The sequence below is a fragment of the Mirounga angustirostris genome, unplaced genomic scaffold (assembly GCF_029215605.1).
Source record: "Mirounga angustirostris isolate CCGP_5_RB_7025 unplaced genomic scaffold, mMirAng1.0.hap1 SCAF_1, whole genome shotgun sequence".
In the NCBI taxonomy this organism is placed as follows: Eukaryota; Metazoa; Chordata; class Mammalia; order Carnivora; family Phocidae; genus Mirounga; species Mirounga angustirostris.
In genome coordinates this window covers 139,641,213-139,785,391 of record NW_026991709.1, presented here as the reverse complement: position 1 = coordinate 139,785,391, position 144,179 = coordinate 139,641,213, and the positions used below count along the sequence as shown (strand labels likewise).

The following is a 144,179-nucleotide window of genomic DNA, read 5'->3' as shown; positions in this document are numbered from 1 at the left end:
TTTCTGACCTCGATTCACCACCTAACCAGTAATAGAAATGGGTGAGAACACATGGCAAGGCTGCTAAGTAAAAGTGTTACTTAGATATAGTAAGCTTGGTACCTTCTTTAGTTAGATAACCTGCAGAGAATCATGTGATCTCTCTGGGCTCCAGATTCCCATTTCTGAAATGAGAGAGTTCTATTAGGGGATCTCTCAGGTCACCTGCTCTATCAGAGACAAGACCTTTTTTTGAGCCACCTATAGGAAAACGGCTGAAATCATTGCCCAAACTCTCATGCTCTGTGGACATTTTGTGAAACTAGAAAGGAACCTATAGATGAACAGCTCAAGAATGTGTTTTCCATTCAACATTGATGGGGACTTTGGACAAGACTCTGGGAAATCAATAAGTAGAAAGACTTGAGTCCTGTCCTCTGAAAGCTTGCAGTCCATCTGAGAGGCAAATAATTAAAAATTTTTTTTTTAAGATTTTATTTATTTGAGAGAGAGAGAATGAGAGACAGAGAGCATGAGAGAAAGGAGGGTCAGAGGGAGAAGCAGACTCCTTGCTGAGCAGGGAGCCTGATGTGGGACTCGATCCCGGGACTCCAGGATCATGACCTGAGCCGAAGGCAGTCGCTTAACCAACTGAGCCACCCAGGCTCCCCTGAGAGGCAAATAATTAAATATGAATTATATCCAGTGTCATAGCAATATAAAGGGGAAAGTATAAGTTAGGAGAAATACCTAACTCAGATTTGGATTGCTGGGAAGGTCTCCTGGTGATGGTGATACCTAGACTGCTCCTTGAAATGCAAGTAGAAGATGAAGATGGTAGACATAGGGGCAGGGGAGTGAGACAAAGCACAAAAGTGTCTGTAGCAGGTTAAATATTGGTCAAAAATATTACTTCTCTTCTCCCACTCCTACCTCTATGGATGGGGTGTATGTCCCTTTTCCTTAATTCTATGTGACTTGCATTGGCCAATGGAATATGGGCAGAAATGACATATTCCAAAGAAATGTATCAGTTCAGGGCCTGGGTCTAGGGAGGCACCACACAGTTCCACTCAACCTTTCTTAAGTAAGAAAAATCCACCCCAGCTAGGGTAATGGTCTAAAGAAGGTGAGCGGCATGTAGAAATGACCTGAACCCAATCCACCATAAAGAACCTAGTGTTCTGGACCCACAGTTTGAAGCAGAGCTGCCCAACCAATTGGATTTATATCAGTTGACCCCTAGCCAACCTGCCAATGCATGAATGAGCCTGGGTAAGGTCAGCAAAGCTGTTCTAGCCAACTTGCGGATGTATGAGAAATAGAGGCTTATCTTTGAATGTCACTGAGATTTTGTGATTGTTATGCAGCATTATTATGGTAAGAGTCCACTTATACAGGAACTTTCTTTGTTCCTTCTTGCATTCTAGACAGAGAGTTTGAGGGAAAAACACATATAAAAATCTACAGCAGAAAGGAACATGGTCAATATATTAATTTCTTAGGACTGCCATACTAAATTAGCACAACAGGGTGGCTTAAAACATCAGAAATTCAGGATCTCATAGTCCCGAGAGCCAGAAGTCCAAAATTAGGTTTTCAGCAGAGCCATGCTCTTCCAACGCTGTAGGAAAGAATCCCTCTTTGCAAACTCTAGCTTCTGGTAGTTGTTGGCCTTCCTTGGCTGTGGCAGCATAAAACTCCAAACTCTGCCTCCGTCTTCACATGGGCTTCTTTCCCATGTCTCTGTGTCTCAAATCTCTTTTTTCCCTTTATAAAGATACCAGTCATTGGCTTTAGGGCCCACCTTAAATCCAGGATTATTTCATCCTGGGATCATTAACCTAGTCATGGCTGCAAAGAGTAGTTTCATATAAGGTCACTTTCACAGCAGCCAAGGGTTAGGACTTAGACATGTTTTAAAGATATTATTCAATCCCCACACAATGTGAGAAACTGAAAGCAATTCAGTAGGCTCTGTTTCTCACCTGTTAAATGGGTACATCAGCAATAAACTCCTCATACAGTCACTGGGAGGATTAAAGAGGTCATTATATAAAAAACATTAAGAATAGTTATCTGGCATATGGTAAATGGTCAATAAGCATTAACAATCATCACTATCATTATTTGTTAATGTTATTTAGTATTGTTGTTAAATTGTCCTCATGGTTTAGATAATTATCACTGCCTTACCAGCTTCAGAAAATTATGTGAAAATGTAACAAACATCTAGCATTTTTGGAAAGTATTTTTAAATATTTAAATAATTTAAAATGTTATTACTTCTGAAAATTTTATGCATATATATTTTAATAAAGCAAATCACATTAAACATGTAGTGAGTCCTAAATGGAGAGACATGGTAAGGTGAATCTTTTCATAAAGTGAAAAATACCTCTGTATGATTTTTTTAATGAATCACAGTTTGTATAAATCAGTTGGCTAAAAGAGGAGCACACCTGCTCACATTGCTGTTCATGCAACGTGCTACAAAACTGATTTAAAAGTAAAAATTCTTATTAAAATAACAAGATCCGGGACAAGAACACAAGCTAGTATTTTTCTTGGCTGGAATCCTTGGGAGCCCTGAATACTCCCACATAAATATACTATTGTCACATTTTCTTATGTAAATGCTTGTTTATCTTCTTTTGAGATGCCTTTCCTGTATAGTATGGTTTCTGAAAACATTTTAAAAGGTCTCCTATAGTTTTTTAGTTAACCTTCTCAAATAAAGATGGGAAGTGTCTTTTTTGCTAAATAGTGGGAGGAAGTGACTTACTTCACCTTTTAAAATATGAACATTAGGTTTTATTGATAAAAATAAACTAAATAGGACTCAGGGTTGTTTTGAGTTTCACTTATAGGCTCAAAAAGTATTTATTGAGGACCCATGATGTGCTGGGCTTTATGCCAAGTCCTGGGACAGAAATTTAAATAAATAATTTAAATAAGATATTGTCTTTACTCAATACAGTAAAGTGTGAGAGACATTAAAATGAGAAACTCAGCAAGCAGAGAACAGTGTAATGAACATCTTAATGGTTCTATTAAGACAGAAGTATAGGAACATGGGGCCAGGCATCCTGATAAATGAGGTGGAGAGAATGACTTGGTCAGAGGACAAAGTTGTACAAATTGAGCTCTGAAGGAGAAGGAGCCAGAGCCCTGTCATGAAAGAGTCAGGGAGATGTATGCACATATATATGTAAATGTGACATTCATTGAGGTCAAGGAATTTTCTTTTGACCAGTAAATATTTGTTGAGAGAATTTCAAATGTTCCCTCATGTTAGAAGGAAGAGTGTATCAGAGAGCAGAAGGAGACAGAACCATAGGGATGTCTCCTGGCCTATATAGCAGATTCTGTGTGATAAACTAAGGGCTTAGCACTTTATCCTGGATGTGTTCTAACCAGGGGAGGATCCAATGATAAAAGAGAGAGAGAGAGGCTGGAAGGGTGGTATTGGGAAAAAAGGGAAATTGGTTATAAGACTGAGACATCAGTTCAGGGGGCCAAAAAACTTATCTAGGACAGGTGAAAAAAGAAGGTGAGAATGTGAAGGCAAAAAGGAACTAGTATCAGTGGAAATGGGTGATTAATTGAATGTGTTGGGTAGAGGATCAAGTTGGGAAGAGTCTACAGTTGTGCGGTCTGATACAGTGGCCACTAGCCACGTGTGGCTAATGAACTTTTCAGATATGGCTAATGGAATTTGAGATGTGCTGTAAGTATAAAATGCACACCTAATTTTGAAGACTTAGTATGAAAATCTCATATAAAATATCTCATTAATAACTTTGTACATTGATTACATGTTGAAATGATAATTTTGGGGTGTATTGGGTTATGTAAAATGTATTATTAAAATTAATTTCACCTGGTTCTTTTTACCATTTTAATGTGGCCACTAGAAATTTTAAAATTATACATGTCACTCACATTTGTGGTGTGTGTTACATCTCTAATGGATAGCACTCATCTAAAATGATTCCTCAGGTGTCTGTCTTGGGCCACTTGAGAACTGTGTTGTCATTGAACAAAGAAGAAATGACAGAGAGTGGAACATTCTAAAGGGATGATTAAGTGCTTTATTTTGATAGGTTGACTTGGAAATGTCTATTGGACTTTCATGTGGAGCTCTTCACTTTGTAGGTATGTTAAATACATAGGCTGGAGGCTCAAGATGGAGATCAGTTGGAAACGATAGATTTGGAAGGTGTGTGGTCATCCAAACACCAACGTTCAGGGAGTATTTACTGTGGACCTGTTAAGCACTTTACATACATTTAATTCTCAACAGTCTTTTCAGTCATGTATTATTATTATTATCATCATCATTCCCATTTTTCAAGTGAAGAAACTGAGGTTATCATAAACAAGGTCGCAAAGCTATTAGGTAAATGCTAATGATGCTTAAGCTTTGGGGTCCTGCTCTTGCAAGGCCCATTCCAAGGCTTAGCATGGTGCTCTCTGAAGGTATGTGTAGGAAGCTGTAGCTCCATCCAGTGCTGGGGCATTGAGCAATACCCCAGTCTGGGGGTGATTTCTGTGCACTGGAAGTGGTCCTGGGACTGGCAGCACAGGCTGTACATCCTCTCAGCCACACTGACATCTTGCATCTTATGCAAGCATCAAGCAGTTGGGCTCTCCCTTCACTCCAAAGAGAAGCACCTCAAGGAGATGCCATTCCACTACGGACTACTGGGACTCAGGTTTCATGGCTGCCCCACCTCCAGTACTAGTCACGCAGGGTTGAGGAGCGCAAAAGCAGTGTCCAGTGAAGACTTGACTGAGCTAATTGCTGAGTGGTCTTCAGGGGTCATGCTAAAGGACATCGATTATCTAAGACACCCAAAGCTGCTCCTGAGCAAGAAGCACCTTCTTGGAAAACAACTGCATAAGAACTGACAGATATGGCGTGACCAACAACGCACTGAGAAGCTGAAAGAAACTCTTCTAAATTATCAAGAATAGAAAAGCAAATTTTATGCATTCGTGCCATAGGAAATATTGAAATAACTTTTGAGTTCTTCTAGAGACAAATTACAAGACCTTTACCATATGAGAAGGTGATAAAAGAGTACATAGTCAACAACATAAGGGAAATGTATGATAGAGGTATTGTTAGATATAATGATAGTAATAAACACACATTTTTCTAGTTTGGGAGATATTTCTATTTTTCATCTTAAAAATTTTTAATTTGTTGAGATTTCTTAATTAATTCTAATAAATATCCACTTTTATACTGTATTTTATAACTTGTTTAAGTTAACTGTCTTCGGGGATAATTTACATAAAATGCGGCAATCTAAAATGTACAGTTTACTGAGTTTGGCAAATATGGATAAGAGTAACCTCCTTCATAGTCAAGATTTAGGACATTTCCGTCATTCCAGAAAGTTACCTGTGCCCTCTTTGTGGTCAGTCACCTCCTACCCCAGCCACAGGCAAACTACTTTTCTGCTTCCATTATAGTTTTTTACCTGTTCTAGAACCTCTTATAAGCAAAATGATACACTGTGCACTTTTGTGTGTGTGGGACTTTAGCTCAGCATGTTGTGGAGATTTCACCATGTTCTTGTGTGTACCATTAATCCATTCCTCTCCATTGCTGGGTAGTGTTCCATTGTGTGAATGTACCGTTGTTTTTAATCCATTCACCTTGAGGGAGATTTGTGTTGTTTCCAGTTTGGGTCTATTTTAAGTAATGCTGCTATAAAACACTTGTTTAGTCTCTTTGTGGACGTAAGTTTTCACTTCCTTTGGAAATGCTTTGTCATGGGGTAGATGAATGGTTACTTTTACAAAAACTGCCTAGCTGATTTCCAAAGTGTTTATACATTTCTCCCTTTCTACTAGCAATGTCTGAGATAAAATATGGACATACTTTCATATGTTTTTATTCTTTTTCTTAAAGAGGGCCACTCAGATTATATAAGCATTAAACCCTACAAACCTGGCCTTTCCTGTTAAGGTGGTGGAGTCAGATCCAACACTCCAGACCCCTACACCATGGGGAGAAAAGCAGAGGAGGGGGGAACAGGGCCCCCGGAAAACGAACAATATTTTGGATGAATCTCACGGAAACACTTTTGAGATGATTAATTTTGTGTCAACTTGGCCAGGCCATAAGACCCAGATATTTGGTCAAACATTATTTTAGAATTTCTGGGAAGGTATTTTTAGATAAGATTATCATTTAAATCAGGAGACTTTGAGTAAAACAAATTACCCTCCATAATGTGGGTAGGCCTCATTTAACCAGCTGAAAAAAGACCATCCTCCTGTAACAAGAGGGAATTCTGTCTGTCAGGAGCTGACTTCAGACTTGAGCTGCAGCATTAACTCATCCCTGGGTCTCCAGCCTGCTGGTCCACCCTGCAGATTGTGGCCTTGCCAGATTCCACAATCGAGTAAGCCAATTCCTTAAAACCTCTCTCTCTCTCTCCCCACACACATATATGCACACATGCACACACACACACCCTCTCTCTTTCTCTCTGGAGAATCCTAACATGGGCTTCCTCTCTCATATGAGATCCTGAGGTACCACCAAATTCAGAACAGATTGCTCTCCAAGTTCCTCTCTTCCTCAACTCCAAGCTACTACCCCACTCAGGAAAATGTCCTTCTGTTAGTGTTTTGAACACTCCCAGAAAAAGTAAAACATTTTGTCCCTCAGGAACAACCTTTCATTCCCACAGAGGGAAACCCTTCTAGCAGATTATATGGAGAACTTTTGCTCCCCTGGCTTTGGGCTCATCAACATGCTTTTCTACATGGGACAGGCTCTTCCTTTTTACTCTTCTGCCCCTGTCCCCTTCTCCTTATCAACTTTTAAACTAAGCTGTTTTTTTTTTCTTCCTCCTCTTCTCACTACATTGACCACACAACATAATCAGTACAGACAGCAGTTAAAGCAGGAAAAGTAAGAAATACTGTTACCATTATGTAATGGTTTCCCTTGAGCCTGGATATAAAATTGCTGCTAACCACCCCTGCTCTGCTTAACAGTGGAGCTTGGAAGCCAGGCCAACACAAAGGGGCCCAGTGCAATCAGATACAAGCTACAGCTAAGGCGATCTCTGCTGGGCAGGGCTAATGAAGGCATCCCAGAGAGAGTGCTTCTGGGAAAGGAAAAGCCTCCCCTTCTCTGCAGCTAGACACTGAGCATCGCAGAAGTGCATCCAGTTTCCTTTGGCTCAAAAGTAAGAGCCAAGCTAATCATCCAGTGTGGGGCACCCAAAAACAAAACGTTGGATTCTTTTGGCTTCTTCTCCATGGCAGGAGTAAGTGGGGGTGGTGGAGAAGCCACGTGACCTTCCAACACTGCTTTAAGGGCGTGGGAGCCCAAAGCAAAATGCTAAGGAACTGCTCACACCTAGATTAATCTTTATTTTTCAGCATTAAAACTATCTCATATTTTTGGAATATTACATCAAAAACTAATGATGTACTGTATGATGACTAATATAACATAAAAAAAAACTATCTCATGTTTTAATATTCCAAAGGAGAGAATATAGACAATGTAAAGACTATGGTGGGAGGTTCAATTACAAACAGAGCTTCCCCAACAGTGAACAGTCCTGTTGTAAGGACAGGACCAGCTCCTGGGGTTATGAAGGTGAAGGAAGAAACGTCCTCAGCACTGCAAACAAAGCATGGGGACACTCACCCTCTAAGTTCTTCCCGTTCCCTAAAACTGGAAATAATCCTTTCTGAAAGTGAGGGGACATCTATCTCTGTGACACAAAATTTAGGTGCTAGTCTGTTCTGCTTCAATTTTTTGTCTATTTCTTTCATTTTTAGGTTTTGCTATGTAAGACCGTATAAGTTCTCAGGATATAAAGTTCTCTGCATTGAATGCTGGCTTTGCTCCCTACCGCATCTGCACAACTATTAGTTAATCTTTCTGAGACTTATTTCCTCATCTGTAAATTAGGAGAAATTATAATAATGTCTGAAGGAATTTCTTTAAGTGAGAAAATCTTTAAGTGGTTGGGCAGAGATGGCTCAGTGACCATCCGTGGTTTATGCTCCCTCTTTCACAGGAACTGATGGAAAATGATCATCAGGAATAATATTTCCCAGCTCCCTTACATCTAGAGAAAATGAAATGACCAGCTCTGGCTAGTGGCATGTGAGTGGAAGTGATTTGTCCATCCTTGGTCCCAGCTGGTTAACCATACCGGTATACTTTTCTCCCACTTTCTTAACTCCATCTTTGACTGGTACATGCCCAAGGAACCTTGGAACTCCAAGGAAGGTGGAAATAAATGTGTCCCTGAGTCAACTCTGGCATGATAGTTACCCAAAAGAGCCTCACCTAACAGAGGACTTTTCAGGAGAGAAAAACAAAACAAAACAAAAACAAATAAACAACAACAACAAAAAACCTCCATTGCCTTAAAACAACGAGATTTTCAGGTTATTTATTATAAAGTTAGCATAGCTTGATTAATGGGAGTTATTATTATTCTTCAGGGGAGTCACTAATCTATTATTAACCCAGGCACTGACATCATTTCACATTTTTCTTTATACACCACCGCCAGTACTACAGAGATGATAGGCTTTCACGTAATTTAGTGTTAATAAGAGCTATCAGGAGATTCTTCATTAAGTAAGCAGAAAGATGTCTAAGAACACTATAAATATTACGAGGGCAGAAATCATGTTTATGAGGTGGTGTAGTGTAGGTGCTTAATAAATATTTATTGATTTATTGCTTGAATGATTTTGATTGGGAAGTTCTCGGATGTAATCTGAAACCAGCCCCCATATTTGGAGGGCAGGGAGAGACCAAAGAGGCAGGCTATACCAAGTGGGTAGGTGGCAGGTTTAATGAGTAAGGGAACTTACATATGAGGCCTGTCTTGGGCAAAAGCAAGACAAATGGATACTTGCACCTGCCTGCCAAATCTTAAATTTTATAAAGAGGTGTCAATTAGGTTTAGTCATGTATAATGTACAGATACTCTCCACTGACATCCCTATCTCAAAGCTGTTTCCTAGCAGCTGTCTCTGGGAGCAGGAAATGCAGGCAGAACCCATATCCCAAGGACAGGGGAGGGGTGAGGAACCTCCAATTGCCTAGGTCCAGCTCATGGGTTAATTAATTGGTAGTCACATTTTTTCAAAAATGGTCTCCAACAATGATGCATTATTCAGGTAGGATAACTACTGAATAGCATACATAACCTAAATTTCAGTAGTTGACCATATTAGAACTTTATTTTTGCTTATATATCAGTTCAGTGTGGTTCTTTGGTAGGCTACTTTCTATGTAGAGTTTCAGGGAAGAAGGATCTTTCCACATTCTGGCTCTAGCCTCTCATAGAGTCTTAGAATCCTCTGCTGCATCATTTTCATATCTCTTGCAGAAGGAGCTCATGGAGGATCATGAGAAAGGATTTTATTGCCCTGGCCTGGAAGTGATGTATCTCACTTAGCCAGAACTCCATCACATGGATACACTTAGCCTCAGAGGAAGGTGGGAAATGGAGTCCAACTGTGTACCCAAGAGGAATGTATTAGTGTCTTATTGCTGCTGTAATAAATTACCATAAATTTAGTAGAATAAAACAGCACACCTTATTCCTAAGTTCTGGAGGTCAGAAGTCTTAAAATCAAAGTGTTGGCAGGGCTACATTCCTTTTGGAGGTTCTAGAAGAGAATCTGTTCCCTGGCCTTTTCCAGTTTCTAGAGGCAGCCTGCATTTCTGGGTCCATGGCACCTTCCTTCACTTTCAGAGAAAGCAGTTGATCCTGTCCAGTCTCTATCTTTCTCTTGGACCTTGCTTCTGTCACCACATCACCTTCTCTTACCCCGACCCTACTGCTTGCCTCCAATATGGATCATGGTGATTACATTTGGCCCATCCAACTAATCCAGGATCATTTTCCTATCTCCAGATCCTTAGCTTAATCACATCTGTAAATTTCCTTTTTTTTTTTTCTACACACTGCCACATATTCACAGGTTCTAGAAATTAGAATGCAGACATCTTGGATATCTTTGTGTGTGTGTTGGGGGTGGGGAGGGTCTTACTCTTACAACCACAAAGGGAAAACAGTTTGTGGTAAATAAGCAGTAGTCTCTACCACAGATGAATTAATTAACTAGAGAACATAACAAGAATTGGAACAGGAAGATCATCTTTGATGCTCTTCAAGAGATTACAGTTCCCTAGTAAAGTGATCAGGTTTAAAGAAAGACTGAAGTCTAGAAATTAAATAGGACTCCAATTTAGAAGAAATGGCACAAGTATCCAACTACTGGAACTGGAGGGTAATACGAGGATTCCTCCTTCCTGCCCTCCTTCCTTCCTATTTCTTCTTATTTCACAAGAATGAGGCAGTAGCTACTTGTTAGAATGACCTTTGGCTGGCTCTCTTGACTAAAATAAATACAAGTGTCTGCCTCTCACATTTCTTCTAAGACTCAAGCCATGATTTAAATGTAGTGCCTGAAAAGCCTAAGCCTAAAAAACTAACAGTCTTCCAGCAGATAGTCCCCAGAAGGGCAAAATATGGTTAACACTGTGTTAATTTTATAAATCATAATTTAAAAATATCCATGTTTGCCAATGAGGAGGCTTTCCTAACACTAATTAAAATATCCTTATTAGCTTTTGGCAGGCAACTGCTGTTCTTAATTTGAAGAAAAGAGATTTAGAAGAGAGATTTGAAAATATTAAAGAAAAATAAATGATACCCCCCAAAACAATTTTATGCCTATATAAACTTTGCATACATATAGCACTAAATTGATGATAATTGTAGAAAAAAAAAAGAACTCCTAATTCTCTCTCTCAACTTCATAATATAAAGGTTACATAAAACTAATTTCAAAAAAAGACACCTCTTTTTTTTACTTTTTTTCCAAATGTTGGGCTAAATCTGAACCAGTGGTTCTTTTCACTCTCGTAGAGATGCCATGATGCCCTACTCTTGGTCAGGGTTGTTCATCACCGATGACAGAATCCACTATAGCTATTAGTAAGAAAGAGAACTGAAATGGTATTAAGCAGTTCACAGAGATTAAGGCCTAGATGCTACTCAGTAAAGAAACATGCAGCCAAATGGAACAAAACATACCATGGAGCTCTCTGCCAGACACATCACTGCTGATACCACCTACTGCTCAGCAATATGATGCCAAGGCCTGGACGTTAGGATGTTTCCTGTGGTCCAACATACCCATACACCTGCTGGCCAAAAATTGGTTCTTCCCAGTGTGAGGTACTGCTTCAATTTTCTCCTTTGCTTTCTAAGACATGTGGGGTTGCATCTGTGTGGTAAAATGTAAGTTCTCCTGTGGATTTCTACCTTCCTTACTGTTTTAGAGTGTAATTTTTAGTTTTACAGATTCTATAGCTCAGGAAAGCAAACTAGAATTTGTGTTGTCAAGCCATCTATAAGCCATAAGTATTGGGCTTCCCTGTTTGAAGTTTTTTTTTTTCCCCTAAAAATAAAAGCTTTCACTGAACATTTAGGGACATGTGTTTGACATCGAATGCCAGGATGGAAGGCCAGTGGTAAAAATTACATGGAGTCTGGGTCCTCTTGACCTCTGCCAGATCCATAATCATTCTGTGGTATCTCTGTGAAACTTGGGCACTTTCTACTGCCCTGTACCAGAAGATTCTACCTTCATTTCAGTGCAGTATCACATTTATCCCAGGCCTGAGTTTCAGCAATCAGGAGGACAGTCTTGTCTACAAATATTGTGGAATCTCTCTGTCATTGAGTGAGGGAGGCGAGCAGTCTGTGGCATGCACATATTTGAAATCTGGGTGTGTTCTTTTTCCCTCTGATCTCTTGTTGCCAGTGAAGACATGAATCAGGCTTGAAACCTGTCAGGGGCATGGAGGGAAAAAATCCTTTTAATACACATTTATAGAACACTCATACATTTACAAAGCACTTCTTCATACATTCTTGAGTCTTGGGAGGTAGGCAGTTGCAAGGGACAGGAGGCATGATTGTCTGCATTTTAAAGTCAAAGAAACTCAGGCTTACACTAAGTTGTCCAAAATTCATGAAGCTAGCAAAAAGCAAAACTAAAACCCTAATCCATATCTTTTGACTACAAGCTTACTGCTCTTTGGACCACCCAAATTTGCATCATATTAAAGAGAAAAGGAGGCACCTGAAACACTCACTTAGAATCTTCTATGCACTAGGCACCATCTTGGATATTTTTCATTTATTATCTTACATTGCTCCAAACAATGCCCTGCAGTTGGTGTTACTCCAGTAAGGACACAGCTCGGAATATCCCACAGGTGTTAAATCCCAGAGGCTGTATCACAGCCAGTCTTCCCAAAGGTTTTGATCTCCACTGAGAAATTTGTTCCCAGATTCTTATTAAAAATAACTTCACTATGAGATGGGGAAGGAAAAGTAGAAATTCCAAGAAAATGCAAAGGAAGAGAGAAAGAGGAAGAATTGTTAACAAATAGATCTGTGCATATCAGCTTCAGGACCCATTCCCTGAGATAACTGCTGCCTTTGCTGACATTTCCTGCCCCACTGATTCCTGAAAACTGGCATCATGATCTGAAGGTGTGTGGGGAACAGAGTTATGGTGAGGTTTTTCCCATTCGTGCTTGTTCGTTCTACTCATTGTTCACGCCCAGTTTCCTCCTCAGTGTCCCTGCTGCTGACCAGGTATGTGACTAAGTTGCTTGATTATAAAAGGAGAGGGATAGACCAGAACTTATCATTTGGAACAATATAATTAAGATATGATGATACCTGTATATCCCTATGATATCTTAATTTGGGGAGTTCTTCCATAAGTTAAAGATTTCTTATTTCACCCAATTCTTCTCCTATGTATCTACCCAAGAGAATTGAAAACAAGTGTCTATACAAAACCTGTGCATATTCATAGCAGCATTATTCATAAGAGCCAAAAAGCAGAAACAACCAAAATGTCCATGGACAAGCAAAATGTCCTATATTCATGCAATGGAATATTACTTAGTCATAAAGAGAAATGAAGTACTGATACATGACATACTACAAATGAATGAACCTTGGAAACATGCCTAGTGAGAGAAGCCCAACACACACAAAAAATCACACAGTATGATTCCATTTATATGAAATGTGCAAAACAGGCAAACCCATCAAGACAGAATGTAGTTGAGCTAGAGGCTGGGGGAATGGGGTATGCTAAGTTGGGAATAACTGTTAATAAATATGGGGCTTATTTGGGGGGTGATAAAACGTTCTAGAATTAGATAGTGGTGATGGATATATAACTCTATGACTATATTAAAAACCATTGAATTCCACCCTTTAAAAGGGTAAACTTTATGGTATGTGATTATATCTCAATAAAGTTGTTATTTAAAAAAAATAAAAAATAAATGCACATACAAAAAAAATAAGTATCTAATACCTTAGTCGCCTAATCATAGGGAATACATCAAGCATATGGCTATGACCCTCTAGTGGTATTTAAAAGCTTTTCATCTTTACATTGGATATATGGAATTCTTTCCAGAGAAACACACATTTTAAGTCTTAGGATAGTGAGGTAAAAATAAAGTCTTGATAAAATATGCTTTGGAAAAAAAGATCTGTTTATTTCTGTCAGCATGTTTTGATTTAATTTAAATGTCTTGCTTTCAGAATTGTTCAAGGTTTAAGTATTCATTTATTCATTCATAATATCTTCATAGAGCAACTACTATGTGCAAGGCACAGAGCTAAAGACTGTAGATTATTCCAAGAAGTATGAGATAAGGATAATGTTAGGATCTCAGAAAGGAGATGCATGTGCCCATAGACTCCTAGAGGTTAGTGCTAGGTCTAGTGCTAGATGTAATTCCTGCTCTGACCATAGCAACCATTGCCAGATAGAGTCTTCCCCACTGATCCCAAAGACTGACTTAGAAATCTTTACAGATCCCTGTTTCAGACAGACCCTATCAATCACTAAGCACAAATGTTGAAACTTAACTGAGGGCCAGATTCATCAAATTCCCTCATTAATTCCAGGAAAGTTAAGAGACATTCATAATTTCAGAGCTGGTTGGTGCTGACTTAGGACAAGAATTTGAGTCTCCTGATCGCTTGCCCTGTGCTTTTACCTATGGCATGTTACATATTAATCAATACAAGGTGAATAAAAGCAGACATGCTAAGTGATACTGGACTTTAGAAGAGGAAAAACAAATATGGGCCTGTAGATTGAGAAGGCTTCATGGATGGTACAGCATTTGGAAAAATGAAAGGTGAAGAGAAAACCATGCCAGGCCCCAGAAAATGCTTGGAAAAAAGACTCAAGCTGAGAATGACCACAGCATTTGGGGGCTACATAGAGCATAGGGTCATCTAGGAGGTAGACCTTCAAGTGTACCAGCAGACTCCCCAGCCTTCACAAATGTACTTGCTGGCTGCTAGTACTTGAAAATCAATTTTAAGCTTTGTGCATTTCCATTTCTTCCTGGGAGAAGAAGCACAGTGTATTCCTTCATTTTGTAAGTATTTATGGAACACTTATAATATGCCAGGCTCTGGGCTAGCCTGGGCACTCAAGAAGAAAGAAAAGAAAGAAAGAAAGAAAGAAAGAAAGAAAGAAAGAAAGAAAGAAAGAAAGAAAGAAAGAAAGAAAGAAAGAAAGAAAGAAAGAAAGCAAAAGAAAGCAAGCAAAAGAAAGAAAAGAAGAAGAAGAAGAAGAAGAAGAAGAAGAAGAAGAAGAAGAAGAAGAAGAAGAAAGAAGAAGAAGAAAGAAGAAGAAGAAGAAGAAGAAGAAGAAGAAGAAGAAGAAGAAGAAGAAGAAAGAAGAAGAAGAAAGAAGAAGAAGAAGAAGAAGAAAAGAAGAAGAAAAGAAGAAGAAGAAGAAGAAGAAGAAGAAGAAGAAGAAGAAAGAAGAAGAAGAAGAAGAAGAAGAAGAAGAAGAAGAAGAAGAAGAAGAAGAAGAAGAAGAAGAAGAAGAAGAAGAAAAAGAAAAGTCCTAGCTCCTAGCTCCTGTTAAGGACTTATGTAGGGAGACCAACATATGTCACTGGTTTTGTGAACCTCAGGATGAGTGTATTTACCTCTTGCCTTCTTTAGAGTGGGTTGTGTGTTGAGTGTGGGTGGGGGAAGAAAACATGAATATAAGCTGGGGTTGGATTGTTGAGGGCATCTAAAACTGAGGTCATAAAATTGAACTTTATTTCATAAACCCCAGGAAGACGATAGGACTTATGAACAGATAATCCATGACCTCCGTGAAGGGAGAAGTTCCCAGAATGATAAGCCCTTGTCTCTTGGTTTCATTGAGGGAACTCACTGACAGAGAAGACAATGATTTGTCAGGGACCACACTACTAATTAGCAGCTGTAAGTAGGACCAAGGTGCTCTGATTCCTCGTCTTGCTTGTATCACACCCTTCACATTATTTCCCAAATGCCTGATGCTTGTAGCAAAATTCGACTGAGCAGCAATGTGTCCCAGACACAGCTGGACCTTGGCTCCTCACCATCATGTCTATTTACTTCATTTACTTTCTTTGTTCCATCAAGGCAATTGGCTACAAACAGCATATGAACCAACAAATGCGTGAGCTCCCAAGGGGCTGGCATCACCACATGGTGCCACCTCAAACTCCTAACTTTCATTTGCCTCAGAGAACTCTTTGGTTGGCTGTGTGCTGGGCTGGCACTCTAAAGGACCCAGTTGGGCATAGTGTGTTTGACGGTGCTATTTGTCATCACGTAAAGAAACTACTCTGTATTGTGGCAGCAAGAACGCACCTTGGTGCATAGGTGCTGGGTTTTTGGTGAAGGAACAAACAGTTCCTGAGGCTGCAATCATTCTGCTGGCTTAAAAGAGGACTTTTGGGGCACCTGCATGGCTCAGTCAGTTAAGTGTCTGCCTTCAGCTCAGGTCATGATCAGGGGTCCTGGGATGGAGGCCCGCATCAGGCTTTCTGCTCGGTGGGGAGCCTGCTTCTCCTCGCCCGCTCCCCCTGCTTGGCTCTCTCTCTCTCTCTGTCAAATAAATAAATAAAATCTTAAAAAAAAAAGAGGACTTTTGTGGCCTGCAGCATGCTGGCCTCTTCCGTTTACTCTGGAGGCTCTGGTCCCATTGGTCCCTCCATCTAGTGGTGTATCTCCTTAAAAAATGACTGAAAAATGGAATTTACTGAAATCCCAATCCAAGACCTTCAGGCAGAACTGAAAATCGCAATGAGACACAGGCATCTAGCCAGCACAATTTAACACAATTAAAAAAATATTCTCCCCAGGAGAGAAAAGTCAATCACTTTTTAAAGCAACACAAGAATTCTGATGCATAAATTAGGACTTGAGTAGGTGTTAGCTTCCGTGAGTCAAGTGTAGAGAGACCATGAATGAAGTCCAAATGGAAAGGATCACATAGTAGTCTTTCAGAAGAACACCTGCTATCAGTAGCCAGATGACGTGGGAATGGTGATGAAGAGCTTGATACGAGTGGGGCAAATATGGCGTAAGGGAAGGAGAGCAGACGGTGGCTTACTGTTGATTCTGCAGCCATATGGAGCCCAGATATCACTTGGGCCCTTTCTTCCTTTGGAGATTTTGAAAAATGTGGCTCTCCTTGAAATCTCCAGATTCCCAGTCACAGTTCCTTCTGGCCCCCTCCACATTGACCTTCTGTGTTCAATTTAGACACTGTCTAATTCTAGCTCGTTGTTCTGCCTATCCTCAGGGCTTGTTGGGGGAAGCCACCTATGCTTATTAAAGTCTTGTGGGATCCCAGAAGGAGGGTCCATCTCACACCCCCTAACTCATGACCTTGCCTGCTGAATGCTTGGCCCATCCAACCTCCACGTATCCTATTTACCCTCTTGTCACCCATGAGCTTCCTTTCCCAGGAGACAGTGGAGTCCACAGCTGTGCCTGGTTATAAGTAATGGGATGGTATACTTGATAGAAAACCAAAGAAACTGCCTTTCTAAACAAAGGAGACAAACTTTAGCTTCATTTTATTTGATGTAGGTGTTCACACTATCTCTCCCCTACCTATCTTCAGGAAAAATCACTCTTTGTTGACAGCAACCTCACTCAGTCATTTCTATGCAGTGATTTACCCCCAAAGTAAATTATTAAACAGGTACTTTATACAATATTTTGAAGCTACCTTAGAATCATTTCTGAAATGAAACAGTTTGGATTTATATGAATGGTGTCCTCTTTATTCCTTTACAATAGAAAGAGTCCCAGTTGGGGCACCTGGGTGGCTCAGTCATTAAGTGTCTGCCTTTGGCTCAGGTCACGATCCCAGGGTCCTGGGATCGAGCCCCGCATCGGGCTCCCTGCTCAGCGGGAAGCCTGCTTCTCCCTCTCCCACTCCCCCTGCTTGTGTTCCCTCTCTCTCACTGTGTCTCTCTCTGTCAAATAAATAAAAATAAAATCTTAAAAAAAAAAAAAAAGAAAGAGTCCCAGTAAGCATTCCCTCAACAAATATTCACTTTTTAAAAAACGTTTACTCAGAGTCTGGTTTGAGCCAGACTCTGAGGTCAGCACTGAGGACAAAAGAATAAGACTAGGTTTTATAGGATTAATAGGAATTTATGAGGAAAACAGAAGGGACAACATCTCGAAGTGGCCAGACCAGTGAGTTTAGTCCTTTACAGGCCCCACTTCCACTTGGACCAGAATACAATTATTCTCTCATGCAAAGTTTCCCTCTATCATTCAGACACGTGCTTGATATGGAGGTAACTTCTAGAGGGAGGCTGTGTTTTGGTTTTTCTCCCAAAGATGTTTGCTTTGTAAGCCTTGTCTCTTTGGAACACCTTTGTCCACTATTAAAGGATTTTTAACCAATAGGCACTGGTTTGAAGGTATTTGTGTCAGGGCACTGAGACCTTTTCAAGTCCTTTTTCAATCACATGACACAAAGTAATTGGTCATCTTTCCTCTAGTACCACAGGACATGGGCCCAGGAAAGAAATACTTATAGACTAGTGAATAATTTTTACATATTTTGGGATCCAAGCCTACAAGTAAAGGCTTTAGTTTGTTGTTGCATACAATTTTGGGTATTTTCCATACATTTTTCCTCCTTTTTTTTTTTTTGGTATTTAAGTTTTTTGAAACCAGTATGTTTATCTAGATTTCAAGCAAACACAAAGCTCAAATAGAAAACTGTGTTTTTATACCTGCCAAGTGCAATCAGTCCCATTGATGACCATGAAGAGTTGGGTTGTTTTTAAACAGTACTTCAATAATTCACAGGTTTGTGTTTAGTAAACAGTTTGTGTTGTTTCTAATACTTTGAAAAAGAAAATTCTTAACTTGAAAAATGACAATTGCCTTGTTCAACAAACCCTTCTTAGGTGCTACAGTGTTTTTTGAGTTTTTCCCTCAAGCATCCATTGCCCCCTTTGTTTACTGTAGTTACCCTAATTTTCCTTTGGAATTCACTCCTTTCATATTTTAAGGAATGTTATTTGGATAAATTTGATCATAACAAGCTCCAGAAGAGAGATCTGATTGGCTTAAACCCTACAGCATATCCCTTTCTGCTGCCCATACTTTATTGGTTCAGAGATGAGTAAGTGACTGAAACTGGAAAGAAGATTATTACTGGGGCTTCTGGACACAGACGCTTTTTTCTCTTTCCTGGAAAACATTCTCTCCTTTTCAGAATGCTATTTGTTAGGGTAGGAGGTGTAGAATTATTGCACTCATTCTAAACCATAGCTGGAATTAACACTGAACCATGAAAGGCAGAGTGGACAGAAAGAAACTAAGTACTTGACTACCTCATCCTTGCCTCTGGATCAAGCTTCACCTGCAGCTAGACTTACCTCTAGATTATTCAAATTTCCTTTATGTTTATGCCTATTTGAATTGCATTTTTTACCACTTGCCACATTAAAAAAAAGCCTGACTCATGCTTATGTCTCCTATATAATGGGTATGGGGCCACATAGATAAACATAAGTCTTTGACTTCAAATAATGAACAGCTATTTGAAGGAGAGGAAAAAAAAAACATAGAGTGTTGCTCACAGTACAATGTGATAAGTGCTGGTGTAAAATCAATAGGTAGCATTTAGAGTAACCCAATCAAAATATTTAGTTGACAAGAAAAATTCCTTCCAACAACATGGTTTGGCAAAGAGGGAGATTGGCTGTAACTGACCCTGAATTGAACTACAGCTTTTGGTGAAGTTGACTACAGGTGCTAAAGTCTATCATGATGGATCTTTCTGGAGCTGACCACTTATTTTTCCTGGTGGAAGACCTCCAGTTGAGTTATACCAATCTCCATCCTTCGACCACCTAGTCATTCTGTCAGAAGAATATTGTAGAATCCCAGAAACCTCTCAAATGAAAGCAATTTGTCCCCGAGAGGGCATTGTTTCTACATGATTATCCTAATTGCTGTAGATCTTTTTCTTTCAAAAGAAAGTGGATCAATCCTTGTCCTCCCTAAACTTTTAAAGTGATAAAAATCATCTACAAGCTGAGCTGGTCGACTAGAAGTTTCGCAGACAAAAATAGAAAACTTCCCACCAGTCACTAGTTTCCATTTCCCCCCCTTCATCACCAGATCCAAAGAAGCTGAGAAGTCTTGAAGCATCCTATAACCGAAATGCCACATTCCGTCACAAAAGAGATAGGATTGCATGAGAAGGAGCGTCTCTTTGAAAATTCAGAAAAAAGAAAACATTTCTAAAGAAATTTTGTATAGAATATGTGCTAGGGAGGCTCTGCACAGAGAAGCAAAAGGGAAAAAAGGAAGGATAGGCTGGTAAAAGAGACAGCAAAGAGAGGCTGAAAATAGAAAAGATAATGATAAGCATACAGAAGGGAAGTAATAGGGTAAAATAGGCAATTAGAGGCATAAAACAATTTTTTTTCAAATTGTATGTGCATATTCTTATTGTGATGGCTACTCTTCCTTGATCTTACTTTTTAATGCAGCAACATTTGTAAACAGGATAAAAAAACTTTAAATCATGCAGTGTGTTAGGCATCTTGATGGAAAGACCTGCTTTTTGAGAATAACGCAGCAAAACATTATGTGGCAGAGAAAAGCTTTTATGAAAAGTTCCCTTTGTGTTGATTGAGGTTTTGCAAATCTGCCCCTAACAGGAGGATTTGCAGTTGGATTAGCCAGATCAACTTGCTGAGCCAAGGAATGGTTTCTTCTATCCTGATTTTTTTAAAACCTAATGTTTAAACCCATATCCTACAACGTTCAAGTAGAATTTGTTGACTGGTGATTTAAAGGAGAAAAAATTCAATGACTTGGACTCAAATCTGGGCTTCAGTAAGAATTTTTAAAAAAGAAAAAAAAAAAGAATTTTTAAAAAAGGCTGGCGGATGGGTGAAGGGTTCTGGTGCGAACGGGACTGTTTCCAGAATGGTATGACAGTGATTTTAAGGAAAGTAACTTTTTACAAATGGTTCTTAGCATCACTAGAAACCCACATGTAATTATAATGAGAAATAAAATGAAATAGGATCTCGTTAGGAAACTGAACCTGAGCTTCACTTGCATGGAATGAGTGAAATATGAAAATGACAAGAAGGTTGTTAAAGTTTAAAATCCTCTCCCTTTTGAGTTAAGAGATGCTATTTATAAGACAAGATGTTTTAGAAATTTGAGAAAACTTGGCTCTCCCCGCTCACCCAGGCCAGCACCAAGCCTTGTCCTCTCTGGAACCTGCTGGGTGGGGGAGTTTCAGCACTAGTTATCTGGTTTAGATTCACCAGGCCAGTCATTCAGTGAAGGGGGCATTTCCACAAGCTGTGCTCCCACCTTTCCGCTGGAGGGAGAGCAGAAAAGGCCCACCGGGTAGTCCCATGGTCTGGGCTAAGGTGATGGGTCTGATTTTCCAGAATGATTGGAAGGCTTCAATTACAGTTGATAGCACATGCAGGTGCCTGTGAAGCCCTAGGACATTCCACGATCTATTCCAACATCCTTTACCCTGAACCATCTCCTACACGCCATCATCTTCCAGTCCACTGACCCAGGTGGGGTCATGTTTCCAAGGCTTTATTTTGCCTCTTATATTTTATTTCTCAGCCTCATTTTTTCCCTTCAGTTTTACTTGTCATTCCTCAATCCTGACTGCAGTCTCCTCTCTGTCAGTTATTCTAGCTGTCCTCCAGAACATTTTACTTTCAAGGCTCTTGGGACTCCTATCAATTGTAGCCCACTCTCTAGTTGGGACTCTGAGCACATTCAGACCCTGCCTTTTTTTAGATGTGTAGGTTTAGAGCCAAAAGAGGGTCTAAGAAACTTGAGGGCATCTTTTTTTTTTTTTAGAAATTAATGAATTTTATTTTTTAGAGCATTCAAGGGCATCTTAAATTTGTGCTTTTCTCCTGAGCATTGTCCTGTACTCCTATTCATAGCCACGGTCCTCCCTACATCCTTCCTGACCAAGTGCCAACTAGCACCAGCTTGACGGTCCTTAGCAGGTGGGAACTCACCAGGCATAGTGAACACTCAAAACATTGTGCGGTGTGGTGTTTCTGAGCAACGCATTCCCCTTTGGAGCTGCTCTTTTCCGAGCCAGACCCGCCTCCTGGTAAGTGACACCCAGTGGCCCTGAGCCATCTTTCCACAGCTTCACTAAATTAACTCCAACCCACTTCTGAATAAACACTCTGCACATATTTGAAAATCACAGCACAGCTTCCCCTAGGTTCTCAAACTTAATCTTATTTATGGACTTGTTCTCATGGCACCCTCCTAAATATCTGTGTTTTGTTAATGTTCCAATTAAGATCTTTGTCCCAGAGATGAGCGTACTCCAGATGAAAACCAAGCAGTGAAGGAGAGGCAGACAAATAGGGCTTTGGCTCTAGACTCTCTATTTCATTTGGTAGCTGATTATGTTAGTTATAACTTCCTCATGCTAGATTATAAATTCATTAAGGCCAGAGACCCTGGCCACATTAAGGCCTGATTTTCTGTGCGCATAGAGTCTGGCCCTGGACTTGACCTAGGTTTTTTGAATAATATAATGAATAAAGGGCAGCAACCCTACCCCATTGACTTAATTTGCACTTGCATTCAGCAAAAATATGTACACCTTTTACCTTTATTACTCCTATTACATCAAATCGCCCCAACCTGAACTTGTGCAATTAATTTCTTGGACCAAAGATGTGGAATATTCCATTTTATTTTTTTAGCATTTGTAATTTTAGTTTGGATCTTATGTACTATGTGTCTTTTGGATCCAAATTCTCTAACCCCTTTCATTGGCTAGGCAAGTGTGGACTGGCTATAGTATGGTGTTCCCCTTCACACAGTTCTATCAAAGGAAGCAGGACATGGCATGGAGTATGTTCCTGGGGAGAGCTGACAGCTAGAGAACCATGGATTGCCTTTTAATTTCTGTTTTACGAACCACATCTCCACTCTTGAGACCCTTACCCTTCCCTTATGTTTCCCGTGTGAATTTACAAACATCTTCTGAAATATGACTTCCAAGCTCACTGCTGTGCAGTCTGTATGGTCATTTAAAGAGAAGAAGTTGCTCTATTGGACAGAATAACTGGCAAAAGTGGGGTCTAAATGCAAAAATGTTACAAGGACCCACAGACCACAAAAATGGGAGCTCATTTTATCTCTTGTAAGCAGGGGATTTAGACCTGGCTATGAAAGTGTGGTATTGAGAGGGGACATCTTCCCCCGCTCCCAGTTTTATTGAGCTACAACTGACACGTAACTTTGTAATAAAGTGTGATTTGATAATGTATATATTGTGAAATGGTGAGTTTTGTTTTTGTTTCTCTCTCTCTCTGTCATTATTGACAAAAGTACAGGGGCTTCTCCAAAATTCTGAAGGCAGTTACTGACTAGTATATATGCTCCCTGGTGGCTTTTTAAAAAGAGTTTATTTATTTATTTATTTGATGGAGAGAGAGTGAGAGAGAGCCCACAAGCAGGGGGAGCGGGAGAGGGAGGAGCAGAGTCTCCGCTGAGCAGGGAGCCTGACGCAGGGCTTGATCCCAGGACTCTGGGATCATGATCCAAGACGAAGGCAGACGCTTAGCTGACTGAGCCACTCAGGTGCCCCCCCCCCCCCCCCCCCCCCCCCCGCCGGTGGCTTTCTGACAAGAAAATGGACTAAAGCCTTGCTACTCTGAGTGTTGTCCATGGGCCGGTGGCATCAACATTACCCAGGAGCTTGTTAGAAAGACAGAATCATGGGCCCTAACCCAGACCTACTGAGCCCGAGTCCGCATTTTATCGGCATCCACAGGTGATTTCTCTGCATAGTAAACTGTGAGAAGCACTTGAGTTCTAGGAATGGGATTTGTAATAACCCAAGCAACTTCACAAAATACTGATGGCTGTATTCCACCCCTACAGAATTCTGATTTCATTGGTCTGATCTGTGACCTGAGTGGTGGGATTTTAAAAAAAAATTCCCCAAGTGATTCTGATATGCAGCTCAGTTTGAGAACCATTGCCATCAGTAGTATAGTTTCTGTAGATCTGCCTGTTACTACGGGCCTGCTCCAAATTCTCAAGCTCCTAAGGAATTGAATCCGCGCTTCCTAGGAGCTGCCTGACATGACAATGCACCTTTGCTGTGGTTCACAGTCGTGGTTTCACATTGGAATCACCTGGACTGATGCCCGGGTCCCACCCATCGAAATGCTGAGTTAACTGCTCCAAGTTGTGGCAGAAGCATCAAGACTTCTCACGTTCCCCCAGGTGATCCTAACATGCAGCCAAGATCTGGACTTCCTGGACTTTCTCAAGGCCCCCGAGCCCAGGACATTTTGCCTTAGTTCCTCTTCCCTCCCTCCCTCTTCCCCACCTCCATTCCCTGTGGAATTTCTGCAGGTGCTGACAAGGCAGACCTGCCACAGAGACTTTTCTCCCTTTGGAGTAAGGTAAGCACCCGTTCTTTGGGCCTCAGACTCATGGGGCCTGACACAAGGCAGTTTTCCATTCGCTATTTGACTTATTGGTCATCCTATATACCGGACCCAAAGTGATTTCCTCTATTTACTTGTTCACATTGATCCAATCAGTTCTGTAACTGAAAACATAACTGGGATATTAACCACAGAAGGAACTCCTTCCACCTCCTTTCCTTGCTCATAGGTTGGCGCTCTAACTGTGATCTGTGGGAAGAGACATTGGCAGGTTGGAGGAAATCAACCTTCCTGTATTGTCCACTGGGTAGTTGGTCTCAGATGGAAAGCTCTTCTACCTAGTGCTGGCATTGAGGGTGCTATTTCTGCCCACCAGTGGTCAGGAAGGAAGGGAATACCTTCTCCACTCAGTGGATCCCAAAGAGGGCTTAAGTAGTCCTTCACTAAAGGGGTTTGAGGGATAACCCTAAAGGAATAGAGAGCGGAGGTAGGGGGATGGGTGCATGGCAGCCCGCCCTGCACCCAGTTGTTGGTAATGTACATGAATCAGGCAATAAATATCCCGTAAGCCTCTGAAAGGAGGTGCCAATGATGGACCTCCTTGTTACTTGTTTGTTTTTATTTTTTTCCCACTTCCTAAAATTTTTCCCATTAACACTTTTTCATTCAAGTGTCTCCATTGTCCATTTTTTTCTTTTGGGAACTGCCAGATTTACCAAGAATCTGATCAAATCTTAGTCTCCATCTGTCTCTCCTAATGTCCCATACAATTTACAATCCCTGGCATTATTTGATAATGTTCTTTATCCTCTGGTTTTGGTGTCCAAGGCTCCCACAGTGAGGGGTTGAGCTTGGCTCCCAGGCACTCAGGATGAGGGATCAGGGAAGTTGAGAGGGAAAGGATGAGAGAATGTTTTACTCCAAGAAATGGATGGGTCTCTTCAGGAATATCTAAAATCTAAACCCATCACAATACTGCAAAGTTGAATTTCCTTCTTGGATTTTCAAGTTTGGACAACTTGAAAAAAAAAACTGTTTCTCATATTAATTTCATTTTGACTTTCTTTCTTATAAACTAACAACTTGGTCTTATAATGATTGACAAAGCACTCAGTACTTTCCCTGAGTTATATTTTTTAAAAAAATCTCACATTACCATAACAATGAGACTTTCTAAACTCAAATCACAAATCCCTAAACCATGAAAAGGCTCAGTCAATGCCGCACAATGTTAGTCATCCCGGTTTTCTATCTGAAGAAAGGAATTATACACTTCAGATTATTTCGAAATTGTGAGATATTGAGGCAAATTCATCATACATCAACAGGTATTGTCAGTTTGATTTAAAAGTGAAGCCTCTATTTCAAAATAAACTAGGGAACTCTGTGTGTGTGTGTGTGTGTGTGTGTGTGCGCGTGCGCGCCCACATAGGTTAAAAATGGGTACTCAGAAGCTATTTACACCAGCCATAAAACATTTAAAAAATATCAGTAAGTGGCTTGTATCTTTGCTATCTACAATGGAGTTGGGACAATTTCTCAAAATATAAAAATTTATTTCATTCTGAAGGTTAGCAACTCTTTTTAGGTTGCTAATGTGATCTTGTCCATTAATCCAGGCTTCTCAGACTATATTTCAACTTCTGATTCCAATATTTTGACATAGAACCACACCCCCAGAGTAGCAGAGAAAGATTTAGCTTCAAGCCTTTTCCTAAAAGCATGACTCCTGGTATCCTATTTCTATAATGGGATTTTTTTTTTTTTTTGCCAGTTTGAAAGGTACCATTATTTTCTTTTAGTGATCATATTTTATGTCGCATTTCAATTTCTGTGCCTCAAATATTTGTCACCTCAACTTTGCTTTGTCAAGTCTTCATTACACCATGGCCCCCTTTTTATTCTGCACATAATGAAAAGGAATGTCAAGGGAAAACTGACACTTTTCATGAGTTTATCCTGAGGGAGGGCTTCATTTCCATTGTATCAACGATATTTTAGTATCACACTGATTACACTAAATTTCACAGACAAGAACGTGCAAAACTGATAATGTTGCCCTTCAAAAGAGAGCTAAATGGGATAAAATTGCTCTCTCTTTTCACAAGAAATCCTTTGATTTAATTTGCATACTTGGAGAATGACCATTTGTTTTCAAAGCTCACAAGGATTTCCTGCAGGACATCATATGCCTGTGCATCTACATTTTTGCTTGTTACTTCTGAAAATAAGTTGCAAGAAACATGGAAGGTATTCTACAAAGAGAAAGCATAGCCATCTGTTCACCCTGTTCCACTCCCAGCTGACTCCTCATTTTCACCCTCTTCTCTTTTCAGACTCCTCTTATCCCCCCCTTCCCACTTCCTTCACGGAGCCATCACCAACTCTTTCTTCCCACATTGTGTTCCTTCTTGCTCCTTGATTCTGGTTTTTGTCTCCTCAAATACACTGTAGTCTCCTTAAGCTTAGGGACCATATTTTATAATCCTTGCACTCTTACTGTGTGCTAGGTGCATAGTAAATTCATTTTACTTTTGCATTCGTTCATTCAGTCAATAATTCATTCAACCATGTTTGTTGGGAGCCCTCTAAATGTGAAGTGCTATGAAGGCAACAGGGAACAATGCAGTCACTCCATCTTATTTAGTGTAATTGTTGAACGCTCATGGTGAAATGTTTCTTAGGAAGCAGTGGCAGCCAGCAACTGAGGATGTGAGATCTTCATTTCTGGCTTCCTAAGAGCTCTCAGAGGTCTTCTCCGGCACTCAAGCTTCTCCTCACCCACCGGGCTTCCCGGGAAGCTCCTAGGGTGCCGAGACACAACCAACCACTGGGACGCGTCCATGGGTCATCCCATGAGTTCAGAGTGGGGAGAGACACCCCAGAAATTTTGAGAGAATTATACTGACTGTGGATCCTGACTTTTCATTCCTGTTTTCATTTTATGGGCCACACTGAGCAAGAATCATACAGGCCAAAAGCTCCTTGGTTTTTTCTAGCCGTGGTACTCACACCTCTCCCTTGGTCTCAGCGTCCAAATGTCAGCTCTGGGTAGCAGAAGACAGAGGACGGTCACCTCTCTCCTTGGAGGGAAAATAACTTCAAGGGGTTTCTAAGAGGCTGGAGAACAATGTTAAGGTTTATTTTTCTTGAAACTTAGGCCATCATTTACCATTTGTTATTTGCAATGGGTTATGTATTTTGATGGTCTCTTCACCACATTGTATTTTGTATATGTATTTTGATGGTCTCTTCACCACATTGTTGAGAGAGAGATTCCTGCACTCTAGGGATGGCGAAACACAGGACAGCCAACCCTGAAGAGATAAGGTCAACAGCTGCATATTCATTGCATATCTGCACACGCAGGGGAGGAGAACACTGCACACCATGTAGGGTTACACAGGGTTGTGCTTAGGGATGGAATAAAACATCAGGGCTGTGGGAGGCAGGTTTTGAAGTATCAAGAGGGTGAGGTGCCCTTCATTCCCATGGGAGGAAGTGATGGCTTGCTTGAATAATTCTGAGAGCCCGCAGGAAACAGTTGTAGCTCACTATTCAGGTAAGCAAGGACTGTGCCTGGTCCCCATGATAAGAAGTGTTGTTTGTCTAGGTGATATTGCCCATGGGAGTGGAATGGTGGAGAGGGGAAGTAGCACTTAGGCCATTCGTGTCCCTCCCCATTTTACCAGATCTCAAAGCAGCACACAATAGTGAACCTTAACCTAGGTTTTCTATTTAGGTATCTTACCTTGCACTTGACACAATCTATCTCATTTCACTCTCATAATAAGCCCAGGAGATAGTTATTATTATTTCTCACTTTATATTCAAAGTAACCTGAAGTTCATGGTATTTAAGTCACCCCAGGTGATTCCCAGGAAATGGAAAATTCAGGATTCAAAGCTGGTTCTATCTTACTCTATTGCTGTGACCTACGAAGTGGCTCAGCTTGTGAGGGACACTTTGCAAATCATAACAGGCTATACTTCCAATTAACAATGAATTTTGACACCAGGATGTGAATAAGAAAGTGAAACGGAAATTCTTGATTCTCCTGCCACATACTTATCTTCTCAATGAGCTGCAGCTCCACCGATGGGAAGCCCTTGGGTACAGTGAATACCTTAGTTCTTAAGCGAAGTGCTAATTATCTTGCAAAACCTCAACACATTTCATTCCCTATGGATTATGTGTCCTTTGAGTTTCATGAATTGTTCAAGCCAATTTCAGGAAGATACTTTACAATAAAATGTAGACACATGATTTGGCATGGTTCTAATCAATCTTATGTATGGTGATTTTGGGAAATAAGCAAAACATTTTCCCATATTCATGCCTAGAGTCATTTGCTTTTATGAGAGAATCAGACTGACACACAAAGGTGGCATTTTGGTATTGACGAAGGGTTTGCCCAAAGAATTTTTACAAAGGAAGAGTGTGGATTGTTTCTATGCACATCACATATACAGTGCATTTCCTCTTAAAGTGTGCCCTCCAGGCTTAGAAAGCAGTAACCCTGATCTATTTCTCCCCATCAATATTGGGGGTCATTCACTTATAGCAGTAGGAGAATCCTTGGGGGCACTTTTTTGCTCATCTCTTTACCTGTAGGTGTACTCTAAGGTTATTTCTTATGGATTGTAATAGTCAGCTATTGCTGCCATCAAACTGTATACCAAACAAACTAAACATCTCAGTGGCTTAAAAGTGTTATGGACTGAATTGTGTCCCCTCAAAATCCATGTGTTGAGATTCTAGCTCCTCTCCCCTCACTGTGACGGTTTTGGGAAGTAGGGCTTTAGGGAAGTAATTAAGATGAGACAAGGTCATGAGGGAAAGTCCTCATGGATGGGATTGGTGCTGTTATGAGAATCCTGAGTGAATGTGTTTCTTCCTGCTGGGAGGACACAACCAGAAAATGGCCATCTATGAACCAGGAAGTGGGCTTTTACCAGACACCCAATCTGTTGGCACCTTGATCTTGGACTTCCCAGACTCCAGGACTGTGAAAAAGAAATGTTTGTTGTTTAAGCCAACCAGTCTATGGTATTTTTGTTATAGCAGCCCAAACAGACTGAGACAAGGAGGAAAGATTTTAATTTTTCCTGCTCACAGTTCTGAAAGTCAGCAGAGGTGACTCTGCTTCAAGCTACCAGATAATCTGTTTCGGGAAGTTCAAGAAATCCATTTCATGGGTCTATCATGCTCCTTAGCCCCCTGGCTGAGATACACTTTCTCATGACAAGTAGCAGAAGCACAGGAAAGTGAGGGGAAGCACTGGATGCCCCTTTGAGGCCTGGTGTCTGCTACTTCTGTCCAAAAAGAGGTACTGTAAGTCACTTAGCACTAGGTCAGAAGTGATGGGAGCATGGTCCAATCTATTACAGGAGTACTTGTTTTCCTCCTATTGGCTTTGAAATTGTACTTTCTAATTCATATGTATATATATGAAAGGCACTTCAAAATGTCACTTAATTCAGGCAAGGCTAAATCTCTGGGGGGAAAAAAAGGATAAAATCATACAGAATTACTTCATTCCCAAAGCTGCTATTTTTCTTACTTTTGATTTTTGTTTTTTTCAGATGAATCACAAAATTGTGTTTTGGAGACATCTCTCAGGTTTAGGAAAAATAAAAAATCTCATGTTTAAGAAAAATTTACTGCATACTTTCTCAAAGAGAAGAGTGTATGTTATGGCTAAAGCACCCAACCTGTCATAGAGAAGAATGAAATTGGAACATTCACGAATTGGATTCAGCATCTACCCATAATGTGATACATTATAATTTATTGTCTTAAGGAAGACCCTTTACCTCGACTGTAGCTATTAACTCTTTTTTTTAAAAAAAGATTTTATTTATTTATTTATTTATTTGAGGCAGAGAGAGAGAGTGAGAGAGAGAGAGCAAACACAAGCAGGGGGAGGGGCAGAGGGAGAAGGAGAAGTAGGCTCCCTGCTGAGCAGGGAGCCCTATGCAGGGCTTGACCTGAGCCTAAGGCAGATGCTTAACCGACTGAGCTACCCAGGCACCCCTATAGCTATTAACTCTTAAAATGGTTGGTAGCTTCTCTGTACTGGCAAAGTACTGTAATCTAGGTGAAAACCAGACATTCATGTAGCTATTAAATTGCATAGTCTATTACTTATGATGAACAAGAGTTATTAAATCATGGCAGCTTGGCTAAGACATACAAATGATTAACTTTGATGAATCCAATGTCCCTTAATTTGAAGAACTTCCAGCTTCACCTCCCCATGGCAGGGGGTAGCTAACATCCGGCATGACAGCAGTGACGGCTTGGAACGGGATATGTGATGTTAATGCTCAGAGATGCACCTGCAGCAGGACTCCATGTATCAGAAGACTTACCAACTCGGGGACCCTGGTCATTCACTGAAGGTTCTTCTGGTATACATTCTTACTTAGGGAATGAAGCAAATAATGATGCATCATGTTCTCAGGCTTAGATGAAGTAACCCAAGTATTAATTATCATGATGATGAAAACACACAGACCGTGTCCGCCTGGCCCAGAGCAGCATTGTGAAGCTAGCACTTGGCTATGTGGCCACCCGTGTGGGATTGCCTACTCTGCCATCCTTACTGTACTTTGGAGAAGGTGTGACCTCACGTGAGTTCATCATCCCTACGTGCTTCAGTTTACTCATCTGTGCAATGTGAATCATAATAGTGTCTACCTCAGAAGGCTGCTCTGAAGAGTAGCCAAGAAAGTCATGAAAAGTGCCAAGCATGATACTGGCACATAGTGATTGCTCAATATGTTATCAGCCGAAATGTTGTTTTCATTATTTTGTGGAGTCATGTGTTAAATTTCTGCAACACCAAAGGGTCCCAGAGAATATTTTGTTATACTGAGTCTTAAAATCAATATACTTCATCTTATTTTTGACAACTAGACAATAATCCTTTCATAATATAACATTTTTGATTGGCCTTTTGGACTCCATGATGTGACATGTGAGTGGCATGGGAAAGAATATTCCAGTTGTTTCCATCCACCCTTAAAGAACATCTCCTTTTGTGAGCTCAAGGTACAAGCATCTCACAGCCTAATCTCCTGAATGAAAGTGCAGAGATTGCCTGGGCTTCCCAAAAAACAGTTCACCACATATGTGGAGATGTGGGAGGAGCTAGAAGGACAGAGATTCCAGCTGATTACTATTCTCAGGTCAAGGACTAGACAAGATATTTAATAAACTGCATTAATGTGAGCAGAGTCATTTCCCTGCAAGGTGATAAGTGGTTGCATTTTTTTAATTTAAAACCTTCATTAGAAGAGGTCTTCAAATAAAATGAACTTTCTCCTTTTCTGACAACCAAAAGATATGAGATCATTTCATCTGCAATGCGGTTGAAATCAAACCTATTTTTAGCTACATCAGGTTGAGCCTGACAGTGAAACCATGTGTCCTGGCTAGAACAATTAGGTTAGTTTTTTGAAGTTTCATTAAATCCATGTATTTTCATTGAGTCCATTATTTTCATGTATAATCATTAAACATCAGAGATGGAGCACAGCTATAGCCATAACAGCTACCTTGAGGATGGTGAGAATGATGAAGAGGAAGAGGAGGAAGACTAGGAGGAGGAGGAGGGCAGCATCTACAACATACCTGAACTCATCTCCCAAACACCTCTTAAATCCACCTGCTTTCTGGCTCCACTGTCACAATCCCTGCCCAGGCCACTAGCTTTTTCCACCTGACTTTAGTGCAACAAATACCTGGGTTCCTCATCTTTGATCATTGCTTGGTCCCTCTGCAATTCCTCCTGACCACATCTGCCAGAAATGCAAGGCTGATTACACTCTCATACCTGCTTTGAACTCTTCCGAGTCTCATAAGAGGCAGGGGGAGTTTTCAGGAATTCATGATAGAAAAGGCAGGAACCTTGTGGAGTTGGGATTTGGGGGTGGAGGCAAGAGAACTTTCTGGAAAACTGGACAGGACTGGCCAAGAAGAGCTATGTTGGCATTAAGGGGTTTGGCCTGGGCATTACAGAGGGGTAAACAGGGAGCCGTTAAGTGTGTCTGAACAAGTGTATAGGATGTCCCACTTATGTAGAATTTTGTATGTGTATGTAGAGAGAGAGAGGTCCAGAAGAAAGTTCAAAATGTTGAGCCGTTTCTTCTGAGTGGTGAGATTTGGAGGAATTTATATATTTCTTCTTCGTGTCCTTTAAATTACTCTCATTTTCTACATGATTCTGTATTCTCAGGTTTTTAAACATTGATGTTATTTTCATCTTGCAAGCAAAATAAAGCACATCTTGTTTTTTGTTGTTGTTTTTCTTAACCACATCACAAGGCCAATTAAAACCCTGGGTTAATTGGGCCTCTCTACCCCGGTAGGCTTTCACAGTAGCTCAATCTGTGGCACCACGAACTGTGTTCTAATAGGCTTCCCACAGTCGCTGGCTTCGAAGTTTCTTGCCTACAAAAGTCTTTTGAGTCTCTTACTGGCTGAACCACAGTGGCTGCTAGCTAAGGGGAGCAAGCCGACTCTAATTACAGTGTTTTTATTGCTCTTTGAAAGGCGAGAGGCAAGAGACCTCATTTACCATGCTGGTCCGAGTTTTCAGAGCCCCTAATCAGAGAAGCGATCATTGGATTGTAAACTGAGCCCATCTACTGTGAAATTGCTGGAAAGGAATTGATAAAGCTTCCCAGTTTTAAGTCCCTGCTCTTAAGGACAACTACTGCAATGGAGTACTGGAGATTTTTTTGCTCCGAGGAAAATTCCTAAGGAAGCTGGGGCAGGGGATGGAGTAGGAATTGGGCTGAAATTAAATATAGGGCACACTAATAATGATATCATTCTTCCAATTAAGATGTTTTATTACCTATGGCCATTTTTTCCCCTTTAAAATAGTCTTAGTTAGCTGGAAATGAAGCACTATCTGATCATTTATTCATTTTGTCTCTTTTGTTCTCATATATCTACATGAAAGTCCTCATTTCTCAGAGTTGTTATACTTACTTTTTAGTATGGGGCATTTCCAGAGCAAAGAGGTAGATACCTTCCAAAGCAAAAGTGTCTCCAAGAACTAAGGGCAACACAGAAAGATCCAGATATGGGATGGCATTAATTAATTGCATTTTCTAAAATTTTCTTACATTGCTTCATAAGGAAACCTTCCAAAATACTCTCTAGAAATCAAGGGTTAATATAATGTATTAGTCCTCTAAGGCTGCCATAACAAAATACCACAGACTGGGTACCTTAAACAACAGAAATGTATTTTCTCTCAGTTCTAGAAGTCTAAGGTCAAGGTGAAGGCGGGTTTGGGTTTTTCTGAGGCTTCTCCCCTTGGCCTGTGGACAGCCACCTTGTTGCTGTGTCCTCAGATGGCCTTTCCTCTGAACACAAGCATCTCTGGTATCTCTCTGGGTGTCCTAATCTCTTCTTACAAGTACACCAGTCACACCAGATTAGGACCCACCCTAAAGGCCTCATTTTAACTTTATTATTTCTTTAAAGTCCCTACCTCCAAGGATAGTCACCTTGTGAGATACCAGGATTAGGACTTCAACATCTAACTTTTGAGGAGGACTCAATTTAGCCAATAGCATGTGGCATCTGTTGAAAGAGTAAATGGAGAAAGAAAGAAAAAAAAAAAACACCAATAAAGCACTAAAATATTGCTTGTGCTTTTATAATGTCAGCAACAGTGACAATATTATCTGCCAACTTTGAGTAGAGATGAATATGGGATTTTTTTTAATCCCCAAAAACCAAGTGTCCTCTGGAAACAGATCATTGTCCTTCTCCTTATAATTATCCGAGACCTCTCCAAAAGTGTTCATGCCTCATAAATTAGAAGTGGATAGAGCATGAGCTTTGGTGTCAAGAGAACTTCTTGCAAGTCTGAGCTCTTTCACTTATTACCCAGAGACATGTTGGGCAGGTCACTTAGCATTTCTGGGTCTTAGTCCCCACATTTGGAAAATGACACGATCAACTCCTTCTTGCCACAGTGGGTGAGGGGATCGCATCAGCAGAGGCTGCTGGGGGGCTGTGGAATTCTGAGGCTTGAACTTGTGTTTGAGCCTGAATCTCATTGATTAAGACATAGTTTCATAGGAAAGGATGATTGGGTATCAAACATTTTGAGCACATAAAAGCCAGGGGGAACAAATTATTAAAAAAAATCAAAACTTAAGCAGTACCGAATAGGAAATGAGTTGGAAACAATCTCTAAATTTGAGGGCAGTGTAAAAGGCCCCAAGTAAATATAAATGTTTTTCCTGTGTCACTAAATGAAGGGTTTGAAGGGTCTTGAAGAAATACTTAGAATAAAATAGAAGCATGCAAATAATACATTTAAAACAATCAGAATCACCGATTACTTACATGTGACAGCAGATTAAAAGCAAGAGGCAATTAAACTATAGCTGGATGGACCAGGACATCAGATGTGGTTACTAAATTAGAAGTGCAGAGTTTTTTTTTTTCTCTTAATTTTCTGGCATGTGAGGCAAAAAAAACGGAAACTTATATTAAGTGTTCACATGACGCTCATTCTCCATGAGGAGACAGCTGTTTACTTTCGTATGGCAGCAAAGTTTTGCCAAGCACGATGTCTGAGAAGGTATTTCCAGCACAGAATGTCCTCTAGGTCGGAGTTACTACCCTGACTGGTCATTCTAGATCTCTCGGGAAGAGAGGAGCCACCAAAAAATTCAGTGGTCAGAGCCCAACCTTCAAGGATTCCAGTTCAGCAGATCTGAGTTAGGCAGAGGTATTTATATTATTCAAAAGCTGTGTCAATCTGCTGATCATTAGCCAGGTTTGAAAAGCATTGATGTAGGGTATACTCAGGGATCTTAGTTTAGGTACTTCCAGTGAGAAGACAGTGAGACAAGGATTTGAGTGCAAAGTGTTTATTTGGGAGGTGAAAGAAACACAGATAGATAAGACAAGAGAGGAAAGACAGTGAAGGCAGTGTGTCATGAAGCCCGTTAGCACAGTGGGCCACTGGAGCTTCATCCTTCCGGGGAAACAGTAACATGGAGTGGGACACATGCTTCTGAGAGCAAGGGAGCTGGGCATTGATGCACCAAGTGCCCAGTAGTCAGGGGCTGAGGGCTACTCCCAGAGGGTGGTGGCTCCCAGGTATCCTCAACCTTCTGCATGAGTGCTAGCCGGGGTAAACCCTTAGGTAAATGCGTGCAGGAAGTGCCAGTTGAAATTTGGTGGGTGGACATGAAAATGGTAGGGTTGTGGACAAATATGGCCGCCACAAAACCATGGTCACCCACTTCACTCCCCTCCTGGGAGCAACTGTGGAACTGTGGTCCTCATCCCCATGACCCAGAGCTATATTCACATCTGCCCTGCCCAGGATGGTGGTTTACTTTATGTATACATGGAATTTCAGAGCTGGGCACAGAGGGATGGGTGGAAAATGGCAATGAACCACTGCAGTCCCCAAACACCAGCGCTGTGACCTGGCTGAGTGAGCTAAGGCTTGCTTTCTCTTTTGCACCTCCTTTCTCCCCTGTGCAAATTAAGAAAAATGAGTTACCCTGTCTTTCTTCATTTATTATCATGGGACTTAAGACAAGACTTCATAAAACTAAAGGATGAAGCGTAACTAGGCAGTGGGGCCTAGGTGGAACAAAGGACTTTGCAGATAGCTAGACCTGCTCCACTACTGCACGTTAACTGTGGGGACTTGGGTGGGATACATTCTGGGTCTTAGTTTCTTCATCCATAAAATGGGAACAGTGATAATATCTACTTGGCAGGGCTGTTGTCAGAACTAGGGAAGGTAGAAACGGAGCCTGGCACTATGCCAGGTAAATGAAAACTGTTGTTAGGGAAGGGGGACTTATTTGACAAAAGGTTCTTTTATTTGGTAAAAGGTTCTTTATCTGTGACTTACACACAGGGATTCCTCAGTTCCTGTTTTAATGTGAAGATAGAAGGTCTTGTGAATGGTATAGTGCTGAAAATGTCAGTTTAGGTCAGTCCTATTTGTTTCCCCAGAGCCTTCTTCCAGGGAGTGCTCTCCCTGGTTTTTCTCCTCAGTTCTTCATTTCACATTCTCCTCTTGTCACTGCAGCTTGCTCCGCGGAGAGCCAGGGAACTGGCGAGAGAGTCTGTGAGGATGAAAGACTTTGAGAGCAGACCAGCATCTTTCATATATCTTTCTTCCAGAAGGAATGTGGACAAGCCTAGGGAAGCTGGATTTGTGTAAATTAGCCCCATCCCACTCCCTGTAGGCCATTTTATTTTAAAATCTATTCGACAGTCAATGTCATTAGCTCAACAGATGGCTTGTTAATCTTTAGACCAAGAGCCAGATTTTAAATTGCCTTCCATTTTGCAAACTCTTCTCAGAAGAAAAAAGTAAATGAAACATAAAAGAAAGAAAAAAAAGAATTTCAGTCCAACTCCAGGGAGACCCACAATGTATTCATTTCAGGCCTAGCTTTTAAGGTCAGCTTCAGCAAATTTTTGTCAGTTGGATGCTCATATATCTATAGGCAAAGAAAGTAAATGCATTGATTCTTTTTTGAAAATAGTGAGCAAAATGCAGAACATTTGTCAGCCAAAAAAAGAGCATAACTCTCAAACATGATTAACTCAAGCATGATCAGATCAAAACTTGCCATTAGTGACAAGCATGCATGTTTTCTCTGAACTTGGGGACACCCTTGAAAATACATCTAATAATTTCCCTGGAAATCCCAACGCTCGGCCATCTCTAGATGAGATTATGTAAAGATTTTGTTTTCAGTGATCTCACTACCTCTTTTCCTGATGCTTTCAGGACCCAATTCCCCACCATGTTACCCCAATGTACACATGGACACGTGCGCGCACGCACACACACACACACACACACTTCTTAAACAATTCACACCAGCTTCTGGTTCTTTTAATATTAAATAAATCAGAGCCATAAAATAAGGGTGGGTTTTCTTTTACTATCTCCAACCCATGATACGGTTGGACCCTATGTGCATCTTGTGGCCTCAAGATTGTAATTTTTCTGAGTTGGCAGGAAAAAGTGTTAGACCTTAAGGAGTGCCCCCTGCCAGATCCACGTGGCCCACTAATTCATTTGGTGCATCTGGGGCCATCCATACAAATGTGGGCAAATGTGGGATGAAGAATTCAGGTCTTCCTCTTCCCTAAATCCTGATTCACCTATTTGGATTTGGAAAAGGGTTGGGGAGGGCATTTACAAATGTGTGGCCAATGAGTTTGCCTTTGGTCTGCTTTTTCTGGGTCAGACCAGCCAATGTGAAGAATCAGTGACATCACTTTGGGAAGAGAGAAGAAGATCAGACAGAGGCACGGGCTCCCCTCCTGCTGGCAGGGCTGCACTTGACCACTAGGAGTTTATGCGGCTACTCAAGGAAATACATGCTCATCAACCCTCCCTCCCCAGGAAGCTGCCCCAGATCATTTTCTCCATCTCTCCCCAGAGAAGCCAGATCCTGCCTAGTGTTGAGCATGTTATCTGGGGGCTGTTTGTGAAAGGAAAACAGATGATCTCATCCTATCTTGAGGGAGCAAGCAGCTTTTTAGAATCACAGATATTCTTCATGACAACTCTCTGACAATGTAAGAACCTCAAGTGCCTTCTGAATCCTCAGAGAAACTGCTGCTGAGAGCCGGGACATTTTCATGGTATCTATATTCTTACTTTGTTCTGTTTCTTTGAAGACTGGGGGACAGGGCATTGGGAGAGGCAGCTGGTGTCCTGTGAAGGACACTGGATGGGGAATATGGGCACACGCGTGCTAGTGCCCACGGCTGAAGGGTTTCCATTTCAGCGGGTGAGAGCATTTCTAGGACTCTTTCAGACCCGAGATTCTAGGATTTCGCCTATTTCTAGTAACCTGAACATTTCATTAGGCAGAATTTTCCATTCTCTAGCTGTGCCAGATAGAGGAGAGAACTTACTGAATGAATTGGAAGTCTCGAGCCAGTGAGGAAAACCTACCCACATCTCAGACTGCCTTCTGCTTGTTGATGTCAGAACAAGAATTATTGTGGGTAATCATTGAAGGACGTAAAAAAGAACAACGCGTACCTGGCAGAATTGGTCTATCAGTGCGTTGCAACTTGCCAAAGTGTTCTTGAAAGTTACATCTTCCATTACATAACTTTTTATCACTTTCTTAAAAAATGTTCCAGTTGGGCTGGCATGTTTTATGATTTGCCTTGCTTCAGAGATAAGCACATTGTCAATGATTAGACGAAACTTCCCAGGTATTTTTGAACTGAAAAGTTTGAGGTTGGCAGAGGGACACCAAAGGAGGGGGTTGAGCAGAGAAGCTGGTATTTAAAATATTTAAAAGGCAAGATGGTACGTATGTGCCTCAGATAATAAGATGATAGTGAATTTCAAAAACTTTACAGTCCTAAAATAGGTAGCTTTCCATGTATATAAATATGTACAAGCGTTCAGAAACTTAAGGAGCATACTGGGATCGAAACCGAAGGGGGCATTTTGGGGCTTTTTCTGTTCAGCCAGCTGTGGGCCTCAGGAAGCCACTCCTTAGCATCGTGTGCTATCGGTCCAGTAGGTTGGAATATCCTTACAAGCTGATGGGAAGTGTATTTCCTTCCAGTCCTGGTCATGAAGGGGCCTTATAGCCTGTTATTGGTTTGTTTGTTTGTTTGTTTTTTTAAAGAATTAATTTTCTCCTCCAGTGGCTTAACCACTCCAATTCATGGCAACCTAACTTAAAGTTGTTTTTTTTTTGAAACACTCGTACTTACAGCACTGTTAACTGAAAATCTACACACAGAATCCGGGTAGGGGAATGGTTATTAACCTAGGATGCACCTCTTACCTCTACGTATGTACAGAGTTACCAACCCAAAAGTGGAAATTTCACATTGCCACCTCTGAACCAGCAGGTGACTGTCTTACAACACTCTTCAGAGATTTTTTTTTTATAGGTACTTTCACTTGACTAATGTAATTGGCCATTAGGAAAATAAACTCTTATTAGTATGAATATAAAGGTTATTTCAGAAGCAGCTGCCTGAAATGGATTATGTGATTTGTGAACGCTTTCCTAAAAAGAATGTGACTCACACACTCAAATAAACGTAATTGATTTTTTAAAGGGTTATCTTAGCAATGGATGGACTTTCCTATTCTTTAGGGGAATAAAAATTTGCATTCAGTTAGGCATCTGTCTGTGGTAGTACTTACAGAAATATATTAATGTTGTCCTCCAGGGGGCGTTAAATCTTTAGCAAAGCTCCAATTTCTCTGGCAGGCGTTCAAATCCAGTTAGCAAAGCAGACAGTCTGGCTTCTTTCTCACTGGGATACAGAAGTGCTAGGGCCCATATTCTGAATTGCACATCTCAGACTTGCAGACAAGGCCTTACATTTTTTAGTAAAGCTAGGGTGGGTCTGCCAATCTCCTGGCCCTGGGGTATATGCCAATATAGCCTAGACACGTTGCTCTGAACACTCTACTGCAGGTCTTGGATTGGCCGACTCTCATGGTCCATGTCAGTAAACTTTTAAGAGACTATTGATATGGATGGGAACTGCTGTGCTTTCCAAGGGCAGAAATGTGATTCCTGGAGGCCCCAAAGACAACCTGGTGTGGGTTGAAGAAGGCTCTGTTGGTCAAAATTGCAAAGGACCCATCCTTCCTACTTAAGCCCCACAAAGGGCTATTTTTGTTGTTACTTTGTTAACGAGAACATCACTTAGGAAATCTGCAAACCTCTTGGTCTGGGGAACCAGCAACTTCAGCAGTAAAGTGTATGATTGTAAAGCAATACAGTACAGAGATTAAGAGGTTTCTAGGTTCTATAATTGACTGACAGGATTTCAATATCTGCTATGCTTCTTGTAAGGCTAGGATCTTGAATTAATTGCTGAAACTCCTGTGTCTCTGATCCCTCATTCACAAAAGACTATCTCATAGGGTAACTGGAAGGATTAATTAATACAACCCAAAGAAAGTATGTGGTGCATCCTGAGTGCTCCATAAATTCTATTAGTCATTCTTATTTGCAAGAATTGAGATCCTCCTGATATGGCTCCAGCTTTGTCTCTCATTACTCCCCTACATAGACTTCTTCATCCCAAATACCACCCTATACTTTTTACCTCTTTGCTCCCCCTGGTTCATCTATCTTCCTTGCCTTTATCACTATCTGATGAGATCCCGCCCAAGTTCCAAGGGTTATCTGTAATGGCACCTCAAAACCAAACGCCCCCAACAATTCCCTACTCAAGAACTGAACGCGCTTTCTCCTGTCTCTGAACAGTAGCAGAGATGCGATATCTTGATCTACAGGTATATACATTTGTCAAAACTTATGGAACTATACACTTAACATGGCCACACTTTTTTAGCATGTAAATCATACCGCTACAAACCAACCCAGTAGGAGCATTATAAGAAGGTCTCAGCCTTTGGAGAGAGAAAGCCATACTTCAAATTCAAGTTCTAGTACTTTCTACCTGTTAGGCCTTTGAACTCCTTCCACCTGTAGTTTTCTCTAAATGGGGCAGTTGTCACGTTCTCCTTTTGTAGTGAGGGTTGAGAGACATAATAATACAAAATGCCTCGCACACAGTTGCTGCACTACTGTTAGAACTTCTTTTTCAGCATCACTAGTTCTATGTTACTCACATACCCCTGCCCACCAAAAGGTGATCTTAAGGACTGACTGTGTGCTGTCCTTTTCTTTTCCATGTTTCTTTTTTTTTCTTTTTTTTTTTAAAGATTTTATTTATTTTTATTTGAGAGAGAGAGAATGAGAGAGAGGGAGTACATGAGGGGGGAGGGTCAGAGGGAGAAGCAGACTCCCCGCCGAGCAGGGAGCCCGACGCGGGCCTCGATCCCGGGACTCCAGGATCATGACCTGAGCCAAAGGCAGTCGCTTAACCAAATGAGCCACCCAGGTGCCCTTTTTCCATGTTTCTAGTATAGAGCAAAAGTTGTGTGTTTAGCTATTTATATATAAATATATATATATATCCAACTTTTGGATAGCGAACACCTAGCAGCATCCCAACTGAAGCCTCTGCAGGATGCCACACTGTGTATTATCACTCGGGTTTGCTAAGGCTCAGTATTTTAAAGTCTGACGGATACTTTCCTTGGTCAGTAATTCAGCTACGGCTCCCTGGTGTACAGTAGGGCTTAATAACACAACTTTAATTATGATAGTTCTTTAGGTTCATAAGGGTTGTCTATTTCTCTTGAAAGCAATGGAATGGCCATACTGTTTTCTGGACCAATAAGTCACTCTGTTTTCCATGGTTCAAAGTTAAGCTTTTATTTGGTTTTAAATTAAAAAAATAAATTTCGTTATTAAATAGTGAGATGGATCTAAGTTATGTTCAGATAGTAGCTTACTCAGGAATATACCACTGGGGGTACAAGTAAGGGGTGGGTCACCTAAACTAAAATGGTTCGTGATGTCATCATGTTTGTTAAAAGTTCAACAGTGGCATAATTCAAAAGAAACGGAGATACAAAGTTTAAATGTTTACAATGGATGGGAGAAGTAAACCACTTAATCTATTGCAATTGCCAACTAATTTCTTTCTCAGTGCCAGTCTGCTTGGACTCTATACCACAGTGCTAATGTCATCGGGCTCATCTGCTTTCTTCTGCCTGCTCGGCAGGGATTTCAAGTATTCAAGGTGTCTCCGGGCATCCTCCTGATTTTGCCTCACATAATACACCACATAGGAGATCACCATGGTGAACCAGCCAAACATGGTGACCAGCATGGCATAATCAGTAGTCTTTTTAGGGAGGTTACAAAGGTCAGCATCATTGGCAGCATTGAGGAATGGTCTCCCGGCGTGTTCATCCAACACAGAAGTCTTACAGATCACGTTGTGGGCTGTCTCATGGTTAGATGCCATGCTCCTCAGAACTTGCTGTAGAGTACAGTCACAGTGCCAAGGATTGTTGGCAATTCTGGCCCTGGCCTTCAGGTTATTGAAGGCATTTTTGTGCACGCTTTGAATCCGGTTGTCAGACAAGTCCAGAGTCTGCAAAGTTTCAGCTACTCCTTTGAAGGCATGCTCATCGATAAACTCAATGCCATTTTTGGACAAGTTGAGAACTCTCAGTTGATGGAGGTCCTTAAAAATCTCATTGGGGATAGATGTGATCTGATTGGAGTCCAGATACAATAAGACTGTTTCAGGAGGAAGATCTCTAGGTATTTCCTTGAGATTTGCATTGCTACAGGTGACATTTAAACCCCCAGAGGAAGAACAGAGACAGCCCTTGGGACACATACTGGCAGAATGAAAGCACAGTATCATAAGAACAAAACTTTGTAGGAGGAGACACATGGAGAGGGAACGGGTTAACCACAGGTCTACCAGATTCATGCTGGAATGTCAGCATAATCACAAGCCCATTCCTCATTCACTCCAACAAGCAAGCGTGGCAACCGTTCCAGCCCTGTCCACACTGTTGACTTCCTTCTTGCTTGGTTCAAAAGGTTGCAACTAACACACGTGTCTCTTCATTATTCCTGTCCTTACTTGGGTACCTAAAGGAAAGGGAAGCAGATGCAATTAGCTTTTTTGCAGAGGGAGGTACATTGCAATTAAAAGTGCTCTCAGGCGTCTGGCATTCTATGTGGGCGGGAGAGTTCGTTATGTAGTTAATTTTCATCAATAGCACTGGGAGTTATCTGCATAATGGAAGTCTCCTGCTCAAATCCCAGGTGTTGGGCTAAAGGACTGTCAATAAACGACAACATTTCCGAATCATGTTGCCTTGGTTTTAGTTGTGCAGGATTACAGCAAACAGTCCAGATTTCTCTCATCTCTACTGGTTCTCTCACATCCTGAACCCCTTCTAAATTAGACAGCAATAAAATTTAATTAGACCTTCCCCCCTTCTACGGTAACAGATGCATTAGTGCAATTTAGAACTGCTCTTGAGCAGCAATGAGAAATAACACCGATATTTCATGGTTAATGACCATAGATAGCAATAATTGTCATGGCTTTTGAATGGATGTCCAACTGGAATATTTTCTCTAAAGAAACATCTTACTTGAATTAAGAAATGAATAAATGTATTCCAACTTTCACAACAGAATGTTGCTAGGGACTGATAGACCAGGATCTCCAAAAGAGCTGTCTCCCTGTTTTTCTCTGTTTTCTAAACAACCTCTCCTCTCTCCAAAAGATCTTCAAATATGACACACACCTCCAAGACTTTTTATTTTTATCCATTTATTTATTTATTTTTAAGATTTTATTTATTTATTTGAGAGAGAGACAAAGAGCAAGTGGGGAGAGGGGCAGACGGGGAGAGAAAGGGAGAAAATCCCAAGCAGACTCTACACTGAGCATGGAGCCCAACACGGGGCTTGATCACACAACCCTGAGACCATGACCTGAGCCAAAAGGAATAGTCCGACACTTAACTGACTGAGCCACCCAGGCGCCCCTTCAAGACTTTTTAAAATATAAGATAAAATTTAAATATATTAGCCTCTAAGACTTTCCCAATAACTTATTTTATCTTTCATATATATATATATATAAATATTGTTGGAAGGGCCTTCTAAATGGCAAAAATTAAGTGATATATGAAAGGATATAAGCTTACTCAAAAACAGAGATGAGAATATAAGTGAACCCTCAAAACTACTTTTTCATATAGAGAAGACAGGCATCTTCGAGACCAGTTCATGGAGGAAGTGAGTGGATTTTGGAGAGATTATGTGATTCGCCCAAGGTCAAATAGTTTGTAGGTGGAAGAGACAGAACTCAGGCCAAAGGCTTTGTTCTGACTTATTAATCTCCTAACTCTTTCCACTACCCCCCTCCCAACTCTCTCCCAATCTCATCTGCTCTATGAGGACAGTCAGAATCCAGGGAGCATTGCTTGTTGTGATTTCTGATGCCGTTATGTTGCAGCTCAATCCCAAATTGAGTACTCTATGGAGTATGAGGGAGCTCCATGTCTGACTTCAGAGCGTCCTCTTTCAGGATGTGAGAAACAAGGAGAATGTTCCTTCCTCTCACTGCAGTGAGCAACAAATGACTTTCTGCAAACTTATCTTTTCTAAAGATCCCAGATGGATAAATACAGAGGGAAATGACTCCAAATGTTACCAAACTCACAGAAGAGAGGATTAATGTGAGCTGAAAACATAATGAACGGGGTTGTTAATCATGGAAAAAATGAGATTAGCACCAGCAGAATGGAGTGGATGTGCTTTTGGAATCCTGAGTCCCTTAAATGCCAGAGAATGCTAAAGAAGGACCCCTAGGCTTAGGAAGCCATCCATCAAAAGCTCATTTCATTTGAGGTGAGTTTCCCTCCCTTCCATGTTTTCCTTCAACACTGCATTGCATGACATTTGGGAACTCTAGTGATTGCCTAGGTGGGAGAGAGAAAAAATAAACAGGTGTGGAGGGGAGGGCACTCAGAGAGGAAAGAGGGTGGCAGAAGGATAAGGTAAAGGATGCTAGGATGAGGACATGACAAGGACACAGGAGATGGGAGGCATGAATTTGAATAGAGAAAATAAAGAGAGTCTGTGTAATCAACCAGCTCCCATCAATCAAGTAGGTACCACCAGCCTAGATCCTGCTGGAAAGTGGGAAGCCTTCTCTGGAGGATACTCCACATCTCCCCAGAGACTGATTCAGAGTCTATCTGAAGAAAAACGTTCACCAATTGAGACTAACATTTCCATGAGGGCAGGCTCTTGTGTCCGCCTCATGTAGAAACAACAGCAAACAATTAAAAAGTGAAAAGTACACTAGTTTGTATACCAGCTGTAATCCTTGTTAGCAGTGTGCTCCTGGGCAAGTTATTTAACCTCACTAAACCTCATTTTCCTTATCTTTGTATAGAAATTATAAAAGGACCCAATTACAGAGTTGATTTGGGAATTCTGTGAGATAATCCACATAAAGCATTTAACCCAATGCCTAAAAAGCAGTAAGAGTTCAATACTTGTTGGCTACAGTTACTATTATTACCCCAGATACATTCTCAAATGTTACCACAGTGCTTGGTATGTTGTAAGGGTTAAATGAATATCTATTGTATGAATGATCCAATAAAATATTGAAGAATCTAGCTGTGCTTTTTCTTCCCTATGATGACTATTTTTATTTTTAATATAAACATTGGCTCATCCAATGTCTATTGGTTTTACATATTGACATGGTAGTCTTTGGAAAAAAATCACAAATGCAGGCTCCTAGTTGATGGAAGGAATAATGGAGCTTCTTTTCGTTAGGCTCTTTGAGACTTAATCTTGGTTTCTCCAGAATGATCAGTCCAATGGTCATGGTAATAGCCAAGAAATGATTAGTATACATCGTGAGTTCTCAACATCAGAGTGCAATACCTTTTCATGTCCAAATGATCCACCTATACTGAATAGAAAGCCTATTAGGAACACAAATACAGAGTATCTCTTGCATTCAGAGATGGTGGACTCAAACTAAGTATTTCATTTTCTTTCTATAAAAGCTCTGGGATAGGCTAGATGACTGGGCTGCTCTGACTCAGCCTCTAGAACCTCCACACTCAGCCAGGACAAAGTGAGAAGAGATGCAAGAAGTAGAGAACTGAGCCCTTCAATGTCTAGGAGGCAGACAACAAGGGCCAAAGTTATCGAGTCAAGGTCATCTTCAGCAGGGAGGATGGAAGAACTGCCTCTCCACTCTATTATGCAGAACTACTATTTTCCAAAGGGATTAGCAGCTTGACATTGTCTTAAATTGCTGGATAGGTCAAGAGGGGTTCTTGGAAAAGAAAGACATGGCAGACGTGCCTCATAGCAAAAACGTGGGTATTCTTTTGACATCGGTTACCACCCAGCATTGTACAAAGCTAAAGAGTAGATAACTCAGAAACGAACATTCTAAACCCCAAACTCCCTCCTGTTTTGTTTCAGTCAGGTCTACTAAAAAATGCAAAGTAGCAAACAAACCATCCTGTTGGGAAAAGAGAGTGCCTCCTTTCTAACTTCAAAATGAGGATGTAGAGCACAGAGAAGGGCTGGGGTCACACTGGTGAATGCAAGAACAGAAGCAGCATCACTGCCTGTCCTCCTGATAAGGAACAAGACCAGCAAAAGAGGCAGAGCAAATTAAACAGCATCTTTTCTACCTCTTGATTCTCCCTCTCCACTTCTCAACTCATTACACTACCCTATCCTCATTCCCTCATTCCCTTCAAATATGTCTGAGGCAGGAAGCTACGGTATTTTTGGATGTGGTATTTAGGTATGAGCTGTGCTCCCAAAGGGGGCCATTTTATCCACAGACCCATGCCTTGTTCACATTTCCCTGTCACACAGGTTTCCAAGCTACCACAATTAATGCCTGGATTGGGTGGCAACCATCAAGTGCTGTTTCCAGAAGGAAAAAAAAAAAAGTGCATTTAGCAGACTGCCTGAGAAGACAGATCTTTCAGAGGTTGATTAACAACTCTATCTTGCTTCCTGTTCCTTTCTTCTCATCATTAGGGGACACTCAGGGACACTCAGGGCTTCTAACACAAAGCTTTCATTAACTCTTCTGAGATAAGTGAGTGTACCAATTCATGAAGAAATACCAGACACACTGATTTCTCCCAATTACATTCCATGAAACTCTGCTACCCACAAGGATTTGATTAAAAAGCACAACACAGCAACACAGGAAGGCCTTTCGATTTGGGAGGTAAAATTCAAATCAATGGAAAAAAAAAACAAACCTCATAAATTAAAGTACTTGAAATTAAAACTTCCATATGGCAGAAAGTAAGACAATACACAAAATTAAAGGACAGATGATAAAATAAAGGGTTGATTTCTTTAGTATACAAGAAGTTCTTACAAAGGGATAAGAACCTGATCCAACAGAAGAATGGACAGGAAAACAATATATACAAATGACCAATAAATTATATGAATAGATCCTTGATCTCACTGACAGTAAAATAAATTCAGGTTAAAGTACCTAACATCTTGGTTAAAATGAGGAAGAATATCTACTGTCAGTTAAGGTGTAAAGAACAAAGCACTCTCAAAATTTGACAAGCAGATACTTGGGGCACTCTTCTTGTATGAGCAATTTAGGAATATCTATTCAAATTTTAAAATACAAGAACAAGTTAGACTGAATTGTACTGATATAGAGGTCTCCAAAGATGACCTCAAAAAGGAGCTTGGAAAAAGGGGTTCTGATGGCATCATCTTATTTCTGCAAAATTTTTAAAAAGAGGAAGTAAATGTGCAACATAGGTATAGAATTTATATGTTTACATATGCATAGATCATTTCTGAAAGGATATGTATGGAAGGAAATGTATAAGAAACTATTAATAGTGCTTAACTGAGGAGTAGAACTTTGGGGCCTGACAGGGTGAGAAAAGGAGCTGTTTTTGTTTTTTAATTTTATACCCTTCTGATGGAATTAACTTTCTGTGCTATAAAGGTGTTTTGTTTGTTTTTATTTACATAAAAATTAAAAAAATTAATACAAAAGGACCAGGGATTAACTGAAAAACCAATCTGAACATAATGTCTCAGAAGGCAAATTTTGAGCACATGAAACAGTTGGACAATGGTGGCCAAGAAGGTTGTGCAAATAATAAGACATTAAATTTAAAAAGCTGAACATGTTTCAACATGAGAGGCTGAAGATGCAAAGGGACCACGGTGAGACCATATATAAAGATAGATCTTGAACTCCCAACCTGCTGCAACCAGCTCAGGAAGTCAAACTACAACCTCTGTAGCAAATATCCCAACCCAGCGAGATCATTCTGCCAACTTCCTTAATTTTCATTCCTACTTCCAATTTAGGACTAACCAGGGAAACACAGATTGGCTCCCCTCACCAATCGCATAGGATGCTCTGGTTCTAGCTAGACTGCCTCCAGCTTCCCTATGCCAAGAGCCACAAATCAGGGCACTTCTGAAGCTTTTCAAAAATTTTCCCACTATCAAGCTTTCCCACTCCCCTGCCTGCCTATGAGTCTCTACCAAATGCTGGGGATGGGTGCTGGTTCCCTTGCTATAGAAAGCTTGGGAAAAATGGCCTTTGCTGGTTCTCATTTGGGTAGTTTGCATTTACTTCCACAAAGACTTCAGTTTGAGTATGTGATATTTTCAATGTAATATTTCCAAAATTAGCTTTATAACCTATTATAGAAATTATATAAGGATGTCTTTATATGCTCAGGTTTTCTATAGACTAAGTATGGGTTGCATAAGACATCAATGTATATAATTCCTGACCAAAAAATTAGGGACCATTGGGAACTGAATGATTCAGGGGAATGAACTGTATAGATAATTTTCTCTACTGCTGCTTTTTGAGATCACGGTCATGGAGACAACACCTTCATTCATGTCTTTAGCACTGATCTCAGTCAGGAACTTCAGTTCTACCTTTCCATTCACAACCACCTATTACCACAAGATTCAGCCTGGGCTTCAAACTGGGTGTCCCTAAAAGTAAAATCATTTTCACCCTTTATCCCCACCCAACTACCTTCCTCCTTTACCATACACTACTTATTCTTCCCTCCTGATTTTTTAAGAACAGTTTCCATTTTCATCCTCCTTGCACCCCTTCTCTTGTGCTTTGGGTCCCCACTGCTTCTTTCTTGTTTAAACTCTCCATCCTTTTGCTCTGGAAGGAAGCAAAAGCATCCTTCCTGGACTGCCCATGTGAAGCTTCCGTTCTTCTTCTAACATTGGGTTAAAATAACCCTCTGACCATGTGTTTCCACTGGTTGAAAAGCTTTCACAATCCCCTGTTGTTTATAACAATCCTCCTTTTCCAATCCTATGTCCCACTACGCTTCCTCACACAGACACAGAAACCTGAGCTCAATAAACAGAGACCAGCAATTACAAAGCTGAGGATGAACAGCACTTTGTTCCACAAATACGAGATTTATCGGAAGTCATCCCAACCGAAGACCTCTCCAGCTTGGAATCGTTTTCCTGATGAGAAAAATCAGGCCCAGGAGGCATTTAGGTGGCTGTTTTATAACAGCAGCTATCATCACTTAGTTAAGGATATGAAATGATAAGGCTGATGGATACAGAAGGAACTGAGGATCCTTATATTTAGAAGGCATTTAATCTGCTTGCAGACCCATAATTTTTAAAGTCAGGAGCTCCTGAAATCTTGAAACTCTTGCTTTTGTAATTAAAGCTATCTGTTTATCTTTGCTACCAGACCACGAGTTTTCAGAGGGTAGGATCAATGTCTTACTCATTTTTGTATTCTCTTATTGCCCATGGTAAGAATTTAATAAATATTTATTGAAATCATTAGGATCTATTCTCATTTCATCATTAAAATAGCTATTGTTTACTTGGTATTTATTACATGCCAGGTATTTATTAAGGAAGAACTCATCTAACATGAGTAATGGATGATAAAATTTAAGTTCTGAATGGTCCCTGGTTAAATGGACATAGAATTCCAAAGCGAGGGGTCAGGTTGCCATGTGAAGGTTAGCTGACAATGTTCTTTGAGTCTAACATGTATGTCCTTGCCCACTTTGAGGGTAAAAGGCATCAAGAGGTACCTATCCTGTCATCTCCTCAAGGAGAAGAAAGAGTTATTACAGGATTCCTGGAGCTGTGGTGGAGATGCAGAATGTCCTAGAACAAGAACAAGGTTGACCTATTGTTTGCCAGTAGAGTTGGGTAATGTTTTGATGTTGGGGTGAGCCTGCACTCCCAGAGTTTGTCAGAAAAGGGATAGAAAACTATTTCCTATATGTCAGATATGGCCACCTGAGGGAAGGAGATCCCCGGTGAAAAGTATCTCAGGTCCTTTCTCATGGTCCCATAGGATTCCTTGGTAGGGCAGAGGGGCATGAGCAACAAGAAACTGAAGGGCAGATGCTTAGATTTGGGGGAAGTGACTTTCTGGAATATATATACCACAGGGGCCAGGGGAGCCATATGGGTGGGTAGGGGGCATAAAGGAGCCCTGGGAGAGAAGCACCAGGCCCATCTCATTCTACTTTCCAGTGAGCCTCTGAGCAGAGCAGCTGAAACCCAGTGATGCTGAAGGTCTGGGAGGGGGGGTTAAGGGTCAGAGAGGAGAAATTGAGCTACCCACCATACCTTCTTTCCCTTTCCTTTATGCCTGAAACAAAGAAGAGGGGAGAATAGCTGAATATTAGATGAAATTCAGAGTATTGGCTAATCTCTTGAACTAGACATTTACATTACCATATTGAATTTTTACTTTGGTTTAAGTTAATTGAGTTTGTGACTTAAAGTAATGGTAGGACAATCTATTACCTGAGACTGGCACAAAATCATGGGGCTGACTGATGTTTTCATTCAGGGACTAGAGGAAGATGATCACCTGCACAGAACAGAGATGAAAGGAATGGTGGAAGCAGAAAGTGAGTTGCATTGTATTCTGGATATACATCTATCACCTTGTATAATCCTCAGTACCACATGAAAGTTAGCAATTATGACCCTCGCACAGATGAGCAAATTGAAGCACAAAAAGGTGATGTAACTTGTCCACTTGTCATAGATGCTGAGTTAAAGAGACACAATCTGAACTCAAGTCCTTTGGCTTCCAGAGCTCATGTGGTCAAACATGGCACACACACCTCTTTACAGAGAAACTACCATAATTTTTTCCCTCCTTCTCAACTGATTCCACTAAGATGAGGAGCAAGGAGCATGATGGATTTTACACTAGGGGAAGTATTGCTAAAAAGGAAGACTAGCAGGATAGGAGGAGGGAGGGAGAACAGCTGACATATGCTTCTGAAGGGGTTCAGAACAAGTGTCCCCAGAGAGCACCACTCCGGCATGATGATTATTTTGAGCTGAAGACAATCAAGTCCTAAAAGACTCAGGAAGAGCTTTATACCTCCCTTTTAACTGTCTCTAAGAATTCAGATAGAGGGCCTGGTTTAGGAAGAGAGCTACCACCACAGGTAACTACAAAGGATATGGACTAGGTGTGGTGAAATGGGTAGAGGTCAGCAGAGCCTGTTTGTTCAACTTCTTTTCTGTGTCCCATTGCCTCTGCATGGCTCCACAAACATATGTTTACTAAACATTTGCTCTTCCCATCTTTCTGTGGTCTTCCTTCCCTTTGAAGCCTCAGCCCCCTACCCCCTTTATTTTAGCTCAGAATGGCATGCACGTCTCAATTGCCTGTCAGGGAGCCTCTCATTGTCTTTGTGGGACTCCCTGTATGTAATTAAATTTGGTTTTCTCCTATTAATCTGTCTTATGTCAATTTAATTAACAGACCGGCCAAATGAACCTACAAATGTAGAGAAAAAATTTCCTCCCCTATTCTTCTAAACCAAAAGCTCTAAAATTACATTTGTCTTAAATATGTGAACTACCATTACATTAGATGCTTGTGGGGCAAGTCCATGGATATGCTCTCATGTAATTATCTCTAAACAGCCCTTTTAGTGAAACATGGTAAACATCATTGGTCCTATTGTAGTATAGTTGAGGAACTCACTGAATGGAGACTGCTTAAAGTCACACAGCTGGTTAGCAGAAGGGCAGAACCTGGATGCAAATGTCCTACAGAGTAGATTCCATTCAACACTCATTCGTTTATGTATCTCTTCTACTGGCCACTTTTTGATATGGAGAGTCTGTAAACACAAGTACTGAGTTTTAAATGCCAAACCAGTCCTCTGTTGACCGCTTTCTACAAACTTTGAGGAAGTCAATAATAAGAAGAGAAACTCCTTTTCCTGTAAGAATCTCTTAAAGGCTACTCATACAAAACTTTTATCAAAATGACATGATATCCATCTGTCCCAGATCTCAGTCAGCTCAGGTACTGCTTTTCCTATTTTGAACCTATTTCACAAAATAATTCTTTAAGCAAACCCTTAATTTATTGGGGGGGAAAAAAAACGCTTATGAACACATTGCCTCCTTTCTACATGATCTAATGTCCATAGGTCTCCAGGGAACCCACTGGAAAAACAGAGAAAAGCAAAGAAATACACAAACAAAAACCACTTTTTTTTTTTTTTGGACCTAGTATCTATATCTCTGTGGGACTAAACACAGAATAAAGATAAGACTGTCTTTGTGAACATCTGTATTTATTATTCAACATGCTGCAAGTTTATAGGGAGACTGAGTGGGAACACATCCATCTCACTTTCTTTCTGCTTCTCTATTATTATTTCTCAGCAAGTGCCTGTGACATTTAACAGTGAGATTTTTACAAGCTCTTAACACATAATCTACATAAATGTACGTTCCCTAAAACTCACCAGGGTCCTGAAGCAACCTGAAAGCTGCTTTTAGAAAACACTAACTTATGTTGAATTCAGTTGCATTTCTGAGTAGGATGAATGACTGTTACCATTTAAAAACAACAACAACAACAACAACAACAAAACCCTTGTTTTGACTAACCCTACCCATTGACTTGGTGGGAAAAGTACAGGATTGAGATCCAAACCAAGGTCTAGAAACTGAATTCAAACCCCAGCTTCTTTGGAATGAATTCCAGGAACTTAGCAAATCACTCATACTTCTAAGCCTTTGTTGTCCTAGAACTATAATCAATAATATCCACTTCATTGGGGGGCGCCTGGGTGGCTCAGTTGGTTGAGCGGCTGCCTTCGGCTCAGGTCATGATCCCGGAGTCCCGGGATCGAGTCCCGCATCGGGCTCCCTGCTCGGCAGGGAGTCTGCTTCTCCCTCTGATCCTCCCCCTCTCATGCTCTCTGTCTCCCATTCTCTCTTTCAGATAAATAAATAAAAAATCTTTAAAAAAAAAATATCCACTTCATTGGTCTCATAGTTATGAGGACAAAATAAAATAAATATATGTGAAATGTGCTTCAGAAACCATCAATGGACATTTAAAGATTATGCTCTATTGTGGGTTTCAGTATTTGGCTGTTTTCCTAAAATATCAGATCATTCCTTTTCCAGAGATGTACATGTCTTTTTCTTTTCTTTCTTTTTTTTTTTTTAAAGATTTTATTTATTTATTTGACAGAGAGAGAGACACAGTGAGAGAGGGAACACAAGCAGGGGGAGTGGGAGAGGGAGAAGCAGACTTCCTGCCCAGCAGGGAGCCCGATGTGGGACTCAATCCCAGGACCCTGGGATCATGACCTGAGCCGAAGGCAGACGCTTAACGACTGAGCCACCCAGGCGCCCCATACATGTCTTTTTCTTAATCATAACCGACTAGGATATGATTCTAACATAACCTATAATAGTATTCATGCCAAAATATATTTAACCTGAATCTAATCAAGAGGAAAGGATTTGACCAATCCAGAACTTGAGACACTTTGCAATGTGACTGATCAAGACGCTTCAAAGGGTCACTGAAAGGAAGGGGATGGTTATAGGACACAGTTGTTGCCTGCTTGGAAAAGTGGCACGTATATATACTCACAACTTAAAACTCTTGAAACTTTGAATCCGTATATGAACAAGAGAAGGAGCATCTAATTGGAATTGTATCTCCAATTGAATCCATATATGAACAAGAGAAGGTGAACCTAATTGGAACTGTATCTCCGATCACTGGGAGTGATTGATTAATCAAGGAAGGCTTCCTGGAAGCCTTCTGATAAACCAAGAAAGTTTTAGGAATACTCATTAGAGTATGGCTTATCTCCTCATACTGACACAGAATAGAAACCCAAGGTGAAATGAGAAGCAATTCTTTGAAATTGTATTTCATGTATGCCAGGACTACGAAGGACTAGCACACTGACAGAAACACATGTGTAGCGTGGACCTGGTTTTAATTAGGCAGCATGGAGATCATGGCTTAGCCACTTGCAAATTATATAACCTCTCTACCCCATAGTCTTCTCAATTAAACATGGGGTAATAATTTCTCTCTCAAAGGGGTTTCATGAGGATGAATTGAGATAGCACCTATAAAACACCTAGAAAAGCTTCCGTTATAGGATAAAACCTCCATGCGAGTTTATTATTACTTTCCCCTCTACCACTACTATTACTGTTACTATCCTCACCATCATCACCTTACACCTCGTCTTCTCTCTGCTAGGAGAGTGTAGGGCCAGAGTGTGACCCTATCCTTAATGCAATAAAGGGAATAACTACGATGGTGGACATCTACTGTGTGCAAAGCACTGGACCAAACACTGTACTTTGAAGATGGAGAGAAATTTTGTCCCAGGATGCATCATGCTCAGCGTTTCCTCATATCTACTTTGGATGATCTAGATGATGAGATTTGGGACTTTTGAGCTGATGCTATTTAGATGAAATTTTGGATTTCGACTTGATGTCATAATGGGTTGAGAGTTTGGGGGATGTTGGGATATGAATGAATATATTTTGCATGGGGGATGGATGTGAATCTTCTGGACCAGAAGGTAGATTGTAGTAGGCTGAAAAATGCTCCCCACTGGATTCTCATTTTCCTCTTCCCAGTATCCCTGCCCTCCTCGTATCAATACTCTTTCAAAACCTCATATAAAATTCATCATGTAAGTCATTGCTCTGTGAAAGAATTCCTAAGCCATAGAAGGCTAAATTATCATATAGGAATGATGTTTACTAGAAATACATAATAAGATGGGGATGATTAGCATGTCTTTTATAGTGTGGGGGTCCACAGGGTGTATCATGCAAACAAAGTCACCTCCGACCGTGACAAGCAGTGCTGGTAACAATTGTACTGGGACAAATGCTCAAACAAGAACCGTCCCAGATAAATGAGACACGCGGTTATCTTGCTTATAGGCAACATCCTTAAAAGTTAGGAGAGAGCCTAGTCAAATCTACAGTATGCCTTTTTAAAAGAATATGTCAATCCTTGACTGAGACTAAAACAGACTTTTTGTTCAAACTTCACATTCTTCCTAGACATCGACATAAATTATCTTCTGTGAACTATTAACTTATTACATTTACAAATAATATTATAAAACAGGTAAGTTTTATAAGTGACAAAGACTGCGTAGAATTCAAACATCTAACAAATCAAATATTTTATTCTTCTAGGTAATTTTATAATTGCCATTTTAGCATAGGTGACAATTTTGTTCCTTTTTTTAAGATTCTAAATTGTGATCCTCATTATTTTAATACCAGCTCCATGCCCCAGTGAATGGAGTTATATATTAGATCTATCCAAACATTATTCTATTGCTAGATATTTTGATTTTCTCCCATTTTTGCTAATAATTTATCATAAATAATGTGGAATTGAAATAAATGTTTCGAGTTGATACATTTTTCCCTTTTGGATCATTTCCTTAAGATAAATTCCTAGCGGTGGAATTGCTAGAGTCAAGCTTCTCATCTGAATTCTGTTTATTGTCTACATCATTGAAAGGGCTAATTGCATAATGATGGGTAAGTCTTTAAATGGCTAAGAGTTGGTTGCTTCTGTTCACTTTGTATTGAATATGTGTCCATAGCATCAACGCCAAAATATGTAGAGTTGTTCCACGGGGCAAGTAGCAGCTTGAGGAGTCTGAGTCACCCTCTCCTGGTTTTAGTCATTGTGGATCTTAGTCATAGTGGCATCTGATAGGACCACTGGCTCAGTCCATTTACTCCCTGGTGAGAACAGAGCAAACCAAAAAAGTAGAATACTGTATTTGGTCCAAAATTTGTATTTTAAAGAACCATTTATTTATAGCCCATATAACATTTTCTTGGCAATAGTCCACAGTTTTTCTTAAGAGAAGTCACTGGGGGAAAAAATGCCTTGCATGGTTTTTGGTTTTTGTTTCCCATTAAAAACATAACTGTGCAAAGATGTATGGATAAGAGTGTTTCTTCACTGGGGCACTGTTTGCTATAGCAGAAAATTTTTTAAAAAGAAGGAATTAAAAAAGTAACCAGAAGTACTTCAAAAATCCACCACAAAAATTGATTAAAAATAGTACATTAACACAAAAGAAAGAAGCAATCTACATATCCTGATAAAAAAAAGGTGTCAAAGATATATTAGGTGAAAAGTGTACGTGTATGATCTCATCTGTGTAAAACAAAATAGAAAAATTTACACACACACACACACACAAACATATATAATTAAGAAGTTAAAGGACAACAATAAAAAATGATAGTCTTATCCTCTAGGGGATGGTTATAGAGCTGAAAAAATGGAGAAGAATTTTTACTTTTTATCTTATACCTTTTTCTACTATTGCCATTTTTTGCCATGAGCATGATCATAATGATAACTCGGTAATAAAGGGAGTGGCCAGTAGGCATTAACAGATAACCTCTTCTCTGTCAGGAGCTACAGGGATTACAAAAGTATGTGAGACATGATGTCTCTTCTGACCAGTTAGTTACCATGGGCAATCATGTAAACTTTCTGAATCTCAGCAGAGTGTACAGGAAACCTTATAGGCCTGAAGTTAGATAAAACCAGGTTTAACTCCCAGTTATGATACCAGCTAGGGAATCTTGGGCAAGCAGACTAACTGCCCAGTTTCCTCAACTATAAATGAAAAAACCCACCTATTTAATGGGTTTCTGATAATGCCTGGTTCTGATAGTACCCATCTCATAGCAGATGCTTGACAAATACTATTGATTCTGAAGACACTTTCAAAGGGATGAGAATCCAAGTTCAGATTTCCCACGGGTTCTGTGGAATACCAGGTATCTGAGAGTTCCAGCAAATGAGAATTCTGCAGTCACCCGAGTCTGAGAAATACCCTCTCGGAGAGTCACAATGGGCATCAGCCTGTGAGAGGTTCTGAGAAGTTACAGCAAAGTAATCTGTTAGCTCAGAATTTCCCAACATACTTGGTCCCCCTGCCAAAGGCCTCCCCACACCCCATTATTTTTATAGCATAAACACCCACAGAATTTATTGGCTAAATTCAGATCTAATTAAACAATATTTAATTCTACCTCAATTGCTACTACTAATACATTATCACTTTACCCAAATATTTGGAGGGGTATATAGTGACAAGTTTTGCGAATGAGAATTCCATTTGTTCTCGATCCCTCTCATGCTGTATAATATTACTATAGAGAAAGAGTCAATGACAGCTAATGTCTATTATAGGCAGAGATGAAAAAATGAATAATCCACCACTAGGATGGTTTTATTTAATAAAAGAAGTAGCCTTTGTTAAAACTATTCATGCCTTTAAGTAAATGAGAATGAATGGGTTATTATTATCTTTGAATTATACACTCTCCTATTTCCTTATCCTCAGGCACCACCTTCATTTTTGATAAGATCATTGAATAACATGATCCTTAAAGATCCTGAAAACCTTATAGAGTGGTCAAAGAAAGGGCTTTGGAGTTAAACATGCCTAAGTTTGCCTAATTTTGTCATTCAACCACTTACTAGTTACGAATTAGAGCTAGTATCTTACTACTTAACAGTTTGGTTTTTTTAGGTTACATAACACTGGACCTCAATTGTTTTCATCTATAAAATGAGCATGATAATACTTAATTTCATGTGCTGTGGTAGATTGTTTTCAAAAACGGTTTCTATTATTTCCCATCCTGTATTATCCATGTCCCTTTGCAAGGTAACCTTAAATTCCTCCCATCAAAAAGTGGAGTTTAGGGGCAGCTGGGTGGCTCAGTTGGTTAAGCGTCCAACTCTTGATTTTGGCTCAAGTCATGATCCCAGGGTTGTGAGATCAAGCCCCACGTCTGCGGAGTCTGTTGGACTCCCTCTGGTCTTCCCCTGACTCACACACACTCCCTCTATCTAAATAAAATAGGATAAGATAAGACAACATAAGATAAGATAAAATAATTTCTAGGCTGGCCTTGGAATTTCCTTTGACCACAGATGAGGCAAAAGTGACATTATGCCAGTCCCATGCCTATGCCTCTCCAAGAGGCCACACATGCTCTTGCTTTTGCTCTTGGAACCCTCCCCCACCTCAAGTCACCTTGTGAACAATCCCTGCCTAGCCTGCTGGATGATAAGCAATCAGATAAAGGAGGGGAGGTGACCCTAGCTGGGTCACTCCAGCCTACCGCGGGCCACACTTCCAGCATGCGATAAAGTCTCGCCTAGATCATCAGAGTCAACTTCTGACCGGCAGCTGACCACAGACGCCTAAGTGAGCCCAGCCAAGACCAGAAGAACCATCCAGCTACCCATGAATTTGTGAGCAACATAAATGACACTGAGTTTGGGAGTGCTTGTTAGCTAGAAGTCAGCTGATACACATGACTATTTTAACAATTAAGAAAGTTAATATATTCATGTTTCTTACCATGACAACCGATTGGTATTTGTTTAATGTATATATACTAACAACTAATAGAAGAGTATGCTTCTTAATAAAAGTATCCTACGGATATTATTCAAGAATGTTATAATTGCTCTAAGCTGAAGAACATCCGCAGTTACATTATCAATAGAAACCAAATTATGTAATTATATTTGCTGACTATGATAGTCAATCATATTCTAAATTGTTATGGTAACCTCCAAGTAGCCCAGAAAAACTAATACATAGATGGAAGACATCCATCTGATTCCTAGGTCAAATGTGAATAAGACATCTTCATATTGTTGGCTCACATATTGCTAGTACCTGGCACAGCGACTAGCATAGACTCAGTGCTCTATCAGCGCAGCCCAGTGGTTGGGAGCCAGGGCTCAGTCTGAATCCCAGTTCCTTCCTTCAGTAACTTTGCCTTGCCTCTGTTTCCCCATCTGCAAATGAGGATAGCAGAAGTATTTACTGCTTCTATTTGCAGGAAGGAAGAAGTGATGTTATTTAGGTGAAGTACCTACATGGCACATAGTACACAATAAATGTTAGTTATATCTCTTTGTTGAGATTTTTGTTTTAAACATATTCCTGGATACAGAGCCTGTGTGGCAGTTCTGGGCATAAGTGAGTAGCCATCCTAGTGTTTGCTGGATCTCTCAGGCTCTCAGAAGCTATCTATCCTGCAAACACAAAGGCAAACATCAAAGAGACAACTACAAAGGGAAAGCAAAGTTTCTAGAGATTCAGTGAAGAATTGAAATGTCATGTCTTAGCAATTGTGATGAAACAGAATTGAAATAAATAACATTTTATTAATTCAGGAGCTATAGCCGGCATGTAGACACTCTGAGGTGCTCACCTGTTGTTTGGTCTTCAAAAGGTTCCCATGGAAAGGAACCCACTCTCCCATACACAGTCCTGAAGGGCAGAACCCTGAGGCTCCACCTCCCCTGATTTCATTTTGGCCATTAACCTGTTAATGAGCCTACCCAGACCTGGGACCTCATAGACATTCTCACTGAATAATCTAGGCTGATGACCTGAGGCTGACACTGGATCCTGATTTCAATTAAAGGTGAACAGACCATTTATTTGCACTCAGATTACCCTTCCCTCTAGAACCTCAGGTTTTCCATTCCAGAACTGCTGTTTTATCAAAGCAAGTAGAATTGCTGCCCCTCCAATCTGTTAGCAGAAACTAAGTGGTGTATAAATCATCCCAATCTTCATGTAATTTGCCCCTGATTTCAGATTTAGATTCTTCATTCCGTGAAGCTCTCTAATGTACAGTTTCAAATTTCATCTTCTCAGTGACCACCTGGGGATCGTGGAAGATACAAATGTCCTCATTTATTTTATCCTGTGATACGTATTTTTTAAACAAACAAACAAACAAAAAACTTAAGTCCTCCCTAAAGAAAAAGATAGAATTGGGCGCCTGGGTGGCTCAGTTGGTTAAGCGACTGCTTTCGGCTCAGGTCATGATCCTGGAGTCCCGGGATCGAGTCTCGCATCGGGCTCCTTGCTCAGCAGGGAGTCTGCTTCTCCCTCTGACCCTCCCCCCTCTCATGCTCTCTCTCTCTATCTCATTCTCTCTCAAATAAATAAATAAAATCTTTAAAAAAAAAAAGAAAAAGACAGAATGGAAAAACCAGTATTTGTAGAACAATAAAGTCGTACAAAGAACTTGCCTGGATACTGTCAGTATGGCAATAATTCTAACAGGAGGATCTTCAGACAGGCTGCCTCCGATTTATCTAATTATGCCAATGGATAAAAGAGGCAGCACTTTACAGATCAATGGGTTGTATCTAGTCTAGAAATGTTCTTGCCTCTTCCTGTTCTCCACCTGAGCCCTTTATGTTTCCAGTTAAACATAAGCTTCTCTCAAATGTAAACAAACAAACAAAAACTCCACAAAACAAAACAAAACAAAAAAGGAAATCAGAACTGAGATCTATGGTTTTCTCTTTTCCATACCGTGTAGTTCATTGAAATTCCACAGGGAAATGTGTAGCCCTTAGTTGGCTTGATTTTTCTTTTGGGAATCACCCGGAAAAATTAACAGCTACCCAGGGACTGAGCTCTTGTCAACAACAAACCAAATAAAACTTTCCAAACTCATTTAATTGTCTGCAGGATGCAGTAAGGCTTCCCTTATCTCCTTGCTCAGACATCATATGCCAGTTCAAATAAAACTGAATTGGTATTTTCCATCCTAGCATTTACTCCATCTCGGTGAACCAACCAGCCAGGTTAAGATAAGTAAAAAAAAGTAAGAATCAGTCCAGGTGAAGCTAAGAAAGTCAAACAGAAAAGAGACAGCCATTCTCAGAAAAAGATAATATAAAATCCCATCCTGTCTCTTCTAAATGGTTGCACAATCAAAAAAAAAAAAATAGGCCATCATAATATTGACATGCAGTCACAAATTTCCTTGCCTGCAGCATGGTTTCAGGAATTGTGACTAAATTGCAGTTATATTAACCAATTCTTATACACTCTCGGCTCAAAAATGTTTGGTCAGGAAAGAATGTATTATTTTTACTCAACCTGTTGCTTTTTGCTTTGCATGGAGTCTCAGGATGTGATAACAGGAGGGGCGGTGAGGCTGGACTAAATTCCCTGATTTAGTAACACTTGGTCTAGGCATGAGCACACAGCCCCTTCACCCCTGCCCCTGGCATTCTTTTCCTTTTCTCTCTTTCCACTTCAGCAATTCCTCAAGTCACAGATGGAAGGGCTGGGTAGAGCAGAGCCAAACTCCCCTATGTGGTAGGCCTCTGGACCTTCTGAGTGTCTCAGCTATGGGCATCTCCAGAGCTGCCTTAGGGCCAATGACAGATGAGGTGCTCGGGACATGTTTGCTCAATGAAGGGCCGGATGGTTGAAAGCACACGGAAGCTTCTCAAGAACTTAAGCCCCTGATGCAGGGGGTTGGGTCGGGGGAGACTGGAGTCCGGGGATGAGTCACCTTCCTCTTACCAGTGCAGACTTTTCCACTTATCTGCATGGCAGTCCATGTTGGAAATGGAGGGGGGAGAGAAAGAGCCACTAATTATGAGCTGCTTCTTATACAATCAGGTTCAGAATAAAAAACAGAGCTTCTCAAACTGGGGACATGGAGAAGGCAGCATCCAATTCATAAAATCTGACATCTAACAAGACAAAGGAGGGTGAGTGACACCTGTGCTCCCCACAAGCCACCCAGAGATGACCATGGTCACAAGAGGCCATGGTCTGGGAGGGCTCGCCATTGTTGACCATGTAGGGATGGATCCTGGTGTCCCAGGTGCACTGTCTTTGGGCCTGTGACACTGGCCTGGCCCATGATTTTCAGAGACACATAGTCCAAACAGGAAGGTAAAATATTTATGGGGTGTGAGTGGCAGAAAGAGACTGACTACTCTGTACTAACTGGATGTTTCATTTGAAATGTGCAGCATTTCCCTCTTTGCCTCTACTTTGTCTCAGCTCTAGAAGGTAAGCCATCATCATCAACCCTTAGGGAGATGGAGCATCTGAGCATCTACAAGGCCTGCTTGTGGGCTGTTGCTGAGAACTCTCTGGAGTCCAGGAAAACAGGGTAGAGCTGCGGACACAGAGCTCTGCACAGCTGCAGAAACAGCTGGTCCTCCTCCGATGCTGGGGAAACTGAGGCCTTGGTCACATGACATGCTGATTCTTCTGCTATCCACACTTCAGATTCTTGTCATTTGGGGGATCCAGCCAATCAAAATTATACTGGCATGCCTTATTTTATTGTAGTTCATTTTGCCCTACTTCACAGATACTGCCTTTTTTTTTTTACAAATTGCTGCCACCCTGAATCAAGAAAATCTACCAGTACCATTTTTCCCATGGCATTTGCTCACCTCATGCCACTGTGTCACATTTTGGGACTTCTCAATATTTTAAACGTTTTCATTATCATTATACTTGCTATGGTGAACTGTGATCGGTGATTGCAACTCGCTGAAAGCTCCAATGATGGTTAGCATTTTTTTTTAGCAATAAAGTCTTTTTTAATTAAGGTATGGACATTGTTTTGTAGACATAATGCTCCTGCACACTTAATAGACTACAATACAGTGTAGACATAACTTTTATATGCACTGGGACACCAAAAAATTTATTCGCCTCACTTTGTTGCCCTGGTCTGGAATTGACCCTGCAATATCACAGAGGTTTGCCATTCTTGCCCTGCCATAGCCAGAACTAAGAGGGAGTCCTTGAAAGGTGGTACTCCAGGCGGCACCTGAGTGGCTCAGTTGGTTAAGTGACTGCCTTCCACTCAGGACATGATCCTGGAGTCCGGGAGTCCGGAGTCCATAACTTCCATGTTATGTCTTCCCAAGTGCACTCGTGGTACCTGAGCCTCTTTCTGAGATGACCGAGATGAAAGCTTCGATGAGGTGTCTTTGTAGTGTCAACAAAAACAAGGATCAGACAGAAATCTTTCCAGAGGCCACTTGTGGAGCGGCTCCTTGATCAGTGGCTCTGTTCAGTGGCCACATGAGATAAAGCCGTGGGAGGAGAGGGAACCAAAGCTAATTCTTGAGTCTTCAAGCTATGGATTATCTCAGCCCCTGGATTCTCCCCCACTTCCATCTGCCTCCTAGGTCCTGGGTCATTTTCACTGCTCATTATCCCGAGCACCAGAGGGAAGGCAGAGGAAATGAAGGGAGATGAAATTCAAATGAATCGATTCTGCCACTTGTTAATAGCTTAACTCGCAAGTGTACAAGGGGGAGGAGGCTGCAGCTCTTCTGTGGGTTTCAATTCTCTGTGCTATTCTGGTCCCTCGTGCTGCCAGGCAATATCGAGTGGGCTGTATGGAAATGATCTGTGGGATGAAAGAAGAAAGGAGGGGGGAACTGCCTCCAACAGTAGCTTCTTCGAATAAGAGGAAAAGGAATTATGTGCTCAGTGGCAGCATGCCACACAGAGTAGCCCAAATTTTATTAAACAAACTCATGTTTGGAAGCATCTTATCCCCTCAGAACTGGAGGAAAAGGGATGCTGAGACCATATTTAGAGCAATTATAATGCAGAGGATGCAATGATTGTCATAGCAGCAAAGAGAAAATGAGAAAGTATTCTTGAAAGATGATGCCAAGGACAGCGAAGGCAGAAGCAAGCAAGGACTGTATCAAAACCTTAATGGATACTGAAAGGGAAGAAAACCACAGTAAGACCTTTAAAAACCCACTGTCCCCAGCACAAAGAGGATGGCAGGAAGAGGAAGGAACTGTGTTGCAGAAGGCAATGCCCTTCTCTCTAAGCTTTGGGAATAGGAAGGAGCAGGACTATAGTCACCCATGTCCTATCCTGCTCTGTGGTGGGACTGGGAGGTGCCACCCAGATGCCCCTCTAATGAAGGGCTTGTCCCAGCTCCTGGGAGTGCTGGCGATAGAGAACTCCCCGTTGTCAGCCCCTTGCGGGCTTGTCTCTGTGGCAGAGGTTCGCTTTGCCCTTCAGGGACGGCCCACATCCAATGACGGAGCAATGTAGGAGGACAAAGGCCTGGCCTTCTCAGCTCTATCTGGGGCAGTTCCAAAGGGCCATTCTAGACTCAGAGCTGCCTGAGGGGCTGGCTGAGGTTGCTGTTGGGTGTGCATTATAGCTCAATTTCTCTCTCTCTCTAGTCCACCCCATCCCACTCACAAATGTGGATCTTCAGGGTATTTCTTAAGGAACCTCTCCCATACAGAATCCTACCTCCAGAGACTTCTGCCCTGGAAGCTCAACATGCAAGGGTCACTACTTTTTCCTCAGCCTGCCTGCACTTAGAGCTGATCCGTTTCTCTGAGCTAAAGAGTTACTTTTATATATGAGGTTGGCGTATACAGGAAGAGAAGTTATGAAACACATCAAAGAAGAGACCCAGGTTGGAGAGGTAGGGGACGTCGGAGAGAACAAGACTATGAATGAGCCAAATGGGAGTAGAATAAAGAGACTGGCCTTCGAATTCAATGTTTAAAGAAGCAGTTTTGAAATAACCACACAAAAGACTGGGCATCAGGAAGTCACAATGACATGATTTAAGAAATGTGTGTGGCTCCCATGCCAGGTCCAAGCCCTGGGAAGAGAACAGGGAAGGGGACAGCATGAGTTTACCTGAGCAAGGCAAGAGGCAGAGTCTGCATGAATCCTATACCATAGCTGAGTCCATCAATGGGAAAGTAACCTTTTTTTTTTTTTTTTTTTTTTGCTAAGCCTAAGAAAACAGTACCTCTTATTTGGGAGAATTATTGGCAATAGAGTCTCAGAGAATGCTTGCCACCAGATAAGATCATAACAGAGAGTCTGGACGAAATGACTGGTAGATCTGAACACACTTCCCCACTGAATGGCATTAGACACAGTCTTTGGATCCTCCATTTGAGAAGAATAAAGTAGGAAACAGCTGAGTGGAGACTCATGAAACCAAGGTCTTCCTGAATTGTCTTATAGGAATTTTTCGTCACTTGAACTGCCTGAGAAAATTAGGATACAGCCAAAAAATAGAATAATATAAAACAAGGTGGATACACACATACATACACATGCACACACATAAAGTCTACAAATCTTAATATTTAAAAAAAGTCAATTACAGAACAGTGTGTGTGGTAGTATAATTCCCTTTGAATCAGCAAAACCTTCTAGGGCATCAGGTACTACATCTGATAATTTCACAATTACTAGCTCACTTAACATGCATAACACTTTTTGAGGAATGTACTATTATTGTCCCCATTTGCCAGGTGAAGAAGTTGAAGAACAGCGAAGTTAATTAATTTGCCCAAGGTCACAGAGTGAGGAAAGGATAAAACCAGGATTTGAACCAAAATCTATGTTAACCACTATGTTGGGCTTTCTTTCATTTATCACGCCTGCATAAATAAAGAGCATATAGGGGTTAATTTAAAAAAATCTCTCTCTATCACCAAACTGAAGCTGGACCTTGCCAAGAGGAATTATAGTGATAGCATCTATATGGGTTTATCATGTGTTTTGTGGAGATGTGGCTGCCATTTCAGGGCTTCACAAAATTTTCAGGGCTCCTTCTTCTGGAAAGTGGTGGCACTGCACTTCTCCACCCTGTCTGAGGTTAGCCGTGGCCCTGTGATGGCTTTGACTAGTGAATTCTGAGCAGAATGTAGGTGAGTTTTCAGGCCTCCCTGCCTCCCACTTCCATATTCCGGAGTCAATGCAGACACCCTCCCTGACCTATGCTAGACACGTGGTGTGAGTGAGAAATAAACTTCTGTCCTTTTACCCCACTGAGATACAGGTTCATTACAGTTGCTTATCCTCCTTCCACAGATAAAGAAACCAAGGTTCAGAGAAGTCTCATGCCTTGTGCACAGTCACATACTAGTAAGATGGGAAGGACTTCGACAATCAGAGAGTCAGAGGCAGTATTATTTCAGAAAGGAAGACCAACTTTAGCAAAGTCAAGAAGGTAAAAATGTATATTTGAACAATTGCAAGTAGTCCATTTTTTTATTTTTGAACGGAGAGAGCTTCTGACTGGAGGAAAAGTAAAAATCAGAGTTCCAATTGTCACATGAATAATGAGTTCATTCTGAACTTATTAGACATGTTTACAGGAAGTCAGCAAGGGACCTGAAGCAAAGGACTGGAAACTAGCAGAGGAGAGACAGGAAAGTGTGAGCATAGATGCAGCTAATACTATCATCCAGGCCAGGACATCATCAAGATCTTCCTACAACCTGCCCAGTTCCTGACACTGCATGGTCCTTTCAATGCCACATAGGCTGAGATTCTGACTTGATTTCCTGGGAACCAGCTGGACCGACCAGTTCCATGCAATTGGCTTTCACCTTTGGTTCCTCTGCTGCCATCAGAAAACGCAAAGCCTTCACAGAGAGGGTTGGAACTTCCCTGACTTTGTTTTTAAGAAAAGCGGGGGGAGCTTCCAAGGGAATTGTTCATCCAGCCATGATCCTGACTGAATAATGAGCAAACCATCTAAATTGGCTGATTCACAAGCAGAAAGGGGAAAAGGCCACAATGGACAATTCAGCCAGAAGGATCTTGAGGAAAATATTGAGAGGAACAAGCCCTGAGGACTAAGGGTCGGCCTCTGTCAGACATCAGCATGCCTTACACTCAGGAAAGAGTCCCAAGAGCTGGCGCCACGGTTTGCCTGGCCAAGTGCTGTGAATTCAGAAGAGGTTTATTCACAAGAAATTCCATTACAGGCATCTCAGGAAAAGTGAGCAGCCCAGCTCTGCACAAAGAAGCAGAGGGATACAACATGGAAATGTGGAGAGGCTGCTCTCTTGAGCCAGAACAGATAACTTTTGGGCTTGACAGACTAGCAGAAGTTGTCCTGCTTTCAGTAGGCAGTATCTCAGGGATGGAATCTGGGATTAGCTTCACTGCTGAGTCTCAATCACTTGTGGGCCCCCATTGTCACTGCCCTTCCATGTTGGGTGAGGCCTTTGAAAACTGCTGAGCTTTCATTCCTGATCTGCATTGTACAAGCCCTGGTTGGGCCCTGTCGTGAATCTCTCTGCTCCTGGGGGATCCAACTCCATGCATATCCTTGCCAAGCCCTTCTTCATTTCTCTAGACCTTGCTAGAGCTTCTGCTTAGTCCAAACCGATGGGGTCCCAGGAACTCTAATACTGCAACTGCTCGCATCTGGTTTGGAGATGCCAGCTGGGTCCTGATGCAGCCTATACCAGACCAGTTTTTACCATGCCCCTAGAAGTGTGATTTGCACTGCTGTCCCCTTCCCAGATAAGGGGGTGCGGGAAGCCCCTTAGCTGCATTAGCTTCGCTTTCCTGGATCCCAATCTTTCCTCATCTCTTCCCATATCCGCAAGGTGCTCCTGAAATCCCCGCAGGCCTGGGAACTAAGCATGACTAGAATATAAAAGACCTCAGAATGGAGTTGCTCGGGTTTAACTGGCATAAAAGAATGCAGACAGAATTGTTTTTGCGTGTCATTCTTAATACATGCTGCAGAATGCCTGTGCAGAGAAATATAGGGTGTAAATTAGGAAATCTCAGACGTTGCATTGTTTTGGGTAAACACAATGGAAACGTGAAATAGGAAATACAGAGCTAATTGATGTAGAAGAAGGAAAAACAGCAATCTTTTGATGCTAATGTTCTGCTGGCGAATGTCACATGCACTGTGCAAGGGGAAAGGTAAACACCATCCCACTGGGGTAATAATGCCCCTGGTGTGAGAGCCCCGATGCGGAGACTGCATAGAGGTCCAGTGGTGCTTTGAAGTGAACAATGTCACCACCAAAAGGAGTGTTTGATTTTTCTCTAGGCTGGGAACTGTCTTTCCAGTGGCACTCGGCCAAGAAACATGTTTTTCCGTCTCAATGACAGGACTTCCTGGGGGTAAAGAAATAGCTCTGCCCACCAGGAACAAAAGCAAAAGAAATGTAGTAAAGGAGTAAACCAGGTGACAAGAGAGCAACCAAAGAAGTTCTCTTCTTTAGGGGACAATGTGTGCGTGCTTGGCGGGTCTGGAGCCAAGGAGGAGAAAGAGAGAGCGAACTTGCGAGGCTGCAAGGGAAAGGTGACAATAAGCCGTCTCAATCCTAGGCAATGTGCAAGAAGGACAAGATAAGTGTGAAATAAATGGGTTGGACAAAGAAGAGATGCTGGTGACAGCCCCCTCAGCGAGTCCTGAGTGAGAAGGGCTTGGGGCTCACTGCATGAATTGGCTATACCCTAAAATGGATCTAGTTAATGGCTAAATCTGGTAAACACACTGCACATAGCGATTTTTTTTTAAGATTTTATTTATTTGCAAGAGAGACAATGAGAGACAGAGAGCATGAGAGGGAGGAGGGTCAGAGGGAGAAGCAGACCCCCCGCCGAGCAGGGAGCCCGATGCGGGACTCGATTCCGGGACTCCAGGATCATGACCTGAGCCGTAGGCAGTCGCTTAACCAACTGAGCCACCCAGGCACCCTTACATAGCGATTTATTAAATGAATTATTTTGTTGATAAGCTTTGAATTCAAGAGCCTTTGCCCGTTTCAGAAATACTTTTACTCACACCAAGTTCATCAACCATCTGGTTGCTACTCTAATGCCAGACAGTGATTGATGTTAATGAAAATATGCTGGTAAGAATGATGATTGTAATTGTAGTCGCTGACATTTGGTTAGCCTTTACTTTGGACTGTATGCTTTGTACACATCATATCATCCTATTTCACATGCAAAGCTACCCGGAAATGTGGGAGCCACTATGGTTCCCTTTTACAGATGAGGAAATCAAGGCTCCGAGAAGCATGCTTGAGTCAGGTGCACAGTCTGGATTTTGACCCAGATCTGCCAATTCAAGAGTCTGAGCTCATAAACATTATGGGATCTCATCTCTTGCTGGGCAGAACTGATGGGGTTTATATCTATTCCTTCCTACTATACACTGTGAGGAAGAGTTTCATGCGCTATAAATATGTTCTCACACCTATATTTAATTCAGCTTTAGTTTTCAAGTAAGTTCCCCGTTACAACTACATATTCAATATTACCCTTTTATTAACCATAAAATCAACACCTATAGTTGTGTTTGTTAACACAGTTTAGTGGGATTCCAAAGGATTGATGTTAGATTACCTAAGGCTAAAAGAAATTCCATGAACACAAAAGAACAACAACAAAAGAAGGACAAGTAAATGCCAATGAGAACAGAAACTATATATTAATTATTTCACCTTCCAACCTTTCCCTACTAATTTCTTGCTCCCTCAAAGGCTTTTTTTTTTTTTTAAAGCCTGACCTAGACCACAGTATTTAAATTGTCCTGTGTAGTATGTATGTGACAAAAATACACATTTGGGAGAAAAAAAAGAACAGTTTTTCTTTTCTCTGTCCAATGGTGCCTTCAGGTTTTAGCTTCCAAAAGAAAATCCTATGATTAATAACGAAATAGGAATGATAAAGCCCCCTTTCTGGATTAGGATACTTATCTGAAATATTTAGAAATCTGTGTTCTAAGATATACCAAGATAGGTCCCCTCTCTGGGCTGGACTATACTTTGATTCTTTTAACCACAATGAAACAAAAGATGTTGAGCCCAAGAGGGAGAAGCCAGCTATAGTTTCCTCTACCAATCCCAATGTCCAAACAATTTTTGCATATTACCCACAGGCTCTGTGCATTCTGTTTGAAGGTGGGAGAAGGTCAATTGTTGGAGCAGTTCTGGGCTGCAGGGTGGGAACTGCATGTTTGTGAGTTGGGGTGACATAGAAGCTTCAGGGAACTACAGAAGTGCCTCATGTGTGACATTTCCGGGATAATCTTCCAGCAACTGGATAAGATAGAAAATCCTATTTCCTAGGCATTGGGAAATTTGTAGTCTCTGCCCATGGCATTAGACTTCATCCAGGGGAAATCCTATCAAAATCTTCTTTTGTTTCATTTGTGAAAGAAAGACATGGTCAATTCCTAAGTAGATTAACAAGGCCTATATTTCAAAAGTGCAACTTAGCAGGAATCCTAAACATAGAAACTTCATGAGAGTTTACCATATAATTTTTTTTCCTCCCTCAGAGAATATTTTTACTGGGAAAGTTCTTGAAACCTTGGGATAATCATCACAATTTATTGACACCTTTGGATTAACATAAGAAGGAAAATCTTTGATATGGCAAGAAGAAGGAGATTCAGCTTTTTATAGAAATTTGCCCAAGGATCTTCCACCAATTTCAGTTAATACTAAAGCTCTGTGCATTCATTTCTCAATAAAAAAAGAACAAGACAGGCTTAAATATCAAGCACATTTGACATTTCTTCTATAAAAACAAAGTTGTTTAAAAAGTTGTTTTATACAAAGTTGTATAAAAACAAAACTAGTTATCAACTGTTATTTTCAGCAAATTACTTTAACCTCTCTGTAACTCAGTTTCCTTATTTATAAAATGGGGACATTGAAAACTGCTGGGTTGGCTTATCTGCTTCCACAGTCTCATTCCACTGTTCTCCATTGCACTCAGGTGGAATAATAAGGACAGGTGATCCAAGCCTGCAGGTGAAACGGAAGAGAATATCATGCTGACCAAGTAACCTTTGATACTCTGGCAAAGGTAGTGCTCAGAACACCCTTCTCCTAAAATGGAAAAAAATAACTTGCAATGAGGGGGGCCTGGGTGGCTCAGTTTGTTAAGCTCTGCCTTCAGCTCAGGTCATAATCCCAGGGTCCTGGGATCGAGCCCCAAGTCGGGCTCCCTGCTCAGCAGGGAGCCTGCTTCTCCCTCTCCCTCTGTCACTCCCCCTGCTTATTCTCTCTCACTTGCTCTCTCTCAAATGAATAAAATCTTAAAAAAAAAAAATAACTTGCAATGAAATGGATCTTCAGGCAGCTATTCTCTTCTGCAGCCTGCCAAATATAATAACATGGTCATTACCTTTACTAATGTAATAATACATCCTTAAAGTTATTAAGTATGAACTTCCCTGCTGGATTGTGATGGGTAGGTGATAGACTGGTGTCTGGTTTCTAAATTCCAGTTTCTAAATCATTCATAAGGTATGCCTTGTTTCTCTTCCATGTATCTGATTGGGGAAGGGTAGTGGTCAAGGAAGGGCCAGTGATTTCAAGTAAGAGGTCCTGGATGAGGATGCCAGGCACAACTTTGTGCCTCTTGAGTTGGGGGTGGAGAAGAGAATAAACCCGTAGAGGACAAGGATGCTGTAAAACCGTCCTGGAGGGAAAGAAGGTGACAAGGGAAACATCCACTTTCTCGTTAGCACAGATGTCACTGCATTCTGGGACTCCAGACAAGTCTCCACAAAATGGACTGCTTGCCTTAGCAAATGGTAATGACATTCAGTCATTCAACAGCCATTTACTGGGGTCTGCTATGTCCCAGACACCGATTAAAGAGCCATGGATGCAGAAATTAAGATAACAGAATGAGCCTCTGACCTCACAACAAGGACTACAGACTCCACGTGAGCGAGACAGACACCACCTCACCACCTCCCTATTCAACCATGAGTTCCTATGTCTCAGTCTTAGTGACAACAGGCGCCATGGGGAGGAAGAAAGAGTTTGAGTCCAGGGTCGGCAGTGTGATTCTGGGCAGATGACTTAACCTTCCTAAAATTCCATGAATTTATTTTCAAATGAAAGCAAAACCCTATGGACGCTAGTGTATCTTCTTTAGTCTCTACCTGTTAATTATAAAGGAAATGCAGAGAGACGCTACTTTCTTGTTCTGGCAAGAAAATCTTCAGGAGGACTGTCAATATAGGATGTTTAACACTATAGATAGAGGATCCTTAACATTGTGTTACATTGTTATCTATCTAGCACACAGCCATCATTTCTTGGGGAGATTACCCACCATCTCATTTCACTGGCTACCCCAGGACTCTGAACTGTTCAAGAAGTTGTCTAGTCATGCTAGCATGATACCAAATGTGTAACCAGACTGCCACAGTGGGCACCATTTCCACGAACAGTAGGAACAGAGTGAAAAGGATAAATAACTCTATAAATTGTTATCAAAATGTATTAAAGAACTAAAAAGCTCTTATGTTATTTTGACTCTTTGCCAAAGATGCAACACATGGAAATTGAAATTATGCAATTTGAAAGGGAGGAGGAGGAGGACTTAGGACAAGCAAAAGAGATTTTTTCCCCCTTGAAATGCAAAACAATACCTGGGAAAACAGTTTGTTTTTTTTTTAAATACATAGAGTCAAGAAAATGTAAATCCCAGAATTCTGGCCAGTCTGCCTTTTTCTTATTTTATAGTTTCCTTGACCTTTAATAACTTGCTTAAAAATCAAAAAGAGCATGGAATGAGATCCTCCGGAGAACTCACTCAGAGGGAATTTACCTTAACTGCCCTGGGGTGAGAAGCAGATTCTCACCTTCCTCAGGTTCTCTCTTTTGCCTTTTACTGTGCAAGACTCCACCTCAATGGAAATCCAAAGGTGGGGAAAGGGGGTGGGTGGTGCCAGGAGGCCCGGGAAAGACCTGCGTCCTGGTGTTGGGGAGGACAGCTTTGATGATCCTTGGCTTCCCCTGGCCTGTGGACCAGCAGCCCTGGCAGCACCTGCAAGATTCTTAGAAACACAGAATCTCGGACCCCACCCCAGACTTCCTGCGTAAGGATCTACCCTTCACAAAGTCCAGGTGATTTTCTTGCCCTTGAAGGTGTGACTCGCTCTGCCTCCACCTCGCCTGCAGGCTGATGAAGGAGAGCACATGAGCACTGCATAGGGGCGGGTAGTGACCCATGGAAGAAATGAAGTGCAGGGACCCCCTTCTCTCCTGAATGCAGCTTTTTCACCACCTCCAGCCTTCCGTCACTCACTTTCATTTGCTCATGTGCTCACTCAACAAAGCAACAAAGCTCCTCTTTTCTTAGGAGCCTCCTAGGTGCCAGGCACTGTCCCTGCCCGCATTGAGGGTACAGCAGTGCACACAGCCGACCAGGTCCCTGCCTTCATAAAGCTTCAGCGAGGGCGGAGGAGAGTAAGATGGACAGGAGGCAAACAAGTAAATAAACCATTTCATGCAGCGAGTGACTAGGGAGTAATAATAAAGCAGGATAAGAGAAGCATGTTGCGGTGGGATGGTGCTATTTTAGATAGGGGTTGGGAGAAGCCTCTCCAAGGAGGTAACTTTGGAGCAAAGAACTGACTGAAGTAAGGAAACCCATCTCTGAAGAGAGTGGGGGAACAGTGTTCCAGGCAGAAGGAACAGCATGTGCCAAGACCCTGAGATATCCTCAGCTTCTTTGAGGAAGAGTGAAAAGTCTAGCCTAGCTGAAGCAAAGTGAATAGGGGCACAGTGATAGAAATAGGTTTGGAGAGGTCAGCAGGGGCCAGACCCTGGAGGTCTTCAAAGACCTCAGTGGGGGGGGGGGGTTAGATTTTATTTTAAGCGTGATGAGAAGCCACTGGAGGATTGTGAGTAGAGAAGCAAGATTGTCTGGTTTATACATTGAAGAGATTACTCGGCTGGTTGTGATCACACCAAGGCCACTGGCCATGACCTCTCCTGCAGAAACACCTACAATGCCACAGATTGTCCATCCCTAAGGGTTTTGTACCTCCTTGTTTAAGTATTTGATGACTGGGTCAAAAACTGAATGAATAAGTGAGTGAAAGGTTCTGATTGCCCCAATTTGGGCTCCCCTGAAGCAAATAATCCTATGCTATGCCATATTGATAAAGATCTTTCCTTGCCATATCTATTTTGATTTGCTGTAGGATAACAGACATATTGTCAGCAGAAAGCCCACCCAAATATTCCTGGAAGATCTGAGCTTTTTAGAGAATTCCAGATTTCCCTTTGTTTCTAATGGGAGACGGTGAAAAATACACATTTCTCTCAGAGGCAGAACTTACGAAAGAAATTCCTCCCAGGAAGGTCGTCTCCTCTCCTTATCTCAAAGACTTTCATAGTAACCTTCAACAGAATGTGAATTGGGTATCAGATGACCTTCAAAGTCATTTTTTTTATCTCTGGTTCTGTGACCTTATGATTTTATGTTCTCTGATTTTCCAACCTTTCTTCCAGAATAAGCTTCAAGAATCAGCACCATGATTGGCATGTAGCTTTGAGGGTTCCCTGGCTCTTAGGTGCAAAATCTGGTTCCTCAGACACCAACACTGACCAACCATCCCTACTTCTGCCAGACGTTCATAAGTTTCATCAAGAAGCCCTCTCTGGTGCCTTTGTATGTCCCTAAAACATTTTTCAAAAATCCTCATCTGGCCATTTACCACCTTGGTAGCTCAATTTTGGCTAACAATGAGAATGTGTTACATGTGCACCTGTGTTTCTCTGGAATTATAGCACTACTGTCCTTACATGCTCTAAATAACCTCCACATTTTTATGGCATTGGCACAGGGATGCTTCCGTGTTCCTCAACCAACTGGCCCACTACCCAATCTGCTTTGACTCACACAGACCATCCCTTCTTCACGTACAAACCCACTAGCTCCTCCAGAATGGGCCAGGATCATGGTGGAGGAGCCCGTCTCCTGGCAGTAGTGTTAGCTCCATGATAGGCCCATTACCAACCCCAACCACCCCCCACCATTGTGACCATTGCCCATCACTGGCCAAACCTCCCTCATATTTGCCTTCATGTGGAAGCTTATGGGAAGTGCAATCTCTGCAGAACAGAGCACTGGGGGTTAAGTAGTCTCAAAATCAACCTATTCACATTCCCACTTCCGCAGAGGAAAATATGGCTTCCTTGTGTGATGCCTTATTATTGCACAGTCCTACACAATTTTCAAAGTGCTTCATGCACATTATTTTCTTTGATTGTTCAACATCCCTGTGAGTAAAGTAGACATAGTTTTTATCTTCATTCTGCAGATGAGATTAATGACTCATCTTCACGACTAGTCAGTGATGGAGCTAGACTGAGAAGCCTACTCTCTGACCCCTAGACTAGTGCCCTTTTCATTCTACCATGACACCCCACCCAAGTTCTACTTTAGGCTGGGATTCTGAAGCCCAAACATCTCCATTTTATATGCCCATCCACTCAGTGCCTGCAATGAAGCCAAGATTCCCACCTTCCAAAACCATGCTTCTAGACCAGTGCTCATGGATGTGCAAAATATAAACATGAAATAAACCAAGGATTGATATAGTGCTTCCACATTTTATCTTGCCAGCTACCACCATTATTTCATAAAAGAAGTGACATGTTCACCACCAAAATAGAAAGGAAAACATTTTAGAATAAGAGCTATTCTTTCCTAAGAAACAACCATTAAATCATTTTATACCACTGCACTCTATTTTAAAAAATATAATTATATTTTCACATTTAAAATGCAGAAAAAATGAAAACAATTTTCCTTTAACTATATTTTATACGTAATGATTAATTGACACAGTTTGTCAATCCAAGTATGTCTCTCTCTAGATATATTCAACACTGCAAGGAAAACCAGTTATTTCAATTAGCTCATTTCTATCAATACTATCAAACCCCCAGTTTCACATACTATTTGGTAGAAATGGAAATGACACCCACTAGGGCTTCTTCACACAGCTTGGAATATTCTGGGCAAACTGAAAGAAGCTGAGAATTAATTGTTTCTATGCCACTAGCCGCTTTTCTGACTCTCTCTCCCCCCAGAACTCCAGGAAGACAGTAGGTAGTTGGCAGGGTGTGCATCTGGCTGAAGGTAGCTAGCTCTGCAGGAAGGGGGCTGCGGCACCTAGAGCCACTGCTGAGACCCAGAGCTGACATAGGGCTGACTCACAACTCTGTTGCAAATCATCTGACTGGGGTATCACAGACACTTGCATTGCAGATCTGATTTTAAGAATCAGCAGTTGGGTATGTGCTATGGTGAGCGCTGTGAATTGTGTAAGACTGATGAGTCACAGACCTGTACCCCTGAAACAAACAATACATTATATGTTAATTAAAAAAAAATCACTGGTTGTATTTACATGCTATTCCCGAATGTCTCCATTTTATTTTAAGAAAATGACATACGTTCCTACCTGTATGGTATCTATCTACATACACAGGTATCTTCCTATATGCAATAGAAATTAGGTGGGGGAAAACTCATAGGGAAGACATTTTATGAGAGTATAGAGAAAACATACGTCAAAGACTAGAAAACATCAAGAGAAGGATTTCTTGGGTTTTCTGCTTGTGATACCCCAGGGTGTTTCCAATTACTTCAAGTCAAGGCATGGAGTGTCAACACAATAGCCCAATATAAAATGATGTTAAATTCATTTTAGATTATATTTAAGCACATCCTATTTGAGAGACAACCAGGAGGGATGATGAATAGGGTGTGAAACATGTTGACAGGTCAAACCTGGTGACTTTTCACTGAGAAAGAAAATATGAGAGGAGTAGTTTGTAGGTTGGAGCAGATAAGGAAGGGGCAAGTTTGAACTCCTTTCTAGGAATGCTCAGTTTGATGTACCTGTGGGACTTTCAGGTTGTGAGATCTCATAGGTACTCATAATCCGTTTAATCATCTAAAACTATTTGTTATATACAGGTGACCCTTGAACAACACAGGGTTTAGGGGTACCAAACCCCCACAGTTGAAAATCTGTGTGTAGCTTTCGACTCCTCAAAAACTTTATGAATAGCCTAATGTTGACCAAAACCTTCACTGAGAATATAAACAGTTGATAAACACATATTTTGTATGTTCTATGTATTATACACTGAATTCTTATAACAAAGTTAGAGAAAAAAATGCTAAGAAAATCATAAGGAAGAAAAAGTACATTTACAGTACTGTACGGTATTTATCGAAAAAAAATCCACATATAAGTGGACCTGTGCAGTTCAAATCCATGTTGTTCAAGGGTCAACTGTGCAATTAATGACTGGCAAACCCTGCCCTAGGTTCTAGGGACTAAAACAAGAACATGGGCTCTGCTTCCACAGAGAACCTACATTTTAACAGTAACAATTTCTGAAGTAACTGATAAAATGCTTTGACTATCTGAAAAAACTTGTTTCTAAATATATAATTCATTTGGAAATTTTAAAGAGCATCTTTTTTTTTTTTTTTAATTATCTCTACACCCAATGCAGGACTCACACTCACAATCCCAAGATCAAGAGTCGTACACTCTACCAGCTAAGCCAGCCAGGTGCCCCATCTTCTTTTTTTTTAAATAAGAAAACAGGAATAGAAGTCAAGTACTGTCACATTTGCATAATTGCAACATTTTACTTTTGTTATTTTGATCTGGCTAAATTAGTCAAAAGCCTACATTTTATTTCAGTCCATTTAATTTCATCTTAATATTTTTCACATTCATGAATAAACATGTTTGCTTTTGTCCTATGACAGTATGACAAAATATATTTACCAAATATTCATAGTTAGCCTGTTGAATTGTATGGTGCAACCTCCCACAGGCTTCAAAAATATCCTCCATGAGTTAACTTTGGGAGATGGTGAAAGTCACAGCCATATTATTTATTTTTTTTAAGGATTTTATTTATTTACTTATTTAGAGAGAGATCAAGCAGGGGGAGAGGCAGAGGGAGAGGAAGAGAGAGAATCTCAAGCAGACTCTGTGCTGAGCATTGAGCCCAACGCGGGGCTCGATCCCGTGACCATGAGATCATGACCGGAGCTGAAATCAAGAGCCAGATGCTTAACCAACTGAGCCACCCAGGTGCCCCATAGCCATATTTCTAATAGTGCTCCATCATGAATCCACAAACTACCCCAACACAAACCTATCTTGTAAAATGCAGAGTATACTTGTTTCAGAAATTCAGGAGGTTTAAATGACTTCTATTAAATCACGGGATTAACTCAGTCCAAAATCTCATCAGCAGCAAACCTATTTATTTCTTTGTTACTTATTTATTGTTTGTTATTTATAATCTCCAGGAGGCCAGAAGATGAGATTGGGTCTCCTGCAGCCTACCAGCTCTCCAATGTGGTGCATAATCCACGGTTCATTTTCAGGAATGTGCTATAGCTGAATGTTTCTCTTTTATTTTAATAAAATGGCTCAACTTCCTACCTGTATGGTATCTATCTACCTATGCAGGTATCTTCTTCTATGTCATAGACACAGTAGAAGGCAAAGCAGCCAGAGAGACCCAAGCCAGGAAGCAAGATTGAGGGCATGGCTTTTACCCCATCCTGTGCCAGGGGACTAGCTTCACTGGAATTCTCTTCTGTCTGGATTACATGCAATAGGTGTGGAACTAGCAAGCCCTCACTAGTAAGTGTCTCTATCCAACCCCTATCCCCCTTGCACTGTCCCATTTTCTAAGACTCTCCCTCAAAATCTCCCTACACAGCTGAGAAAACTTTAATAGAAGTACATTTTCATTGTACTGCAGCTCAACTCTGGTGCCATTTTTCTCTCCTTACCTACATATTTTGTAATAACCCCTTCAATATCATTGGGTTTTCATCTCACACAAAAGATATCTAAAGATGCAGCACTACAGTTGCTGCTTGAAATGAAAACAGCATAAGAGAAATAAAAGACTGCATAAACTCAGTTTTAGATACTTCATGTTCTGATTTTTTAAGGATATGATTTCTATTTTAAAAAAGCAATCTATGAACACTTTGATTTTTCTTGATTTGACATTTGCACAAAAAATACTGCTCACCACTGCAACAGACCTTCTTTTGGGCTATTCAAGAGCGATCTCTAAGATTCATTTCATGTGGCAAAGTTTGCATTTGCTGAAGCTAGAACTGGAATTCCAAATGCTACAAAGCTGGGCAAGTGGAGTGAAACGTTAGAACAGTGAGTAAACCTAGGCTGCCACACAGTATTCTCATTTCATGTGCAGCCTTGCTGTTCCTCACAGTCATCTTGTAGAGGTACTGTGGTGAAAAATGCTAAAGAATATTGTTAACTTTCCAAAGAGTGGCCCCTAAAAATAGTATGCTATGAAGTTTTTTTCTGAATTAAGATGTTCAAAAAAGATTTGGATATATTCTACTCAAAATGGATTGATTTCAAAGACATGAAAAAGGAGAAAATATCAAATATGTCGAATGCAAAAATCTTAAGTAGCTACGAGTGCTGTGATTGTAATTTGAAGGCTAAGGTTTTAGCCTCTGATACATCAGATAATCTGATTTTGAGATAATGGATAATCAATTTGAGATTTTATGTCTAATAATAAAAATGTTAATACCAGGCTGACCAGGTTGGAGGCTGGGAGCAGAGACTCAGTATGAGCTGCCCATCCAGGAAACGCATAGTAAATCTAATGTTCTTTTTCAAAAGGCAGGTCGTCTTCCCAATGTAACCACCCAAGTGAAGGGTCTTCTTCTTCTTCTTTTTTAAGATTTTATTTATTTATTTGAGAGAGCGAGAGAGAGAGAGAGAGAGAGCACAAGTGGAGTGAGAGGCAGAGGGAGAATTAGACTCTCCACTGAGCAGGGAGCCCGACCTAGAGCTCTAGGATCATGACCTGAGCCGAAGGCAGATGTTTAACCAATTGAGCCACCCAGGTCTTCTTTTTTTTTTATTCTTTACAGTTAACTGGACATTATGGGAAGACATTCCATATGCTTGTATCACAACTTTTATTGAACAGCTAAGAACTCACCTTGTGACTGAACAATGAAAAGAAGAAATCAGGCTGACAACTGCATGGCGTGTTACAACGGACTTATCACCACCTTTCTCCCTCAAAATTACTGACTGTGATTGCCGGGATATCATATAATTAAAAGCTGTGTTCCCTCTTCCTTGATATATCTTCAGCTTTGCCCTTTGAAAAATCAAGAATACTCTCTTCCAAATGCATTTTGTCTTCCAAAAAACTTACTCAATTTTAAATTTAAGGATTCCATTTAAAAAGACTGACATTGCCATATCAATGTGTATGTATATATTGGATATTTTTATATTCAATATTTTTCCTGTAAATCCAAAAATATATATACACAGTTGTGTAACCAGAAAGCAAAGGTTTTTTTAGGGGGATGAACACCCCAGTTACTGGACAGCAATTTCTTTCAACTGGTTGAAGCTTAGAGCTGCGGGGAGGGGGTGTGCACAGAACACCATGTGTTTGAGAAGTCTATAAAATGAGTTTAACAATGAATCATTGTTATTGCAGTGGCTTTTCAATCTTCTAGCAACAAAACAGATCTTGTGTTTAAAATCTACAACGTTTATTATCTTGGCCTTTCTGGGAGAGTTTTCTGTTAAGGAAGGATGTCAAGCTCAAGTTTGCAAATACAGAAGAAAGAATTCTAGGACACAGTCTGAAGACCTAGACAATGGTCCTGGTTAAAATAATCTGCTTCACATCTCTGAGCATCAGTTTCCTTTGTCAGTAAAATGGAGCTAGTTTTGGTCCTTTAAAGAGAGATATTCTTTCTGTAAGTTACATGAGAAAAGGACTCTGTTCACCTCTCTCAATGCAGAGTCACTATGATGCCCCTGGCATAGGATGTGATGAACACACCCTGAATGAAAGAACTAAAATATCAGAATTCTCCTTGCTAGTTCTTTGTATGTGCTGATAAAGACATTAATGGTTACTGAGGTTTATGATGTGCCCAGTACCACACTGAGCTCTTTCTGTGAATTATTGCTTTCCAGTTGCCTAATCTAATGAGGTAGTAGTTATGATTAACTCTATTTTATGCTTGGGGAAACTGAGACACAAAGTGGTCAAGTAACTTGCTCAAGGTGACACATAAGTAGGACTGGAAATTCATACCCAGGCTTATTGTCTCTTTGGATGCAATAAACAAATAAGAAACAAATGACTTTTGCCTTCAGCTTGTTAATAAAACCTTTGATTCCTGATATTTTTATAGCACATGTGATATTTCATAGGATTCCCAGAAAACCTTGGAATAGCAGGACCTTTATTTGATAGATTAAAAGGCCCAAAGCTCAAAAAGAAGAAATAATTTGCCCAAGGATCTGAGTGGCATAGTGAACAAGAATTCAAGCCTCCGGAATAATAATACAATGAACATTCCCCTGTATTGCCCACCATGACCTTTTATCAAGCAGTGGGGTGGGAGGTAAGGGACAGGACTCCAGACTAAATCCCTTTGGTTATTTTGAGAAACACAGCACTAATGTGTCTCTCCATATTCTAGAAGACTGCTCCACATCTCTCACTTGTGAAAGGCAAAGTGAAGAAATGATTTCTCTTCAGAACTGAGCATGTAGCTCCTTTCCTAAACCACACTCACGTCTCCTGTGATGAAAGAAATAGATTAATTAACAACATCCACAGATAAAAATGAAAGGAGAAAGGAGAGAAATGATTAGAATGAAGTGCTAAACTGATGGCAAACTCAATCAGGGACTGGAATATTAATTCAAACCACCTAAAAAGAGAAGGCTAAGTGGGATGGAGAGGGGTCAAAGCATTTTATTAAGCTCTGGGAAATGTGATTACATTTGGAATGCACTGGAATGGGTGAGGAGGACTTGATCTTTTGCCTGGGAGCCAGTGTGCACCCCCAAGTAACAGAACTGAACCCAAACAAACAAAACAAAACTAAAATAATTGGCTTGGAAAGGGCATCTGTTAACACATCCTGCTTATGGAAAATCCAAGAAATCATCTTTCACCAGCAACCGTAGGACTTTAAGATTCAACTTTGCCGAGAGAAAAGTAATGAAGTGTGAAATAGTTTTTTCCTCAGAATGGCAAATAAGAAACCTCCTTTATTTTCCAAATTATTGGTTTACTCTTTTCAAATAGGACAGATTTCACTAAGAGAGTCAATCTTAAGGAATGAGAATCAAGCAATTAGTGAAGTTTGGGGTTCATGACTCTTGGGGTCATCAGGGTTAAAAGAGAAAAAATCGTCTCCTTGTTTTACAAATGTTGGTACATTTCAACAGTATTTTTGCTTCAACAATCAAATCTTTTATCTTCTAGCTAAGCCAGTACAGGTTTGTTAATGCAACTAAGGAAGAAGGACCTTCCAACAATGTGAGCAATTTGTTTCAAAGTAAGAAAAGTAAAGGCAAAGGAAGTGTTCTGGAAGCATGTGACTGGCATGGACTGAAGTATGACATGGTGGAAACAACAATAGCTCCAACAAACCACTCATCCCTCAACACGAGCACAAGGACCGCTTTGGAACTTCAGTACATCTGTGGGCCTACTATAAGATAGTTGAATTTATTTAATATTCATTGACTGAAAAAATAACTAATGACAGTAAGCTACTCTAAATTCAGTAGTGCTTTTGAATGAATTTGCATTTATTAATCTCAGTGAATAGCATCTTTGTATGTTTACCCAATGGTTGAACATGTGTGTGTGACATATTAATTTGTTCAATCTACAGTCAATGTTTGATAAGCATGCAGATCTGAGGACCCTTATGAGTAATTCGTGTCTCCCCAGGATTCCTCAGCTGCCAGATGGGAACTACTAAACCCTTTCTCTTCTACTAAAGACTCCATGGACTAAAAATAGACTTTTAGAAGGCATTCTAAATCCTGCAAAAATTTGCAGTCTATCTGCATTGAAAAAGAGCCAGAGTATCATACACTAAAATGGTAACAGTATTCATTGCTGGCTACAATAGTTTAGGGAGGTTTATTTGCTTTTCTGTATTTTCCAAATTTTCAACAGTAATTATTTATCCCTTTTGTAGTAAAAACAAAAACAAAAAAACTTAACAAAAGGTCCCCATGCCATGACATCAGGAAGGCCCTAGCTGTCCTCTGTAAACTTAAAAGCCCAGATTCTTGGAAAATGTCCCTAATAGCTGCTCCTACTTTCTCCTGGGGACCCAGTCCTGCAAAGCAACGTGGGAAACTATGAGAATGAAAATGTGCATTCTGGGGCGCCTGGGTGGCTCAGTTGTCAAGTGTCTGCCTTTGGCTCAGGTCATGATCCCAGGGTCCTGGGATGGAGCTCCGTCGGGGCTCCCGGCTCAGTGGGAAGCCGGCTTCTCCCTCTCCCACTCCCCCTGCTTGTGCTCTCTCTCTCGCTGTGTCTCTCTCTGTCAAATAAACAAATAGAATCTTTAAAAAAAATGTGTATTCTACTACCATGACATACCCCACAAAAAATGAGTTTCTGGCAAGAACAACTGCATCTTCAGCACAAAAATAATTCTGTCATGCTTCTGCTTACATCCTTCAATGGCTGCCCCATTGACCTAGAGGAAAATTTCAAAGTCCTCAGAGTTTTCTGATCCTGCCCCCTTAACCTCTCTAGCTTAATGCCTAACCACTCTGTTAAGTAACCAACTTTGGCTTGGTCATGGTCTTCTAGAGCCATCTTGCTTGCTACTTCTTGAAAGAGTTTAGTCATTTCCCAGGGCACATCCTCTGGAACGAAGGCTCTCCAACTCATTTATGGAGGGAAAAAGACAGCTCCACTATTCTACGCATTCCTAAAATAGATTAAGCAAATCCATTTTCTTTAAGATTTCACTGCAATCCAGATATGTCCCCATCATCTAGTTATTTGAAAAATACAGGTCCAAAATACTGTTTATGCAAAAATTAATGATAGGTCCAATGTTGAGTCTAAAAACTCAACCATTGATGGCGTACTGAAAATTGTTAGTAACTCAGTGATCTGTGTCTACGTATGCAGGAGGGATTGTACAACATTGCCAAGTGTGGCGTTGGCCACTATTTATTTCCCAATTTCCAGTGTCACCTTCTTCTTTGAAGAGATATTCAATTTCTGCTAGGTACATGACCACCTACAATAAAAAATCATATCACCGACCTCCTTTGTAGTTAGGAGTATTCATGTGGTCAAGGAGCTATAAAGAGGAAACATTGTGTGGTACTTCCAGAAATCTTCTTATAAGGGAGAAGGCACACTCTTTTCTTGCTCTATCCTATTGCATGCAATGTGGATGTGATGAACAGAGTTTTACCAACCCTTCTGGACCAGAAGAATGGGACCACACTCTAGGGATAACAGAACAGTGAGCCGAAGGAGGCCTATGTCCCTGAGTGAATAATCTCTATAGCTCTGATTCCAGTTTTGGATTGTCTACTCTGAGTTGTTTCTAGGTGAGAAAATAATAAATGTTTGCCTTCTTTAAGTCTCTATATTTACTGGCCATTTTTTTTTCCCAAATCTCTGTCCTTACAGCCCAACCTAATCTTAAAGGATATATGAAGCTTTGTATGACAACCAGACATTTTAGCAGAATGCAGAATTAGGACTCTTAATAAACTTAATAACGCACTAGGTTCAGTTAGTTATTATCAAGTGTTAGTGATCCCTAAGAATTCACTTAAAAGGTTAGCATCCTCATCAAATCTCCCAGGAGCTGAAAGGCCATGGGATTGGGTATACTGGTCTAAACTAAGGTGTGTTTCTTTTTCTCAAAAGGGGGCCTTTAGTAACAGTGAAAAAATCACAGAGGGAGCATTCCTAGAATTCAAGGAGCCCAAGCATTGCTACAAAACAGTTCATTCTTAGTTTTTAATGTTGTTGCTGGCAAAAGTTATTACTGATACCTTTCTTTTCAGCCCAAATCTCTATCTTTAATGAAAATGTTACAGTTGATAAGCTTCTATTAAAAAATAGCAATTTCAATTTCACAAAATACCTCACCAGTACTCTTCAAAACTGTCAGGATCATGAAAAACAAGGAAGGATTGAGAAACTGTCATGGACCAGAGGAGTTGATAAGGGTAGTGTGGATCTTGGATTGGATCCTGGAAAAGAAAAGTACTGTGGTGACATCCAATACAAGTCCAGAGTTTGGCTGATAGTGATGTGCCAATATTGGAATTTTCATTGTCACAAATAAAGCAGAGTAACAGAAGATGTGAACAATAGGGGAAAGTGAGTGAGGGTATGTATACAGGAACTCTCTGTTCTATCTTTACTTTTTTTGTTCATCTAAAATCATTCTAAATTTTAAAATTTTCACTCAAAAAACGGCAATACCTATTGCTCAATAGTCTGGTGGATTGGTTGTGATAATTGGTATAAAACCATGGAGTTGTAGAAGGAATACAATAAGTAGTAATATCCTTCCTTCCAGGGAAACCCTTAAAATCCCATCAACCTTTTCATTACAGACAAATTCTTTGACAAGCACTTCTTCTGTCTTGGCATACCTGAAAAAATTATTCTCTTATCATAAACTTAAATAAATTTGAAGATGGCTATGTTTTTCTGTCATTTTCTTTACCAGCAATTACCTATTTGTCATAGGTTTTTCCTCTTATACTTCTTTCTTCCCTGAAGTCTTTTTTCTTTGTAGTCTTTGTAAGTTTTACACATATGACTAAATTTAGGATCCAAATCATACTAATCGCTCTCAAAAAGGCATCTGACAGTAAGCTTTGTAAGGGCAAAGTTCCTCCTTCTCCATGGTTCTCCCCCTCCCCTTCCTCCCCAGGTTTTAAACAGAGTAGGTTCTCAGTATGTTTCTGTTAAATTGATTTAAATTAATAAACAAAGAGTACAGTGAAAGGACCATTTCATGATTCCTGAGTGATTTATTACCTTTGCAAAGATTCCAGCATGATGTCAGATTTAATTACAAAACCAAACGTTTAGCTCTCTCATATTTATTTCAAAGCACCAAGTTAGACAGATTTTCCAGTACATCATGAGCTACTCTTGTGAACATCAGATGCCTCCGGGAGCTCCATGAACTCTTTCAAACAACCAGGATAAAAAACAGTGAAGGAAATCTTCTTTTAGTAAAATAAAATCATACCTAAGCTTTGACCAAAATTCCCACAATTGCCAAAATTCCACTTATTTCTAAAGAGCATCTGGTAAGCCAACAACTAATTTCTTTTTTTTTTTTTAAGTCTAGGTCATTTCTTGCTGATTTAGCCTATTTTAAGTGTCTGGTTATTCATTTCTTACACTACATCTTTTTCTTACACTGTATTTTTAGTTTGTTGCCTTAACTCTTTTCTATATTACTACACTCTACTCTTTTCTGATTAGATAACATTTTGAAGTTTGTTTTGGTAAATTATAATAAAAGAGAACACACAAAGAAGTCAGCTGGGAAGAAAGACATGTCAACAAGACAATGTCCAGTGGTGATTCCAGGAAGTACTTTTAGCAGATTTTAATGAGGAGGACAAGAGAACCAAAGATGATATGAAGAAATAGTTTAGTAAGTGTGATCTTCAATTACAGCAAAGTGAAATTTGATTTAGAAGTTAAATACTCACATAACCAGTCCTTCAAACTGGGATCTGGCCTTGGAGTAGAAATGGGGCCAGCAGCACTCTGCTCTGGAAAGCTCAAATCGTCTTGGGCGTTAGTCAGGACCCAATCCCTGGAAGCAGCTGCTGTTGATGTTCTATCCTTATTCCCTTGGATCCCTTGATAATTCTGGTGTGTTTTCATTCCTGGCAGCCTGTACTCATGACTTTATTGTAGGATGACCCTCAGGCCTCAGGCCACTGTAACTCACTTTGCATAAATCAGTCCTTCTCAAAGTATGATCTGCAAATCAGGAGCATCAGCATCACTTGGTAACTTGTTGGAACTGCAAGTTCTTAAGCCCAACCACAGATCCACTGAATCAGCAACTCTGGGGCGAGGGCTCAACAATCTGTATTTTAATAAGCCTTCTAGGTGATTCTGACACGTGCAGTTTTGAGCTCCACTGACCTAATTATATACATTGAAAACCAAGTGACCGGGAGTTTATATTTTGGGGGAGAGGTGATCTTTGGCCAATGTTGATAGATGTGAATATATCCAATAACCCCACCCTGGTGGGGACAAATCGAAAGTGGGACCCGAACTGTCTCTAGAACTCCCCTGCAGAACTGAGACTCTCTTGATAGCACTCCCATCCTTGGCCTCCTTCCCTTCACTTCCCTGCCTCACTGCCCTACTCCTTTACTAGTTTTTTCTAGGACCAGTTCCAAATAAATCATTTTCACATGAGCCTTCAGCTCAGAGTCTGATTCTAGGGAACTATACAAAAATATGTCCTATAGTGAAAACAAAAACAACAAAAAAACCTCCACTTCATTGGTTATATCTGGTGGCCTGGCATGACATTGTCAATTACTACTAGACTCTAGATGCTGTCCTAGAGGCTAGGGATAACAAGATGAGTAGGGCCCTTTCTGCCTTCAGAGAACTTAAGCCTAGTGGCAGTAGTAGTGAGGAACAGACACATGAATGGATACCGTCAATAGATCAATACTGAAATCCAACAGTGCTAGGAAAACATTTTCCCCAAAATTCCTGAAAGAGGCAATAGGTCAAGCTCACTGCTGAAGTGTGGATGAGGACTCATGAGTCAGGATATGGAAAGTGAACAAAATATTCCAGCCCAAACCAAAACATGAAAATGAGCAACAGAGAAAAAAGCACATAATTTGGTGTTCGTGTGGTATCAAGTTCAAATTGGAAAGGTGCAGGTGATGAAGCTGAAAAAAACGGGAAAGTACAGAAAGATTTCCATGCCCTGCAAAGTAGCATGGCCTTTTTCTGTAAATGGTGGGTATCTGCTGATAGCTTTTAAGCATGAGAGTAATTTGTTCAGAAGTGCATAGAACGATCCTTCTGGCTGAATTAAGAGGGGCCATTCCATCATCAGGAGACCAAGTCAAAGACTGCAGAGATAGCCCAAGCAAGACATACCAGGGGTCTGAGCTAGAGGAGAATATGTAACCCAAGAAATATTTAGGGAGTGAAATTGGCAAGATTTTGACTGCATAAATGTTGTACTGCATGACGGGGAGGAACTAGGCAAGGACAAATCCAGGTTTCTGGCTTAAGTGATGCAATTAACTTCAAGTCATAATCATTTCCATTTTGTCAGTTCAGAGTGAGGACTAAAACAGTCATGCTCAGAACTGCTCCCCTACCTTGGGAAAGCAAGATACAACTAATATTTTAAATCAACACAATTGACGGAAGACTTCATCAGCGTCGACAGACACAAGGCAACTCTGATTAGCACAGATACAGAATTGCCTAATCAACAAAAACACCAGGCACAATTAATACACAGCACTTTCAGTTAAATGCAATTTAGGCATGATTACTTAAATGGGAAGTTTATGAAATTACCCAGGATTTCTTAAGTAATTAATAAAATTCTAAGTCTGGAGAGAATTAGACATAGAGCAAAAGTTTCCTAGAGAACCAACAGTAAAATGAAGATGTATGTGTGTGTGTTTGGCTGTGGGCAGCAAAAACATAATCAATGTGAGTTGTCATCAAGGCAATCTGCAAAATGAATTCCACAAATTACTACTTGGACAGAAGCAAACATAACACCTAACTCTGGTACATAAATATTACCATTACATGTGCCCGTTTTCTCAAAGCCAGAACTTGCTGCCTGCAGAAGGGGAGAAGTCTGTAGAATAGACTTGGAAGAGATTTTTACTGATGCCATTGTACCTGGGAGGGCCTACAGAGTAACCCAGGACTCTTGCACATGATGCATTGGGAGCAAAAGTGATGGAACAGCAAAGCCAGCACAAGAACGCATCTCCCCTTCTGCCCAAGTGTCGGGGCTCTTAGAAAGGCCCCCTTGGTAACACAGATGCATAGATTCACACCTGTCCTTCCTTTCTGCTCCCTTTGACTTCAACTCCGTGGTATGCAAAATGAGAGAAATAGCAATAGGAAAGACCAGTTTCAGGCTTTCGTAGAAATACGGAGATGTCAGTCGGCTTCATCATCCCACCATCAACCTGACAAAAGGCTTTCTTTAAGAAGCAGTCTGGGTCGGTGAGAGCGAGAGGCAGTGGTGGGAATCAAGTGCTATCCCTACCACCGAAGTAGCTGCATTCTTTCCAGGAAATTCGTAAAGACTCCAATCCCAATTTGAATAAAGCAAAGGTATCTGTCTGTCTGTCTGTCTGTCTTAAAACATAAGCAGAAACAATGCCATAGCTACAGAAGAGATGAGAAGCTACATGGCACAGAGATTTCAGAGGAGGGGCTGGGGCTGCCAGGGTAGAGTGGGAGGCAGAGAAAGTTAAGGAGTGAGAGGGGGCCCTTTCAGGGGACAGAGCGGTAGAACCTATTTATTACTCAGTACGAATGCATTCAATATTTCAGTGACTGGTGTGCTGTACCACGTGGATCAGATGAGTATCAGTCTTAGCAAACAAGAAGTTTTCTTGTATTAAACTCCCTAAATCCCCAAATGTAGAGCACAGGTAGGGCATGACAGAGAATTTAAGGACAGTAATTAATTAAATTGACTATAATGATCAAGGGGGAAAAAAAAGATAAGGCAGGCTAGCTTTAATTAGAAGAAATTACTTAAATTATCTAACTCAAGAGAAGGAAAAAGAAGGGGTTTGGCTAGAAGTTCTGAAATTCATATTCCTATAAAAATGAAGCTACTATAGGGGCGCCTGGGTGGCTCAGTTGGTTGAGTGACTGCCTTCGGCTCAGGTCATGATCCTGGAGTCCCGGGATCGAGTCCCGCATCGGGCTCCCTGCTCGGCAGGGGGTCTGCTTCTCCCGCTGACCCTCCCCCCTCTCATGCTCTCTCTCTCTCATTCTCTCTCAAATAAATGAATAAAATCTTTAAAAAAAAATGAAGCTACTATAACTGGTTTCCTGGGACAGGTAATGGAATGCTAGGGTGACAGGTTAAGGATAGCAGCATTTCTCAGAAGAGTGTCAGGATCCTCAGATAATTACTAAAAGTTTCTGAGGGGTCACAGAGATCGCAACCTGTAACCCTGAGAACACGGTTGTCTGAGCAAGAGGAGTAACCTCTCTCCATTCCAGACCTATCTGCACTTTCCTGACCATCTAGCTTTAAAAGAAACAGAAATGTCAGAGACTGACTTTGGACTTTGATCTTGAGCTGGAGGAATCTAAGAACATCAGGAAATACAGCGTGGGACATTGACAGCAGCAGCATGAACCAAGTCCCGACTGTAAGGACTTGACAGATGTGGCCTATGCAGGATGCACGTGACCATTGTCACAAATGCTGCAGTGTCAGTATCACAGCGAAGAACTGGGAAAGTGTAAGGTGGCTGGACAATCGACAGCACATCCATTCAGTGTGATGATACGTAGCCATTAAAATAATCTTTGCAAAGACACTGTAATAATGCTTTTTTAATGAACATAATGGAAAGGGAGGATATAAAATTACCTATAGAGTATGACAGTAACTAACAACCACAAAACACCTACAGTCAGAAAAACCACCCAAATATTAATAATATTTGGGTGTGGGGATTGAGGTTTTAAGCGGCATTTATTCATCCTCCTATTTGTTAGTATTTTCCCAATTTACTTTAAATAAGCATGTATTAACCCCATGAATTAAAAACAATAATGTGCTTTGGATGAATTGTACATACCTACACAGATTCTATAGGCAGTAAATGTGGTCTTCTGAGAGGAATTACCCTTTGGCTCCAAATTGAAGTTCTAACACTTCGTATTCTCTTCTCAGGAGACCTTCCCCTAAACTAAGGCCAATGTTAGTGCGTGTGGTGCATGTGTGTGTGTCGTGTAGTGAGGGGACTTCTCTTAAAGAGGCACACATTTCTGGGGCGGCATTTCTATGGACTGGTTTGAAAGGCACTCATAATTCATTCAAGGTGTTTTTGAAATTGCTCAAATGTCTAAGACAAATTATGGCAGCTATTAGGGTCCCATGTGGATTAATAACAAGCCAAAGATAAAACTGTCTCAAAATTAACTTCTACCTTGACAAGTTTTATTATTTTTTAAAGGAATATATGGTATTCTGGGGCACCTGGGTGGCTCAGTCGTTAAGCGTCTGCCTTCGACTCAGGTCATGATCCCAGGGTCCTGGGATGGAGACCCGCATCGGGCTGCCTGCTCCACGGGTAGCCTGCTTCTCCCTCTCTCACTCCCCCTGCTTGTGTTCCTGCTCTTGCTGTCTCTCTCTGCCAAATAAATAAAATCTTAAGAAATATATATATATGGGGCACCTGGGTGGCTCAGTCGTTAAGCGTCTGCCTTCGGCTCAGGTCGTGATCCCAGGGTCCTGGGATCGAGCCCCGCATCGGGTTCCCTGCTCGGCGGGAAGCCTGCTTCTCCCTCTCCCACTCCCCCTGCTTGTGTTCCCTCTCTCGCTGTGTCTCTCTCTGTCAAATAAATAAATAAAATCTTAAAAAAATAAAATAAAATAAATATATATGGTATTCCACACAACACATTGGCATAGTTGTCACCATAACCGCTGAGGTGAAAACTATTATCACTCCACGTAAGGATGAGGCAGAAGCCTAGGCAAGATAAGATAAATTCACTCAGGGCCATGCAGCTAAGAAATGAAAAAAAGCAGGATCTGAACTGAGTGCTCTCTGACAACTGTATCTTTGACCATATCTTATATTGTCTGCGTAAGTCAGTAGTCCTCACAGACCATCTTTCTCTGTCAATGTTTGCTCTAGAACAATACCAGAGAAGTCAAGCCATGTTTGAGAACGCAGAGACACATGTTATCTACTGAAGTTTCTTATACTTGTCACTTCAGAAATCTAAATGAACCCTATCGTAGAAGCTACAGTTAAAGAAAATGATGATGTCATTGTCTGATGGCTCTCCTTTGATTAAATCAGCTTTAAAATATTACCTCCTTGCACACGTAAAATTCACTCCATTGTCTCGAATCTGCTAATTTATTTAAGAGAGCTAATTGTATCTAACTCTAACATTTACTCTGAAATACTTATGACCTGCTGCCGAAAAGGAAACACATTCTGATCTGGCAAAACTAAATGAAATAGAATAACGTCCTGGTTTAAAATTCATTTGCTTGACTCCTGTGGCTTTCTGACCTAAAAGAAAAAAAAAAAGAAAAGAAAATTAATCTCTAACTATAATTTTTATAATTTAATAATTAGGAGGCACTTCCGTCACACTCATCCAGGAACCAGAGACATGGAAATCCTGGCCCCGGCAACACAAGCAAAGCCCCTGTGATCTCGATTCTCAAGTCCCCTGAATTCTTGGGTGGAGGAGGGATATAGTAATACAATTATGGGGGGGGGGGCCCTACAATATCTCTTACTAAAATTCAGAGGGAGAAAAATGTGTGCAGCTGGAGCATTAAAACTCTAAGCGATGGCTTTTGCAGAATGAGAAAATATGCTGGCACGAGACAAGGCAACAAGAAAAATCATGGACTAAATCTGAGTGCAAAATTCTATGGTGAAATGGATTTCATCACAAAACACCTTTCCAAATGAAGAGCTAAATTCTAGAGGCCTTGGAGAATCATTGCAATCCAGATGGGCTGACACTTCAGAGAAGAACCTACAGGGAATAATATTTCACAAAATAGAAATGAATGAAATCAGCTCATGGGTTTCTATTGGTTTTTAGCCTCTGCAAAATATTCTGTTTTCAGAAAACCTAAAGAAAGCAAGTCCAAAAAGATTTCTTTTTTGTTGTTTTCTGTTTAAGTGTCCAGACAAAACTAGTTCTTCCTGAGGAAGCAACAAAAATATAAAAATAGAGACTCAGGAAACATAAGTTGGGTCTTCACACAATAGTATTTAAAATATACCAATGGTAATTCGAATGTGTCCATCTAATCTTTGAACTGCCTGTATAGTCGTATATGATCTGTACGATTTTGATGCATTATCTTATCTCAACTTCCCAACAATCCTGGGAGATTGCAGAACCTCATTAGGCCCATTTCACAGATGATGGAACTGATACAGACAGACCAAAGGACTTATCAAAGGACAAATGCAAATGGCAGAATCTGAACTTGAACCCCCATGTCCTTGCCGTATATGAGCCCAGGACAAGCATGATGAGAGAGAGAGTTCGGCAGCCAGCCTGCTCAGATTCAAAATCTGAGCTCTGCTGAATTGGAGATGGTACTTAATCTCTCCGTGACTCAGTTTCTTTACCTATAAAGTGGAGACAAGGACAGGGCTGTCGTGAGGATAAAATGAGTTAATACATGCAAAGTGCCCGGCGCCCAGTAAGCACCATACTGGTGGCTACTATCATTAACTATGTACAGATATTTGGTTCCGCCTCCCCTTTTAAACATAAGAATGTTTTTATGAAATTATGTCTCTAATATTTATATCTGGATATCTCCAAACTCCCAACGTACTATGCAACATCATTAGCAAGTTAGCATCTGATCGCAAGCCAGCTCCTCAATTCTCTATGATCCTGATATCCCCCTGCTCCTGTTCATCCCTTCTGTTGGGTAATTGGTTGTAGTCATGCTCATAGTACTGCTCAGATGGAATGGGATCTGTTATCTTCCTGTTCACTGCTAGCGTAGACCCGGTCTTAGAACTGGAGCTGCCTGAATTACGCAAACTCATTCGGACCCAGAAGAGGCACTTTGTAAAATACTGTAGATTAAAAGAAAACATAAAAGATCCCACTTTTCTCCTGATTGCAATTTTTTATCTACTGTCACAAGTGCAACCTGGTTATTACTCCTTATTTCAGAGACCACATCATCTGAAAATATTTCGTATAAAGAATGAGGCCTTGCAGCACCTACCAGTTTGGCCGTCTTAATCACCCTGAATTTCAGTTCCCAGAAATTGAGTGTTGGAAACAAAAAATTCCTTGGAGAGCTCATTGTCACTAGCTATTTCTGATGAATGGCCATTATTCTCTTTAAATTTTAATACATTCAGAGGAAATAGCCATACTGTATGAACTAATGAAATGTGCTACATGAACAAAATACTTTGAAAAAGCTGACGCTTAGAGTTTGCTTTTGGAATTATCATAACTTCATTTGAGGAGGTTTAAGATACAGATAATAATAGTTGTGCATGCATTAAGTATTAATGAGGTGCTATGTGATGCTCCTAGCTTACAGCCAGTCAGTGAAAAGGCTCAATAAATGTTTATTCCTTCCCCTTCACTGCCCTGCCCCGCCCCCCCCCCCCAAAAAAAGGCCTGGTAAGAACGTCTCAGCCTCATCAACTCCTCCATCCCCCTCAAAGTGTGATAGCTTGTTAGAAATGCCAAAGACCCCACTGCACTTCCACTGCCTCAGACTCTGCATTTTAAAATGATCCCAGGCAATTCCCAGGCACGTGAAAGTTTGAGAAGCCCAGGGTGGCCTCTCTGCAGGACCTTTATTTGCAATTTTCTCTTTTACTGGAGGGGCCATTCAAGGAATAGACACTCTGCAGGTAAAGTCAAGATTAGGCTGAATTTGATAGTCAGTACTAGGATCCATGTCAGCAACCATTCTAGAACTAAAGACAGTCAGTTTCTCTCTGATTTGCACTACTGTCTCTTGTTATTTACTTATTAAAGCTTGAAAAAGCAGATGCGGCCTCACCTGCCACAACTCAGAACCATAAAAGAGTGAGTCATCCCACTTCCATGGTTAGAAGAGCCACGCTGCTCGGCGATTCATAGCTGGGTGAGCCCAGGATGAATGAAAGGCCCAGGCCAATCAGCCCTTGTGAAACTCGGCTCAGAAAGCAACCTCTAACGTCATGAACGCCTTGGCTGGAATTAAGAAGTTAGAAGAGATTCCAACACGAAAAGAAAAAAAGAAAAAAAAAGAGGAAAAGGAAAATAACTTAATGAATCACTCTAATTGTGGCAATACTCAATGCAGAAAAGAAAGTCTGAGTCTGTTTAATTGATACCGTCAATTCAGAAAAATGATTTAGCAACTAAGAAAGTTGGAATGTCATCATTCAGGATAAATTACTCTCAAAGAGAGAAATGGGAATTGTAAGAGCCCATGTTATATCCCAGGGGAGTCAGTCACTATTATTGTACCAGCCCACTGGTCACTCTGTTTTTGGCCAGAAAATGTATTTTAAAATTGAATGTAATTCAATAGGCAACAATCGGGCGGCAACTATATACCTGAATGGTGGGGATTTCAAACATGGGGGTGATTCACGCTGTTTCCTCAGGAGCTTACAGTTACTCATGGTGTGTGTTGACGGCAAGCATCTATTTCAATATTTTGAAAAAAAAATTTATGCATAAATGCCCTACTTCAGTCAGCGGGGAAAGGGCAAAGCATCGAATATGGGGTTCAGAAAGCACTCGTCAGGTAATAGGGCCTTAAGCAGAAGTCCCCGATGATATCAAAAACAAAATATTAAATGCTTTAATTATCTCCTTGATATTTAAGGGTTTTCAGCCACTTTCACATAGGCTACTGGTGTGTATATGTTCTGGAACCCTACAAAGGAGGTAAGGAGGTGCTTTTCCTCCTAACTGAACAGAAAAGGCTCTGCAGCTCAGAGAGCTCAAATGAGTGAGTCATGCTTACATAGCTAGAACTGGCAGAAAAAAAGAATGTGAACTTGGGATTCCATAGCTCAATCCAGGTCTTTATCTACTATCCCATGCTAAGTGCTAAGTTGCCTACAAAGCATATCCACATTACCTTATTTCACTCTAATTTTGATCTTAAATTACCCCGTGGAGTGGAAAGCACCAGGGGTGATTGATCCTGATTTTCAGATGAGAAACTAACTTGTCAAGTGGCTCTTAGTAATGGGTCATCAGGACTGAAAAACCCAATCTTTGGGCTCCTAGCCTGGGGAGCTTTCCTCTGCTCCCTTGATCTGAGTATTCTCGGCAATTCATTTCCTCCTCTTCTTGGAAACCTGGCTTGACTATATTCCATAGCCTTCCCCGTAATTAGAGGTAGCCATTTGCCTGAATTCTGGCCAATAGAATGGGTGTGCAAGGAATGCATGCCCCTCGTAAGGCTTGGCCTATGAAAGTATCCCACGCTCACTCCTGCAAACCTCTTTGCTCCTGGCTGGCTGGAAAGGTGAACAATGGCAAATGTGGAGGCCATGTGTTGGTGGTAACAGAGCCGTAGTCAGCTGGGGTCCCTGAATGACCTCATGGAGCAAAGTCCCCTTTCCCTCCCACCTTACCATCAGCTTCAAACTGCCCTGGATAACCATGTGATTAAGAAATAAAACTTGTGTTCTGTTGAGTCATGACATGTTTGGGTCAATTTGTTCAAACGGTTAGGTTATCTTGGCTATGAAACGCAACCAGTCTCCCCGGATGCCAGCTCACTTGGGGTAGCAACAGCAACACCGTGAGTCTTGCTCTGTTTCACAGAGATGATCAAATCCTTCCCTGCCGTGATTGTTCAGAGTGCTCATAAATCATTGAGCCAAAATAAGGTGGTGGAGACGAGCACCCAGGCACAGCCATTTGGAGGCCGTGTAGAGAAGTAGAGGAGATTAACTCTGTGAGCAATCCTCAGTCTGCGGCTCGCTCTGCATTCATTAGCTATGCAAACTCTGCCTGGTCCCTCAGTTTCTGAGTCTTGGTTTCCTCATCTATAAAAGGGTGATGATAAGCAACAAGAATGTGACGGTGAGTTTTAAGCCATGTCACAACTGAAGTGATATGCTTGGCACAGACCCTGGCCCGTAAAGGATACGTGGTAACCAGCAGGCATTATGAATATTTAGCACGTACACTGTTGGGCTTCTCTGTCCCCACAACACAACCAGAGTTGCCGCTGAAGGTAATACGGGTAATTAGTAATAGAAAAGCAGAGATATGAGCTCTGCTTCATTTGGTATTCTAAAGAGGACACAGCTAACGAAGGGCAGTTAAGACAATGAAAAGGATACAGGTAGCCGCTCTTGATGCAAACAGGGCAGTTAGTGAAATGAACTGAAGCATATTTGTCTCCAGCACTACAGGGTTTTATTCATAATCCTAGGTCAACCTGTCAAGTAAATCTATTTATCAGCAGAATGCCTTAGTCATGCAATTGTAGCAGGCTCTAGATTGGATTCTACTAATAGTCTACATAAACAAAGCAGCATGTAACTCAAGATAAGGACATTATTATGCCTCTCAAAGGCTTTAAGAGAACTCCAGAGGGTTAGCAAGAATTACAATTCCTTCTCCATCGGTCACTGGCTTTAAAGATAGGGCCATAATGTTTGCTCTATGACTGCAGGCTTATTTCTCTCATTACTTTCTTTGCCTAGTAATTTTGAAACTACTTTGGAAAGTTTCCATTTACCATAGCGCTTAGTGAATATAAAACACAGACACACATATATGGACACCACAGTGTTACCATTGCTTCAAACCTGATCGACCCCTCACGAAAATAAAATGCACCCATATAAAATTATAGCCAAGCAGTATGCTATTGTCAAATTCCATGGCATTCCAAATTCTCATTATTCTCTTATTTGGCACCGCATTTTAAAAATGACAATCATGGAGCGTCTGGGCGGCTCAGTTGTTTAAGCGGCTGGCTCTTGATTTCTGCTCCTGTCATGATCTCAGGATTGTGGGACTGAGCCCCTCATGGGATTGTGGGAGTCTGCTTGAGGATTCTCTCTCCCTCTCTCTCTCCTTCTGCCCCTCCCCCACTCAAGTGCACTCTCTAAAATAAATAAATAAATCTTCAAAAAAATGACAATCACTAAATCCAAGTGTATCTAGTTACATTATATGTTACCAGTTAAGTTCATTCACACCGACAGCAAGTACATTCTTCCTGGGATTATCAAACCATCGGGAGCTGCCTTTTCTGCAGACATAATAAAAGGGAATGATTAGACCTGAAAGAATCCTCAAAGAGCTACTGTTGTGATTTTTACCATGCTTCTCAGCCACATCCCTTGTAGGAATTTTAGCATTCAAGCTGACACCTGGCAGACTGTGAGTGCATTCTCTGGGGCAACACTGACAAAATGCCCATTGTCCCCGAGCAGAGCCAACAAGGGCCACTGGCCAAAGACTGGGTGCACCTGCCTCTGAGTTGTCTTGTTTCCATCCCCTCTTCTCCAGACTCATGGCCACCGCTCTTTAACACCTCTTGCAAATCTCCCCTTTTCACAAAGAGCCCAGGCCTCAAAGTCGGAATCATCGGCAGGTGAGGATAACTATCAAGAAACGCCTTTGTTTTATTTCTATAGTATTGGATCCTATGGTTAAACTTCTATTTATGAAAAGTGCTACTAGTTTTCCACTAAGGGAGTTGTGTTAAGTATTGATAGAGATACATATAGATATATATTCTTTATAGATATATTTAAGTAAAAAATAAGTCTATTTAGGGCGCCTGGCTGGCTCAGTTGGTTAAGTGTCTGCCTTTGGTTCAGGTCATGATCCGAGGTCCTGTGATCAAGTCCTGCATGGGGCTCCCCGCTCTGCAGGGAGTCTGCTTCTCCCTCTACTCCTCCTCCGTGCTGGTGTGCTCTCTTTCTCTCTCACGCTCTCTCTCTCAAATAAATAAATAAAATCTTAAAAAAAAAAAGTCCATTTAAAGAAAAATATTAGGAAATTATATTCAAAAATCATGAAGATGTAAGCTAATGGCTAACGTTAGGAAATGCCATTTAAAAGCAACATGAGGCTCCACATGGGCTGCAGGGTTGTGGTTTCTGCTTTCCTGTAGGCACCTGGTACACGCGGGTGCTATGTTCATTAAAAAACAATACAATAAAACATCTGCAAAGAGGAGTCGGAGAGGCCTCTGGGAGCCTCTGCTTTCCGTTTAACATACACAATTGGCAGTTTTAGGAAGCAGCCTTTGGGAGGTAAGTGAGTCCTGCAGTGTACCCTCTCGGTTTCTTTTTCAGCGGGAACACGGCGTCTGGAAGGCAAGCCGCATCTGCCCCGGCTCACGCGCCACAGGCCACGGCCTCCGAGGGCCACGGCGGCCACGGTGGCCATGGCGGCGGCGGCCTGTCTTCAAGGGCGGGCATTCCGCAAGAAATGGCAACTGCCTTGTCCAAGGAAAATCTGCCTTTTCTCCGCTGTATTGAATGTGGAGCAAATGTTTTAAGTGGTCAAAAATAACAGGTTTGGTCATTATGGTTGTTTTCTTTTCTCTCTAAAATGGCTCCATGGACGGCAAGGGCAGTGCACGTACCACTTGCTCAGACAAGTTGCAAATGACAACTTCACGTCTACCCCTGTGTCCTCACTCCTGCTGGAGCCTCAGCCCCCCGTCCCGGGATCCCGCTCTCATCAGGAAGGGATTGGGCTCACAGGCAAATACACAGGACACCAGGTGCCCAGCTCTGGAAAAGAAAAGAAAGAGTTTTCTTCTCTCTTTTTCCATAGTTGCGGGGAGGTTAAAATAGAACAAAACAGTCTCAGTTTTCAACAAAAATTAGTTCTGCCCGCCATAGGAGGACTTGTGAACCAGATGCCACTTCTCAATGGTTTAAGAAACAGGTGACCTGGAGAATCACCTCAATTTTGTCACCTGTAAAGTGGGGTTCTCTTATCTGACCTGAACATCAAAGGGGTATTGTAAGAAACATTTAGATGATATCTTCAAAATGCTTACGGTTCTCAGGGGGAAAAAATGGTGTATGGGGTGAGACTATAAAATGAAGCATCCAGAAATGAATGAAAACAAACAACCACTTGTCTCCAACCTTTTCCTAGGAAACTATATATAAGATTTCATCCACCTGGTAGCCAAGCCCCTTTACAGCCTATCATGATACTCAGTGATATTATCTCCTGCTAATTATTCCCTTATGCCTCCGGGCCACAGCCAAAAAGGTCAAACAAAACAATAACAAGAACAAAAAAACTCTGCACTTTTCCACTACAGGCTTTCTCATCTCTGCGTTTGCTTATGCTGTTCCTGTTCTCTGGAACATCCTCCTTACCCCCTGCCAGGGAAGTCTTTGCTATTTCTCTTTCCTCTGAAGTACATCTAGAGTATATCCACATTTCTTGTCAGCATTTATTATACTAATCTTACTGTATAGCTGTGTATCAGAACCACCTAGCAGATAGACTACTGATGGCTTAGCCCCAGCCTTAGCAATTCTGTTTAATGTGTGCAGAGTATAGCCTGGAACTTGGAGGATTTTAGAATCTCTCCAGAAGATTTTGGCATATAGTGAAGTTTGAGAACCATTGTTATACATACTTACAGTCTTCTCTAGGCCTCTGCTATTGGACGGTGAGTTTCTTACATTTGCTCACCTTTGTACAGATGGATGGCAAGCCTCCATTTCAATGTTCTGAATGGATCCGGGCCTGGGCTTGCTAAAGCCTACCCTGGTCTCGGTTCAGGACCCCTACATTTCTGATGGATTTTTGGTCTGATTCTATGATATTATTGTGCAGGTTATTAGAAACAGACCACCAGGAATAGGAAGGCATCACAGTTCACCCAGGCTGTGGACTGCTTCTACATCTAGGAAATATATCATGCAGGCTATTTTAGGTTCTTTTTTTTTTTTTTAAAGATTTTATTTATTTATTTGACAGAGAGAGACACAGCGAGAGAGGGAACACAAGCAGGGGGAGTGGGAGAGGGAGAGGAGGCTTCCCCCTGAGGAGGGAGCCCGATGCGGGACTCGATCCCAGGACCCTGGGATCATGACCTGAGCAGAAGGCAGACGCTTAACGACTGAGCCGCCCAGCCGCCCTATTTTAGGTTCTTAATTAGACATGGAAAAAATAGCCATCTGATGCCATGAAGTAAGGACACTACAGACTTTTTCTTCAATATCCACATGATATAATTTGCCTCTAATAAACTAAATGCCACCCATGAGATGAACTGTTGTTTTCAGTATGGTGGCCTTCAGTATGGCCGTGCATAACTATTTCATGGCACGCATATGGGTATAGTCTGTTCTCAAAAACAAACAGCTCAGAGTGGGTTATGTTATAACTCGTAGTCAAATCTAACACCTGACCCTGAGTGGTAATCCGATAAATGATTTAAGGGTCTAAAACACCCAGCACGATCAAGAGTTCTCAAAATCTCTGCTGGACTCCCGGTTATCTTACTGTTGTTTAAAGGACACCGTCAGCTTTCTTCTCTCTGAGTTCTTCTTTCTGACAGTTTACATGTTTTGTTTAATACTCCATCTCTCTCAGCCTCCCAGAGGCTTAAATCAGTGAGAAATGGCATGTCAGTTTCTCCTAAAATATTATTAATGACAGACCAATTTCTGCAACATCTGAACTCACATGAATATCCAAGCCCATCTTTGAGAATATTTCAAATCAATCTTTCCACCGTCTTTGTTACTCTGCCTGAAGAAAAATGACAGGAATTCTAGATTTCATGGAGAAACTGCCCAGACATAGACTGTGGCTAGCACAAGTCGGCTGAACTGAATGTCAAGGGAGATGCAAGTCATTTTCCTTTCATTAATTCTCATTAATATCTTTTTCTTAGCTCATTTTCCCCTTTCCCACCTATATCTGTTCTTTTTTTTTCTTTTATCCACTCTTTTAGGCATTTTTTTCTCTCTTCCGTAGTCTATTCCCTGACATCTCATTCATTTTTTTTTTTAAATCTCACAAGCTCAGCCTCTGGTTTTGGGGTGACCTCTCCTTATGTATGACTTTACGGGGGATGTTGTCATCCCTTTACCTCCCCGACCCTGGCCATGTCCTGCACTCATGGCAGTGGAAACGGCAACTCCCTCCAGAAAGAGATTCCAGCACATTCCAGATGCAGGCTAATGCCAAAATAAAAATGTGCATGCAGATGGACAAGAACTGGGAAGGGAAGAACCCAGAAAAAAATGAAAATATTTTTTAGCATGGTGAAATTTCAGGAGATGCTTTGTTTACGTCCCTTATTGTTGTGATAACTTTGTTATGGCAGTATTTTATAGCAGAAATTTAAACTTTCAAATAAAAAAGGATGCACTTTTTAAAAAGTTGACTTAAGTCTCTAAAACGTCTATGAGTTGTTGGGGAAAAAAATGTGGGGTTGAGGGGTGGGTAATTCAAAGAAGGAGACAGAAAATAATGAGTATCTTTGTGGAGGAATCCTTAGTACCGATGTAGGAAACTCGCCCATCCTCCTTGTGCACACTTGACTCTGTGAACTAACCCATTCCTACACGTTCTTTCCCCCAAGGACCATCTCTTTTATTCTCGAAGGATTTGAGCTGACGCTGTTCTCCTAACCCTCTGAAGCCCTGCATTTAGTTCCCCAGTTCTTCTGTGCTATTCCTTCTGCTTCTGTCTTCTACCCCACTTCACAGCTGTGCGGTGATATCGAACACTTCCCGGCAGCATATGCTCGTAGGAGCAGATGCCCAAGCAGTGAAGCCTGTGGGAAATGAAGAGGACCCCATGAAGGGTTGGGCTCTGCCTCACAGGGCCAAGCTGTCCTTCCTCCCGGTCCCAGGGACAGGGCAGGTCCAGATGATCACACTGGTATTATCATTTTCTCATCTATTAAATTGCTATTTTTTTTTTGAGAATTCATTGAGATGTTACATATTAAAGGGCCTAACCATAGTAAATTTTCAATATATATTAATTTTTATTACACACTCCCTTCTAAGTTAGGCTTCCAGGCTGAACCAACGGGTACAAAAGTTGGGGGCAATTTTCCATTGACATCAAGTTTAGGCAAAAAGTCACTTCTATAACCCGTTTGAAGGTCTGCTCATTCTCCCCACTCAGATGAGCTCCAGAGAGAAGAAAATAAGTGAAAGATCTCTGTGGGGTGTATGATGACACTTTGTTCATTCATTCACTTAACAAATATTTACTGAGCATTGACTATATGTTAGACTATCTTCTTGGTGTCTAAGATACAACATTGATAAAGCAAATTTCCTGGCCCCATGGGAATTGAGAGTAGCAGAGAAGACAAATACTAAACAAGTGAATAGACACACACACACACATAATATGCTCATGTATAATATGTCAGGGGGTGAATGCTATGATGAATGCTATGGAGAAAAACAATTTGGGGTCAGAATGATAGAGAGTGTGGGCAGGGGAGTGACTGCATATTGCAGATGGTTGCTCAGAGGAAGCTTCTCTAATAAGGTGACATTGAGTAGAGCCTTCTCTGGGGACCTCCTAGGAAATTGTTCTTCAGTAAAACAAACACATCTCACACATACGGATTCTCAGTATTGTCAGGACTGACAAAATGACTGGACTAAGTCATTTTTATCATACCCTTCTCTACATGAAAAAATGATTTTCAGTGATAATTATGATATGGGACAAATATATTTATGTCATGTAAATATGCATTAAAATATGCACCGACCAAACAAAACCATGTACTCTGAAGTATCCAAATGTTAAAATCAAACCAACAAACAAAAACCACAAGTGGTCACAGAAGATAAAAGAATTAATGTAACTCGAGATCTATTCCTTTTTATGATCATTGTTTTCCACTGTTAATTCTAAATCTACAATTTAAGTGCAAGAATACATGATACCACGGGGACTGGGGACACAAGCTCTTCCTGAAGAAAGGGAAGGATCCCAGATCTGTTAATAAGTCCTTTTTATTAAGTGGACACCTGATGCCATGGGTGCTAGTCAGCATATTGGGACTTCTCCAAATGAACATCCATATATAATTCAACATTTATTAGATAACAATAATAACGTGCTAATTTGGAGTTTGCATATATTATTAACATTTAACAGTAACCACAGCAACACGTATTTTTGGGAGGAAAGAGCATTTTATCATTGACATTGTTTAGACGTGCCAGTGTTTAGTGATAATAAGAAGCAGAACCACTCAGTGAGTTTTATGACAGTTTTAAATCCCCTGTGTACCTGCTTAATGCCTGCTCCCAGGGTATGCTACTCCCCCTGTCCCACCCTAGACATGCCACTGATGGGGTAAGCTGAGTGACCCTCTCTCCTCACTTCCAGATCTAAGTGTGACCCTGCCTTCTAAGGATGTTTCACACTCTCCTTCATGGACCCCTTATAGGCTCTGGAATACAACAGCCAGTATCTTGGAAATAAAGTGAAATGACACAGTTGCTGAGGCTCAACAAAAAAGCCTATTTGATGCCCATAGAAATGGAGCCCCCCCAGCCTTCATGTTTATTAGAAAGAGAATTACCTCACTCTTGAGAGCAAATAAAAGATATTGACTGAATATTTATAATGTGTAAGATGGCAAGCTAGGCAGTGAACAGGGGTTTGTGAAGTTATGAGACATGGTCTTGGGACTTAAGACATAGCTTGGACACAGCTTAGAAAAGGCAAAAACCATACAGCAAATAAATTTAAGAGATAGAAGCTTATTAAAAAGGAGGGGTTACTTTAATTAGGGGTGGTCAAGGCACATGTTTGACCCAAGCCTCAAAAGGATTCATGAGGGCTGCCTGGATGGCTCAGTCAGTTGAATGGATGACTCTTGATTTTGGTTAGGTCTTGGTCTCAGGGTCCTGAGATTGAGCCCATGTCATGCTCAATGGAAAGATTGCTTGTCCCTCTCCCTGCCCCTCTGCCACTCTGTGCTCTCTCTCTCTCTCTCTCAATCTATCAATCTAAAAGAAAGAAATAAAATCTTTCTAAAACAAAGGATGCAATGACATTGGATGAGTAAAAGGAAGAGGAGGGAGGAAGTCTTCAGTGGAGACTACATCAGGGGTGTAGAAAATGCAGTGTGTTAAACAGTCAAGCAACAGTTTGGACGATGTCCAACATGAACATTGAGATGCACCATGGAATATATTAAGGGAAATAGAATGGGGCCATGGGTAGCCTTGAAAGGCAGGTAAAGGAGTTTGACCTTATTGACAGCCGAGGGTCACCACATGCTTTAAGCAAGGGGGTAACCAAATCAAAGTGGTATTTCAGGAAAATTAACTTGGTGGTAATATGAAGTAATATGAAGGACTGAGGTAAAGAAAGGGGGTAAAGAAGGAGCAAATTTGGATACAGGCATGGAAGTGATAAAAAAGAATTTGAGGAAATTCTCCTTCAAATATAATGGAATGTATGACATTAGACAAACGGTCAAACATCACAAAATTAAAACTCAGAGTTTGGATTAAATTTTAATTTGGGGAACATGAAGATATGGCTCTGGGGAAAATATACAATTGGCACCTAGTCAAATTCCCTTATATTTGCTGACATAGTATTTGGAGCTAAAGATTCTGAGCTACATTCCCAAAGGAACAATCTAGAAAAGTCAGAGGGGCAAAGAGTTCTCTTTGACCGGTAGAGCTCTAATGTTAGTTTCTCCACAAAAGCCAGTAGAAGCTTTCCATCCTCAAACACAAGCAAACAAACAAAAGAATCACTTGCATGAAACTCCAATAGAATTCCATCTGGTGGTTGGCCCCAATTGGGACAGCCTGGCCTTAAGTCAGACGATACAATATGAAAACCTTCAGAAATGTAAGATCTACCTTCTACTTCTAATTCTTTTCTTGGAAACATAAGTAGCTTCAATTATAAACACTAAAAAAAAAAAAAAAAAAAAAAGAACAAAATTAATCCTCAGAATGAGCTCTATTTCAGGGCTGCACTTAATGTGTGATCTCTCCTGCGCTATTCACCTCTCCTCTTTAAATAAAGCTCCCTACAAAAAATCTTCAGCTCTTCAAAAGAGAAAAATACCTCACTCTTATCTGTGAGTTGTCTTAAGGGAGAGATGCAAGTTTAAAAGAGTCTAGATAGACAGTATATTGGTCTTTATTATAAATAATTTTCTGAATTTAAGGCATGGTCCATATCACAAATTTCGTGTCCATTCTTCAAGTCACTCAAATTCAAAATAATATAATTGAAATATTTTGCATCAAGCATCAAAGTCCTTGTGCTACATATGTTTTTTTTTTTTTTTTAGTAGACATGAGCGTCTGTATGAGGGTTTCTCTTGGGAGAAAAAAGACCCCACATCCTAAGAGGTGAGAGCAGGATTCTGATCTTCTGGTGAAGGGAGAGGCGGAAACAGACTGGATATTCAATCTCCTTTTATGACTCAGTTTACCAAAATCCTTGCACTTTGAGAAACAGGAAGAACATCCATTTTGAGAGCCACAGGTGAAGTAATTTTTCCCAACATTTTTCAAGATTTGATTTCAGTTTCTAAAACTGGAGATTTCAATTTCCACTGAAACGTAAAGAAGCCCTTTTAATTTCCTGGGGAAAGGGAGAGAGAGTCGGGAGTGGAAAAGGCCAGCAGCCCTGCACACTGTGTCTACAAGGTGGCAGAGAGAGAGGGGTTTTCACTGTGAAATCAACATCGTTCGCTGCCTGATTCAATCTCTATCAGGATGGTTTTCACACTTACAAAAACCCATCTTTCTAAACATCATGAATAATGGATGGAGATTTCTGAAACCCCTTCCTTTCCCTCCACAATTTAAATCAAGCTCTTTCAAAGCCAACTTACTACATCTTGATGGAAGCCTGAAAAGGTTATAAATAGGAAAAGTTGAAAATTTTCCACAAAGGTAGGTAGATGAAAAAAAAAATCCTGATACCATACACAGGCAAGATGTACTCAGCAGCTCATTAACAACACTGTCTTCCTTCATCACCGTGCTGATGTCATGAAAGAACACAAGGAACAAAGAGGGGTCGGGGCACCACTGCGCTTGCCTTCAAGCTGAAACCTCTACATTATCCTGCTTCCCCCAAACCAGGAGTATGATGCTGTTTTCTTGAAGCTAAACTTGGCCCAGGGAAGCTGTATGTAACTTGAATTCTTAATACAGTCTCCCTCTGACCCTGGCCATTGTTTGAATGCTGCACGCTCTGTGAGCTCTAGAGGATTGAAGCTTACACCTGTAAACTGTTCGCTGAGTACAAATTTCCAAGCTGGAGGAATTGTTTTTTCTCTTGCTTCGAATTCCTCTAGGTTTCATGGGAAACTCTTGTCAATGTCACAAACACCAGATCTTTACAGAAAAAGCTGTAAGAATATGAAAAGGATACTTCAGGCTGGGGCAATGGAAGGGGTACTTCATGGATGAGGTGGAGAAGGCTTAAGAATAATAATGTTATTTGGATGGTGTTAAATTTCTAAAGGACCCTCAGAAACCTGTACCATCTGATCTGCAGAAGAGCCCTGTGAGGCTGTTCCACCTCTCAGGGAGTCTCCAGTGAGTTTCATGCAATAAATACGTATTGAGCGACCAGTATGTACCAGGTGCTGCTATGCCCACAATAGTCAAGGCCTCTGCTCCCATGGAGCTCAGGGCTGAGAGTGAGAGACAGATAATAAATATCAAACACAAATAAATCACCTAGATAACTTAAGATAGTGAGAGAAGCCATGAAGAAAATCCATGAGGGCCATATGTTAGAGATGAGGAGGTTGTTCTTAGGGGTGACACTCAAGCTGAGAACTGAAAGAGGTGAGTAGCAACCGATGGGGTGATCTGAGGGGGGCCATGTCAAGCAGAAGGAAGTGCATGTTCAGCAACTTTGAAGTAGGGACCTACATGCCATGTCCTACAAACAGCAAGAAGGCCAGCATGACTGATGGGAGCTATCCTACTTGGAAGTACATGACCATGCATAAAGAAACAAGATGGAGGAAGAGAAGGAAATAGCGCTCATATTTGTTGAGTGTTTACTACGGGCCAGGCTTTGAGCCAAGTTCACAGTAATAAGTGGTGGGGGCTGGGACTCACACCAGATTCCCTGAGTCCAAATCCCGTATGTCTTATACTATGCCATGCTGCCTGGCCCACACCCTGCCATCTGGAAGGCCAGCTGCAGTTCACCCAGGTAGAAATGGGGAGGAGAAGGAAAAATAATATTCTGAATCCCACACAAGATACTTTTTACCTGCTGGCCTATGTCCTGAGTGGTTTTCTAGGAGGGGCAAATTTTGGCCCAAATTTTAAAAGTTGCAATTTCTCTAAATGCAAAGGAACATTGTCTTCACTTCCTATCTTTGGCAGCCTCTGGTCTAAAGAATCAACTGACTATCTCTATACTCTGAGGCAAATTCAAGCACTGAAGATAGAATATAGTTATCAGATGAAACTAAAAAGGTGACTGGAAAAGAAAAAAAATAAAGCCTATTTAATGCATCTAGGAAATGAATCCAAATGGATCTTGATTAGTGTTGCAAGGAGAATGCAATATAAGTTCTTTCCACCACCTTCCTTTAAGCAAGCTTGAATACTTTCTCTGACACTGCTTTTACCTGAGCTCAAATTGATTTAGAAACCTGTCATACTGAATTAGCAAAAGAAGATAGTAATTCAGAGGGGTGCCAATGTGGCATTATTGAAAAAGGCTTCCTCTGCAAGATTATTTGGGGACAATAACTCACTTTCATCACCATGGGTCAGTATGAGCCTTTCTGTGAACTTTCTGTGGCTTTTGGATTTAACCTTTTAGAAAGCCCACCATATAGATGAGAAGTGCACAGAGCACACCTGCACTCACCAACCAGAGAATGAGGACAGATGCGAGAGCAAGAGCACATCCACGTGTTGGCTCCATTCTGGTCACTTGGCACGGACCAACACAGACCCTGTGGCAGCCTGGCAGAACAGCTGGGTTTCAGAAGACCCTTAACCTTGACATCCAACTCAAAGGTCAGGAGAATTAGGAATAAATAGCACAGACATGTAAAATAAAATACTCTCCCTCATGATCTTAATGATGGGCCATCTCTTTGGAGAAGCCTTCCACAACCATCCTATCTCCCCCTGCTTCATCACTCCCTGTCTTGTTACCCTCATAATTTTCTTTTTCTTTATTAAGATGAAACAAGTTTTGAAATCACCCAATTAATTTTCATTACTTGCCTGGCTACTTCCATCCCTCCCATCCCAGAACATGATCTCCATGAGAAGTAGAATTTTAACCATCCTCCACCAGCCCCTAGGAACAATGCCTGGAGTAGGCACTCAATAAATATGAACTGAAGACTTTGGACTTGACAAAAATCTCATTATATAAGAGCAGAGGCTATTCTGTGTGCAAGCGTGTTGTTTTACCAGCTGTAACAGTGAAGCCTACGCAAGCAAGAATCCAGGCAGTCACCATGAACCGTCTGCTGACGAGAGACTGGCTGTATGTCTACCGGTTACTTGGTGGAAAGAACCTTAGCTGTGGAAGAGCTGAAGGGCAATTTTGGTTCTCCACACTAAAGTAAGCATACTCCTGAGTAAGCTCAAGAAAAATGTCATCCAACTCTTCAGCACCTACTTCTTTATTTTTGGGGTTTTTTTGTTTTTTTAATTTTTATTGTTATGTTAATCACCATACATTACATCATTAGTTTTTTTCTTTTTTATTCCTTTATTTCATTTTAGTAGGATTTCTTTTTTTAAATTTTTTATTGTTATGTTAATCACCATACATTACATCATTAGTTATAGATGTAGTGTTCCATGATTGTTTGTGCATAACACCCAGTGCTCCATGCAGAATATGCCCTCTTTAATACCCATCACCAAGCTAACCCATCCTCCCACCCCCCTCCCCTCTAGAACCCTCAGTTTGTTTTTCAGAGTCCATAGTCTCTCATGGCTTGTCTCCCCCTCCGATTTCCCCCCCTTCATTCTTCCCCTCCTGCTATCTTCTTTTATTTTTTCTTAACACATATTGCATTATTTGTTTCAGAGGTACAGATCTGTGATTCAACAGTCTTGCACAATTCAGTGCTTACCAGATCACATACCCTCCCCAGTGTCTATCACCCAGCCACCCCATCCCTCCCACCCCCCCCACTCCAGCAACCTTCAGTTTGTTTCCTGAGATTAAGAATTCCTCATATCAGTGAGGTCATATGATACACGTCTTTCTCTGATTGACTTATTTCGCTCAGCATAACACCCTCCAGTTCTATCCACATCGTTGCAAAGGGCAATATCTCATTCCTTTTGATGGCTGCATAATATTCCATTGTATATATATATACCACATCTTCTTTATCCATTCATCTGTCGATGGACATCTTGGCTCTTTCCACAGTTTGGCTATTGTGGACATTGCTGCTATAAACATCGGGGTACATGCACCCCTTCGGATCCCTACATTTGTATCTTTGGGGTAAATACCCTGTAGCTTCAGCACCTACTTCTTGATCTGTACAACGAAAATTGTACATTATCTCTGAGACTTCTCTACCTCTGAAAGTCTAATATTTTTCTCTAACTCTTTATTTTGAACAATTTTAAGGTCTAAGACTTCAGAAAGGGTGCAAAAATTGCACCATGAACACGGTAGACTGACTGGCTGTTAAATATTCTGTCGCAGGGTGCCTGGGGGCTCAGCTGGTTAAACATTGGACTCTTGATTGCAGCTCAGGTCATGATCTCAGGGTCCTAAGATCGAGTCCCGCATTGGGCTCCATGCTCAGCAGGGAGTCTGCTTCTCCCTCTCCCTCTGCCTCTTCCCCACTCTCTCTATATCTCTCAAATAAATAAATGAGTTTTTTAAAATGTAAATAAATATTCTGTCATTTGTTTTCCCTCTTCTTGTACATATGTGAGTATGCATGTGTGAATGTGTGCATGTGTGTCTATGTGTATGCACATGCATGTGTGTGGTGTGTGTATACGTCTATGTATACGTATACATGGGCATTAGGTGCGCAAGTGAATATCTATGTATATTTGGCTTGAATTATTTGAGGGTTCATTGCAGACATTGATGTACTTCATCCCTAAATACTTGAGCATAAATCTCCTTAGACCAAGAATAGTTGCCTCTACTGCAATTATCACACTCAGGAAATGTAAAATTTATAACTATACAGTTTTCTAATAAGCAGTTGGTTTTCAAATCCCTTAAATGTCCCCAAATGTCCCTTATAACTTCTTATTTTTGATCCGGGGTCCAATCGAGTATCATGCATTATATTTAGTTGTCATCTTTCTTGAGTCTCCTTTAATCTAGGATGGTTCCCCAGCCATGTTTATTTGTTTATTTTTGGCCCTTTACAACATTGACATTTTTGTAGTGTTCTGGCCCAGCTGTTTTACAGAATTTCCTTTCATTTTAAATCATCTGATTTTTTCCTCTAATTATATCCAGGTTAAAGTCTCTCGTTCTAAGTACCTAACATGACCAATATAAAGTAGATGTGAAATACTTATGGTTCCCAAAAGGAATATTTAGGTTGAAATACCTAACCAATGAAGAATAAGAACACTTTTGGCATAGGTATCAGGTCTTACCTGATAGAAGAGTCTCCTCCATCTGTTAAAAGCCTCATCAGTGTGATCAAGTTAGTGCTTCCCACATATCAGTCACTCACATACCACCTTCAAGAATTTTGTTATATCCAGGTTTGACTTGTGTTAGCCTTTATGCAATCCCTTACTTTAATTCAATGTATTTATTTAAACTATCATCCTAAGAAATAATATCCATAAAAACGGTTTTGCTATGCTTGCTATATTTTTCTAATACCTATCAAAGTACACAAAAATATCTAAAGCAAATTTATGCACATCTAAAATGATTTCCCATACCAAAGTGGGCTTCTTGGGGAAATACTGAGTGGAGTATGGTCATACTGCTGTGTGTGTCGTGCATGTGTGTGTAGACAGAGTTGGCATAAAAGGCCTTCTCAAGAACTAAGGAAACAAGAAGGTGCCAAGGTTGTCAGGGCAAGCCAGGGCCAACATCCAAACAAATGACAAGTCCTGCAATGCCCGAGAGGCACAGCTGCTATCTCCAGTCCCCTGACAGCGGATTGATTGCTTCTCTATTCATTTCCCAGGCCCTCAATAGGCAAGATGGAAAACAGGCTCAGGAAAATGCTACTCAAGCAAACTCAGACACTGATGGAAGGAATCACTGTGTCCTCCAGAAGATCACTCTTTGTGGCCTGTAAAATACGCCTATTGGATCACAGAATTCCTGATGTTTCATACCCCTCTACATCTGCCAGAAGGAGACCGAGGCCAGGGATGCTGGGTGGGTTGTCCAAGGTCACACTGCTAGTCGGTGGCAAACCAGGAACTTCATCTACAACTTCAGATCCCCAGGGCCAGTTCATTCCATACCTCATGCTGAGGCCTGAACCTATATAGTTTTTTTAAAATATATAAAACCATACATATATACACCATTACACATATGAAACCATATTTGTACACACACACATATAATCACATACATATACATATATGAACACACACACACACACACAACCACATTCTGGCTTCCTGAATCCCTCCTAAATGCTCTTTTAATCACAAATGTTCCCAACCCCCAAGAGAAGGGCATTGTTTGAACCTCACTTCTGTCAGCTTGGCTACTCACCAAACAATCATCTTTCTCTGTGTCCCTTCATATGTGAAACATGTAGCCTAGGCCAGCCCACACTCAAATGCTTCTAGTAGTTCTACCCATCCTAATTTTGGCAAATGTACAATCCTACTCAAAAAACTGAGCATCGGACCTCCAGAAAAGTATTCTAGGGCTAGACCTCCCACCTCCTTTCTACCTCAGGTCAAAGCTTTGTGGAGCAGAAGGCCTGGGTGGCTCAGGGACAGGTTGGAACAGCCTACACCTGTCCTGGCAGTTGGTAGATACCCAGCTATCCATCAGCCCAGGATGCTCTCAGGGACTCTCACTTTTCTTTCATCCCAACACGCAATTGGTTACTAAGTTCTGTGGCGTCTGTCTCCCTAGAGTCTGTCTCTTCCATTCGCTCTTCTCCTTCCCTACCGATACACCTTGGTGCAGGCCCTCATCTTCCTCCCCTACACTGTTACAAGGTCTCTCCCCTTGCCTGCCCACCAAGCCACCCTCTACACCAGTGACTCTCACAGTGTGGTCCAGGGACTCCTGGAGGTCCCTGAGACCCTTACATTAAGACAAGACTCTTTCCATGATACTGTAGACATGATTTGGCTGTAGATATGATATAGACTATTTCCATAACACTACATATATAATATTAAAGATGTGATTTGCCTTTTCTACGCTTATTCTATCATAAGTATACGGGGTAGTTTTCCAAAGGTTTTCTGACATGGGATATCAAGACAGAGTGAATCCAGAAGCAGATATGAGAATCAGACTGTCTTCTATTAAGCCAGATGTTAGAGATGTACAGAAATGTATACAGATGTCACTCTTCTCACTGAATTTTCATTCTGGAAAATAAATTATTTTTCATAAAAATGTGTTTTTATGTTAATATGTAATGGGTTTATTATTGCTATTTTAATGAATTAGTAATCATTTTGTTAATATCTCAGTTTTAATTTCTAATATGGGAAATAAGGATAATATAATCCACATAAACAAAAACTGCTTGGGATCCTCCATACAGTAAACCCCTCATTCATGATAGCCCTGCTTCCCTGTTCCTATCCTAATTCATATTAGGTTCTCCAGGTCTCCTGCCCCTCCTCTCTCTGTCAGGTACAATATCAGTTTGGTCTTTCCCTCAATCCATCCAGGGTTTCTAAAGCCCCTTTGAAGCCATTCTAACCAACTCACAGCCCAAGCAAATATGACTCTTTTCTCTGTGACCTCACTGCTCCCAGCACATACATGTCGCACTCTGCCTGTAATGCTTTCTTTATGAGCTCAGCTTTCCATAGATCTCTCTCTCCCTCCTATGTCCACACATTCTCAGAGGTCCAAGACAGAATCTCACAATCTATATCTTTGTATCCCGGGTCCCTGGAATAAATGTGTATTTGTTAAATGACCTGAACACAGGGGAAATGGAATAAATGTGACAGTGGATTTCTAAACATCAGACATGGGGAAAGAAAGTGAATGAGAAAGGGTGGGGTCAAAGAATTTCATATGTCCAAGTTGGAGAGGGGTCTGCATAAAGCAGTGATTTTTAAAATCACTAGGCAGGGCAGCTGGGTGGCTCAGTTGGTTGGGCGACTGCCTTCGGCTCAGGTCATGATCCTGGGGTCCCGGGATCGAGTCCCACATCAGGCTCCCTGCTCTGCAGGGAGTCTGCTTCTCCCTCTGCCCCTCCCCCCTCTCATGTGCTCTCTCTCATTCTCTCTCTCAAATAAATAAATAAAATCTTTAAAAAAAATAAAATAAATAAAATAAAATCACTAGGCACAAGGATTACTTAAGGAGCTTATTAAAAATGCAGTTTCTCAGCTTCACAGACGCAGCTATTCTGACTTTGCTGGTTTGGGGCAGGGCCTAGAACTCCTCACTTCAACAAAACACAGGCTATTCTGATGAAGGGGGTTCTCGGAACACACTTTAGGACCCATTAGCAAAAATAATACAGCGGAGGGGAGGGCTGCTCAGGGCAGCAGTTACTAGATTAGGCTGGGCTGAATCACCTGAGGTAGGGAGAGCAAGGAAGACTTGATGAAAAGGCAGTTTCCTGAGTCTTCAGAATCAGAATCAGAGGTGCATCCAGTGAGGCTTAGAGTTGGAAAACTTTACTCCCATGGTTTAAGTGCTTAGTCATAAGAATCTGGAGCTGGGGTATTAACTTCTTTTCTTCTTCCAATCATCTCTACTCATCCCCGAACCTCCCATCTATGAAGCAGAGACCATATGGTGCCCCCGGATGTAAATGGTAAATACTCATAAGGAAAGGCCCTTTGGAGGGTCATATAAATGGATCCTAAATGGATGGGGAGCTTTTGGGAAAATACTGGATTAACAAGAAGACCAAAATAACTTTCATAGAAAGGACGAAAAAATGGAAGGACAAGCAACTCCCAAGTTTTCCAGAGTTTAAATGTCCACACTGTGCTTATGGATCTTGCTCCCATTGTTTCCCCATATAATCTAGACCCACACCACCCAATACAGTAACCACTAGTCGCAGTGGCTACCGAGCATCTGAAACGTGGCTCCCATGATTGAGGAGCTAAATGTTTAATTTTATTTGTGATTAATGTAAATTTAAAACCCAATAATGCCATTTATTGGAAAACATTCAAATATATTTGAAACAACGTGGATATGTGAACCTGCTTTTTCAATTGTCAATTTTGTGAAATCTGAACATAGGTCAAGTGTTTCTGATGAAAATTCAGTGTCCAAAGTGCAATGTGCTGTATAAAATACACACTAGTTTCATAGACTCGGTATAAAAAAAAACAAACAAACAATAAATTTTAACTCGATCATATGTTAAAATGATAATTTTGGATATACTGGGTTAAGTAAAAAAACATTATTAAACTTAATTTCACCTTTTTCTTTTAACATATTTCATGTGGCTACTGGAAAATTTTAAATTCCGTAAGTAGATAGTATTATATTTCTGTTGGAGAGTGCAGTTCCATTTAAGATGGTATAGAATGTGACTATTGAATATTGTCATTAAATATTATGAAACCATCTTGGAACATTACTTTATAGAGGGAAATGAGTGTTCCTCTATAAATTAGTCACCCCAGGGACTGCAGGCGGATTCCAAGGATGCTATCATTTTGGAAACTCAATCTTTTCCAGATCTCACCCCTACCTGTCTTCCCAATGATGGAGCAGCCTCCAGGACAGCTAATGAGTCCCTTCTGAAAAGAAGCCTCAGAATTTTCAAGTTCCAGTCTGGTGTTTACACACTTGATCACCGTCTACCTTTAGCAGCCTTACTTCAAATGACTTTGGCTTATTTCAAAACACCAGACCCACCCTTAAACAGCTTAAGAATTCATACTGATGAGACTATTCACAACATTATGCCATTGGCTCTCAAAGAAGACCCAATGCTCTACTGAATAAAGGCAAAAGCATCTCTCTCCAAAGAGACTAGTTACTAAGCCAACCACACTCTTTAGGTCGAATTCTAGCATGTTAAATAAATTACCAGACGGTAACGTTCTTTTCTAACCCCTTCTGTGGGTTTCATCTGTCTGAAAACTGCTCTCATTGTTATTTCCCATGTTATCAGGCATTGACTCACACCTTGAGGCAAGGGTTTTGACTTGGGGTTCATGGTCCCCCACTGAGAGGCCATGACTACAGTGCAGGGGATCCACAACCGTGGGAGGTCTTTTCTGACTTTCCCCCCACACTGATCAACAACTGGAATTTGGCATTTTCTTCAACTCTAAAGACAAGCAACAGACTACACTACTGTCATCAGTATCTGATATCACCAATAAAAATCACAGCTTTTTTTTTATATGTAGCAACACAGTTGTTCAGAAATCCTGAAATATCATTTATGCATATCACAACTTTAAAATCATAATAGTTAATTCCTCCTGCTCATAACCCCTCCTAATATAGAGAGACAATTATTGGTCAACTTCTCACCTAGTAGTCATTCAGCCACAAAAGGGAAAAGGTGCATCTTCTCACTCAGTGATCCAGACATCTGGGTTGTTTAATGGCTGCCCCATCTACACTTATTTATTCTTCGTGGATAAACAGAAGGAAGTCAACCATTTAGATCATTTGTTATAGTTTCGCAAAACTGGCCAGTCTAAATGAGAATGTTTAATTCTTCATAAGTTAGCACTGCCTTTTGAAATATGCCAGGTATGTGGGCTGCAAGTCTAGACCAGGCAAGTTCAAACACATCGCATGGTAAAGCTAACTACTGAAGTGTGTTATTTAAAGTGATATTTTTTTAATAGTGATGACAGATTTGGCAGTGATATAGGTCATGCATAATATTGTAAGTTCAGTGAGACAGAGATTCCAGTAATCCCTGAGAATCAGTGTTTTGTGGGTATTTTTGTTGTTGTTACGGTTCTTTGTAATCTTATGTACTTTAATTTTTACATTTAAAATATTTTTAGATTTAATTTAAACAAACTAAAAATGTTAATTTTACATTAAAAAATAAGAAAGAGTACATAGGTTTTACCAGACTTCCAAAAGGTAACATAGCAAGAAAAATGGTTAAAATCCCCTGAACTAGGCATTGCATTACTAATCCAGGACCCTGAACATCCATGTGTATTTACCAGAAACACCTGCTGCAGGTAGAATCCACAAATGTTACCTGGCACTGGTCACAGTCATGTTCATCACCCCTACTCCACCCACACTGAGGAGAAAGAAGATTTCTCTGAATTAGGGTCTACTGTTAATCAGCACCAAAAAAAGGCAAAGTAGAGAAAAGACCACTACTTTTTAAAAAGAAGTAAATGCACAATTTCACCTGTTAACACCATATAAGTTGATGATGAGTTAGAGGTTTTGGAGCTTGGGAAGTGAACAGTAACTTCTTAGTGACTCAATAAATTACCATTAATTTCTCTAGAAACCAGTTGGCTTTTCCACCTGCAACATGCAAAGTAAATTAAAATCTTGCCTATTATTACTGAATCTATTTCCCTCAGTTAAGTACAATATGAATGTATATTTAGAAACACTGCAACACCTTCCAATTTAAAAGAAAGCGATGTGGGGCTTATAGGGTAAAACCAGGCGAGGCAGCAGAAAGCAACGCAAGTTGAAGACCCATATTTCTCAGCACTGTTGTCCCAACATTTAGAAACACCCTGGCATAAAAACAATGCTGTCACTTTTGGAAATTTTGTTCTTTTTTTTTTTTTAACATCAAAAGCCAGCTTCAGCCCGCAATTTAATATTGTCAATACATTTTCTTCATTACACAACTGGCACACCAACTTTTACTAAGTACTTCACCCTTCAAATCCCACACCCACACATTCTGAACTCATCTGCACCCAGATATGAATAAAGATGAATAGCATCTTGAGGAAATAGCTTCTCCATTCTCCAATGGCAAAAGCTATGGAGCAAACACCTCACAGTGTCTGAAGGATTTCTCAGAGGAATGAGAAAAAACTCTAAAGCCACCATTTTGTCAGGAAAATTACGTCCTTCCATGGCAACTTGCCCATTAGGGATTTGAAATCCAAAGGGACCTCAGAATTCCTTTCCAATATAGAGGTTTGGTGACTTTCTTATAAAGAAATGACTTTTCTTTTTTCTTTCACTAAATTTCAGGCAATTAGGTTTTGGTAGGTCAGCAGCCCAACTCAGCATCTCTTTATGGAGAATGGTTCTAGGAGACCTTGATGAAATTGCAAATGCTTGGAAATAGTCACTTGCTTGCATGCTGGGTAAATAGGAAAGCATGCTGACTGTATTTATTTTACTATCATTATGTCTCCATGGGGTGGGCTAGTAAAAAAGTGCAAGCTGTTAACAGCTTGGTATATACATACATACACACACCCCACACACAGTATACTCAAAGATTTTATTTTTCCTTCATCTCAAACCATGAGTGCAGAAAATCCCCAATACTCGAAAGATTTTTTTTCCAAATGTTTGTTTCTAAATTGGATGTTTGTCACTCCATTCATTAGTGTTCGTTCATTCGACAAGTTGTTAATGAATGCCTACTACGTGCCTGGCTGGTGGTGAACATCACATACAGTGGTATAAACACAGGCAGGTCTTTGCTCAAAGAAATGTTTCACAAGGTGGCTAGGTGCCGAGACTAACCTATAGTAACCTCCCGTATTAGTCTTCTTGGGCTGAGGTAACAAAATACCACAGCCAAGGGGACAGCATGGCCAATATCTTGTAAGGGGTCTCTCCTTGGGTTCTAGATGGCCTTGTTCTTGCTGTATCCTCACAAGACCGCTCCTCAGTGGATGTGGGTGGAAAGAGAGGGGGCAACCTCTCTGGTATCTCTTCTTATAAAGGGCACTAATCCCATGATGAGGGGCCCACCCTCATGACCTCACCTAAACCTAATTACCTCCCACATACAGTCACGTTAGGGGTTAGGACTTTAATACCTCTTTACTGTCAAATGTGCTATGTCACCTATAATGTGAACTCAATAGACTTAACTGTTTCAAATCCATCTCAGAGGAGTAGGACTTTGGTTCCTCTGCGATTTGGCTGCTGCAGTGGTTAGGGCTGAGGACCCCAGACACCAACAAAGGATGAGAGCTCAGCAGCACCAGACACCTCAGTCCTGAAGACCCAGTGGTTTGGGGTTTAGAGGAGAGTAAAATAAACTCAGGTCAGCATCTAAAGCAGAAATCATAAGATCTCTGCAGTGAGGTCAAGATCCAGAAATGATATGCTTTTAAAAATCAGGTGTCCTTATTTCCTGCCTGCCTCTTTGAAGCTCCTCATGATCAAGTTCAATCAGGCAATACAGCGAAACAAATAAAAATAACACAAAATTTCAGAATAACAGAAAGATTCAATGTATTATACTAGGCCTGAGGTTTTCACAAAGCTGCAATTACAGAGCGCTTTTAACCAGGCCTGAGGAAGTAGGCTAGCTGCATACTCACCCTTCTGCTACGGGAAAGCCAACATCCACCCGGCCCGGCCCCTCGACTAGAAATGATCTGACTCTTCCAAGGTTCGATCATTTCCTTAAAAGCCTATATGATCAAAGCCAGCCTGGAATGGACAGGGATCAAAGAGGAGAAATTCCAGAAATCCAAGTGCAGGCTTTGACTCTGACTAAGACTTCGTGCAGCTGACTTCCTTTCAGACAATTCTCTGCCACCTCAAAGAAACCACCAGCACATATCACAGAGGTTGAATGCACCTTTCCCCATGGTCCTGAGTCCATGCAGAAGCAATCAATAACTTTCAGCTGGAACTCTGACATACAGACTTCCAAAATGGAATGTTAAGCTCCTTCATGTTTTTCACAGAATGAAGGGGTAAAAACACTCCTACATTGCTCTTCCCCCATCTAGTGTCAAAATTGAAAAGGCAGGTAAGGACATTCAGGTATCTTTGGGTGACTTAATTCACGCTTGGGGCTGTGCACATAGCACACAGAGCCTGGGAATAATTCTAACGTGTGTCTGGTTCTTTGCAAGGGCTTTTATCTCCATAGTCCAAAAGGATCCTTACAGTAAGTTACGTGGGATGAGAAATATGATAGCCATTTGGTAGAAACCCGGGGCTCAAAGAGTCAAAGGGACTCTCACCTTCGGTCACACAGTTAATGGCAGAATTCTATTCAAAAGAGAAATTCCAAGTGCAGATTTTATTATCATCACACCAGCTTGGGAACTAGAACTCCATTCATCATCACACCAGCTTGGGAACTAGAACTCCATTCGTCATCACACCAGCTTGGGAACTAGAACTCCATTCGTCATCACACCAGCTTGGGAACTAGAACTCCATTCGTCATCACACCAGCTTGGGAACTAGAACTCCATTCTTCTGCAGGAGGCTGGATACAGCCTGCGGATGTGTTCTGTGTTTTGTTTTGTTCTGTTTTTAATTGAATTAGTTCAACCATTAAGCTTCAGGAGTTTTCCCATAAAAATCTGGATTTCTGACTTTTTTGTAAAAACCAAAGCTCAGATCTGTCCTCATGCAGGCAAAGGAAGAGCAGAGCTAAGAGGAGACTGGCCTGAGGAAGTGAGCCTTCGGCTCAGGTCTTGATCCCAGGGTCCTGGGATCGAGCCCCACATTGGGCTCCCTGCTCGGCAGGAAGCCTGCTTCTCCCTCTCCCACTCTCCCTATTTGTGTTCCCTCTCTCGCTGTCTCTCTCTCTGTCAAATAAATAAATAAAATCTTAAAAAAAATCTTAAAAAAAAAAAAAAGACTCCCTCTCCCTCCATGGGCTCATGCTCAGCTACACAAGACCCTAGCAGGTCATGCTCTTCCCACTTCCGTGACTGTGCTCACATGACTTCCTTCCCCTGGGATGCATCTGTCTGTCTTGCCAGTTTGGTAGGAGTATGAGAGCAATCTTTCAGAATTCAATTCAAAGGCCCCCGGCTCCATGAAGTCAGTTCTTGGTATCCCTGGAAGAACTAACTGGCCTTTGTTCAGGGCTCTTAAATACTTTCTTGTGTTATTTTATTAAACCTGTTTTCATATGTGCATATTCAGTATTGGGCACATAGTAGGCAATCAACAACGTTTTGATTGATACTAAAAACAAAGAAGTAAGTAGTACTTACCATGTGCCAGACACTGTTCTGAGCACCTTATACACAGGAACTCATTTCAGCCTCACAACATTTCGCATAGAGAAAATGGAGGCCTATGAAAGGTTGAGACATTTTCTTGGAGTCACTCAGCTTGCTGTTAAGTTGCAGAAGGGGAATAAGAACGGAGTCTGGCTACCTCTGGATAGATGGGTGGATGAAAAGATGGAAGGGAGAGACAGAAGAAAGGAAAGAGAAAGGGAAGGAGGGAGAACCAGGCAGGTGAACTGTCAGGAAGAGGGAATGGCATGTTCTGTGGCAGGAACTGTAAGGCTGTCGGTGGGGGCAGGGGCAGTGTGTGTGCTGATAAATTTTAACAGCAGATTCTCTGGGAATAAAGAGCCCTGCTTTGCAGTATCTGTTTCTGTGGTGTCAATAATCCTACCAGATGGAGATTCTGAGCTATCAACATGATATCACTGAACACAGAGTTGGAAAGAGGAAGGGTGACGAGTTGGTGGTACTCCCCAGTATGAACTCCTCAGCTGGAACACACCAGGGTACAGGATGTGCCCTGGAAAGTGACCGAGGATGAGACAGGTAGGACCAGGTGAGGAAGGAGCTATTAAGTCATACTAAGGATGTAATTTCCTGGACGCAACAAGGAGTAATTTGCCAGTTTTTAGCAGGAAGTGACACATCACACGGTTATGAAGATGGACACACATTCAAAACTTCAGGAACCCCTCCTTCATCTTTCCTACAGCTTTCCTGAGTGACAATTATGGCTGCAAGGAAACCTATCAATGATTCTACCCTTTCTTTACTCTATCCCTTTACCCACCAGCTATACTTCCTTCTACCACTACCCCTGACAACCACCACCATCCCCTTATTCTGGGCTCCTGGGCTCCGGGGGTCAACAGACTCTCAGGACTGTCGAGTGTAGTGTCTACCTATCACTATTGGTTCTGTGGCATGTCAGGGCTGGGAGGCCTAAGCAAAGAAAGTGAGCTTGAACCAGCTGAACAGGAAAGCCATCATAGGGAGTATAAATAAAACAATGCCAGATGCGCCCTTGACATTACAGACCACAGAGCTGGTAGGGGCTCTAGAAAGCCTCCAGTTCACTGGGGAAGTAGAGCAGAGGGCAGTCAACTTAACCAGCCCAAAGATATCAAGCTGGTTAAGGTCAAAGCTAGAAGTAGAATGAGGTTGCCTGGTTCCCAAATACTCCACCTGCATATAAAGAGGAGGTTTTCTGAAATGTTGCCTCCCCCTGCAAAGTCAAAGGTTTTCTTAGGAGAGCTTTTTCTACTGAGCAGGTTCTACTTCACCAAATAGAACAAGTGGAAACATGGTGATCTCCAAGATCAAGGACATCCTGTCATCTTCTCACAACAAGGGACAATATGAGCGATCTGTTTAGAAAACACTCTCTGACCACATTCCCCTCTCTATCACTCACAGCCTTATTATCCAGCTTAAGAATTCTCCAGATCTGGACATTTTCCCGTGGGTCTCCATCCACCTGCCTGCACTGAGGCCACTTCCTGATAACCAGGAAGTGGGCAGGGAAAGGAAGTGCACCTTTCAAAGCCATTGTGGCAGCTCTGCTTTGGGGGAAAAAATCGTTGGGGGGCGGGGACTTAAAACTTTCAGCTGATATGAAATGCAGTCTGATAATTCAACCTCACGTCAGGTGAAGCTAGCCAAGGCTACATACAGGGCATGGAGCCAAGGCAGCCATCGGGAACTGAAATACAGGCCGATATTCATCTAGCCAGGAGCCAGACTCTGCTGCTTCTCCAAGGAAGCCCATTTTCTAGTTCTTACAAAGGCATCCCACAGCTTGCTTGTGCCCCTGACCTGTGACTCTCTTTCTGCTGAAGGTATCCTTTATTTGCCAATGCCCACCAGTATCTATAACCATGATCCCTAGGAATAGGGCAGGTAAAGCCAGTTCCTGTGGCCAGAAAAGTGAAAATTGGTCCAGAGAGAGAGAGATCCCAGAGAGATAAAAGCAGCTAGGAGGACCCTGTTACAACTTGCCCACGCCTGTTCCAATGCACACCTACAGTGTTAGCTGAAGATACTAAAGCATATGGGTTTGGGGTTCCTGGGGTCACAGACGTCTAGAGCATCTATCAATAGAATTCAAGTGATCCACAAACTTGAATGGGAAAAAAGTGACAACTTTGTTTACTAACTTTGAACTACCATTTAGTATTTCATTCCATTATGAATGCAGGCTACAAACCTGACATGTAGTAGTAGAACCAGCGATTTTGCCACTGATATAAATCAGATATTTTCGTATCAGAATACAGGTGTTGGAGTTATCTCGAATCAGCTTTGCTGCTGATTCCTACTTAGAAGAGATGGTAGCCATCCGTCCCACCAATAGATCTTGTTGTTACATATACATCAGCAGGTCACAGTGGGGTGTGTGTGTGTGTGTGTATTGTGTGTGTGTGTGTGTGTGTAGTGTAGTGTTATAATCATGTGCATTGCATTTTAAGAATTTAAACACATCATTCTGGGGTCCCTAAGATTGGCAGACTGCCAAAGGGCTGCAAGGCATCAATGAGATGAAGAGCCCTTGGCCTGGTGATTGAGGAGCCCCATTAACAAGGGACAGGGGAACGTATGAGACCATGCCCTCTGGCTGAGCAGCTAGCCTGCCTGCCTTTGTGTTGACCTAGACCTTGAGGAATTATTTGGGTACATTATTTTTCCTTGTACACTTCTTTAGCTCTTTATCACTCCTGTTCACTTTCTTTAGCCCCTGATTTCTAGGCCTTTTAATCTTACCCTTCAGGTTTGGCTTACTATCAAAATCTCATTTCGTCTTTCTGCACTAATGGCTGGGTTCTCTTCCTTCGGGTGGTCTGTTTTCCCTCTTGGCCTTCCTTACCCCTTCTCTCCTCCGCCTACCCTCTGAGGCATCTCGGTTACCTCTCTCGGCCCTCCTAACCTGACTGGCTATCAGTCATCCCTCCTTTTTGGGTTTTGCAGTAGATGCTTTGGACACCAAGAATCTACACTATACCCTGCATTAGGGAAGGGAATGAATTTTGTCTACAGGACGTGTTTCTAAGAAGCAACCAAAAAACAGACTGACCACCTGGACAAAGTACAACAAAACATTCCATGGTAGGAGAGTACCCTACCTTCGCCAACCCAAACTTAAATATAATTTATAGGAGGATGGAAGACATTCCTGCTTAATAATCCCTGATGACCAGATACCTAGGGAAGGTCAGCAGACTGGACCAGGAGTCTTCTGAGTGCATACATTCCCAGAGTAGCTAAAGGAAAGTATACTGCTTAGTCACTGCTGACAGGGTGAGCCCTCTGTAAGCAGACCTAGACCAGCATCGCTTTTCTAAATCAGAAGTGATGAGGTTAGACTAGAGAAAAAGCCAGTGTGATTTCATGACCTTTGTGCTTTAGCTTTGGACAAACATGCAAGTGCACTGTACCTCCTCCCTGCCCTCACCAGGGGAAATATTTGTCCTGAAATAGCCAACTCTCCCTGCAAGGTATTGAATACTCACATGTAGACTGAAAATTATATCAATGGCCTAAAATAGAAAGGAAGAAAGAAAAAAAAGGAAAGAAAGAAAGAAAAGAGAGAGAGAAACAAAGAACCTAATCTGCATTTGAAAACATACCTTAGTTTTGTCAACTATTAATCTGTGTTTGAGCATGGCTCACAATATTTTATTTTTTTATTTTGTTTCTATTTTATTTCTAAGAAAAGGCACAAATCTTAAAAAAAAAAACCTCTCTGAGAGTATATGACACTTACATTGGACAGTTGCTAACATAAAAAGCAGCTCAGAGAACTTAGGATAAATTGAAACTACACATTTTCTTTGAGCCTCTTGAAGAAAAAAATAATCTTTTTATCAGTGTGGTTCTTTTTTAATATTTGTTCATTTGTTTATTTTAAATGAATTATACCACCCTTACAAGAAACTCATCCCTTTTGAGAAAATCGTATGTTCCAAGCCTGTTAGCTCTTAAGAAGATTGCAGACTTCATTCTCACATACAATGGACATTTCTAGGTCATGTTGCAATGTATTAATTCACTAGCTTTTTATGAAGCATGTATAGTTATATACTAGTATGTCAGATATAAGAGCTTCCCTCATGGTTCCCAACCACTTGTAGAATAAAGCTCATCAAGGTCACAATCTGCAGATAAAATATTAAATTTATTGATCATATGGAATATTCAAACTTAAATATAAATTAAGGTATTAGATATTTATTTAAAAAAATCCATGAGGGTAAAGCTTCTCGGGTTCTACTTAGTGATCCTTTTTTTTCCCCCTGCCAACATCTTCTTCAAACTCCACAGAGACTTATTATGTGGCTTCTCTTGTTATTTAAAGTAGGTCAAGTTCAGATGCTCTGGTCCTTGATTATTTTTTTTTTTTATTTTCAAATATCTAACCCAAACTGAGAACTTTGATTCATGCTATGTATTGCTCAATAAGTGTATTCATTGTGTTCCAAATAAAAGGGCTTCGTTTTTTCATAACCTTTCCCCCAGAACATGTTGTTTAACGCATAATTGTTATTCTGCCAACAAACTGCAATCAGTTTATATGATTTAAGGTAAATACATGCAAAAGGAATTGTCCCAGCAGAAGTGTTGTGTGGGCCCTTTAACACTCCACCACATAGGAGCCACAGTAAACTAGGCAGAGAGCATGACTACCATGCCCATCACAGAAACAGGATGAGGCTCCAGCTAAGTCTCCTATCATCCCTGAAAAGATATGAGTTGGGAACCAGGATGTCTGCCCAGATCAAAAAGGATTCTTCTTCCTGTGCTTCCTAAAACAGAGACCATTTCTTTTGAATTTTGTCATACCTGATTTCAATGTTACGTCTTTTTTCCTCTCACATTGCTATAATTTAACTGAACCAGCATCCCACCTTCAGAAGGCTACTCTTCTAGGATAATTTGATTTTTCATGGTTCTCCCTTAAGATTAGTGTAACTATGCATATTTTTTCTGACTCACATAAGACAATATTCATTTCTTTTTTTTTTTTTTTTTTGACAGAGAGATAGAGAGCACAAGTAGGCAGAGAGGCAGGCAGAGGGAGAGGGAGAAGCAGGCTCCCCGCCGAGCAGGGAGCCTGATGCAGGACTCGATCCCAGAACCTCGGGATCACGACCTGAGCCCAAGGCAGCCGCTTAACCAACTGAGCCACCCAGGAGCCCCGACAATATTCATTTCTAATAAATTCTCTAGAAAGTGAATGCTTCCCTTGAGATAACTGGGGACTCTGGGATTTAGATCAGTCAACCCAACACAGATAGCAAACTGAGGTGGTGGGTAGGTGGGGAAGGGGGAAGAAGAGCATCTCTTAGTGCAGACTCTCCATGGCCATTCCTGTCACCCCAAAGCCCTTTATCAGCCAGGCCTCCATAGACTCCCCACCCCAGGTTCTTGATAGCACTGTCCCCCCACCCCCGACCACCTTTTCCTCCTCCACCCCGATTCACTGTCTGAGGGCTTCTGTCCTGGCTTGCCACAGCATCAGGGATGGAAATCCTATTCCAGGGGACATAAAAGGCACCAAGTTTCCACTATCTGTCTGCCTGTAATTCTTACCCCTCATGTGATTCTGAGAAACAGGCTTTTCCCAGTCCCCCTCTCTGTTTACTCCAGCTGACTTTTTCTTGATTTGTCTCCAGGGGCAGGACATCCTGATACTATAGCTACAGAGAAAAGACAGGGGATGTTCTTAGAAACCAGAATTCTGTCCTACAAGAATGCCTAGGGGTATATGGAATCCCTAAATTGCTGGAGAGGTCCCTTTGTTATAGGGGCCCAGTGGGTGAGAAGGTGGCAAAGAACTTTTTTCCCCTTTCTGACCCCCAAGTATATCCACTAGAAAGATACTGTTTTGCCTCAGATTTCTGTTTTGCATCAGCCTGAGGCTTGACCCAAGGGTCAGAAAACCAGAAGAAATAATACCAAATTATTTCATTGTATTCAAGAGGATTTCTCTTATTTTCCCAAATATTTGGGCGTGAGGACAGACAGAACTATTCAATTTGACAAAAAGACTGCTAAAATGATTGAAAATCCATTTAATTTTATTTAGAGTCATCTAAAGGTTTGCATGGTTAGTTAGATTCTGTTGATCTGAAGGCGTATATGTATTGGGTTGCAACATTTTTACAAATGAGCCACATTTGTGATGGTTTATCCATTATATGACAGTTACTTTTCCTGGTTATGCTGATTGAGGCATTTATGAAAAATAGAAAAGTGAACTTTTCTTAATAAACAAGTTTTCTCCTAATTAGTTTTAAGAGGCTGAAAAGCAACAGCAGTGGATGTAATCTGTTCATGCATCAACATAGTTTATTTTGACCAAGAATCAGAAGACAGTGCTTCTAGTACTAGTTATGCTAGGAACACACTGAATAGCCTTGAGCACATCACCAAATCTCCTCCCTACCTCTGGATTGGGAGTAGCGCTATCTGAGGTCCCTTTAGCTCTAATATTCTGTGATTCAATCACTAGAAAGGTACTCATTTGCAAAAAAAAATATTTCTACAGTTTGTGACTATAGAAATCTCTGTGCACCTTTGAATTCCCCCCTTGCCAGTTCTCCTCATATTTAAAAAGGGAATGTCTACCAAAAGGTCCAGAAAAGAAGTCCATTGCCAGAGGCTAATTCCCTAAATTTACTTCCAGTACCAGGATCTCATCCTGCCGAGATGCACCCCCAACAGACTCCGAGAGGGGCAATATGCACCATCAGTCTCCCCAGTGCCATAGGCAAGAACTGGAACTTATATAGCATGCCCCTGGGGTCTGGAGTAAAGGGCTGGAGCCCTCACCCATACTTCCTTGTGGACAAAAGGTCTTCAGTACCAAATGGGGCTGAGAGCTTGGAGCATACCCAGTGTTCTCCACCCACAAGAACTAACCACCTTCACAACTTATTGGCTGGATGACAACAAGCAAATAACTTAATTTCTCCATGGCTTAGTTTTCTCACCCATAAAACTGGGGAAAATAACTTCATCGTCCAGGGTTGTTGTGAAGAGTAAATCTAAAACAGTTGATGCAAAATATCAAGAATAGTGCCTGGCACAGAGTAAGAGCTCAGTAAATACGAGCGCTGATTATTATTATTATTATTATTATCATCATCATCATCATCATCATCATCGTCCTGTCCCCCAGGATAGCTCAGCAACGGTGAAGGGACACTTTGGTGTGGATTTGAAGTCTTCCTTCAAGAGTTACAGGAAGGACATGTTCCAACCTGTTTCTAGGGAAGTGGTCTGAGCACAAACCCAGGTAATAAGCATCCGAAAAGAAATGGGCCCTGGGGTGTCGGAAGCTAACTCATCCGGGGTGACGGACTTAATTCTGGGATCCTACCTCAGGTATCCAGGTACTTCGGAAGAAGCCAACGCTCTATCCCCCCGCGATGCCTGGCCTGTGAGGGTGTGGCCTTTGTGCTCAGGAGCTGCACCGGGAGTCTGCGCTGAGGGAATCCCCGTTCCCGCTCCTTGGGGCTCTGAAGCTTGCCGCGGCGAGACTGGGAGCTCGCTGCTCCAGGGGTACCCCAGGATGGGAGTGACCGACCTCAGGATTCCTCGGCGGAGCCCTGACGAGTCGACGTCTCTTCCGGAAGGGTCTGGCCAAAGCGTGGGGCCCAGAAAAGGGGAATGCGCGGAGCTCTGCTCTCTCCCCGCTGGTTACAGGAGAGCAGCAGACTTATGCAGGGCAACCGCAGAGACGGCTGTGCCCCTAAAAGCCTGCACGTGGGAGGCCTGAGCAGGCAAGGCCAGAGGGTTTTAAACAGCTCCAGAACCCACGCAACCTCCAAATTCTTCTACGGGCCAGTAGGAACCGGGAATCGGACTCTCAGCCAAAGGTGCTCCTTGGAGAGGGGCGTGCACCTCCTCAGAGAGAGAAGGGTTAAAAGAGGTGCTTCCAGGCCTTTGGTAGCCCAGTGTGTTCCCCAGCTGGACAAACGGAGCCTGGGGAACTGCCCGTTCTTTGCAACGGCAGTCTAGGTCCCCTCCCGCAGATGGTCTTCCATTCCAGATTGCTGGAGTGCAAAGGAGGAAAGAGCCTTGCCTTCCCGCATCCGCCAAAGCGTCTGGAGCAACCAGAAAGATCTACCTAGGGGCCCAAACGTGGACAGACCCACCTGTGCCCGGGGTCCCCGGGCCTGGAAGCCAAGTCTCCCCTTACCTGGTGCCCACGCCCCCTCGCCTGCCCCGCACGCCCTCCAGCTCTGCGCTCTGGAGCCTGCAGAAGCAGCGTGGGGCTCCCCCACTCCTTCGCTCCGCCCAGGTGCGATTTGCGGAGGGGCGGGGGGGAAAGGTGGCTCCCACTGCAGCCTCCGCCCCTGCACTCTCCTCCAACCTGTTCGAACCCCTGTCTACTGGCTAGGCGCTGGGGACTCCCCCCTACTCCGCACACACGCCTCCCCTGGGGGCCAGGAATCCCCTTCCCACCCTGCGGCTGTGCAGACCTCTTTGACTCCGAGCGCGGGGCAGGAAAGATGGGCGTGGGTCTACGGACGCGGCTGTGGAGGTGGAAGGGTGTATAAGTGGGTGCCGGAGAAAGGAGCGGACCTCTTAGAGCCTGGAAAGGCATCCCTGGTCCATGATCCGATCACTCAGTCACCGCCTAAGATGCCAACGCATTCAGAATCTCGCCGGGAGGTTTGTTTCTCCTGGAGGGGAAGATCGCCCCATCCCAGGCACCCAGAAGCCTGCCTTCCCAGGTCCCCCTCGGGCTCTGGCATTCCAGGGCTCCATTCTGACTCTCTGCGCCTCTCCAGGTGCCCAGCCCCTCCCCCATCTGTATTTACACACCCGGGCCAGAGCCCTCAGGACTCAAATCCTTTTTCCTCCACGTCAGGTGACCGCTCGGAGCTGGCACCTTGCCCACTTTAAAAAAGCAGAGCCCTTTGGTACCCTTTCAACCAGATCTATCCCCGACCCTCGGTTTCCTCCCCCACCCCTCCAGCAACATTTCCCTCCCCAAACGACTTACTTCACCCACCCGGATCTGCACTAGCCGTTCCCGCGGCGCACAGCCGCAAGCCACTCCAAGGGTTTCATTACCGAGTTGGGGGTGGCATTCGCAAGGATGGACCGGCTCCCGCCGTACTAGACAGAGCCCCAAGGGTAGCCGCAGCCTTCCCCCTCCACCCCCCACGACCCACCCCTCCTATTTCATTATCTCTGCTCCTATCCAACCCCCACAGGCAGGATGAGCACTGCTGGGTCCCAAACCCTCGCCTCTCTAGCGGGAGCTGCAGGGAGTGAAAAGTCGACTAGCAAGAACACCGAGAGAGAAATGGGCAGATGCAAACGTCAGGGGGTGGTAGTGGGGGAGGACTGGGGGAAGGGCGCACGCGAGAACTAGACGTGCAACTTGCACGGCACGGGGTGAGCACCGCGCAGGGAGGGGGGCACAAAAGTTTGCAGACTATTGCACGGCAGTCGGCTGCACGCGAACAGAGGGTCGACTCCCCTTCGCTAGAAGGGGGTCTCTAACAGGATCGGCGCCAAGGGGACCGGAGGTTTGGACATGGCTCTGACCTGGGGTGACAGTTCCCCTCTACTTGTTATGGAAGGGATGGCCTAGGCACCCGGGCAGAGGGACGACACCGCGCTTTGCGAAAAAAGCAACAGGCGGCTGCACCTTACCTTGCGCCAGTCCCGGGCCGGGGTGGCTGCTCCATCCTCGTGGCGCAGGGAGGAGGCGTTGGATGCGTATGCCTGGGGGTGTGCGCCGCCAGAACTGCAGCGGCCGCTCTTCCCACTCGGCTGCTCGCCGGGCTGCCCACCCCGAACCGGGCCGGCCGGGAGGGCTCGTTCCGGGTCGCGGCGGCGGCGGTAGTGCGCGGCGGCTGGAGCGCGGGACGCGGGCAGTGCGTGGCTAGCTGGCGTCCTCTGGCGCCTCCGCCGAGCGAGGGCGCGGCCCCGGGCGGCCGTGCGGAGCACCGCTGGGCTCCCGCTTCTGCGGCGGCTGCTGCAGACCCTGCGCCCGGCCCCGGAGCCTCGCAGGAGGAGGAGACAAAGACGCGAGGGAGGCGAAGCGCCGCTCGCCCAGATGGATCGTCTCAGTCACTAGAGGGGAATCGCCTCCAAACCCCGGCTGGGGAGGAGGGAGGAGGGGCGAGGAGGCAGGGGACTGGAAAAGCAGCGGGGAATGAACGTGACAGTCGGAGCCCTGCCGCCGCCTCGCCGGTGCTGCCCTGTTGCCACCCGGGTGGAGGGTCGGGAATGGAGAGGGAGGGCGGGGGCTGAGCGTTTGCTGCTGGAGGAGAGGAGCTGAGGTGGGAGTATTGGCTCCCTCCGCCTCCCTTGCCTTCATTCGTCGCCCCCCCCCCCCCCCCCCCCCGTGCATAGCTCCACTCTCAGGATGCTATGGCCCCATTCTTTCTCCTGTTTTTCTAACTACTGAGATCAGAGCTGAATAAAACTGGCAGAAGAAGCATAACGTGGTGGTGATGGGTTGATCGTCCTCTAATGGGGAAAAGGCGAATGCTTAAAATCTATTTGACAAATGATTGCCTACTGGGTGCCAAGTACTGTACTAGGCTGTTCTGGGTAAGATGAATAAAGTGAGATATTCCCCCTCCAAGGCTCTATGATTGAAAATCAGAATGATCCTCTGCAGTTCCTGAAGCCCCAAGTTTTGGGGATGAGTCGTGGCCCCTGATCCCCACCCCAACCAGTCCAGTTTCCCAAAGCAGAAGGTGTTCGAAGAATTGAATTTGCCTTCCCATTGCAGGGATGACTGAATGTACAGCCAAAATGGAGTGTGTATAGTGTATATAGATCCTAAGAAAGTACGTGTGTGTGTGCGTGTTTGTTAGGATTAAAGCAAATTACTGCTTTTAGTAGTTCATATGTCATGATTTAAATTATTCATCAGATCTGCACCTAAATAAATAAATGAATAAACAAACAAGCAATTTGGGCCAGATGAACTGGTCTTCCAGCCTCTACAAATACCACCTTCTTTGACAGCCCTTTTCTACAGCCCTAAGCCTTTACTTTGGGCAGAATTAACTTCTCCCCTTCTCTTTGCTGTCACTATCATACTTGCCAATCACTTGCAGAATTCACATACTTACAGATTTTTTTATGGATTTCTACTGCTTTACTCACCTGTATTACTGCCTTTTTTTCTCCTTTTTTAGGAATCCGCTGCAACATCCAGCCTTGTTTTGTAGCTAATGGGTACTCAAGGAAAGCTTAACCGGTTGAAGGTCATTTTCTTTTTTAAACACGGCTAAATCCCAGTATCTCCAGAATTAAAGGAACTTGGGTGATGAAATTTTTAAGAGTTTGGGGCAGGGGAGAACACATATAGTTCTACTCACAGTTCCATTGACCTAGAAATATAAAACTATGTAATTCATTTGTGTTTCTAGACAATTTTATTCTCCCACTGACAAGCCCACCTCTGTTGAATTTCCAGAAGCAAGGGAAACCAAGCTGTTGGACAACTGCATAGAGCAAGAGATACATACTCAGCTGCCAACACCTAGAGCAAACCCATTCCAGGTGGAGAATGACCAAAACCTCTTTGATCATTTCATGACCTGTGTCAAGTATGTTGAAAGCTTGTCAAAGTTTCCTCGTTTCCAATGAGGCTTTCTTTGTGGATGCATTTTAGAAAAGTTTGAACAGTATTTCATTGCTGAGAGGTGAAAAATGTGCTGTGTTTAGGGATATTTAAAATAGTTCTTTAGGGGTGCCTGGGTGGCTCAGTCATTCAGTGTCTGCCTTTGCCTCAGATCATGATCCCTGGGGCCTGGGATGGAGCCCCACATCTGGCTCCCTGCTAGGCGGGAAGGCTGCTTCTCCCTCTACCACTCCCCCTGCTTGTGTTCCCTCTCCCACTATCCCTCTCTCTGTCAAATAAATAAATAAAAAATAAAAATAAATAAAAATAAAATTGTTCTTTATTTTCTGTGCCCACTTCCTAACCATTGTAGGATGGATACCCTAGATCAGGGATGCTCTATGAAAAGGGTCCACAATGTGTAGGAGATTAGAGAAAATGACTGCTATGTTTCTAAGATGACACTATGATTGGAAAGGTTGTGGTTTTTTTTTTTTTTTGGTTTAAGTTTTGCTTATTAATTTTGTTTTTTTAAGTGAAGTTTTAGGACCTAGACACAGGTATGTATGGATGGCAGGTATGTGATTTAGTATAATTTTTCTGAAGGGAAATATGATGTTACTCTTGAAAGCATGAAATTTTTGCATGCCACGGTCCCTAAGACTCTAATCCTAGAAATTCATCATTAGGAATAAATAAGGATGTACAGTAAGATTTATCTACAAGGATATTCACTGCAGTGTTGTTTATTCTAGTGAAAAACTGAAAATAAACAAAACCAAATTGAAATGTCTAACAAGATAGGAATGGTGAAATATTTTGTAAGTCTATAATTGGAATACTGGTCAGACATTAAACCTTGGCTGTAAGTGAATGGGTGAATATTGTCAACAATGACAGTTATGATTTTAGATGCAAAAAAAATCAGATGCACAAGATGAGAGATACAATAATAAAAATTGATATCTGGAGTCAACAGACGTAGGTTTGGAGCTAAACATTTCTTCTTGATAGTTATGTGATCTTAGACTTGAACTTCCAAATCCTCAACTGTGTAATTGGTTGATGTTATTTACCTCATAGTGTTGTGTTTTAAATGAAATAGTTTTTGCGAAACACTTACTACAGTGCCTACTACATGGTAAAATCTCAATATGTTTTTCTCTTGGCAATCATTAAATGTATAAATGTTAATACCTACATATATTTAGGCTCTTGTCAAGAGTAATATACATTCCAGTATTAATAGCGGTTATCCCTGTTAATACAGAGATTATGGGTATCTTTTAAAAAATATAGGGTAATCAAAAGCAGAGGAATTTGTTTTTAATTTAGTTTTCTTTTAATTAAAAACAAATAATTTCTAACTATTGACACAGGAAACCTCAGGACTTGGATGCTTTCTGCTCTAGTTGATTCACATGATCATCAACAAGACTTGCTAACCATTGGTGTCGCCCATGCGATAAAAAGGATAAATGACAGGACATGGAGTTTGTCACCTCTGATACAAACTTAGATTTGTTTTGTAGTAACCAGGAGTCAAATCCAGCTCAGCAAAATATGCTGTTTAATACCAGGAGCTGACTGGTTGCTGCCCCTGACTTGTCTTGACAGCCTATAAAAAAAAGAAGAGAAGAGAGGAGGTACCAGAAGCTATATTTGTAACTTGATTAGCGAATTAAGAAGGAAGCCTAACATTGAAGGGATTCAATGACCTTCACATCTACAGCAGTGGCTCCTCTGGGCCAGAGGTGGAGCTTTTGTAAAACTTACTGTGTGTTTTGAAATGTTTCAGAAATGTGGAGGAAAATGTGATTTGCTTGTGTTTTCAGTTTAACTATCTTTAGAAATAAGGGTAAGTGTTGTTTTAAAATCAATATATTCTAATAAGTTTGCATATAAAGGAAATACCTTGAATTTTGAATTGTATTCTCCATTTGAAACTCTCTAGAGAAATGAAAATGCATTTCTCTGAGCCCCTGAGTTGATTTTCTGAAATCTGAGTAATTGGGGTGCCTTAAATGAATGGGATCAAGGCAAGAAGATGTTAATATCGTGAATCCTTTGTGGAACATGTTCCAGTGACCTATTCTTCATAACAAACCACCCTAGAATTTCTTGGCTTAAAATAACAACAATCTTCTATTGGCCTAAATCTGGAATTTGGACAAGGCTCAGGGAGGAAGGCTCACTTCGGGCCCTCTCAGTGTCAGCTTAGGGCCACTGGATTCAGAATTAGAGGATTCACTTCCCAAATGACTCACTCATGTGCCCAGCAGTCTCTGTTAACTATTGGTGTTCAACAGAAGCTGAGGGGTCAAGAACCTCAGTTTCCACATTGTGTCTCCATGTGCATCTCACCATAGTTTCTCATAGATTTCCTCACTTCATGGAATTTAGGTTCACAAAGAGAGCCCTGCTAGGAATCAAACCTTGCCTGGATAGTGAAAACCTGAACAGTTAAGCATTGCCCATTATACAAATAATCTAGTCTTCATACGATTTTATAAATATTAATCCAGAATTGACTGGACAAAGTAAGCCAGTGAATCTAACTCATCCTTTGGATGATTTAGGTAAATGGATCAATTTTTCTTCTATTTACTGAGATTATTTGGAATGTGAATTAGTGCACCCACTATGGGAAACAATATAGAAATTACTAAAAAAATTAAAAATAGAACTATCACATGATCTACCAATTCCACTTGTGGGTATTTATCCAAAGGAAACAAAATCACTATCTCAAAAATATATCTGTACCCTCATGTTCATTGCAGCATTATTTCCAATAGCCAAGACCTAGAAACAACCTAAATGTCTATTAATGGATGAATGATAAAGAAACACACACACACACACACACAATGGAATATTATTGAGCCATAAAAAAGAAAGGAAATCCTATCATTTGTGACAACATGGATGGACCTTGAGGGCATTATGCTAAGTGAAATAAACCAGACAGAGAAAGGCAAACACTGTATGATTTCACTTCTATATAGAATCTAAAGAAACAAAACAAAACAAAAAAACCAAAAAAAAAAAAAAAAACCCTCTTCGGTACAATGAACAGATTGGTGGTTGCCAGAGGTGGGGGCTGGGGGAGATGGGAGAAATGGGTTTATTGGAGGACTAGCCATTTATAAATTCATGATAATTTCTCTCTCTCTCTCTCTCTCTCTCTCTCTCTCTCTCTCTATATATATATATATATATATTTATTTATTGATGGTTCCACATAATAAAGACCAAATTCCCTATCATGGCTTTCATGGGCCTCTGCAATTTAACTTTCTTTCTAGCTCAATCTCACAGCTTCCTCTAGCTTCTCATGTTTATCCATCTTATCCGGGCCTTATGTTGACTCATATTCGGGCTAGCTATTGACAAGTTAGACTTATAGTGGGGGACTAAAGTTCCTTGAGAGCAGAGACTTTATTCCAATCAGTGTATGCCCCCACAACTGTCAGCCAAGCCATGCAAGGAGTGGGTGCTTATACATTCTTATTGAAAAGATGAATAATTCAACACCCCTTGCCTTTCCAATTCAATCATTCTATCTCCAAAATGGCAATATTGTTCATGAGCTGCTCCACAGGGGAGCTAATTAATTCTCTGAAACTGGAAAATGTTTTGAAGTTCCACAGTACTTTGGAACCCTCAAGAACATTAATATGTGCAATAAAGACATTATTATTACTTCCCTGACACATAAATGGTGAATAATCCATTTTAATGTGTTTGTTTTGAATATACTCAACAAATTTGCAAGAAGTAATGTATTGTTGGCTCATTTCTACTAATGGACCACCTTGTGTGGACTGAATAAGATGTGGCCTTTTCTGGCTCTATTGTTTGTTCATTTCTCTAGCTTTCAGAGCTGCTGTTATACGTCCTTCCTGCCAGAAAGGTACCCATGATATGACAATCAGCCTTCTGGAGGTTCTACATCTTGACATGTAGTATGGGTACTTATGAGATTCTGGGATTGCACTCTTAGTCCCCTAACCATATAATTTCTGTAGGAAATGTCTGGTAACTACAAAGCTGAGTGATCCAATAGAGGATTCCTATCACATGGAGCTATCAGTCTCTTCTTGGGAATTCTGGAAAAGAAAACTGGGAAGATTGGGTTCATCTCTCTGTTGGCTAATGCTACAAGATATAAACCATCGGAGCCATGACCAGGCATGACATCTGCCATGTGAAGAAGGCCATACTGCATTGTGAATGATACAGCTTTATCATTCACAATGTGAGTGAATGATAATGAGAGGCAGAGAGAGTCCCTGTAGGGTCTGAGTCCCTGGATCCAGCCATTTGGAAGTTCAGCATGTCTCTGCTTTTCCCTGCTTTTATTCATCCTCTCTTTTATTCATCTTCTGCTTTTATTCATCCTCTTTTCAAGAAATCGCCTTTTTGCTTAAACTAGTTCAAATTTAGTTTCCATCACTTGGGACCAAAAAAATTCCAACGAATGCAACATCAAAGAAAGATTTGAGAAATGCTTCTCAGAATATATTTGATTAAAAGGTTGGAGAGAGAGCAACTGGGGACACTTTGAGATGAGGCTTATATTTTGAGAAGTTAAAAGTCCAGTGAATAATAGAAATGGAACCCTATTTTTCCAGATAATAAAAAGAGGATCTGACATGTAAAAGCAGGATCCCAGTGTTTGTGATTTACTAGCATGTAGGCTTCATGAGGGTAGAAATTGGATTCTTTACCACTATACACTGATGACTACAATAGAATTCTGTACTTAGCAGGGGTTTAATAAATATTTGTTGAATGATCTGATTCATTTATTTATTGCATCTCGTTATTCTTAGTCGAAGAATGAAATGAATGAAATGAATGAAAAATGACTTCTTATTGAATTCACCCTATAAACCAGCCACTGTGCTCATTAGACCCATCATTTAGTTTATTACCAGACCTTGGAGTGGGCTGGGGGTGACTATGGATTAAGAGAACTTGTTCTGAGATTAAATAGTTTGTTCAGTTTGCATGCAGATTCTAGATGTTGAGGGTCAGGATTTGAACTTAGGACCATCAGTCTCCAAAATGTGTGCTCTCTCTTGGGGCGCCTGGGTGGCTCAGTCGTTGGGCGTCTGCCTTTGGCTCAGGTCATGATCTCAGGGTCTTGGGATCGAGCCCCATATTGGGCTCCCTGCTTGGCGGGAAGCCTGCTTCTCCCTCTGCCCTCCCCCTGCTTGTGTTCCCTCTCTCGCTGTGTCTCTCTGTGTCAAATAAATAAATAAAATCTTTAAAAAAAAAATGTGTGCTCTCTCTAATGTACCACATTCACATATTAACATATAGGGCAGAGATTTCTTATTGGAGCAATAAACTAAAAGGGGATGGGGTTGGACTGGAATATTGCTTCATATATAATTCCACCTCTAATTATCAAGGATTTAGTGAACACAGACTTAGTCCTCATTTTATAGACAAGTAAGTGCAGGTCTACAGTGTTGCCTCCAGTACTCACCAGTCAAAATCTCCTTAGAAAGTCTCATTATCAGGATGGAAGCTCTCTTCTTATTCCCCTTTTCTTTCCGTAAGGGAACTTCATTGCAGCCCCAGTCCCTGATAGCTATTGGTGCTCCCCTGCAACCCTTTGGCCTCACTGTTCCTAATCCCATGGCTTCTTACTGCAAGCACCTGCTACTCTATGCCTGGTCCCTTGAAGGGGAACCCCGGAAGTGTTAGGGGACTTACTCCTTACCTCCAAGACTGATGGGAATTGATGGATAAATACCCTACACACTACTCCTCTGTTGGTTCGACTCTACAGAATGTTCTACACTGTCTCCGAGAGGTCCTCAGTGTGCTTGTGCCCCAACTACCCATAACACTAAATTGTTCAAAAGTAAACCGTTTATTGGTTTCCTTCCCTTCCATGTCTCACTTCCCTAGACCTCTCCCTGAACTTTCCAAATAAACTATTCAAACTCTCACCTGTATCTCAAGGGTCTGCTTCTGGGCTAACTCGAGCTAAGTCATCTCTCTGACCCCTTTATCCTCATCCCTAAGGGAGAGGGTCAAATTACCTGACTGATGAGTTTGAAAGAAGAAACTGAGCACTGTCTATTACTTCAACTCTTTTGAAGAGGACAAGTTCATAGGACGTGCATGTTTGGACTACTCTTTGCCATGGGCTTAAAGGCTTGCCTTCATGGGAAGGTCTTCAGTTAACAACTGGATGGATGAATCAGTTTAATTCAGGAGTGATGTATTAGGACACTCCCCAGGTCCTTACAGATCTAAAATCATGCTCTCCAATCAGCTTTATCAGCAATATTTTGATAAAGTGGACATTTTGATTCCATCAGATTAGATTCATATGATTCATAAAAGCCAACATGTGGAAACAACCCAAATGAACATCAACTGATGAATGGATAGACAAAATATGCTATATCCATGCAATGGAATATTATTTGGCCTTTAAAAGGCATGAAATATTGATACCTGCTACAATAGATGGATCTTGAGAACATTATGGTAAGTGAAAGAATACACTCACAAAATACCACATATTATATGATTCCATTCATATGCGATGGCTAGGAGCTCTGCAGAGACATAAGACAGATTAGTGGTTGCTTAGGTCTAGGGTGTGTGGAGGGGAGTGGGGAAGGGAGGAGACAGCTAAAGGGTGTGGGGTTTCTTTTTGAGGCGATAAGAATGTTCTAAAATTGACTGGAGTGATGGTTGCCCGTATCTCTTCATAAAAACCATTGAAAGTTACACTTTATTTTTATTTATTTATTTATTTTTTATTATTAACATGTAATGTATTATTTGTTTCAGGGGCACAGGTCTCTCAAAGTTAGGTCCACACCATGATGCAAAATGCCGACATGAGGGGAGGCTGGGTTAAAGGTATATGAGAATGCTCTGTACTATCTTGGCAACTCTTTTATAGATGTAAAACTATTTAAAAATAAACAGTTTTTAAAATTGGGTCTAAACTTGGGAAGGTTCTGACTTGGAAAGTTTCAAAACTTCTCTGACTCAGTTTCCCTACCTTAAGGGAGAACAGTACTATAATACTCATCTCATAAATCAACTGAGATAGTGTATATAACACTATTATATCTGGCAAATAACCTCTCTCTCTATCTATCTAAAATCGAGACCTAGGTGTATAAGGCAGACTTGTCAGTGTGTCTCAGGCATCTCATTTTCCCCCAAGATCTCCGTCATCCTCCTATCTCCCCACATATGAGGTTTGGCCTGACAAGGTGTGGTCAGAATAACATTCTTATTACTACAATTTAACAGGTATAATGAGCTAACTCAGTTTGCAATGCCAGAGATTTGGGGGTGGGGGGGAGGGGCAGAGAATTTGGGTGACACTGACAATTGATGCCAAAGTGGCCCTCCTTAGCAATTAGTTGTTCTTGTTTCTTTTGCCTCCCATCATAGCTATTTCTGTTATTTGTGTTTTGTGAAATGGTATCATTCCATCAGACCCACATGTAAGCCTCAAGTTGCTGATGCAGGCTTTCCTTTCCTCCTTCTGTAGCACTTATGGAAGCCAGCACAATATTTCTGCTGGCTGGTCTGGAGTCAGTTCTGTATCTAATTATGGGGTTGATTTTCTTCTTTTGTATTAAAGTTTTTTCCACCCACTGGGGGTGTTAGGGATGTGACAAGGAAGCTTTCCCTATGGTCCCTGTTTCATTGTAGGAAGCCAAGGCGTGGGGGAAATGCCCTTGTTGGAGTGGAGGCTGGGGTTTCAGTCCTTTCTCTAAATTTAAGGGACAAAGGAAGCCTCAGACAAGCCATTTAATTCCCCAGGCTTCTGTGTGTCCTTTATAAAATGAGAGGATTGGCCTAAATCATCTCTTCTATAACTCTTAATTCCTCCTAGGACTGACATTCTCCACAATGCAAGCATTTTCCTGAAGTTTACTGACAAGTAGTTGCCAAACACCAGAGGAGTGCTGATATGTTATTAGCTAATATTCTCTCTCATCTGTTTGCAGTATCTTGATGGGAAATCATCCCTGGGAGCAGCCCTCTGTTCTGGTGTATGCTCTGAGAACAGATTTAGAGAACACAGGAAGAGGGAACTATGGAGACAGTGGATCCCTCCAACATGGACAGGGATGGTGGCATTCTGTTACGATTCTGAAACATACAGAGAACCTAATGGAAGGCTGGTCTCAGTGCCTGGAAAAGGAATATTACATAAGTGCAGTTTTACTTTCTGCGTTAATCTTTGCTGAGGTAATTGCCTTCATTCTATTTTAGGTGTGTTGTTGGCAATGCTGCATGGCCTACTGACAGTTGTTCAATAAAAATAGAGATCATACTCAAGAGGAGAGGTGCAATATTCACACATGGCCAAAGTTCTTTGAGCCACAGCACTCAATTCCTCAAGAGTTACATGGAGATAGACACTGCTAGCATTTAGCAGGAAGAAAGTTTGAGTTATGTTTCTAGGTTGTTGGGTGTATCTGGCACACACCTCCGGACGCAAGGAGTTATGTAACAATTTCAGCAAGGGGGGAGCGGAGGGGCTTTTCAAAATGAAGGAAACTGAAAGTCCTATTCTTCCCTCTACTCACCATATATTCACCCTCAGCCTCCATATGCATCACCAAATAGAACTAAGTATGCCACCTAAATATCTGTCTAATTGTCCACACCATACTATCAGCCCCCTCTCCAGTGCTGTCTTGATTCAGAACATTATCATTTCTCACCTGGTTACTGTGCTACCCTCCTAAAGGTCTCACTGTCCTCTGCTCAGCCTTCCTTCACTCTCAGCTCAGCAGCAGGAGCAAACCCCTAGCCTGCAAATGTGTTGGTCACACGCCTTGCTCAAAATTCTGCAGTCGTTCCTAATCAAACCTGAACCTCATCATACAGCCTGTAAGTCTCACTATAATCTGTCTTCCAATTTCACTAGCTTCAGCCTCTGGCATTTCCTCTTCTTCTAGGGTCCAGCCAACCGTAGCTGTTCATGGTTCTTCCCGGATTTACCACACTCTTGTGCCTCTCGCTGCGATATGGCCTGGCATCTCCAGTTCCTGCTTTCAGGTTCTCCTTACCTTTTAGGTGTCTCTCACCAACATCCTCCCCAAATTGCCTGTCCTAACTCACTAAGGACTACTTCCTTCTCATTTCCAGTGTTCCATGTACATACTTTCAATATGGCTATAATCAAACTAGCATTTTCAGGGTGAATTCAAGTGCGATCATCTAAAGGCTGAGACCATGTGATGAATCTTCAACTCCTTAGCACCACACCAGATAAGAGGTGCTCAATAAATGTCTTAGGATGAGATGGAAAGAGCATTTTCTAAGCACCTAAGATATGATAGGCTCCACATTTGACTTTGGGGAGACACAGGACAGGAAGGGAAAGTAAGCAGCCTATGACTTACATCTGGGAGAGTGATAAAAATAATGAGAGGATGGGCAGAGATATTAATAATAATAAATCATGCATAGTGTAAAGTCAATAAGCCAGAAAGTCCTTGAGTCTTGGGTAAAATTTAATAAATCATGGAAGGAAAAGCAAACTAAGGGTATTATTAAGGAAATAAGAACTTTGACTCCAAATGACTCCCACTCCCTCGGTGAGTGGAAGGCCCCTGGAGTTCTCACTATTAAAGCCTGTTGGCATAGTTGAGGATGGCCATGATAATCAAGCATCTAGCCTATGGAGTGGATCCAAAAATGTAGATGTTCCAAAACAGGGGAATCCCCGTAATCATTTCTCATGATCTGTAGAGATGTTAAAAGGAATTCTTGGGGCGCCTGGGTGGCTCAGTCGTTAAGCGTCTGCCTTCGGCTCAGGTCATGATCCCAGGGTCCTGGGATCAAGCCCCGCATCGGGCTCTCTGCTCCGCAGGAAGCCTGCTTCTCCCTCTCCCATTCCCCCTGCTTGTATTCCCTCTCTCGCTATATCTCTCTCTGTCAAATAAATAAATAAAATCTTAAAAAAAAAAAAAGGGAATTCTTAAGTAGGTGACTTTATACCTATAGAATTTAATCATAGCTCCCAGCAAAATTGTTCTCTTATTCTCCTTAGCATCAAAGACTGACTTTTAGTGGGGAGCGTTGGGAGGTGAAGCAAGACAAGTAGCAGATGGGAAATTATAATGAGACTTGAAAACTATATTATGGAGTTAATATTTTATCAGGAACCACTGAAGAGTTTTGAACAGGTATGTCACAGTCACATTTGCAGGCCAGGCCAGGAGTCTGGCTGCTGTATGCAAGATGGATGGGAGGTATAAATAGAGGGGTGGGGATAGTGAGAGCATTTAGGACTCTAGACAATAACCAAGGTGAAAAATGCCAGTGTTTAGATAACAGAAGGGTGGATGGGGAGACATATAGACAATTCTAAGGTAAATTAAGGCATCTGATGTTATCTATGTGACACATTATATGATGGATTCCAATTTCCCCTTCCATGTGCTAACTCAGTGGGGTATTCCTAGCCCATCAAGATTTCTGTGGCCAATAGAACCCCAGCACCACTGTGATAAATGCAATTGGCTGTCTAGCCAAATGACCCTTCTCCTCCCCACCATTCTTACAGTGGAGCCCATACCTCACTGTAGAAGCTGAAAATCTGCTTACCCAGCAGACTTTGCAGTGAAAGGTGGGCATCAGACATGATTGCAGTCAGTGGAAAATAAGGGGAAGCTTGCTGCTAGGAATTTTTTAGTCAAGGCCTTTCTCCCTATAAAAAGAATGACAAGAGGAACAATATCTTTCTTCTAATGGTCATTCACCTTGTCATGCCTGTGTGTGATGCCTAGAACCATGGCAGCCATCTTGAGGTCATGAGAGAAAAGCATGAAGACAGAAGCCATTATGTTGAGGATCAGAGAAGAAGAATGGAAAGAACCTGATTCCTTACTGATGTCATTTGATCTTTTAAACCCACCCTGAAACCACCTACCTCCCACTTTTGTTCTATGAAATACTATAAAGCCTTGTTTTTTGTTTTTTTAAAAAGATTTTATTTATTCATTTGACAGAGAGAGAGATAGCAAGAGCAGGAACACAAGCAGGGGGAGTAGGAGAGGGAGAAGCAGGCTTCCCACTGAGCAGGGAGCCTGATGCGGGGCTCGATCCCAGGACCCTGGGATCATGATCTGAGCCAAAGGGAGATGCCCAATGACTGAGCCACCCAGGCACCCCTATAAAGCCTTGTTTTAAAAGTTCTTGCTACTCAAAGGGTAGTCAGTGGACCAACTCTATCGGCGTAAACTGGAACTTGTTAAAACACCAGATTCTTGGGCACTATTCCAGAAAAACTGACTCAGAATCTGCATTTTAACAAGATCCCCAGCACCAGTTTAAGCCACTTTTAAATGAGTATTCTGTTACTTTCCTTTGAGGCATCCTAAATAATATACTCACTACATATAGTTCCTTTTTAACTAGAATTAATTGTACTTTCTCCTGTTATTCCACAATATTTGACCACCCCTCTATCACAGTATGCATTTTATTTTGTCACATACATGTAGTATAGTTAGAACTACCTGTGGCAATCTGACCCATATAACTTCATGAATTCCTTAAGAGTAGGCCCTACATCCTACTGACTTTTCTATTCCCCTTTCTGCCCAGCAGTAAGGTCCACAAAAGCAAATATCCAAATATTTGTTGAATGAAAGAATAAAAGGAGTAATCATTTCTTTGTAATTCCTCCAGCCAATGAGAATTTTAGAACCTCCAATAGGAAGCTATAATGGACTCAAAGGTATGCTCGTGATCTGCCTTGGACAATAAATGTATTCTGTTTTCTTATTCAGTGATTTTTCCAGGCAGAGCCTTGCTCAAAAGAGCTCTTCAGAGGCAAAACACTCAATAAATCTTGGGTCTTCTTCATGGTGGGTAACATGCTTGCCATCTTCCTAAAGCTTAATTGCCTTATTGTCACTGGAATAATGAAAGTCATCTCAGGGTTACCCTGGTCCAAGTCACCAGATCCAGCCCTCTTGGGACCACTCTATCCATATACTGATGAATTTAAAGTAATCAATGCCACAAATTAACCCACCATTTAGCAGCAAGCATTGACCACTGAATATGGCCAGGAAGGAAGTTTCTGGCCACTCAGAATTCAAGGAAAAGCCAAAAAAGAGGCAGGCACATTCAGCTGACTCTGCTTTCCTTAAAAGGCTCTGGCAGTGGCCAGGCTTGGAGAAGCTAGAATGAGAGGATAAATATAGAAAATTGATTTATCTTTTTCATTTAATAAAAAGCATCCGTAGATTTCATAAAGTAGAAACCCTGCATATAGGTCATCCAAACAGAGGACACACACACGCTTTTAGTCATCTTACAACACCTACACAAATACATAGCAATGGGGTTTGACTTTCTGTCTTATCCATGATTTTGTAAACACACCTTCACAGCCCACCATGTATCTGCATGCTGGTCTGCTCCCTCAATATCTGGCAAAACAGCAGTCATTGTAGGTGTGGTAAGTAAAACCTAAAACCTAAGGTAAAGAGATAGGATCTGGTCCCACCTCCAC

At 41.5% G+C, this 144,179-nt stretch overlaps 1 protein-coding gene across 1 annotated transcript; it reads right to left on the bottom strand.

The window, feature by feature from the left end:
- Positions 1-40,936: 40,936 nt before the first annotated feature.
- LRRC3B (leucine rich repeat containing 3B) lies at positions 40,937-130,033 on the bottom strand. Its single transcript, XM_045903904.3, has 2 exons — positions 129,712-130,033; positions 40,937-42,387 (listed from the first exon to the last, which is right to left on the bottom strand). Exon 2 carries the CDS (start codon positions 42,221-42,223, stop codon positions 41,444-41,446), a length of 780 nt encoding a protein of 259 aa, XP_045759860.1. The 5' UTR covers positions 42,224-42,387; positions 129,712-130,033; the 3' UTR covers positions 40,937-41,443.
- Between the last annotated feature and the right edge of the window lie 14,146 nt (positions 130,034-144,179).

What these genes read in the sequence shown, in the direction of transcription:
- LRRC3B (XM_045903904.3), bottom strand. Translation starts at nt 42,223, where the DNA reads ATGAATCTGGTAGACCTGTGGTTAACCCGTTCCCTCTCCATGTGTCTC.